We start from the raw sequence: 114,070 nt of genomic DNA on the forward strand, positions 1-114,070 counted from the left end.
AATAGGACTGGGGGTGTAGATCGGAGGTAGAATGCCCCTGAGTTCAATTCCCAGTATTAAAAAAAAAAAGGAAAATAGCTGTTGTGGTGGCACATGTCTACAATCCCTGTATTTGGGAGGCTGAAACAAGAGGATCATGGTTCACAGCTGGCCTGAGCAACTTAGTGAGACCCATTTCAAAATAAAAGAATAAAATAGGACTAAGTGTATAGTTCTAAGGTTTCATCCCCAGTATATATATATATATATATATATATATATATATATATATCACACACACACACACACACACACACACACACACACACACACACGATAAACCAGGCACACCTATAATCCCAAGTACTTAGGATGCTACAACAGGAGGATTGCAGGTTCGAGGCCAGCCTCAGCAACCTAGAAAGATCCTGCTTCAAGGGGGAGTGGTGAGTTGGCCTGGGCCATTCTCCCCCTCATGCCATTTTGGCATGGGGCTGTAACTATTTTCTGTATTACTATCTTTTTAATAAATTTCTTTAAGTTTTCAAAAAAAAAAAAAAAGATCCTGTTTCAAAATAAAAAATAAGCCGGGCGTGGTGGTGCATGCTTATAATCCCAGCATTTGGGAGGCTGAGACCAGTGGATCCCAGTTCGGGGACACCCTCAGCTATTTAGTGAGGCCCTCTGCAACTCAGTGAGACCCGGTTTCAAAATAAAGAATAAAAAAAAAAAATTGGGCAGGGGGTGTAGCTCAGAGGTCAAATGCCTCTGGTTCCATCCCCAGACCTGCAAAAATAAATAAATAAATGAATAAATAAATAAATAAATAAATAAATAACAAAATAGGGCTAGGGTATAGCTCAGAGGTAGAACATCCCTCAGTTTTTTTGTTTTTGTTTTTGTTTTTGTTGGTACTGGGGGTGGAACCCAGAGGCATTCTACCTCCAGGCTATACTCCCAGACCTATTTTTTAAATATTTTATTTGGAAACAGGGTCTCACTAAGTTGCTGAGAGCCTCACTAAGTAGCTGAGTCTGGCTTTGAACCCGTGTGATTCTCCTGTCTCAGCCTCCCAAGCACTGGGATTACAAGCATGCGCCACCACACCCGCCTTCATCCCTCAATTTTAATCCCTAGTACCACAAGAAAGAAAAGAAGAAAAGAAAAAAAAAAGGAAAGATAGGTGTGGTGGGGCAAACCTGTAATTCCAGTACTTGGGAGGCTGAGACAGGAGGATCACAGGTTCAAGAACAGCCTCAGCAAATATTAAGACTCTCAGCAGCCTAGGGAGACCCTGTTTCCATATAAAAAGGGCTGGGGGTGTACCTTGGAGGCAGAATGCCCCTGGATTCAATCCTCAGTATCAGAAAAATAAGAAAAAAGTCACCAATATTCCCACAAGCTAGCAGTAAGAAGTATTTTGGTGTGTGTTTCCATTTGTTTTTCAAAAGATTTATCCACTGAAACTTTCAACTCCTAATGTACTGCTTTCTTTTTTCTATTTATTTATTTTTGTGGTACTGGATGGAACTCAGGGGCATTCTACCTCCAAGCTCCACCCCCAGCCCTGTTTTTTTATTCTTTATTTTGAAACAGGGTCTCACTGAGTTGCAAAGGACCTCACAAGTAGCTGAGGTTGGCCGCATACCCCGATCCTCCTGTCTCAGCCTCCCGAACGCTGGGATTACAAGTGTGCATCACCACGCCTGGCTGCTCTATTTTCTTGTGTGGAGGTGTGTGTATGTGTGTGGCAGAGGTACTGGGTACTGGGGATTGAACCCAGGGGCATTCTATCTCTGAGCTACACTCCCAACCCTATTTTTTTTTTTTTTTTTTTTAGTTTTTTGCTGGTTTGGGGATGGAACCCAGGGGCATTCGACCTCTGAGCTACACCCCCTGCCCTAATTTTTATTCTTTATTCTGAAACCGGGTCTCATGAGTTGCGGAGGGCCTCACTAAGTAGCTGAGGCTGTCCGCGAACCTCAGTCCTCCGGTCTCAGCCTCCCGAATGCTGGAATTACAAGCGTGCGCCAACACGCCCACCTCTCCCAACCCTATTTTATTTATTTACTTTTAAACAGGATTTCGCTAAATTGCCGAGGATAGTGGCAAACCTGCAAGTCCTGGGACTACAGGTGTGCACCACCACACCCGGCTTGTCCAGCTCTTTCTAATCCTTCTACTCGCTGGGAGGCCCTGAAGAGCTTGGAGGAAGATTCAGCACTAGTTAGCACTTGGGGCCTTCTCAGCCAGCTGCAGGGGTTAGTGGGGCTCCAGCTCTCCCACTGAGAGGCCTCATGCCCACCAGCTGGTACCCACCCTGCAGCATCTACCTAGAAACTCAGTTACTGACCACCTCTATATGACACGGGGGAGGCCCTCGGGGCAGAAGGAAGTAAGGGAGGAAGACCTGAGGAAGTGGCGGCGGACTCCTACCTAGCTCCTCCTAGGAGAGGCCCGAGCCCTGGAAGGCTTTCCCAGGAACCGCAGTTCCTGCACCCCAAGGTGGCGCCCTGGGCACCGCATGGCACTGGACCGTCTGTCACCAATTGTACGCTGGGACTGGTGCTCCCAAAGTGCCCGCTGTAACCTACCGGCCTCCATGCGGCCCTGATGTGCTGCAAAGTCCCTTATGCAGTGAGCCCCAGGTCCCAAGGTTGAGGGCCCGCGCGCTCGCTTCTCTGCACCCTGCGCATCGGTCCTGGCAAGCTGTGGCCACCCTAGTGGGCACAGGGCCCCGGCGGGCCCAAGCGCCGAGGCCGCGGCCACCTGAGTTCCCCTCCGGCACCCCGAGAGCGCCGGTTCTCAGCCCCAGGACCCAGCGCTCGACCCTCACGGCCCGGCCTCCGCACACACGCCCCGGGCTGCGCTCCAGGCCCCGGAGCCGGCCTCATTGTCCCGGGGTCGCCCCCGACCTCGCTCGGCCCCACCCGCCTCACCATGGCCGTGGAGCGCCGGCCCCGCGGGGACCACTGACAAACGCGCCCGCCACGCAGGGGCTGCGCGGTCTCCCGGCAACCCGGGCGAGATCGCGCACGAAGTCTCGGAGGTCATCGCGAGACTCCGCCTGCGGCCCGGGGCGGGAGCGCGTCCCTAGCAACGCGGCCGGGGGGAGGGTTAGGGACCGCCCGCAGCCTGCATCCCCAGACGCCCGGTTCTGCCTTTCGTTCAGGGCTGATCTCCCTTGCGAGAACGCCACTCCGTGACGCGTAAAGAAGAGTTCCGTCCACTTAGGTACAGCAGAGCCGACATGGCAGTTATTCAATGAAGATAAGAGCTGCTGAAGGGACGCCTGGCGGAATGAAGGAATGATCAGCGGAAGCTCTGGTTGCCCAAACTCGAATCAAACCTGCGCCGCTCACCTGCCCCGCTTGGAAGACCCTCCCACATGCTGCTCCAGAGAGGCTCCAACATGCCAACGAAGTTTCCAGAAAGCTCCAAAAATTAAAAGAAAGCTAAACCCCAGCTTAGCTCCAAAGTTTTGTTTTGTTCTTGACTGGGGGTGCTGGGGACTGAACCCAGAACCCCCAGAGGAGCTACACTCCCAGCCCTTTTGATTTTTCATTTGGAAATAAAGTCTTGCTAGGTTGCAGAGGTTTGCCTCTACACTTCGCTGTCTCAGCCTCCCAAGTACTGGGATTGTGAGTGTCGGCCACCACTCCCAGGAGAAATAAAAAAAAGTTAAAAATAGCTATCATAGCCGGGCGTGGTGGCACACGCTTGTAATCCTGCTCTTGGGAGGTTGAGACAGAAGGATCGCACAGGTTTGAAGCCAGCCTCAGCTACTTAGTGAGGCTCTCAGCAACTTAGTGAGACCCTGTTTCTAATAAAATATAAAATAGGTCTGGGAGTATAGCCCGGAGGTAGAAAGGCTCTGGGTTCCACCCCCTGTGCCACAAAAAAAAAAAAAAAAAAAAAAGCTATCATAAACCGGGAGTGGTTGCACACGCTAGTAACCCCAGCATTTGGGAGGCTGAGACAGGAGGATCATGGTTCAAGCCTCAGCTACTTAATTAGACCCTTTGCAACTCAGTGAGACCCTGTTTCAAAATAAAGAATAAAAAACAGGGCTGGAGCCGGGCGTGGTGGCGCACGCTTGTAATTCCAGAATTCAGGAGGCTGAGACCGGAGGATCTCTGTTCGCGGATAGTCTCAGCTACTTAGTGTGGCCCTCTGCAACTCAGTGAGACTGGTTTCAAAATAAAGAATAAAAAATAGGGCAGGGGCTATAGCTCGGAGGTCAAATGCCTCTGGGTTCCATCCCCAGACCTGCTGTGTGTATATATATATATATATATATATATATATATATATATACACACACATACAGGGCTGGAGGTGTAATGAAACCTCTCTTTGACCACCACTGAAAAAGAGAGGGCTGTCATTTTCCTTTTCTAACCACTTGCCCTGAAAGCTGCTAATTTTACATTTTCCAACATGAATTTCTAATCCCTGTAACCACCCTATTACCTAAACACAATGATTAGTGTCACCCAGAAGACTGAGTTTATTTAAGCAGGTGCCTGTGATTATATACCATTTGTTGTTTTGTTTTCCCTAAACTCTCATCTTTTTTATTTTTATTTTATTTTTTTATTTTTTGCAGTACTGGGGATGAAACCCAGGGGCATTCTACCTTCCAGCTACACCCCTAGTCCTATTTTTTATTCTTTATTTTGAAACAGTCTCACTGAGTTGCAAAGGGCCTAAGTAGCTGAGGCTGTCCTCGAACTACCCAGCTTAATTTTCTCTTCTTAAAAAGATGTCTTAGGGCAGGCATGGTGGTACATGCTTGTAATCTCAATATTTGGGAGGCTGAAACAGGAGAATCACAGGTTCGTGGCCAGCCTCAACTACTTACTGAGGCCTTCAGAAACTTAGTGAGACCCTATTTCAAAATAAGGAATACAAACAGAGATGGGGTGTAGCTCAGAGGTAGTGGTCTTGCAGCTCTGTGTGGTGGTACAGGTCTAGAGTCCCAATACTTGGGAGGCTGAGGCAGGAAGATAAGTTCAAGGCCAGCCTGAGCAACTTAGCAAGACATTGTCTCAAAAAATAAAAAGCGTTGGGGATGTAGCTTAGAGGTAGAATGCCCCTAGGTTCATCTGTGCATATATACCACACACACAAAGTAGTCTTGTAGCAGATCTTGCTTCCCTATTTGGGGAGATGAAGATTCCAGAATTTAATCCCCTTGGGAAGTTGTGTTGGCACAAAGTAATGCATGAAGGCTCAGACGGGCTCAGGTGCTCTCATCCAGCCAGGAGAGTGGGCCTTACGCAGTTGTACAGATCTGAGAGCCACAGTGAGGAGCTGCTCATGTTTGCCCACCCAAGCTTGAGCATCCTGGAGAGGAGCCGCTGGTTAGAAGAGCCATTGCCATGGTGCACAGAGGGACTAGTTATATGCATTTATAGTAAGCCCCAGGCCTTTGTAAGGTCTGACAGCCAGGAACCAGGACAACTGTACCGGTTAGTTTGCCTGACAGTGCCCCCTCCCCCAAGGCTAGCGCTGGGGGGGGACCTCCCAGAGAAGTCTTGGCAGAGCAGACAGTACAGCTGGGTAGCACAGTGGGGTAATTACTATTATTTAACACTTACTTAACAGACCAAACATGCTAGGTGCTTTGTGCTGATTGGGTTTTTTTGCTTTAAAAGTCTGGCAGGGAGTCCTGCATTAAACAAATGTATTAACAATAACTCCTTTCAGCAAAAAAGGCAAGAATAGGAGGGTTACAGCAGAATATCCTAGACAGGGTATTCATTTGTCACAAATCAACGGCACAGCTTGGCTTGTCAGTGTGGCTTGCAAAGATGAGTAGTTTGAGGAGCTCTGCTGCAGACGGCCTGGCTTCCAGCTAGGTCCACTGTGACCTGTGTTTTTCACATAGAATTTTGAGTCCTGAATTTAGAAAAGAACGTATGTCTTCAAAACTCTCCACTCAGTATCAAGCTGTGCAGTTCAGAAACCCAGACAAATGGCATTTGGATTTCCTGAAAAATCCAAGAGCAAATGTTAGTACCAGCCAGATGCCCATCTTGTCTAATGTTTGGTTCTTCCTGAAACATCCACTCAGTCATCAAGTAAATGACCTTGGGCTACTGAATCAACTCACTGAAGGCCTGGACATTAGAGTACCAAGAATGGTATTCTGGGTGTGGTGGCACAAGCTTGTAATCCCAATACTTGAGAGGCTGAGACAGGAAGAACACAGTTTCACAGCCTGCTTCAGCACCTAGTGAGACCCTCCACAATTTAGTGAGACCCTGTTTCAAAAATAAAAACAATAAGTTGGGCGTGGTGGCGCATGCTTGTAATCCCAGCATTTGGGAGGCTGAGACAGGAGGATCATGGTTCACAGACAGCCTCAGCTACTTAGTGAGGCCCTCTGTAACTTAGTGAGACCCTATTTCAAAATAAAGAATAAAACATAGGGCAGGGGGTGTAGCTTGGAGGTAGAATGCCCCTGGGTTCCAGACCCGCAAAATAAATGAATAAATAAATAAATAACAATAACAATAATAAAATAGGTCTGGGATATAGCTTGGAAGTAGAATGTCCCTGAGATCAATCCCCAGTACAAAAAAGTCTTTTTTATAGAGTTGGATGTGGTGGCACACACCTGTAATCCCAGAACTGTAACCTGTAGCCTCAGCAAATATGAGACTCTCATCAATTTAGCAAAACCCTGTTTCAAAATACAAATAAAACGGGTGGGGGCTGTAGCTCAGAGGCAGAATGTCTCTGGGTTCAATCCCTGGTCGGTCAGTCTCTCTCTCTCTCTCAACACACACACACACACACACACACACACACACACACACACACACACACAGAGGAATTAATATAATGTGTGTAGAATTTGCTTCAAAATAGCTAAGTTGCAGAGGAGGAGACTGAGGACAGAAAAGACCAGTTATGAGTTGACTGTTGCTGGATCAGGGTGACAAGGGGCCAACTGTGCTATCCTCTACAATTATGTGTTTGAGGGTGTCCTAAATGAAAACTGAAGACAAAATAGACACTGGCCTCTGGAGTCAGACTGCCTGTGGATGGGCAGCTGGGAAGCCTCTGACAAGAGCTGCTCTGTGTCATTCACCCACCTCTCACTATCAAGCTACTACACTGTGATGCACTATGGCTGCTCACAGGAACTCTAAAATGCAGCCACTTCATACAGCAACCCAATTTGCTTTGCTCATGAATCTGCAACTTGGTCACGACTTAGTAGGACAACTCACCCTCTCCCCAGATAACTCAAAGGCAGGGTGGGGATTACCTAAGGGAAGCTAAAGCTGGCCTCTCAGTGGGAAGGCCAGAAAACAACAGTGACCTCTCGGTACTCACAAGAGCCTTTTTATAGAGCTGAACCTTCTTTTGACCCAGTCTTTTTTCTTTTTTTTTTTTTTTTTCTTTTTTCATGGTACTGGGGATGGAACCCTGGGGCATTCCACCTCCAAGCTACACCTCCAGCCTATTTTTTAATTTCTTTTTATTTTGAAACAGGGTTTCACTGAGTTGCAAAGGGCCTCACTAAGTAGCTGAGGTTGTCCACAAACCATGATCCTCCTGTCTCAGTCTCCCAAATGCTGGGACTACAAGCATGCACCACCACACCCAGATTGACACAGGCTTGAAAGTCATGTGATAGCACATCTACCATACACTATTTGCCAGAGCAGTCACAGGCAGAAGTATCTTCATGGGGCCAGGCGTGGTGGCACACGCTTGTAATCCCAGCATTCAGGAGGCTGAGAGAGAAGGATCATAGGTTAGTAAAACTCTCATCAACCTAGTGAGACCCTGTTTCAAAATAAAAATAAAATAGCCGGGCGTGGTGGCGCACGCTTGTAATCCCCGCGCTTGGGAGGCAGAGACAGGAGGATCACGCAGGTTCGAAGCCAGCCTCAACTACTTAGTGAGGCTTTCAGCATCTTAGCGAGACCCTGTTTCCAAATAAAATATATATTTAAAAAAAAAGGTCTGGGAGTATAGCCCAGAGGTAGAAAGCCTCTGGGTTCCACCCCTAGTACCACCAAATAAAATGTGATCCTCCTGTCTCAGTCTCCCAAATGCTGAGATTACAAGTGTGCACCACTACTTCCGACACCTTTTTTTTTTTAAACTGCCATAGTCATTGGGAAACAAAGCCTGCTGCCCAGATGACAAATGGCCTCTGCCACCCACTGTCCTCACTTCCCAAGACCAGTGGTTCAACTTGTCCTCTGGGCCTGAAATCACTTTAGAAAGCTTAGATAGCTCTTGGGTTGTTTTGTAAACAAAAGAGAAACACCCCAGTATGGTGGCACACACCTGTACTTCCAATACTTGGTAGACTGAAACAAGAGGATCTAGGGTTCAAGGACAGCTTGGGCAAGGTAGCAATACTTCCAGCAACCTAGTAATATCCTGTTTCAAAATTTAAAAAAAAGGGCTGGGGGTTTGGCTCAGAGGTATAATTACCCTGAGTAACACACACACACACACACACACACACACACACACACGCACACACAGGAACAGGAACTGTTAGCCTACCGGGGCTGGCCTTGGGGCTCAAAGGCCAAGGGCTAGCCAAGCATGGTGGCACACACTTGTAAGGAGGCTGAGACAGGAGGATTACAAGTTTGACACTAGTCTCGTGTACTTAGTGAGGCCTTCCACAACATAAAGAGACCGATTCAAAATAATAAATAAAATAGGGCTAGGGACGTAGCTCGGAGGTAGAATGCCCCGGGTTCGATCCCCAGAAATGTAAAAGAAAAAAAGGCCAGGGGCTGGCTACTGGAGTCCCTGGGGAAAGCCAGCGCTGGGGCTCTGACTGGACCACCCTCTCCAGCTGTCCCTGCAGCTAGACGCACTGAGCCCACATCATGCACCCCTCCTCTGCAGACTTTCTCATCGGAACAAACTCCTCTTTCTTATGAGTTTTCTTTGGCTTGTTGGGTTTTGTACAGCACAGAGCAAGGGCTCGGGCAGGGCCTCTGACTTCAGCCCAGCACTGCGACCTAGGAGGTAGGTAGGGCAGGCTACCCACCTTCTTCTGTAGTCAGCTTCTTTGCCTGGAACCTCAGGGTACACTCTTGAGATCACTGGGACACTGCACTAAGAGGGCTCGGGGGCCGGCCGGCATCCAGGACTGTGCAGGCCCGGCCAGGACTGAGCTCTCCAGGCGCTCAGCGCGCCCAAGTCCTGCCTTCCTCCCACCCTCGCCCTCCCTCCGGCACTGCGACGAAAGCTCTCGCCCCCACGCACCCCAGTGTGGCCTCAGACCTTCAATCGAGATCTGCAATTCTGGTTTACCCGCCCAAGATATCCGTGCTTCCGACCCTCCCCGGTGTCCCCTCCGCCCCAAGCCCCGCCTGGCACCGCACCTAGTTGCCACCCCATAAATACCTGGGCTGAACAAATGGACAGACGCAAGCCGGCTGCTGAGTGAGTGCGCAGGAGCCGCAGGCGCAGGGCAGGGGCGAGGTCGGCCGTGCAAGATCTGCGGGGCTAGGGGCGGGGGCTGCGGAGGGGCGGGGCGGGGGGGGCGGGGGCTACGGGGCTGGGGGCAGGGGCTGCGGAGGTCTGCAGGGCGGGGGACAGGGGCTGCGGGGCGGGGCGGGGGCTGCACGGGCGGCGGCCCGGCCGGCAGGGGGCGCGCGCGGGGAGGGCGGTGCACCTGTCCTGCGGGGCCGGCGCGGGAGCCGGAGCCGCCGCCCCGCAGCTCCTCCCCGCCCGCGGGCTCCTCCCCGGCCGCTGCCCGGTGCGCGGCGCCGGGAGCCGCCGAGTCGCTGCCGCAGGCCCGCCGGCCGCATGGAGCCCCTGCAGGGCCCGGGCCCCGGAGGTGAGTGCGGACCCTCCCGCGCCCGAGCCGCCCGAGCCGCCCGCCCGCAGCCCGCCGCAGCCTCCCCGGCCCACCCACCCGCCGGCCGGCCCGCCCGCCCGAGAGACCGCGGCCCTCCGGGTCCAGGGCGGCGGCCGAAGAGCCTGGCCGGCCCGCGCGGGCTGGGGGCGCCGGCCGCGTCCCGCCCCTCGCGAAGCCCTGCCCGGCGGGCTCCGGGTGGGCGCCCATAGTTGCGTCCTGAGTCCCCGCCTCGCCCCGGGGCCGGGCGGGGCGTGCCGAGGCCGGAGTTCGGGGTCCGGGTGGGCGAGGCGGGGGCGCGCCGCGGCCGGGGAGCGCTTGGGCTTTGTCCCAGCCGCGACTGCTGGGTGGGGGGCGGGCGCAGGCCCAGGTTGGCTGCCTCGGGGCCCCGAGGGTGCAGGCTGTATCGCCCAGAGGATACACATGGGGGGGGGGGGTCCGTCAGCTGTTGGAGACCCTCGAGGGAGAGTCCCTACCGCAGGTCCTGCCCCAGGAGGGTGGTGGCTGAGAGGGGCGCTCTCCAGACCCTGCTTCCCTTTCGGATCTCTTCCCAGAAGGATTTTCAGGGATCCCTCATCCCGGAACTTTGATGCAAACTAAAAAATCCTCCACCTGCCAAGCCAGGCCTAACACGCCCAGGACCTTCCTCCCTCCTTTCCCGGAGACCCCATCCCAGCAGGAGTGTCTGGGGAGCCAGTCTGCTACTCCTGGACGGCTGCCCCTGGGAGCTGCCCACAAGCAGCAGATCCACCTGCCATTGTCTGGGGGCCTTGTGTCTGCCTATAACAGCAAACACACTCAGGGAATGTGGGTTTGGGTTTTCTATTTTGTCATTTGTGGGAGGGGATCAGAGCGCCCTTGCTATTGACAGACCCAGGACCCTGGGTCTCCTCCCTTCATGCACTGAGAGCTGGGGAGGTTTGAAGAGCAGGGATCTTGAGCTGTCTCTGGGCTGTGAGTTATTAGCAAGCTCTGGTGCTCCCGAGCCTCCCTTTCCTTGGCTGTCAGGGGAGGCAGCCCCTTGACCATGGGGCTGTGGGAACCCACAGTGAGAGAAGAGAGGGAAGGCCTTTGGGAAGGGTTAACAGCTTTTCCCTCCTGCTCGGGAAAAGGCTTTTCAGCAGAGAGAGCAAGCAGTTTCTGAATGCATTACTTACTAGCTGGGGCATCAGATGCATCAGATACCTATACTCATTCAGTGCACAAATAATTATTTACCAGGGGTCTACTCTGCGCAGGCATTGTGCCTGCAGGAAGGAACACAGCCAAGGGATAGATGGGCCTGAACTCAGAGGACTCACCCTCGAGTCGGCTAGCCCTCCTAGCCCCTGCTTCTCTGCACCCTGCGCTGGTGATTTCTACTCTATGAGACCTCATGAATCCTTATGTTGGTGAATTTCACTGTCATACCTGCATTCTCACTTTTGAAACTATTCTGGAGAGTGTGGGGCACACACAAAAGAAGAGAGACCAGTAAGACATCCTGGTTCATACAGATACTGCCAGTAGTATTTTGAAGCAAATCTATTATTTCACCGATACCTTATTAAGAAATTATATCTGAAATGCAAGATTTTTATAAAGCATTATTAAAATATTTTTGTACCTAGATAAATTAACAGTAGTTTCTTAGTTATCAAAGAGTACAAGCCAAGCTGGGTGTGGTGGCACACTTGTAATCCCAGTATTTGGGAGGCTGAGACTCAAGGATCACAGTTCATGGACAGCCTCAGCTACTTTAGTGAGGCCCTCCGCAACTCAGTGAGACCCTGTCTCAAAAATAAAGAATAAAGGCCGGGCGTGGTGGCGCACGCTTGTAATCCCCGCGCTTGGGAGGCAGAGACAGGAGGATCGCGCAGGTTCGAAGCCAGCCGCGCACGCTGGCTTAGGAGACCCTGTTTCCAAATAAAAATGTAAAAATAGGTCTGGGAGTGCAGCCCAGAGGTAGAAGGGCTTCCAGTAACCCCAGTACCACCAAAAAAAAAAAAAAAAAAAAGAATAAAAAATAGGGCAAGGGATGTAGCTCGGAGGTCGAATGCCCCTGGGTTCCATCCCCAGACCCGTAGAAGAAAAAAAAAAAAAAAAGAGTACAAGCCAGGCATGGTAGCACATGCCTGTAATTCCAGTACTTAGGAGTCTGAGACAGGAGGATCGTAGGTTTGAGGTCAGCCTCAGCAACTTAGCAAGACTATTTCAAAATAAAAAGTTAGCCAGGCATGGTGGCGCATGCTTGTAATCCCCATGCTTGGGAGGCTGAGACAGGAGAATTTGCGCAGGTTCGAAGCCAGCCTCAGCTGGCTTAAGAGACCCTGTTTCCAAATAAAAATACAAAATAGGTCTGGGTGTGTAGCCCAGAGGTAGAAGGCTCCTGGGTTCTGTAAATAAAATAAAATAAAATAGGTCTGGAGGTATAGCTCAGAGGTAGATAGCCTCGGGATTCAATCCCCAGTACCACAAAGGAAAAAAGGAGGAAGGAAGACTGGCTGTAGCCCTGCCCTTAGGAGACCAAGAGTCTAGCTGGGGTATCCTAGCTTCCTTGAATACTAGAGGGAGCCAGGCATGGTGGTGCACACCTGTAATACCAGTACTTGGGACAGTGAGCTGGGGATTGCAGGTTTGAGGATAGCCTTATCAATATGTAAGATCCTGTAGCTACTTCCGAGTGTAGCTCGGAAGCAGAAAACTCCTGGGTCTAATCCCCAGTACCACAAGAAAAAAAAAATGCTAGAGGGTGGCTAGATTTAAGAACAAAAGTGTTAGGGTGCCAGCGGCCCTTGCCTCCCACCCGCTCCCCCCTGCAGCCACCTGGGTCTTCACATTTATTCACTCATTCACTGGTTCATTTGCTCCGCAGTGTGTACAGAGCGGCAGGGCCCTGGGAGCACAGCAGGGAACCTGAGATTTGGGCCAAGTTTTCCAGTCACGCATGTGCTGGAAAATAGGTCAGTGGTAAAGCACAGGTATGAGCAGCCGCCCTCAGGGAGCCTCCTAGGGCTGGACGGTGGCACCCCAACCCAAGTGTCTATGCTGGTTGGTCAGCAGCAGCCACTGCCAGGGGCTAGAAGCTCCCACACACAATGGCAGGGTATTGCTGAGACACCCACCATGGGGCCTTCCTAAGGCATCCAAAACACCCACTTAGGCAGGCTCAGTAGTGCACAGCAGTCATCACAGCTACTCAGGCAGCGGAGGCAGAAGTACCAAGTCCAAACTGAGCTGCGGAAACCTAGACCCTGTTCCAAAAAATAAAAAGGACTGGGAGCCAGGCGTGGTGGTGCATGCTTATAATCCGAGTACTTGGGAAGCTGAGATAGGAGGATCGCAGGTTCATGGCCAGCCTCAGCTACTTAGTGAGGCCCTCGGCAACTTACTGAGACCCTGTTTCAAAATAAAAAATAAAAAATAGGCCTGGGGGTGTAACTCGGAGGTAGAATGCCCCTGGGTTCAATCCCTAATTACACACACACACACACACACACACACACACACGAATAAAACAGGGCTTGGGATGTAGCTCAGTGGTAGAATGCTACTGTCCCCAGTACCACACAAGAAAAAATAAATAAATAAAGGCTGGCAGCCAAGTGGATGGCACACACCTATAATCCTGGTTCTTGGGAGGCTAAAACAGGAGGATCACAGGTTCAAGACCTGCCTGAGTAACTTAACAAGACCCTGTTTCCAATATTTGTGTGTGTGTGTGTGTGTGTGTGTGTGTGTGTGTGTGTGGTACTTGGGGTGGAACCCAGAGGCTTCCTACCTCTGGGTTATACTCCCAGACCTATTTTATATTTTATTTGGAAACAGGGTCTCACGAAGTTGCTGAAAGCCTCACTAAGTAGCTGAGGCTAGCTTTGAACCTGCACAGTCCTGTCTCTGCCTCCCAAGCATGGGGATTACAAGTGTGCATCACCATGCCCAGCCTGTTTCCAAAGTTTAAAAAATTTATTTTATTTATTTATTTTTATTATTTATTTTTATTTTTATTTATTTGGTGGTACTGGGGGTGGAACCCAGAGGCTTCCTACCTCCGGGCTATACTCCCAGACCTATTTTATGTTTTACTTGGAAACAGGGTCTCACTAAGTTACTGAGAGCCTCACTAAGTAGCTGAGGCTGGCTTTGAACCTACGCAGTACTCCTGTCTCAGCCTCCCAAGTGCGGGGATTACAAGTGTGTGTGCCACCACGCCCAGCTCAAAGTTTAAAAAATTTAAAAGGCAGGGATAAAGCTGAGCACAGTGGCACATGCTTGTAATCTAATCCCAGTACCTGGGAGGCTGAGACAGGATGATGGAAGGTTCTCAGCCTACCTCAGCTACTTAGTGAGGCCCTCCACAACTCAGTGGGATACTGTTTCAAAATAAAGAATAACCAGTTGTGGCTGGCACATGCTTGGAATCCCAGTATTTAGGAGCTGACATAGGAAGATTGCAGGTTCCCAGCCAGCCTCAGGTATTTAGTGACCCTCCACAATTTAGATCTTGTTTCAGAATAAAGAATAAAAAATGAGGTTGGGGGTATAGCTCAGAGGTAGAATACCCCTGGATTCAATCCCAAGTACCACAAGAAAAAGAGAGAGAGAGAAGGAATGAATTAAAAATAAGGCTGGATATGTAGCTCGGAGGTAGAATGCCCCAGAGTTCAATACCCAGCAAAAGTAAGTAGGTAGATAGGCAGGCAGGCAGGCAGGCAGGCAGGCAGAGAGAGGGGAAGAGAAGGGGAGAGGAGGGGAGAGGAGAGGAGACGAGATAAGGCTGGGGTGTAGTTCAGCAGTGGAGTACCTGCTAGCATTCACAAGGTCCTGGGTTCAATCCCCAATACTGAGCACACGTGTGCACACACATAATCACCCACTTGCCTCTGCCCTGGAAGAGCAATTCCAGGGCCTCTGAGCCCATCTAGCTTATATATCCATCAGGTTGCCAGCACCTCACCCCACACCTGTCTGCCATGATAGCTGGGCCTCTAGCCCTGGAAGGGCAGGGCCTTGCCTGAGGGGAATCTGTTCCTTCTCCCTAGAGCAGCTTGCTGAGGTGGTTATAAACAGCACCCTTGCCAACTTCAGGGTCTTGGGATCACTCACCTGTCATGCATTTAGCAAACATGTACTGTGTACCTACTGTCCTAGGTCCAAGCATAGGTCTTTAGAAGATAGAAATGAAGAATTGGGCCGGGCGTGGTGGCGCATACTTGTAGTCCCAGCATTCGGGAGGCTGAGACCCGAGGATCGCGGTTAGCTGACAGCCTCAGTTACTTAGTGAGGCCTTCTGCAACTCAGTGAGACCTGGTTTCAAAATAAAGAATAAAAAATTGGAGGGGGTGTAGCTTGGAGGTCAAATGCCTCTGGGTTCCATCCCCAAACCCGCAAAAAAAAAAAAAAAAAGAAAGAAAGAAATGAAGAACTAGGAGCTGCCCAGAGCTCACACTTCTTGCACTGGCCTCTGCCTCCAGGCTATACCCTCAGACCAGTCTTATTTTCATTTGGAGACAGGGTCTTGCTGAGTTGCTGAGAGCCTCACTAAGTTGCTGAGGCTGGTTTCGAACCTGCAATCCTCCTGTCTCAGCCTCCCAAGGATTACAGGCATGGGCCACTGCACCCCACTTTCCAATCTTTTTTCTTTCTTTTCTTTTTTTTTTGGTGGTACTGGGAATGGAACCCAGGGGCCTTCTACCTCTGGGCTACACTCCCAGACCTATTTTTTTTTTTTTTTGAAACAGGGTCTCTTAAAGCAGTTGAGGCTGGTTTCGAACCTGCGCGATCCTCCTGTCTCAGCCTCCCAAGCGCTGGGATTACAAGCGTGCGCCACCACACCCAGCCCACTTCCCCATCTACACTCCTCTTCCATGTCTCTGGAAAGACATACAAGAAGGGGCCTACCCAGTGAGAGGGCAGTTGAGATGGAGACCCCACTCTGTCCACCTTCTTTCTGAAGCCCGTTTCCCTAGCCAGGTGTGGTGGCACACACCTGTAATCCCAGTACCTGGGAGGCTGAGACAGGAGGATCCCAAGTTTGCAGACAGACTGTGCTTCTTAGAGAGACCTTGTTTCAAAAAAGAGAATAAAACAGGGCTGGGGAAAGCCGGACATGGTAGCACACACTTGTAATCCCAGCATTTGAGAGGCTGAGACAGGAGGATCACAGTTCAAAGACAGCCTCAGCTCCTACTTAGTGAGGCCCTTTGCAACTCAGTGAAACCCTGTTTCAAAAAATAAAGAATAAAAAATAGGGCTGGGGATGTGGCTCAAATGTAGAATGTCCCTGGATTCCATCCCCAGTACCGCAAAAAATTAAAAAATATATAAAATAGGACTGGGGGTGTAGCTCAGAGGTAGAATGCCCCTGGGTTCAATCTCCAGCACCAAAAAGTAAAATAAAATAAATTTTAAAAGGCTATGGGTGTAGCTTAGAGGTAAAAAGTCTGGCTTCCACCAGGAAAGAAGGGAGGGAGGGAGGGAGGGAACTTCCCACCTGAACTGAGGCCCAGGGAACCTCAAGCTAGAGAGTTGGGTGGTTTCTTCTCCCGCTGCTGGCTGGCCCTGAACTTCTCCCCAGCTCCCACCTTGTGCTGTGGCCCAGGGCCAGAGGCTGCCCCTCGTCCGTGTGCCCAGGATGGTGCCACTCTGCACCTGTTTCCCCATTTACCCTTGTGGCTGTTTCTGAGTGTGAAGCAAGTGATACCCTCGAGCTGCCTGCCTGGCTCAGAGACTAGGAACCTCACGCCACTGTCTTACTGACCCAGAGACACCTTGTGCGTGTGGGGCTATCTCCAGAGAGGGTTTTCTACAGAGCTGCTTTTACTTGATCTGGGAAGGCCTTCAGAGAGGGGCCCCTTGGGACAGAGGGTGGCAGAGCTGGAGCTGGGGCCACTGCAGCTGGGGATGAGGGCACCCTTGGCCACAGTGGGGCTCCCTCAGCCCAGTGTTCTCCAGGACAAGTTGTCCATACCCTCCATGCTCAGTCTCCCTACCTGTACTTCCCCCAGCAAGCCCTTTCTAGGGCCAGGAGGGTCACACCTACCACACCATGGGCCCAACTCTGAGCTATTGTGGAATTGTGGCACGATTCACACATTTTACCCACAAAGAGGGGGGGCCTGGGGTCTCTTCCCTCTACTCAGAGCAGGGCTGAAACCACACCTTTGTGTGCCCAGGATTGAAAGGTGTCCTTGCTGGGCAGGCCAGGACACCAGTAGGTGTAACTTTACCCTCCGAGGACACTCAGAAACCAGATTCCAGATGCCAGTGGAGAGGTGGAAACGGGATCCCCTGTGCCCATCCAGCCTGACCAGCCCCCAGGCACAAAACTGGGCCATTCAGTGACAGTGCAGAGCACCTGGTACAGCAGGCAGGATGCCCACCACATGGGGAACCAGGCAGGCAGGCAAAGGGGCTCCATCCCAGCAGAGCCGTGCAGGTCCCCTGCCTCAACTACACCTCTCTCTTTACCCCTGCAGCCAGCCCCAGGAGGGTGGAACACACACACACACACACACACACACACACACACACACACACACACACACACGGGCTGGCACACATGGTCCTTAATCAGGAGGATAAGGGTACCCCAACCCTGCAACCGTGCCTTGACTTCTTTACTCTCCTTGGCTCAGATGTGGAGGTGGGGAGTAAAGAGGACCTCCAGACCCACCAGGCTGTCAACCTGTGTCCATAGGGAGAGGCTGGCCCCTGCAAGCAGCTGTCACCACTGGAAGCCTAAGCAGATGCCCCTCTACACAGCCCTAGGGCAGCAGCTGCTCCTCTTTTTTTTTTTTTTTTTTTCCGTACTGGGGATGGAACCAAGGGGCATTCTACCTGCGAGCTACACCCCCAGCCCTATTTTTTATTATTTTGAAACGGTCTCACTGAGTTGCAAAGGGCGTAAGTAGCTGAGGCTGTCTGCAAAGTGTAATCCTCCTATCTCTGCCTCCCAAATGCTGGGATGACAAGCCTGCACCACCACGTCCAGCCAGCAGCTGCCCCTCTTGATTAGCTCACTGTGGTCACAGCAGGACTGCCAAAAATACCTCACGTGTACTCGTACACCCAGGCCCTCGGGTAGCCACAGTGGGCTGCTGCTGACAGCAGGAGGATTTCACTTCACCCAAGTACACACTCCGGTGTAGCCAGGGAGGGCCTGCCCATGAGGACCTAGGAACTGTGAGGGAAGGTAGTGTCTAGGGAGGGTGCCCTAGGAACAAGGGAGACAGGTGAGAAGAGATGGGAAGCAAGTGCTTCGAGGTCCAGGGCCAGGAGTCACTCCTGACTCTGTTCAGCAGGATCCTCTGCCTACATGTGGGGAGTCACAGGGGAGCAAGAGGAGAGCAGCTGGGGAGGGCTCCAGAATATCCTGAGATGAGGTGGCAGGACTTGTGGGTACAAAGTCGGCAGCTTCCAAAATGACTCCCGGGCTTTGGTTCCAAGTGCCCCCAAAGTACAGCTGGTCCTCATGAGAGACCGAGGTGTATAGTCTCCACCCAGACAGGCCCCAGGGCCTCCTGCTTTCAACCAACAGAAAAATTTGACAAATATAAGAAAATGTGCAATTACTTTTCATTGTTTTTTGGTGCTTGGGATTGAGCCCAGGAGTATTCTACCCTGTACACCTCCAGCCAAATTTTATTTTTTATTTTGAAACAGCATCTCACTAAATTGTCAAGTCTGGTCTCGAAACTGTGACCCTCATGCCGGGCATGGTGGCGCACGCTTGTAATCCCCGCACTTGGGAGGCTGAGACAGGAGGATTGCACAGGTTCGAAGCCAGTCTCAGCTACTTAGTGAGGCACTCAGCAACTTAGTGAGACCCTGTTTCCAAATAAAATATAAAATGGGTTTGGGAGTATAGCCCGGAGGTAGAAAGCCTCTGGGTTCCACCCCCAGTACCACCAAAAAAAAAAAAAAACTGTGACCCTCCTGTCTCAGCCTGCCAAATACTGGGATGACAGGTACGTGCCACCATGCTCAGCTGCAGTTACCTGTTTTATGGTGCTGGGGATTAAACCCAGGGGCTTCTACCTCCAAGCTACAGCCCTTTTTATTTTTATATTGAAACAGGGTCTCACTAAGTTGCTGAAAGCCTCACTAAGTAGCTGAGGCCACAAACCTGCAATCTTCCTGTCTCAGCCTCTCAAGTACTGGGATTACAAGCATGCGCAACCACGCCCAGCTCTTTTCATTTGAATTCAAATATATGACATAAATGTTTACTTTCCCCCCTGTGGTACTAGAGATTGAAACCAGAGGTATTTTACCTCTATGCTACACACCTAGACCCTTTCATTTTTTGTTTTTGAAATGACCTTAGCTGAGCATGATGGTTCATGCTTGTAATCCCAGCATTCAGGAGGCTGAGACAGGAGGATCCTGGTTTGCAGACAGCCTCAGCTACTTAGTGAGGTCCTTTGCAACTCAGTGAGATCCTGTTTCAAAATAAAGAATAAAAAATAGGGCAGGGGGTGTAGCTCGGAGGTAGAATGCCCCTGGGTTTCGTCCCCAGTACCGAAAAAAAAAAAAAAAAGAGAAGAAACAAAGAAAAAATAAAGAAACATCCTTGCTAGGTTGTTGAATCTCATTATGTTCAGGCTGCTTCTGAACCATGTGATCCTCCTGTCTCAGCCTCCCAAGTATTGAGATTGCTGGCTTTCACCATGCCTAGTTAAGATTATGTGTGTATGTGTGTTACTGGGGGTTGAACTCAGGCATGTTTTGCCTCTGAGCTACACTCCCAGCCTTTTTTATTTTTTGTTTTGAAACAGTCTTGCTAGGTTGCCAAGAGCCTCACTACATTGCTGAGGCTGTCCTCCAACCTATGATCCTCCTGTCTCAGCCTCCCAAGCACTGGGGTTACAGGCATGCACCACCATGCTTGGCTCCTGGCTACATAAGTTTTAAATAGAAGTCAGTCCGTGAAGACAGGAGAGCTGGCATGGGGGCCCACATCTGACCCTTCTCTGGCCCTGGGGGTCTGAGCAGATAAGGCTCATGTGGAATTCCCACAACTAGAGCTGCTTAGCACTGTAGTACTCAGAGTGCTATGCTCTGATGTCTCCAGGGAGGGCAGGGCCTGGGGAGGGAGAGCCTCTCCCCCCCACCTCCATCTGAGGAACTGGTGAAGGGTCATCCTGAGTGTCCTGGCCACTTCTCAGAACCTCAAAGTGGGCTAGTCCTCCCACCCTCCTAGACCAGGGCCTGAAGCACATGGAGTTGAATCTCAACATGACCTTTTCTTGGTTGCAGGGGGTGTCAAGGAGGGCCAGGTGCCGCAGGCTGCCCTGGGTGTCCCACCTCCTGGGACAGGGGGCAGCTGTCACACACCTGTGGCTGAGGAGGAGGTGGGCATCCCAACACCAGCACCAGGGCTCCTGCAGGTCACAGAGAGGAGGCGTAAGTATTACTGACCTGTCACACACACACACACACACAGAGAGAGAGAGAGAGAGAGAGAGAGAGAGAGAGAGAGAGAGAGAGAGTGTGTGTGTGTGTGTGTGTGTGTGTGTGTGTGTGTGTCATGAGTCCCCAAGGAATGCCACAGCCTGAGAATAGGTCTGGGAGGGCATGCGCATAGACCCTCAGCTGTACTATTTATTTATTTATTATTCATTCATTCATTCATTAGTACTAGGGATTGAACCCAGGGGCATTTTTCTTTCTTTTTCTTTTTTTTTCCCCAGAACTGGGAATTGAACCTAGGACCTATACCCTCAATCTATTTTTTTTTTTTTAATTCTTTATTTTGAAACAGGCCTAAGTAGATGAGGCTGGCTGGCTGTGAACCTGCGATCCTCCTGTCTCAGCCTTCCAAGTTCTGGGATTTTAAATGTGCGCCACCATGCCTGGCCTATCCTTTTTTTTTTTTTTTTTTTTTTTGGCAGTACTGGGAATGGAACCCAGGGTATTCTATCACTGATATACACCCCCAGCCCTATGTTTTATTCTTTATTTATTTATTTATTTTTTATTTATTTATTTTTTTTTGCGGGTCTGGGGGTGGAACCCAGGGGCATTTGACCTCCGAGCTACACCCCCTGCCCTATTTTTTATTCTTTATTTTGAAACCGGGTCTCACTGAGTTGCAGAGGGCCTAAGTAGCTGAGGCTGTCCGCGAACCGCGATCCTCCAGGTCTCAGCCTCCCGAATGCTGGGATTACAAGCGTGCGCCACCACGCCCGGCTATTCTTTATTTTTTGAAACAAGGTCTCACTGAGTTGCAAAGTAGCTGAGGCGGTAAGTGAACATGATCCTTCTGTCTCAACCTCCCAAATGCTATTTTTTTATTCTTAATTTTAAGTGGTACTAGGGATTGAACCAGAGGCATTCTACCTTCAAACTATACCCCTAACCTGATTTTATTTATTTTTTTTGGAAACAGGGTCTCACTAGGTTGATAAAGAGTCTCACTACTTCCTGAGGCTGTCCTCAAACCTGCGATCCTATCTCAGCCTCCCAAGTACAGGGATTACAGACATACACCACTGCTCCCAGCTCATTCTTTATTTTTTTGTTTTATTTATTTATTTATTTATTTATTATTATTATTATTTTTTTGGTGGTACTGGGGGTGGAACCCAGTGGCTTTCTACCTCCGGGATATACTCCCTGACCTATTTTATATTTTATTTGGAAACAGGGTCTAAGTTGCTGAGAGCCTAAGTAGCTGAGGCTAGCTTCGAACCTGTGCAATCCTCCTGTCTCAGCTTCCCAAGCAAGGGGATTACAAGCGTGCACCACCACGCCTGGCTCATTATTTTGAAACAAGGTCTCAGTAAATTGTGGAGGGCTTCACTAAGTACCCAAGGCTGGCCACTAACCCAACCCTCCTGACCCAGCCTCCCAAGTACTAGGATTACAATCGTGCACCACCACACCCAGCTAGCTCTCCAGTCTTTTGAGTGCAGAATGGAGGATCTGGGGTCCGGGTTCGCCCATCTGGTTCAACTAGGGGCACTGTGAAGAGGCTGTGCTCTCCTCATGGCCCCGCAGGCTGAGGGGCCTCCTTGGAGGACTGGGCATGGCTGTCTTTCTGTTCCCTAGAGCCCCTGAGCAGCGTCTCCTCTCTAGAGGTCCACTTTGACCTCCTGGACCTCACTGAGCTGACTGACATGTCAGACCAGGAGCTGGCCGAGGTGTTTGCTGACTCTGATGACGAGACCCTGACCAGTGAACCCCCAGCAGGTGAGCTGCACCGGGGTGTGGGAGGGCAGAGAACGGGTGGTGGGCTGGGCCCACGGGGAAATCCTGGGCCCACTGCTCCCCTGTCCCTACTTTTGGAAATAACTTCATTTCAAATGTGTCACTGAACAACACCCTGTTTCAAATTTAAAATAAAAAATTAAAAGGGCTGGAAGTATAGTTTGGAGGTAGAATGCCTCTGGGTTCAGTCCCCAGTTCCAAAAAAAGGGTGGGGTGGAGAAGGCTGGGGATGTGCTTCAGTAGTGGAGCACTTGCCTAGCATGTTCAAGGCCTGAGTTTGATTCCTAGTACCAGACACGCAAAAAGTACCTATCATCACCACACCATTTACCCACTACTTGCCATGATTGGCCCAGTATGAAGGAATTTCCCTGACAAACTGCATCTCCCTTTGTTTGTTTTGTTCTTTATTTTTGTGGTGCTGGGGATGGAACCCAGGGGCATTCTACCTCTGAGCTACAACCCCCAGACCTGTTTTTTAATCTTTATATTGAAGCAGTCTCACTGAGTTGCAAAGGGCCTCACTAAATAGCTGAAGCTGAGGCTGTCCACGAACTACTATCCTCCTGTCTCAGCCTCCCAAATGCTGGGACTACAAGTGTGTTCCATTACACCTGGCTCTTATTTTTTATTCTTTATTTTAAAACAGGGTCTCATTTAGTTGCAAAGGGCCTCACTAAGTTGCTGAGGCTGTCCGCGAACTGCGATCCCTGTCTCAGCCTCACAAATACTGGGATTACAAAAATGCACCACCACGCCCAGCTTTTTTTTTTTTTTTCCTGGTACTGGGGACTGAGCCCAGGGACTCTACCTCCAAGCTACCCTCCCAGCCCTGTTTTGTTTTTTTAAATTTTTAATTATTTATATTTTAATTTTTTGGTGGTACTGGGGTGGAACCCAGGGCCTTTTCTACCTCCGAGCTATACTTCCAGACCTATTTTATACTTTATTTGGAAACAGGGTCTCGCTAGGTTGCTGAGAGCCTCACTAAGTAGCTGAGGCTGGCTTTGAACCTCCTGTCTCAGCCTCCACCCAAGCACTGGGATTACAAGTGTGTGCCACCATGCCTGGCATTATTTTTGTTTTGAAACAGGTTCTCACTAGGTTGATAAGAGTCTCATTACTTGCTGAGGCTGTCCTTGAGCCTATAATCCTCCTGTCTCAATCTCCCAAGTACTAGGATCATAAGCATGTGCCATCATGCCCGACTCTTAACTTGTTTTTTTTTGGCGGGTCTGGGGATGGAACCCAGAGGCATTCGACCTCCGAGCTATACCCCCTGCCCAATTTTTTATTCTTTATTTTGAAACAGTGTCTCACTGAGTTGCGGAGGGCTTCACTTAGTAGCTGAGGCTGTCCGTGAACCACGATCCTCCTGTCTCTGCCTCCCAAATGCTGGGATTACAAGTGTGCCCCACCACGCCTGGCTCCAACTCTAACTTTATTTTTCAAATAGGGAACAAGAGGCTAAAGCCACTGTCCTTTTTGTTGTTGTTGTTGTTGTTTTTGTGGGGTTTTTTGCGGGTCTGGGGATAAAACCCAGGGGCATCTGACCTCCGAGCTATACCCCCTGCCCTGATTTTTATTCCTTATTTTGAAACAGGGTCTCACTAAGTCGTGGAGAGCCTCACTAAGTAGCTGAGGCTGTCGGCGAACCACGATCATCTGGTCTCAGCCTCCCAAATGATGGGATTACTAGTGTGCGCCACCACGCCTGGCAACCACTGTCCTTTGAGTATAATTTATTTGTTTACTGGTACTGGGAATTGACCCCAGGAGTGTTATACTATCAAGCTATACTCCTGGTCCTTTTTTTTTTTTTTTTGGTGGTACTGGGGGTAGAACCCAGGGGCTTTCTACCTCCGGGCTATACTCCCAGACCTTTATTATATTTTATTTGGAAACAGGGTCTCACTAAGTTGCTAAGAGCCTCACTAAGTAACTGAGGCTGGCTTCGAACCCGTGCGATCCTCCTGTCTCAGCCTCCCAAGCGCAGGGATTACAAGCGTGTGCCACCACGCCCGGCTGGTCCTTTTGATTTTTATTTAATGTGGTACTGGGGATTGAACCCAGGAGCATTTGACCCCTTACACTACACTCTCATCCCTATTTTTTTTTTTAAAACGGGATCTTGCTAAGTTGCTGAAGGTATCAATAAGTTGCTGAGCCTGCCCTCAAACCTGTGATCCTTCTATCTCAGCTTCCCAAATACTGGAATTACAGGTGTGCACTACCATGCCCAATTTAGAAAAAAAAATTTTTTTTTCTTGCACTACTGAGTGTCTAACTTAGGGGCATTCTACCTGTGAGCTATACCCCCAACCCTATATTCTTTTAGTTTGAAACAGGGTCTCACTAAGTTTTGGAGAGCATAAGTTGCTGAGGCTGACTGCAAACCTGCGATCCTCCCATCTCAGCTTCTCAAGTACTTGGATTACAAGTGCATCAGCGTGCTTGGCTTCAGTTTTGAATTTATCAGTTTTAAATTTTAATTATACATTAAACCAAGCACAAAGGTGGGTGGGGGAATTTGCCAGCCTGGGCCCCTCCTCAGCTCACTTGACTTGGTATCCCCGCTGAATCCCAAGGAGGTATTGCCATTGGCTGGAGATCCCCAAAGGCCCCAGACCACAAGGCAATGGTGGAGGTGCAGAGGGCCAGCCTGGCCTCCTCCCTTCCTGCTCACCAGCCATGTGAACAGGGCCCCTGGTGTGCTGTCACCCTTCTGTCTCTCCTCCAAGATCTGTGGTCAGGGCACAGGTCTCACTGTCTAACAGGGGCACAACAGTATCCTCCAGTCTGTTTCAACAATAAAGAACACTGATGTGTAGCCGGGCATGGTGGTGCACACTTGTAATCCCAGTACTTAGGAGGCTGAGACGGAGATCTCAGGTTCAAGGTTAGCCTTGGCTACTTAGTGAGGCCATCCACAGCTTAGTAAGACCCTGTTTCAGAATAAAGGATAAAAAATAGGGCTGAGGGTATAGCTGAAAGGCAGAATGCCCCTGGGTCCCATCCCCAGTTCTGATGTGACTGGCCTCTGATCGGGATGTTCTGGCTGTAAGGTAGAGGGAGCAAAGGGCTATGCCCACCTCCTTTCCACACAGTCCTTCCTCACCCTGAGGCCTGAAACTATACACATGCATACACGGGCCCAGGACAAAACAAGCAAGAGTATGTACCTGCACAACACAGCCGCACACCACCCCGGGCCTCGTTCAAGGCATGGCCCTACTGACTGCTCCCTGAGGGTGTTGGGGGTGGCAGCTGTGTGCCCCTGGGATTCTGTAGGTGCCCTGGTGTGACAGGGGCATGGGGAGTACAGAAGCGGGGCCCCAGCTTCTCCCTCACAAATGCCCTTCTCCCAGCTTACTTCTAGGACAAGCCCACTGCCTAACGCTGGCAGGGCTCCACCAGACTCGGTGTCCCAGGTAGCAGCTCTTTCTGGTTGTGCCCTGCCCCATGGCTGCTGTGGCTGGCTAGACAGGATTTGGGGACTCAGACCCCAGCCCACCTGAATCCCCAGTCCATGTAGCCTATCCGCTGAAGGACTGACCTCTTGAGTCAGGGCAGAGGCTCACAGAAGCCAACAGGCCTCGGGCTGTACTGGTCCCTGGGGGGACTGGGGAGGCCCTGCCAGGACCACTGCATGACCACGCAGGAGCCACGGTCAGGGTGTCACAGCATGGGCTGAGGTGTGGCCTTGGAAAAAGACCCCACCCATCATGCCCGTAGCTCTAGTGGAGCTAGCTTCTGCATCTGTGTGCACAGGGATCCCCCCAACACAGTGGCAGACCCCATGGCGGGGGTACCTGTGCGCCAGGCACACTGGCCAAGGCAGCAACAAGTGCCCCCCAACCGCTGCCCTATTCCCATCAGGTCTGCACCCACAGCCCCGGGCGGGCTGCCTACGCTCCCCCTCCTGGACACGGACACGGGCTGAGCAGAACCGCGAGAAGCAGCCCCTCGGAGACCCGGAGCGGCAGGCAGCCATCGTGGACACATTTCTCACTGTGGAGGGACCCAAGGAGGACTAGGCCCACTCCACCTGCTCTGGAGCCACCACAGGCTAAGGCCAGACCACCACGGTGATGGCAAAGCCGGGAAGCCCTGGCCTGGGGAACACACTCCACCCTCCCTACGAGGCTCCAGCCACCCTTCCTGGTGGCAGGTCAGGGTAGCGGTGCCAGGCATACCTCTGAGCACTCAGCACAAGCACAGTCCAGTGGCCTTAGGTGTAGCTGATTTCTGGGCCCTGGATCAGGGACAACACTGCCGTGGAGTCACTTTGCAGGGATGAAACAAGGAGTGAACAATGGTGGCCTGGACCTTCTGGAAACTTCCATCTGTAGGACCAGTGCTCTTGTCCTGAAATTCCCAAGTAGGCTTGGGGTGAGGGGGACCTGAGCCTGCAAGAGTCACTCCAAGAACATTCGAGGGTCTTCAGTCTCAGCACTTCCCCATGCCAGGAAGCCTGGAAGCCAGCAGTGGGTCTTACAGAGGCTCATGGGACACTGGTCCAGCCAAGCACAGGAGGGTGGGGTCAGCCCCCAAACTCCCACTTTGATTTCAACCCCCCTCCCTGTTCCCCAGGCCCACCTCTATGACTCACACCTGCTTCTCTTGGCCCCTGTGTGTGACAGCTAGGCCCTTAGCCCTAGGCTGTCTCCTCCCTAGCTCAGAACACCAAATATTGCCAGACTGCCTCAGAACCTCCCAGACTGCTCAGAAGACAGGGTCCACCCGCTCCCCATGCTGTGTCTATTGCAAAGGAACATGCTTGTGTCTGTTCTCCAAATCCCAGCACCTAGCTGCACAGCCTGTTGGAGGCACTCGGTAGGAGGCTCTGTGATCCTATGAGGAGCATTCCAAGGCGGGTTAGGGGTCAGGGCCAACCAGCCCTCCAGCCTGGTGTCAGGGGCACCGAGCTCAGCTGCTCCCAATGCTGCTTTTTATGTGCTAAGGGACAGAGAATAGGTTTCTGGTCTGACCGTGAATCAGACTGGTTTTGAAATAAAAGTTAAAGCTTGCATTTTTGTCCCCAAGCCAACCTGCCCTGCTCCTAATTGTCATCTTTTTCCTGCAGAGATGTCTGGGCTTGTGCAGTGAGATGGGACATCCAGGAGGCCTCTATGCACTGCTGGCCCCTAGAGGCAAGTCTGGTTCCTGCTTGCTTCCCCTGAGAACTGAGCAGCTGTCTTTTGCAAAGCCCTAGAAACCGCTCCCAACCCACCAGTCCCAAGGGCTCCCTTCTATCTACCCACCCCTCTGCTGACACTTCCCTGAAGCAACTTAGAGTGGGACTGAAGCTTCGCCACCATCCACAGGTGGTCTCTTCCCTTCTAGCTGACACTAGGGCACATGCCAGACTTGCTGCAGTGAGGGCACTGTAGCCAAAGAGCTCTGTTGTACTGGGCTCCAGGCTGTGTTTACTTGGGTTTGTATTTTAGGGACAAGTACCTGGGCTTCCATTTCTTAAATAATACAACAAAAGGAATCATTAAAAACAAAACTTAAGCCGGGTGTGGTGGCGCACGCTTGTAATCCCTGCGCTTGGGAGGCTGAGACAGGAGGATCGCACAGGTTCAAAGCCAGCCTCAGCTACTTAGTGAGGCTCTCAGCAACTTAGTGAGACCCTGTTTCCAAATAAAACATAAAATAGGTCTGGGAGTATAGCCCAGAGGTAGAAAAGCTCCTGGGTTCCACCCCAGTACCACACACAAAAAACAAACCTCCTGCCCCACACTAGCCCACAAAACTGGATGAGGCAGAGGCAGGTGCTCCCCACCATGCCTTCTCAGAGTCACAGCCAGTGGCCCAGACTGCCCACTCAAACTACCTGTGAAAGGAGGCAAACAAGCCAGCCAGTCTGACCCTTCTGCTTGGCAGCAACTGGTGTCCTTCCTCAGCACAGTGCTTTCCAGCAGGGCACACGGGAAGGGCCTGGATCCTCCCTAACAGAATACTCAGCCATTTCTTCTAAGGCATGGACCCAGAAACGACTCCAGTCGATCGTGGTATGCATTTTCTGGGAAGGGTGTGTGGCTTCTGGCATGCCCTTAACCCCCATTCCATCTTCCCTCCACTCAGGAGAAGGTTTGGGTCTAGGCAGGCCCTGCACCCTCAGCTACTCCCAGTTCTGACCAAGGAAGCAGGGTACAGGCCCCACCTCCTGCAGACTCACTGGCCTGCTAGCCAGCCTACACAGCATGGTGTCTGCTGGCAGGAGCAGCACTCACCAGGCTCAATGTCTCAGCATGCGTTGCCATGGAGCCACCCTTGGCAGGCTGCTGAGGTGACCCCAGTCACACTAAGGACAGGAAAGCAGTGTCTGTTCTGTTGGTGAGACGCTATGCTAGCACAAGACATGAGGCGGGATAGGGGCACAACTGGACCAAACAAGACGAGAAGGGTGGAGAATGCACTGAGGACCCGGGAGGCACAGGAGGTGACTGGCCAGTGGGCATCTCAGAATGCCAGATCTCCCAGGGGTGCCGGTGGGCACCAACTGCTGGGTCAGCCACTGCCACGGCCAGCCCCTCACACCACCTGGGGACAACCTTGGTCCTAGAGGCCCTGCTACAGATGCTATGTCACAGGGGCCTTCTGGGGCCCAAGGTGCATGCCCACACCCATCAGCCCAGGTAGCTCAGCAAATCTGGAATTAGTGGACATGATACAGGCAGAGCCCTGGAGATGTAAAAAATTCAACAATCTACATTTTAAAAACAACAAAAGTTAGCCAGGCGTGGTGGCGCACACTTGTAATCCCAGCATTCGGTAGGCGGAGACCGGAGGATCGAGGTTTGCGGACAGCCTCAGCTATCTAGTGAGTCCTTCCATAACTTAGTGAGACCCGGTTTCAAAATAAAAAATAAAAAACAGGACAGGGGGTGTTGCTCAGAGGTCGAATGCCCCTGGGTTCCATCCCCAGACCCGCAAAAAACAAACAAAAAAAACCCAACAAAAGTTGAAAGTACTTGTCTCCAATTGGGAATTCTATCTTTGTGGCCCTAAAGCAAATGTAACAAATCATTTGGAAAATGTACTGCAAAGTCCCAGCGTCTGGTCTTTGCCCAGGCCCCAGAGAGAAGCTGTGGGTACACTGGCATGTGAAACAGTGAGTGGGTCCTCACCCTCCTCCTGGGTGGGCACCCAGGATGGCCTGTGGCAGTCAGGCTGAGAAAAGGGGCATCTCCCAGGGTCACAAGCTGTCCCAAAGGGAGTGGATAGCTGACACAGCGGATAACCCCAGCTCCAGGACTTGTAAAGCCAGCATGTCCAGGGGAGGCGTTTGGGGCACTTAGTCCCAGGTCCAGCTCCAGCGGCATGGGGTCCTTACTACACTCCAGGCCCAGCAAGAGAAGGGTGGCTCCTTCAGCCTAAGGCACTGAAAAGGCTTAGAGCTCACAACCCAGAACTGACCTCTTTACAGAAGAGCCCAACAGGAGGGGGGCTAACCCAGAGCCAGAGGAGATGTCTTGGAGATGCCAGGCAGGCAGGGCTCTGCAGACTCTACCTCTGGGATTGAGTGCAGGCCAGAGTGGCTCAGCCCTGACCTTCCCTTGCCATGATTCCAATGAAAGGGGTTTGGAGAAAAGGAGATTTACTGGGAAAAGAAGTGAATTTGCATACTCCTTGGCCAAGTAAAGCCTGCTTAGCCCACGACCAGGGGCTAGCTGTGCTAAGGAGGCCCAGTGTGCCCGAGCTCAGGCAGCACTGCTGCAGAGCCCAGTTTGACCCCACGGTTCTGCCTTGCTCTCTTCAGCCCACACCAGGGGTGGTGCTGCGCTTCCTCCCTAAGGACCAGGGTGACTGTACAAACCCTGCTGTCCCTTGATGACTGGTTTACATTGTCCTCAATGCTGCCTCACCAGACCTTGAAGGCACTGTGCTGGGCCAAGACTCCTCCTCGGAGCAATTTTTTTTTTTTTTTTTTTTTTTTTTGCGGGGCTGCGGATGGGACCCAGGAGCATTCGACCTCCGAGCTACACCCTCTGCCCTATTTTTTTATTCTTTATTTTGAAACAGGGTCTCATTAAGTTGTGGAGGGCTAGCTGAGGTTGTACATGAACCGTGATTCTCCGGTCTCAGCCTCCCAAATGCTGGAATTACAAGCATGTACCACATGCCCAGTGACCTGGGAACAATTTTACGACAACCCATTCTAAAGCTTCTCCATGAAGCAGGCTCATGAGGAAACTGGTGTCTTGTCTTGTCTCCACATCAAGTCCTGAAGGGAGGCCAGAGGATCTAGAGCCTTGAGTGGACACCTCGGCTCCACATGGACCACATGTGGAGCCGAGGTGTCTCCCATGCCCCTTATGACACCAGAAATGGGGTCCAGGCATTCAGAAAACCCCTGTGTCCCTACCCCTGGATGGCTGCTACCAACACCCACTCCCTTCTCTGTGGGTTATGAGCACCCTTATCTAAAACATCAGATTGTGGTTACCACCTATTTTAATTTGTTCTCATCTGGCAGATGCTCTGCAAAGGCCTGGGTTGCAGCAGCTGCCCAAGGCCCCGCCTTGGTGGTCACAGGCAACTGCACACTGTCTATGCGGGACTCTCCTGCAAGCGCAGCTCAGTGCCCCCCTCCTCCCGTCCCCGGTTCCAGTCCTTCAGCCCTTCAGGAAGAGAGGTGTCCTCCTCTAGGCTGCCGGTGCCCTCCACAAACTCCTCGTAGGTGGACTTCTCCGCAAAGGGCCGAGGGCCCAACAGCTCCACCATGTCAGCCTTCTCCAGCACTTCTTTCTCCAGGAGCCGCTTTCCTACCTGGAATGACAGCCCACCTGTCAGGCTGCGATGAGGGGCCTGTCCTGTCACTCCCAGGCCCTGCCACAGGCCAGCCCCAAACCTGATCAGATCCACATGGACAGGCACAGCCTAATACTGAACCACAACCTGGACCCTGTCGACCCCACTCACCCTTTCCACCTGCTCCCGGCACCGTGTCAACAGCTCCAGGGTCCGGTCATAGGCAGCACTGATGAGGCTCCGAACCTCCTCGTCAATAAGCTGGGCAGTTGCCTCGCTGTATGGCTTCTCCACTAGGGCCTCGCCCTGCTGAGGGAAGTCGAAGGACACCTGGCCCAGCTTCTCACTCATCCCAAACTGCACGATCTGCAAAGAGCTGAGGGTAAGCAGTGCCCAGTATGGCCACTGAGAGCCATCACCAGGGTACCTGCTCTTTTTACCTGGGCATAGGCGCTCTGGGTGACCTTCCTTAGATCATCCTGAGCCCCTGTGGTGATCTGCCCAAAGAACAGCTGCTCAGCCACCCTGCCCCCTAGCATCATGCACATTCGGTCGAAGAGCTGCTCCCGTGTGTAGAGGTACTGTTCTCGGGGAAGATACTGGGCATAGCCCAGCCCCTTACCCCGAGGGATGATGGACACCTGCAAGACAGGAACCGGGAGCCTTGTCAGTCCCCGAAGACTGTCGACCCCCAGGTGCTGCCCCAAACCCATCACCCCTGACCCTGATCCCCCTTATAAGAGTAGGAGAACCCTGACTTCTAATCAGGGTTAGAAGGTTACTGAGAAGTACACCCACCCTGGAGCCTCAACTCGAGAGGTTACTGTGGAAGCCATGTGTCCCGACTGCCCACAAAGGCTCTGGAGGAGCCGATCACATGGCTCCTCTGACATAGTCATAGCCAAGCTTTGGGGCAAAGATGGGAGCTTCTGTATGAAGCCAGTGGCTGAGGCCCCACATGGACTCAACACAAGTGTGACAATAGTGTATTATATTCCTTAGAAAGTAAAAGTCCACACCCTTGAGTGTGCTGTGCCTATGTGGGCCAGCAGCTAAACAGCCACATGGGCAGGTAACACCCAGGCTGGAGGCTGCTCAGGCCCCACAGGTAAACGCATTCAGCACAAGAAACCGACCTTCAGCAAGGGGTCCGCATGCTCCAAGAACCAGCCCACCACCGCATGCCCGGCCTCATGGTAGGCCACAGTTGTCTTTTCACTGGGCTGCAGAACCTGAGTCTTCTTCTCAAGGCCTACAAATCACATTCCCAGGCAAGTGAGAGGCAAAGGAAGAATACTGATGCCCACTCCTCCTCCAGAGGCCAACTGCCTGGGATTCCCCCACCAACAGCAGAAAGGCCTGAGCCCCAGCTCCACACTGCTCCAACTATGCAGTGAAGCCTGTCTCCCAGCTCCAGGGGCATCCCACCCACCCTCTGCACATGCTCCACTCACACACCCCAGCCACACGCTGGTTTAGAAGGCAGCTATGAGAAGTGGGCACCCTTGTAATCCTAGGACTTGGGAGGCTGAGACAGTAGGATCGGGTTCATAGCCAGCCTCAGCTACTTAGTGAGGCCCTATGCAACTTAGACTGTTTCAAAATAAAGAATAAATAATAGGGTTGGGGGTGTAGCTTGGAGGTAGAATGCCCGAGTTCAATCCCCAGTTACACACACACACACACACACACACACACACACACACACACACACACACAGGCAACTATGAGCCAGTAGCAGGACAGCTGTGAGGAATAAGATACCCAAGCATGGCAGGACATAGAGGACAATTCCCATGTCCTAACAGCACAGCTTAAAGCAGTTACAGAACAGAGGCAACAGCATGTGCTGAGCTGCTCCAACCAACTGCTGCATGGGTAATCAGCTCACAAGAGCCCCCAGGATGGTTCTCAAGAAGTTCTGGTTTTTGCTTTGAGCTATTTAGTATTGTATATACATAATATACATATTATGAGATATATATATATATATATCTCAAAGATGAAGCTCAAGGACAACCTCCTGCCTAGGCAGCTCTGGCTCTGTATGGGACTGGATCGTAAGGAAGGCTGCCACCACCTCCATCAACAGCAGCAGCACCAGGGAGAGCCAGACCTGCCAGTGTGGCACCCAGCATCTCCCGGAAGCTGCATGGTCCTGAGCTACCTTGAGCTTCAGGAGGTTGGGAGACCAAGGTAACTCCCCCAAGCTAAAGAAAACACATTAACATTCATCCCTTAACATTGCTGTCCCAGGGAGGCTGGGGAAGAGCACCCCTGGGCAGTCCCTGACACTCACAGGCTTTTCCCAAGGTGTGCTGTTCATTCACCCCTGCCCCCTACTCCAGGGACACTTGCAAGCCTGGCTCTCATCTGTTTCCTCAAGCCCTCAGATGGCCTATACATAACTCCCACGAAAACACAAAAGCTGCTGGGAGATTCACAGTCCCAAATTTTGGTTTGAAAACCTGTTCACATTTCCATATGCAAATGTGCAGCTGGAGGGCAAAGGGAGATCCTTCCAGGAATGGAGCACGATGCCTATCCCTCTCTGTGGGCTGCAGGGCTCACCTCCGATGACCCTCTCAATGGCTTGCTCAAAGTGTTTCTCCTGAACAAAAGGACTCAGGTGGCGGGCTGCAATCAGTGCAGCTTCGTTGCACACATTAGAAATATCAGCACCTAACAGGAAGGAAAAACAGGCAACCATCAACACTCCCAATGGCTGGAGTGTAACCTGGGTTGGTTCTATTAAAGGAAAATCTCTAGCAGAGAGGCCCAGGTTGAACTTCAGCAGAGAACTGAAGGTAATGGGAATTACCTCCATCACTCACCATTATTTCTGGCCTAATATTTTGGTCACACACTTTATTGAGAAATAATTCACATCCATAAATGTACATTTTATTTTATTGTGGTACCAGGGATAGAACCAAGGATATCCTACCTCTAAGCGCCACTCCCAGCCCTATTAATTCTTTATTTTGAAACAGGGTCTTACTAGGTTAAAGAGGGCCTTACAAGTTGCTGGGCATGAACCTGTGATCCTCCTGTCTCAGCCTCCCAAGTATTACAAGTGTGCAACACCATGCCTGGCTCTTAAGTGTAAATATCACTGAATTTACTTACCAAGTTGTACACTGATCCCACAATCTAGTTTAGTTACTGGACACATTCCACTGAATCTGAGACAGCCTGTGCAGGTCTACTCTTCGCCCATTACCACAGAGGCACCCCTGACCTGCCTCATCTCGGGGTCTGGGTGACCTGGGAGTTTCATATGCATGGAATCACAGCAGATATGGCCTTCTTGTACCTGGCTTCTTCCATCACACATATTTTATGGGCTCATCATGTTGCAGTGTGCATTAGTATTTCATTCCTTGTTCTTCGGTATGCCACAAGTTTTTTATTCATTTATCCACTAGTGGACATCTGGGGTGGTTCCACTTTTGGGGCATTACAAATAATGATACTATAAACATGCATGTACAAATCTGTGTGCATTTGTGTGTGTGTGTGTGTGGTGCAGTACTGGGGACTGAACCCAAGACTGGGCACATGCTAGGCAAATGTTCTATCACCGAGATACATCCCCAACCCTTTTTATTTTTAAACAGGATCTCGCTAAGTTGCTCAGATTGTACCCAGACTTTGAATCTTCCTGCCTCAGCCTCTTGAGTACTGAGATTACAGGAATGTGCTACCAGGCCAGGCTGAACAAACATTTTTAATTCTCTTGGGTACACATCTAGGAGTAGAACTGTTGGGTAATACAATAACCCTATGTTTTATTTCTGGAAGTACTACCAAACTGATTTCTACAATGGCTACATCATCCTACATTCCCACTAACAACATATGAGGGTTGTTTCCTCACATCCTTGACAACTATGGCTTTTTTGGTGGTGCTAGGGGTGGAACCCAGAGGCCTTCTACCTCTGGGCTATATTCCCAGACCTATTTTATATTTTTATTTGGAAACAGGGTCTCACTAAGTTACTGAGAGCCTCACTAAGTAGTTGAGGCTGGTTTCGAACCTGTGCGATCCTCCTGTCTCAGCCTCCCAAGTACAGGGATTACAAGTGTGAGCCACCACGCCCGGCGACAACTATGGCTTTTGTCTGCTTTGTGACTGCAACCATCCTGGCGGCTGGATCTCACTGTGGTTTTGATTTGCATTTCCCTAGTGACCAATGTGTCCAATATGTTGGGCATTTTTTTCATGTGCTTCTTGGTCATTCTTTACAGGAACGTATATTCAAGTTCTCTGACCATTTTAAAACTGTTTCTGTTGCTGAGCTATAAAAGTTCTCTATACATTCTGTATACTGGACCCTTATAAATATATGATTTTCATGCTGTGGGTTACTGTTTTACTTTTTTTGTGGTGCTAGGGATTGAACCCAGAAAGATTTATTATTTATCAGAGTTTTTTATTGTTCCATCTGTTGCTTGTGCTTTGGCCATATACTTAAGAAATCACTGCCAATCCCATGCCACAAATACTGACTCCATGGTTTAACTCCTAAATGTAGGTCTTTATTCATTTTGAGATAATTTTTATATATGATGTGAGGTAAGGGTCCAACTTATTCTTGTGCATGTGGAGGTCCATTTGCACCACCACCACTGTTGAAGAGACAGTTCTTTCTCTATTCAATGGTCCTGGCACCCTTGTCACGTATAGGTAGGTTTCCATCTAAATTTTCAACTCCATCCCATTGGTCTATGTCTATCCTTGTACTAGGACCAAACTTCTTTTTATCATACCTTGGTAACTCTGATACAAGGAAGTGAGTCTTTCAATCTTGCTCTCTCGTCGGGCCTATTTGGGCCCCTTGCAGTTTCATTTCAACTTATACTTTTGGCTTCAATAAGAATACACTCAGCCAGGCGTGATGCCACACACTTGCAATCCCAGCATTTGGGAGGCTGAGCCTGGAGGATCACGGTTTGCAGACAGCCTCAGCTACTTAGTGAGGCCCTCTGCAACTCAGTGAGACCCTGTTTCAAAATAAATAATTAAAAAAAAAATAGGGCAGGGGGTGTAGCTCGGAGGTCGAGTGCCCCTGGGTTCTATCTCCAGACCCAAAATAAATAAATAAATAAATAAATAAATAAATAAATAAATAGGACTAAGAAACAGAGCTGGGGGTGTAGCTCGAAGGTACAAAGCCTCCTGGGTTCCATCCCCAGTACCGAAAAAAAAAAAAAAAGAAAAGAATATAAACACTCAACTCCTATATATCTCTTTCCCTCTCTCTGCATGTTACTCTCATCGATTACCTGATTATTACTATATGATACTGGAGATAGAACCTTGCGGCATTCAACCTGAGCCCCAACCCCAGTCCTATTTTATTTTTATTTTGAAACACGGGGTCTCTCTGAGGTGTTGCTAAGTTAATGAGGCTGGCCTTGATGAAATCTTTGGTCCTCCTGTCTCAGCCTCCCAAGTCCTGGGAGTACAGGCGTGTACCAGACCCGGCTTCTCTTTCACTCCTGACGGTTTTTCCACACATAGACAGTTTCCTCCTTCAGCATTCTGTACATGCTGTCAGTGCCTTTTGTCTATCATAGTTTCTGAAGAGAAACTGGTTGCTTATCTCACTGAGATTGTTTATACATTATGTGTCCCTTCTCTCTTGCTCGTATGTTTGTCTTTTAACAGGTGGATTACGACGTGGATCACTTTGGGGTTTATTTCTACTTTTGAGTTCACTGAGTTTCTCGGCTGTCTATGTTCATGTGCTTTATCCAGTTTCAGGTATGTGTGTGTGCACGTGTGTGTATGTGTGTGATACTAGGAATGGAACCCAGGGGAATTTTACCTCTAAGCTATGCCCCCAGCCCTATTTTATTCTTTATTTTTGAAACAGGTTCTAAGTTGCAGAGAGCCTCATTAAGTTGCTGAAGCCAGCTGCAAACCTGTGATCCTCTTGTCTCAGTCTCCCAAGTACTGGGATTACAAGCATGTGCCGCCACGCCTGACTTCAGTTTGGGAATTTTTTGTCTTGCTTTTTTCTGTGTGGTACTGGAGATTGAACCCAGGGGCATTCTACCTCCAAGCTATGCCCTTAAGCCCTATTTTTAATTCTTTATTTTGAAAAAATCATGGAGTGCCTAAATAGCTAAGACTGGCTATGAACCTTGGATCCTCCTATCTCAGCCTCTCAAGTACTGGTATTATAAGCGTGTGCTATCAACCCCAGCTTCTGGTTCTCTTCCTCTTCTGTCTGCTCAAATCTGCTGTGGAACCCCTATAGTGGATTTTCCATTTCATTTAGAGTGCTTTTCAGCTTCAGATTTTTTCTGTGTGCATGTGAAGTACTGGGATTGAACCCAGGGGCATTATACCTCTGAGGTAGTTATAGCCCCAACCCTATTTTTTTCTTTTTCTTTTTCTTTTTTTTAATTTTTGGTACTGGGTAATGGGGATTGAGCCCAAGGATATTCTACCTCCAAGCTATAAATCTAGTCTTATTTTATTTTTTATTTTGAAACAGGGTCTCATTAAGTTGCTGAGGCTAGCCCAGAACCTGCAATCCTGTCTCAGTCCTCCCAGTACTAGGATTACAGGAAAGCTCCACTGCACCAGCTTCCTTAATTTTAACTGACATACTATAGCCTGGTGTGGTGGCGCATGCTTGTAATCCCAGTACTTGGGAGCCTGAGACAGGAGGATCACAGGTTCGTGGCCAGCCTCAGCTACTTAGCAAGGACCTTCACAACTCTCTGATATCCTGTTTCAAATGTAAAGAATAAAGCCAGGCTTGGTGGCACATGCTTGTAATCCCAGCATTTGGGAGGCTGAGACAGGAGGATCGCAGGTTCACAGCCAGCCTCAGCTACTCAGTGAGGCCCTTACAACTCAGCGAGACCCTGTTTCAAACTAAAGAATAAAAACTAGGGCTAGGAGTATCACTCAGAAGTAGAATGCCCCTGTGTTCCATCCCCAGTACCGCAAAAAAGAAAAAAAGAAAACAGAAAAGAAAAGAAAAAGAAAAGAAAAGAAAAGAAAGAATAAAAAATAGGGTTAGGGTGCAGCTCAGAGGTAGAATGCCCTGGATTCAATACACAGTACCAAAAAAAATTTTTATTCAAGAGGCTGAGACCAGAGCATAGTGGTTCACGGACAGCCTCAGCTACTTAGTGAGGCCCTTCACAACTCAGTGAGACCCTATTTCAAAAAAATAAAAAGAGCCGGGCATGGTGGCGCATGCTTGTAATCCCCGTACTTGGGAGACCAAGACAGGAGGATTGCACAGGTTCGAAGCCAGCCATGCTGGCTTAAGAGACCCAGTTTCCAAATAAAAATGTAAAATAGGTCTGGGAGTGTAGCCCAGAGGTAGAAGGGCTTCCAGGAACCCAAGTACCACCAAAATAAATAAATAATTAAAAAAATAAAAAGACTAAAAAATAGGGTTGGGGGTATAGCTCAGAGGTAGAATGCCCCTGGGTTCCACCACAAAAAAAAAAAAAAAAAAATTATATACTGTAAAAATGAGTAGAGGCAGGGATGGTGGCTTACATCTGTAATTACCAGTACTTGAGAGGCTGCAATAGATTGCACGTTTGAGATCAGCCTCAGCAACTTAGGGAGACTCTCCATAATCGCTGGCTTCCCTCCATCCCCGGAGATGGGGGCAATAGTGCACATGGAGAGAAGAGGGTCTCAAGGGCAGGAGGATATCTGGACCTCCAGGATTGGTGATGCTTTCTATGGCTTTGGAAATCTGCCTACAGTTCTTTTACTGTGGGAATTCTTTATGTCCAATGTATCATAGGAGAGGGACACAGCTTTCTGTCCTCAATCTTGATGTTTGCAGAGGCTGTATGCCACTCCCCCTAGGTACAGCAGAACTCACAAGATGAGCTAAGGACAAAGGTTTGTTTTTGTTTTGCCATACTAGGGATGGAACCCAGGGGGCATTTTACCTATGATCTATACCCCCAGCCCTATTTTTAATTCTTTATTTTGAAATAATATCTCACTGAGTTGCAAAGGGCCTCACTAAGTAGCTCAGGCTGTCCACGAACCATGATCCTCATGTCTAAGCCTCCCAAATGCTGGGATTACAAGCATGTGCCACAACACCCAGCTGACAAAAGTTTGGCTTTTTTTTTTTTTCTTTTTTTTCTTTTTGCAGTACTGGAGATGGAACCAAGGGGCATTCTACATCCAAGCTGCACCCTCAACCTTATTTTTTATTCTTTATTTGGAAACAGGGTCTCACTGAGTTGCAAAGGGCCTCACTAAGTAGCTGAGGCTGGCTGCAAACCGCGATCCTCCTGTCTCAGCCTCCCAAATGCTGGGATTACAAGCGTGCGCCACCATGCCCGGCCAACAAAAGGTATTTTGATGAAGCAGCTTTCTCAGGTCCACAAAGGACAGAGCCAAAAAGAGTTCTGGAGCAGTGCTGAGTCCTCCCAGTGAAAATCTCAGCTGGAGGGAAAGGAAAACCAAAGTCTGGGTGATTCATTCTAGTTTCTTAACTAGGCATGAAAGTGGATACCTGAAGTCATTAAGTAGAGAAAACAGGGAGCAGAAAGCAATTCTGGGCATAAGACCAACAAGACCCTACATGGGCTAGGTTGACAAGAACTCATTATTCACCACCATGCTACAGACAAATGTGCACGCCTGTGTATTAATGTGCCTGACCCCAGTGCTGGGAAGAAACTAAGGGGATGAGCTCCATGGCCAAACGTGTGAGAGGTGGGAGAAGCAGATGGCTGTGGGTCAGAGGTCCTGAGAGAATCTTGCTCCAATAATCACCAGGCACTGAGCCTGCAAAGCGCTGTGTGAGAGGGGTAAGTAGGACAGGAGGCCCCTGAGAGAGGTCCCCACCCACTTGGAATTGAGACCAATCTGGTAAGGAAGCAAGGACCTTAGCACAAGAGCTTGGGTTTTAATTAGAAAGAAGAGAGAAAAGCAAAGGCCTCATCCTAACTGTAAGCTCAAGCACAAGACCAAAGTGTCACTTCTGCGGATCTTCCTCAGATGCTATTTTGGTCTCTGCAGTAAAGACTTAGATCAGAATTAAAACAGAAACTCAAATGGGTACAAAAAGGCTTTGTGGCTGAGATCTCTGATGCCTCTTAAATGTCTAAACAGGTTCAAAGTTCTACAGACCTAGGTGAGCACTTGCCAGGACAAAATGGCCAGGCACAGAGGCCAAGTGCCAATTACAAAGAAAGGAGCATGCCTGGCTCCTGCAGGATGCGCGGCCCAGCCAGCCGCACTCACCTGTGAAGCCTGGAGTGAGAGCTGCCAGCTTTCTCGCCAGGGCGTCCTCACTGAGGCTTACATCCAACTTGAGTGGGCGCAGGTGGACCTTGAAGATGGAAGATCGGCCTTTGATGTCAGGAGGGCCTAGGAAACAAAGAGATACAAAAGCTCTGTACTCTGGGCCTTCACAGCAGGGCTCCCATGGCCACTTCGCACAATTGCAAGGACAGCCAGCAGAAGTCCTTGCCATAGTTGTTTCCTTTTCTTTGGTGCTGGAGATTGAACCCAGGAGTATTCTACCTCTAAGCTATACACCCAGTCCTATTTTATTTTTTAGTTTCAAATAGGATTTTATTAATTGCTGAATCTGGCTTTGAACCTGTAATCCTCCTGTCTGGCTTCCCAAGTACTGGAATTAACAAGCATGCACCACTATGCCCGGCTAGTTCTGTAATGCAGTACAAAAACAAAGTGAAGAATACAAATCTGCTCTATCACAACTGCCGGTGTGCAATGCAGCGACGTTCTTTTTTTTTTTTTTTTTTTTTTTGCGGTTCTGGGGATGGAACTCAGAGGCATCTGACCTCCAAGCTACACCCCCTGCCCTATTTTTTTTTTTTTATTCTTTTATTTTGAAACCAGGTCTCACTGAGTTGCAGAGGGCCTCACTAAGTAGCTGAGGCTGTCTGCAAACCGCAATCCTCCAGGTCTCAAGCGTGCGCCACCACGCCCAGCTATGCAGCAACATTCTGATAGGCTCAATCCTATCTGTTATTACCAAAAAGTGAACTGCCAGAAGATAGTCATGTGCCTCTACATTAAAAAAAAATTTTTTTTTTTCGATACTGAGAATGGAACCCAGGGATATTGTACCTCTGAGCTATACCCCCAGACCTATATTTTAGCCTTTTTTCTTTTTATTTATTTATTTATTTATTTATTTATTTATTTATTTATTTTGTGGTAATGGGGATGGAACCCAGGGATTCTACCTATGAGTTGCATCCCCAGCCCTATTTTTTGTTCTTTATTTTGAAACAGGGTCTTACTGAGTTGCAAAGAATCTCACTAAGTAGCTGAGGCTGTCCTTGCCAGTCTCATCTGGGATTATAAGCATGAATGACCACGCCCGGCTTAGCCTTTTTTTTTTTTTGCAAGTCTGGGGATGGAACCCAGGCACATTTGACCTTCAAGCTACACCTCCTGCCCTATTTCTTATTCTTTATTTTGAAACAGGGTCTCACTAAATTGCAGAGGGCCTCATTAAGTAGATGAGGCTGTCCACCTCCCAAATGCTGGGATTACAAGAATGCACCACCACACACGGCCCAGCTTAGCCTTTTTCTTTCTTTTTTTTTTTAAATAAATTGTCCATCAATATTCCTTTTAAAATTTATTTATTTATCACATACTAATTCTCCATTTTAACAGAGTTCAGCATGACATCTTTATACACGCGTGAAACCTGCAGTGATCAAATCCAATCATTATCTTTCCACCTCATCCTATACAAACACCCTTCCCGAGAACTACTAACTCTTCTACTAGTAATCACTAGTCTACTTCCAGGTGAACTCATTCAAGTTTCCACATATGAGAGAGAACATGCAATGCTTGATTTTCTGTGTATGGATGATTTCAATGAACACGGTCTCCCGTTCTATACATTTGCTATAAATGACAGGACTTTATTATGGTTACATGATCCTCTTATGTGCATCTGCTATGTTTCATTTATCCATTCACCTGTTGATGAGCCCGAGGCTGAATCTGTATCTGAGCAATTGCTAATACTGCCACGATAATTTACATAGGAGTGAGCCAGGCATGGTGGCGCACCCTTGTAATCCCCGCGCTTGGGAGGCAGAGACAGGAGGATCGCGCAGGTTCAAAGCCAGCTGTGCACGCTGGCTTAGGAGACCCTGTTTCCAAATAAAAATGTAAAAATAGGTCTGGGAGTGTAGCCCAGAGGTAGAAGGGCTTCCAGGAACCCCAGTACCACAAAATAAGTAAACAAATAAAAAAAAAACAGGAGTGTAGGTATTTCTTTGGTAGTCTGCTGTCACCCGCTTTGTATCTCCAGAAGTGGGATAGCTAGATCATATGGTAAATCTTCTCTTTTTTTTTTTCTTTTTTGTTTTTTAAGGTTCTTTTTTCTTTTTGTACTCTAAGGGACCTCCGTAATGGTTGTGCCAATGTATATCTTCACCAAAAGTGAATATGTTCCTTTTCTCCATATCTTTACAAGCAGTTGTTATTTTTATTTGTTGGTTTCGTTTTGTTCTGATAATAGCTCTCCTCATTGGGGTGAGATGGTATCTCGATTGGTTTTTTATTTGTTTTGTTTTTCTCATGGTTAATGATACAGATAATTTTTTCATATACTTGACCATTTGTATCTCTTCTTCTGAGACATATCTACTCAAGCTTATTTGCCCACTTTTAACTGTATTACTCGATTTTCTTAGAGTTAGCCTTTTTATTTTCCAAATAGGGTCTCACTGAGTTGCGAAGGGCATCACTAAGTAGCTAAAGCTGTTTGAAAACTGTGATCCTCTGGTCTCTGCTTCCCGAGAATTCTGGAATTATAAGCGTGTGCCACCATGCCCAGCTTCAAAATTTGCGTTAGTTATTTCAGAATCTCATCAAAATCTCACCAAACACACAGAAAATTATCTAACCAAACTTTTAACCCCAGGTGCTGAGGCTCAAACCCCAGTATCTAAGGAACTCACCAAGGTAAATCTGGCGATCAAACCGTCCAGGCCGCATCAGGGCTGGGTCAAGGATGTCAGGGCGGTTAGTGCCGGCCAGCACTACCACATTGGTGGCAGAGTTGAAACCTGGACACAAGAGAAGTGAACTCAATAAAGACCCCATTTAGCACCAACATCTCCCCGCCATGCCAAGGAAGGCCCCATGCGAGCCTGCCTCCCTTCTGCTGCCTCTATGCCCAAAGCAAGGCCACATGGCAGACACAAGGCCACACCCAGCTGCCCCGGCCCACGCTGGCTCAGAGCCCTGTCCTGCTGACCCTTCACCTCTGGCTCTCTGCTCTCACTGTTCCCTCCTGCATCAGCTGGGTGTCTCCACTGACAGGAACCAGGAGATTAGCTGAGAACCCCATAGCCTGGTAGCAGGGTTGTAGATAAGTCCCAGTACATGGACTCTTCTTCCGATTCGATCCTGGTTCCTGCCACCCTGATACTATCTGTAGTGCTCAAGGTCGCCTTCCACGTATGGTCCTTGTGGGCTTGGAAGCAGATGAAGCTAGGCCAGGGGCTACACAAAGAATGGGGATGCCAATCAAGGGTGAGGGCATGAGGAGGGCGGCGAGGCATCCATGCCCTCGCTGGCCCCTCCAGTATTCTCTCCAGTCAGACGCCCTCCAGAAGAGAAGACAGTAAAAATCTAATTATAGTTATTGTTGAATACCATTGAATAAAAAAATAAAAAAATAAAAACTTTGGAAGTGATTTTGGCCTGAAAAAAAGTGTGAACACAGCGGGCCTGACTGCTATTCACAGAAGGCCCGCCTATAAGGTCAACAATGGCTAGCATCTGGGGACTGTAAGTACTTCTACCATTCCCTGACAAGAAAAGTTGCTTCTTGTGCCCAAACTGTGCAAACGACATGGTTTATGCAGTACATCTCCCCTCCTCCCAGACATTTGGAATTTTGGTTACTATCAGGCAGGAGTTACCTCCATGACTAGCACCCAGTGAAAATCCTGGAGAACTAAGTGTCTCAGGAACTCTCCTGGTAAACACGACTCCAACATGCTGTACAGCCTGTTATTGGAAAGTATCCTGAAAATGCAGCCAGTTTCCCCTGGACTGCCCCTGACACATCTTCCTTCTTTCTTGGGCTGGATTCACTTCATGTCCTTTCACTGTGATGAACCACCACTGTTAGTACAACTGCAGGCTGACCCTGGGACCCCTAGAAACTCGCCAAGCCTGGGGTGGTCTTAGAGACTCCAACATGACCCTGATCCAAGTGAAGATAAAATCTGCCAAAGGTCCAGTGAAAGCTTTTCCAAAGTCAAAAAGTGGCATAAGCCAGGCATGGTGGTACACACCTATAATTCCAGCTACTGTGGAAGATGAGGCAGGAGGGTAACAGGTTTAAGGCCAGACTGAAGAACTTAGTAAGAACCTGTCTTGAAATAAAAGAAAAAAAGGGCTGGGGTGCTGGGCATGGTGGCGCACGCTTGTAATCCCCGCGCTTGGGAGGCAGAGACAGGAGGATCGTGCAGGTTCGAAGCCAGCCGCGCGTGCTGGCTTAGGAGACCCTGTTTCCAAATAAAAAATGTAAAAATAGGTCTGGGAGTGTAGCCCGGAGGTAGAAGGGCTTCCAGGAACCCCAGTACCACCAAAAAAAAAAAAAAAAAAAAAAAAAAGGGCTGGGGGTGCAGCTCAGTGGTAGAAGCCCTGGGTACAATCCTCAGCACCACAGAATAACAACAAACAACTAGCATAAATGTCTAGATGTGGCCCAGGAAAGAACATCCTAGTTGGAATGACTCTGTGAGGGAAACAGGACAAAGGCTCAGAGCAGGAGCATGGCTATAGCTGTTCCATCCAGTGTGCTCCATCAGGAGAAATGACACTCATCTACCTGGTCTACCACCCCAGAGAGGCTGGTAACTCTAACCCTAACCCTAACCCCCGCTAACTTCCTTCCTGCTGGAGGTCAAGGGAGTGCATCTGCCTTGTCCTGACACTGCACTTCTCCATAATGTTTGCTTGAGAACAGCCTTCCTTAAAACCAAAATAAGCTGGGCGTGGTGGCGCACACTTTTAATCCCAGCATCCCAGAGGCTGAGATCGGAGGATCACGGTTCACAGACAGCCTCAGCTACTTAGTGAGGCCCTTTGCAACACAGTGAGATCCTGTATCAAAAAAAAAAAAGCCAGGTGTGATGGTGGTGCTTGCTTGTAATCCCCGCACTTGGGAGGCGGAGACAGGAGGATCGCACAGGTTTGAAGCCAGCCATGCTGGCTCACGAGACCCTGTTTCCAAATAAAAAAGTATAAAATAGGTCTGGGAGTGTATCCCAGAGGTACAAGGGTTTCCAGGAGCCCCAGTAGCACACACACACAAAAAAAGGTGGTGCACGCTTATAATGCCAGCATTTGGGAGGCTGAGACAGGAGGATCTAGGTTCGCAGCCAGCCTCAGTTACTTAGTGAGGCCCTTTGCAACTCAGTGAGACCCTATTTCAAAATAAAGAATAAAAAATAGAGATAGGCAGCTGGGTGTGGTGGCACACGCTTATAATCCCAGCATTTGGGAGGCTGAGCCTGGAGGATCACGGTTCACGGACAGCCTTAGCTACTTAGTGAGGCCCTCCGCAAGTCAGTGAGACCCTGATTCAAAATAAACAATAAAAAATTGGGCAGGGGGGTATAGCTCGGAGGTCAGATTCCTCTGGGTTCCATCCCCAGACCCGCAAAAAAAAAGAAAATAGGGCTATAGGGCTGGGAGTGTAGCTTGGAGGTAGAATGCCTCTGGGTTCCATCCCCAGTACTACAAACAAAATAAATAAATAAATAAATAATAAATAAATAAAAATAATGAATTAAAAATAGGGCTAGCCGGGCGTGGTGGCACATGCTTGTAATCCCCACACTTGGGAGGCAGAGACAGGAGGATCGCGCAGGTTCGAAGCCAGCCACGTGCGCTGGCTTAGGAGACCCTGTTTCCAAATAAAAATGTAAAAATAGGTCTGGGAGTGTAGCCCGGAGGTAGAAGGGCTTCCAGGAACCCCAGTACCCCCCCCCAAAAAAAAAAATAGGGCTGGAGGTGTAGTTTGGAGGTAGAATGCCCCTAGGTTCCATTCCTAGTACTGAGGGGAAAAACAAAAAAACAAACAAAAAAAAAAAAAAAAACAGAATAGAGCCGGGCATGGCAGTGCAAGCTTGTAATCTCAGTACTCAGAAAGCTGAGACAGGAGGATCATAGGTTCAAAGCCAGCCTCAGCAACTTAGTAAGACCCTGTTTCCAAATAAAAAATAAAATAAAATAGGTCTAGGGGTATAGCCCAGAGGAAAAAGCCCCTGAGTTCCATCCCCAGTTTAAAAAATAAAATAAAATAGTAGTCAAGGATTCTCTTCCAGGGAACATCTCTGTGGAAACGAGAGTACCTCAGGCAGTGTTAACAGCAAAGGTCTGCTGTGGTGTCCACTCACCATCCATCTCCACAAGCATTTGGTTCAGAGTATTTTCCTGCTCGCTCTGACCTCCGAGGTGCCCACGGCCACGCTTCCTGCCAATGGCATCAATCTCATCAATGAATAAGATACAAGGAGCATTTTTTCGGGCCATTGCAAACATGTCACGAACCTGCAATGGGATTGACGGAGTGTTTGGTTACTTACCTGCAGACAAGACAGCTCACTCATCCGTAAGGTGCATCAGCACCTCACACATGAGGCACACCAGCTTGTAGCTACAAAGCCACAAAGCTTTGTATACCCACACAAAGCTTGTAGCTACACAGGTTGACCACTCCTAGTCAAGAAATGTCCTGTTAGCCAGCCGTGGTGGCGCACGCTTGTAATCCCCGCCCTTGGAAGGTTGAGACAGGAGGATCTCGCAGGTTCGAAGCCAGCCTCAGCTGGCTTAAGAGACCTTGTTTCCAAATAAAATATAAAATAGGTCTGAGAGTGTAGCCCAGAGGCAGAAGGCCCCTAGGTTCCATCCCCAGTACCAAACAAAAGAAAAAAACAAAACAAAACAAAATGTCCTGTTGCATTATGCAGCTGGCCATCCATCTACCTACCCTGGCTGGACCAACACCAACAAACATTTCCAGGAACTCTGACCCGTTCACAGTGATGAAGGGGACACTGGCCTCCCCTGCAGTGGCTTTGGCAAGAAGTGTTTTACCAGTACCAGGCGGACCAGTGAGCATGGCTCCCTGTAACAGAAAGGAGACACCTGGTTTTCAAGAGAAACAGCACACAAATCCTCTTTTCTAGCCGGGCGAGGAGGCACATGCTTGTAATACTATTACTTGGGAGGCTGAGACAGGAGGGTCGCACAGCAAAACCAGCCTCAGCTACTTAGTGAGGCTCTCAGCAACTTAGTGAGACTCTTGTTTTCAAATAAAAAATATAAAATAGGTCTGGGAGTGTAGTAGTCCAGAGGTAGAAAGCCCCTGGGTTCCATTCCTAGTACCAAAAAAAAAAAAATCCTATTTTCTACTTAACTGTGATTAGGAATTTGGTTTTTTGGGTTTTGTTTTGTTTTGTTTGTACAGGTCTGGGGATGGAACCCAGGAGCATTCAACCTCCGAGCTACACCCCCTGCCCTATTTTTTATTCTTTATTTTGAAATTGAATCTCACTAAGTTGTGGAGGACCTCACTAAGTAGCTGATGCTGTCCGCGAACCACGATCCTCAGGTCTCAGCCTTCCGAATGCTGGGATTACAAGTGTGTGCCACCACACCCGGCTGGAATTTATTTCCTTACACTAGCAACTTCTAGTATTTACTAACAAGAATCTCATTACTCTTACAGACTGGGTTATTTTATTTTATTTATTTATTTATTTATTTATTTTTGTAGTGATGGGGATTGAACCCAGGCGCATTCTAGCTCTGATCTACACCCACAGCCCTATTTTTTTATTTTTTAATTTGAAACAAGATCTCACTAAACTGTGGAGGGCTTCACTAAGTAGCTGAGGCTGACCATGAACCTGTGATCCTCTTGTCTTAGCCTCCCAAGTATTGGGATTAGAAGCATATGCCACCATGCCTGGCTTTTTTCTTTTTAAATCTTTTCTAGGCACGAATGGTAGTACATACCTATAATCCCAGTACTTGGGAAGCTGCCATCGGAGGATAGGTTGAGGACAGCCTCAGAAACACAGCAAGACTGTCAGGAACCTGGTAAGACCCTGTTTCAAAATAAATAATGCCGGGCACGGTGGTGCACGCTTGTAATCCAGCATTCGGGAGGCTGAGACAGGAGGACTGAGGTTCACGGACGGCCTCAGCTACTTGGACTCTTTCCAACTCAGGGAGACCCTGTTTCAAAATAAAGAATAAAAATATGGCTGGGGAGTAGCTCGGAGGTAGAGTGCCCTGGGTTTCATCACCAGTACCAAAGAAATTTTTTTAAATAATAAAAGAAAAGAAGCCAGGTGTGGTGGCACATGCTTGTGATCACAGCATTCAGGAGGCTGAGACTGGAGGATCATGGTTCGCAGACAGCCTCAGCTACTTAGTGAGGCTCTCTGCAACTTAGTGAGACCCTGTTTCAAAATAAAGAATAAAAAATAGGGCAGGGAATGTAGCTTGGAGGTCAAATGCCCCTGGGTTCCATCCCTAGACCTGCAAAAAAAAAAAAAAAAAAAAGAAAGAAAGAAAGAAAGGAAGAAAGGAAAGAAGAAAGGAAGGAAGGAAGGAAGGCTGGGCTTCATGGTGCACGCCTGTAATCCCAGAACTTGCAAGGCTGAGACAGGAGGATTGCAGGTTCAATGACAGCCTCAGCAACAAGTGAGACTCTCATCAACCTAGATTCAAAATAAAAATATAAAATAGGGATGGGGGTGCAGCAGGCTCAGCCACTTAGTGAGGCCCCTCTGTAACTTAGTGAGACCCTGTTTCAAAATAAAGAATAAAATAGCTGGGCGTGGTAGCGCACACTTGTAATCCCTGTGCTTGGGAGGCGGAGACAGGAGGATCGCGTAGGTTCGAAGCCAGCCTCTCTGGTTTAAGACCCTGTTTCCAAATAAAAATATTTTTAAAAAAATAGGTGTACCCCGGAGGTAGAAAGTTTTTCAGGAACCCCAGGACCACAAATAAATAAATAAATAAATAAGGAGAAAGAAAGAAAAAAGAATAAAATAGAGGTGGTGCTCAGAGGTATGAATGACCCTAGGTTCAATCCCCACTATCAGCCCCCCCCCCAAAAAAAATTTTCTGGTCATAAAATAAATGCACATTAACTACAAACCGTTTACATATTATAGACATAACACGGATAATGAAAATCTGCACCCCACTCAGAAGAACAGCTCCTTCTGCACAGAGTCCCAGGAGCAGACCTGCTGGCCAATGGCCTAAATGCTTATTTTCATGATTATCATCAAACTACTCTGCAAAGCAGAGGACCACCAAGAGTGAACCACAGCTTGCCTTTCAAGCTTTCAGGTCTTGAGGTATGAAGGGTAAACACTACTTCTTTTAAGATGTTCCTTCAGCTGTTCAGACTGGCTTTCTTTGTGTTCAATGTGTCTGCTATCTCTATAACTTATCTTTTTTTACAGTGTGTGTGTGTGTGTGTGTGTGTGTGTGTGTGTGTGTGTGTACCAGGAGTTGAACTCAAGGGAACTCTACCTTGAAGCTATTACCACCAGTCCCCCCCACCTTTTTTTTTTTGCGGGTCCGGGAATGGAACCCAGAGGCATTTGACCTCCGAGCAACACCCCCTGCCCAATTTTTTATTTTTTATTTTGAAACTGAGTCTCACTGAGTTGCAAAGAGCCTAAGTAGCTGAGGTTGTCAGCGAACCGCGATCCTCCAGTCTCAGCCTCCCGAATGCTGGGATTACAAACCTGTGCCACCACACCCGGCTTTTTTTTTTTTTTATTCTTTATTTTGAAACGGGATCTCACTGAGTTGCAGAGGGCCTCACTAAGTAGCTGAGGCTGTCCTCGAACCAAGATCCTCCAGTCTCAGCCTCACAAATGCTGGGATTACAAGCGTGAGCCACCACACCCAGCTTTATTCTTTATTTTGAAACAGGATCTCACTAAATACCAGAGGCTGCCCATGAACCTACAATCCTCAGGTCTCAGCCTCCCAAGTACTGGGATTACAAGTGTGCCTCACCACAACCACTTCAATTTTTTAGTCTGAAACAGGGCCTAGCCGGGCGTGGTGGCACAGACTGGCAGAGTACAGCCAGCCAGGGCCTCCAGGCGGTTCTGCTTTTTCAGAATTGCTAATTTCTAGGCTGAAGAAGTTATCTTAAAAATGTATTTTGGGCCGGACTGGTGCATGCTTGTAATCCCCGCACTTGGGAGGTGAAGACAGGAGGATAATGCAGGTTCGAAGCCAGCCGCACTGGCTTAAGAGACCCTGTTTCCAAATAAAAAGTATAATATAGGCCTGGGAGTGTAGCACAAACGTAGAAGGGCTTCCAGTACCACCAAAAAATAAAAAATAAAAAATAAAATAAAATAAAATAGGGCTGGGGGTGTAGCTTTGAAGTAGAATACCCCTGGGTTCCATCCCAGGTACTGTAGGGCTGGAGCCGGGCGTGGTGGCGCATGATTGTAATCCCAGCATTCTGGAGGCTGAGACCACAGACAGCCTCAGCTACTTAGTGAGGCCCTCTGCAACTCAGTGAGACCCGGTTTCAAAATAAAGAATAAAAAATAGGGCAGGGGGTGTAGCTTGGAGGTCAAGGTCAAATGCCCCTGGGTTCCATCCCCAGACCTGCAAAAAAAAAAAAAAAAAAAGAAAGAAAAGAAAAGAAAAGTAGGGCTGGGGGTACAGCTTGGAGGTAGAATGCCCTGGTTCCATCCCAGAAAAAAAGAAAAAGAAAAAAGAAAACAGGGCCTCATTAAGTTCCTGAGACTGTACTCGAACCATGATCCTCCTGTCTCAGCCTCCCAACAAGTGGGATTACAGACAGGTACATGCCACTTTTCATGGCTCACATTTGTGGTTTTTATTTTTATTTATTTATTTTTAATTAATTATTTTTTGTGTGTGTCTTTGGTTCTCGGTGTACCATAGACAGTACTGGGAATGGCCTAGGAAGATTCGAGAAAGCTGTGATTATTAATATATTCCAAAAATTGGGTGAGGGCCGGGTGTGGTGGCGCTCGCTTGTAATCCCAGCATTTGGGAGGCTGAGACCTGGAGGATCGTGGTTCACGGACAGCCTCAGCAACTTGTGAGGCCCTCTGCAACTCAGTGAGACCCTGTTTCAAAATAAAGAATAAAAAGTAGGGCAGGGGGTATAGCTTGGAGGTCAAATGCCTCTGGGTTCCATCCTCAGACCCGCAAAATAAATAAGTAAATAAATAAAAATTTTAAAAAATTGGGTGAGGGCCAAAACTGTGAAAGGACTTGGTTTCTGCCCAGAAGCAGGCAATTATCCAGTGTAAATTAACCTAGCTAAAGGTAATTAGCAAGTCTAAAGAAGGGGGAGGGGACTAGGACTTCCCCATCCTCATTCTAAAGACAGGTTAACATAATAATTGGATAATCTAGCTGGGATGGTTGACCTTCTGTGAAAGGAGACACCTTGCTGAGGGGAAGAACCTTACAGAAAAGTTTACTATGTCAGAAAGCAAGATGGAAGTCTTGGGTATAAAACGCTTGTAATCCCCGCGCTTGGGAGGCTGAGACAGTAACTATCTTCTGTATTTCTATCTTTTTTTTTTTTTTTTTGGTGGTACTGGGGGTGGAACCCAGAGGCTTCCTACCTCCGGGCTATACTCCCAGCCCTTTTTAATATTTTATTTGGAAACAGGGTCTCACAAAGTTGCTGAGAACCTAAGTAGCTGAGGCTGGCTTCGAACCTGTGCGATCCTCCTGTCTCAGCCTCCCAAGCGCGGGGATTACAGGCGTGCGCCACCACGCCCGGCTTATTCTTTTTTTTTTTTTTTTTTCTTTTTTTGCGGGTCTGGGGATGGAACCCAGGGGCATTCGACCTCCAGGGGCATTCCACCCCCTGCCCTACTTTTTATTTTTTATTTTGAAACCAGGTCTCACTGAGTTGCAGAGAGCCTCACTAAGTAGCTGAGGCTGTCCGTGAACCGCGATCCTCCAGGTCTCAGCCTCCCAAATGCTGGGATTACAAGCGTGCGCCACCACGCCCGGCTTATTTCTATCTTTTTAATAAACTTCTTTAAATCTTCAGCAAGAGTCCAGGCTAATGTGTATTTATACTTAGCTCAGGACAAGAACCAGCACTTTTTCTTTTTTTCTGTTTTTTTTTTTTTTTCCTGTTTTTTTTGGGTTTGTTGTGGTTTAACGGAAATTGTGTCCAGGACCCTGACAGGGGTCCCCAGGGACAGTTTCCCCAAAACCATAACATTCCCAAACTGTAACACTCGGGATGAAACCCAGGGGCATTCTACCTCTGAACTATACCCTTAGCCCTATCTTATTTTTTTGAAACAGGGTCTAGCTAAGTTGCTTGCTGAAGCTGGCCTTGAACCTGTCTCAAACATCCTAGGTACTGGGATTATAGGCATGTGCCACCACACCTAGCTCACATTTGTGTTTTAAGTTGATTCACTTCAGATGAATATGTATTGTTCGTATGTCCAATATAAATGTTATAATTTTAGGAACTATGGCCTCCAATCTGTCAGATAAGAGGATATGTGTGTGCACGTGTGCACGCGTGTGCACGCGTGTGCGCACACGGCCCCAATACCGAGGATGAATATCCAGAGGCTTTTTACCTCCAGGCTATACTCCCAGCCCTATTATCTCAGGGGATCACCACCATGCCAGGCTAGATAAGAGGACTTTTATTGTTCTACTCTGCAAATGCTATTTCCATTCTCTATTGTGATCAATAAAATAGAAAGTCAAAGCAAAAAACAGATGGTCAAATATTTGTCCCCTCTAAACCATAGCAATGTGTGTGTGCGCACATTCTACCTCCAAGCTACATCCCAGTCCTATTTATTTATTTATTTATTTATTTATTTATTTATTTATTTATTGTGGTACTGGGGATGGAACCCAGGGGTATTCTACATCTAAGCAATACCTCCAGCCCTATTTTTTTGTTATTTTGAACAGGGTCTCATTGAGTTGCAAAGGGCGTAAGTAACTGAGGCTGTCCTAGAACCACAATCCTCAGGTCTCAGCCTCCCAAATGATGGGATTACAAGCATAGTCCAACATGCCTGGCTTATTTTTTGTATGTATGTATGTATGTATGTATGTATGTATGTATGTATTTATTTTGCAGTACTGGGGATGAAACCCAGGGGCATTCTGCCTCTGAGCTACACCCCCAGCCCTATTTTTTATTCTTTATCTTGAAACAGGGTCTCACTGAATTGCATAGGGCCTCACCAAGTAACTGAGGCTGTCCACAAACCAGGATCCTCCTGTCCCAGCCTCCTAAATGCTAGGATTACAAATATGTGCCACCGTATCCTGACCTGTTTTTATTTTGAAACAGGGTCTCACTAGGGCACTGAGAGTCTCGCTATTTGTTGAGGCGTGTCCTCAGAACCTGAGATTCTCTTGTCTTAGCCTCCCAAGTACTGGGATTTCAGGCACATACCAGCAGAAGGATCTCAGTTCATGGACAGCCTCGGCTATTTAGGCCCTTTGCAACTCAGTGAGACCTTGTCTCCAAATAAAGAATAAAAAATAGGGCCGAGAGTGTAGTTCAAAGGTACAATGCCCCTGGTATTCTATCCCGTACCAAGAAAGAAAGGAAAGAAAGAAAGAAAGAAAGAAAGAAAGAAAGAAAGAAAGAAAGAAAGAAAGAAAGAAAGAAAGGATGGATGGATGGATGGATCTTTAGCTTTGACTTGGAGCTCACAGCATAACTACATTTTCTGAAATCAATACCTTTGGAATTTTGGCTCCCAAATCCTGATACTGCTTGGGATTTTTCAGGAAATTCACAAACTCCATAATTTCCAATTTGGCTTCTTCACAGCCAGCTACGTCTGCAAATCGCACATCAATGTTGTTCTTTAAGATCTTGGCTGTCGTCTCACCAACACTGAAGAGGCCCCCTCCTCGCCCAGTGCGACCAGTCCCCATTGGGCCTCTCCTCACAGCATAGAGGAGGATGCCAACCAGAAGAAGGGTAGGGACAAGGCTTCGCAGAAGAGAGCTGGAAAAATCAAGAAAACCACTCATCACATTTACTCAGGAGGAAGGGTTGAAACATCACCCTTCCAAAGGGGGCAGTTTCTTTCTACAATGTGTTAAAGTTTGTCTGTAGATTTGGCTTCCTCCAGTTCATAGTGTACTGGTATTGGGAAGAGAGTTTAAAATGTATTAATGTGTCAATACTGGGAAAGATGTCCAATCCTGAAATATGTCTTCTTTACTAAGAAGGGTTAAGCTAACATGTCCTTGCATTCCTAAGAACAATTTAACACATTTTGGGGGAGAAGACGAAAGGTAAAAGCCTGTGTCTGGAGACAGAGATGCCTCCCTCTCAAGCCATAAATCTGGGCCTGTGTTTGGAGACAGAGATGTCTCCCCCTTTAGGCCATAAATTCGGCTGGAGAGATAACAGAAGCAGAGCCGGGGTTGGAGATAAGGGGTAACATGATCTCCAAAATCAGAGGGACCTGCTGGACTTAGACAGGATAAAAATTCAGTAAACTGGAGTTCGTTGGCATTTTCATTCGAATTGCCCCCCTGTGCCCCGCTCTGGCACAGGGCTGTAACTATCTCTATATTTCTATCTTTTTAATAAACTTCTTTAAATCTGCAGCAGCTGTCCAAGCGATGAATACTTATTCTTAACTTAGGACAAGAATCCACGGTTTTTCTGTTTGTCTCTGTGTGTCTGGTGGTGGGGGGGATTATTTCACACCACACACCTTTCCCCCCCCAACCTATCCCCTCCAACACATAGCACTGTTTGGCTCTGACCCACTACTGAGGTCTGGTGGGTGGAGGGAGGCTGGCACCTCAGCCTGTGGCCAGCAGCCCTGTGGAGCAGTTACCTGCCCTCCTGAGGAGCCCTAGACCCAACACACTCCTCACAGGTGAGACAACAGCAGTACCCACCTCAGCACAGCAACTTTTACTCTGCTCTATTTTATAGTGAATCTCTTCCTAGTTTCTCTGTGTTCTATCTTTTCTGAATAGTGGTGTAAACTTTAAGAAAGTTTCCACGCCCTCCATAGCCTGAGGCTGCCCCACTCTCCCAGAGAACTCTTGATACTTTCCAGAATAAACCTTTAATTCCTAGAAGACAGGCCCACATACAACCAATATTCTTGACAACTCAGCAAGTAAAAACAAAACCCAGGTTAGCAACACATTGCACCCCAGAGGATGTTCAGGAGCTCCAGCTAGACACTGAGGCACTACAGGTACTACCACTAGAATTCTTAGAACTCACCTTCAGAACCCTACCTACTTCACTGCTATGATCTGAATGTTCCCCCCCCAAACGCATGTTGGAATGTCTTTGTGTGAGCCAGGCACGATGGTGCACACTTATAATCCCAGTACTTAAGAAGCTGAGACTAGGATCAAGACTCAAGGACAGCCTCAGCTACTAAGTGAGGCCCTTCACGACTTAGTGAGACCCTGTTTCAAAATAAAGAATAAAAAGTAGGGCTGGGGGTATAGCTCAGAAGTAGAATGCCCCTGGGTTGCAATCCTAGTACCACAAAAAAGAAATGTTTTTGTGTGTGTGGTACTGAGGATGGAACCCTGGGGCATTTTACCTTTGTGTGTGTGTGTGTGGTACTGGGGGTAGAACCCAGGGGTTCTACCTCTGGGCTACACCCCCAGACCTATCTTATACTTTATTTGGAAACAGGGTGAGCCACTATGCCCGGCTCCTATTCTTTATTTTGAAACAGGATCTCACTAAGTTGCAGAGGGCCTCATGAAGTGGCTGAGGCTGGACTCAAACCTGTGATCCTTCTGTCTCAGCCTACCAAGTACTTGGTTTACAGTCCTGCATTACCACGACTGGCTTTATCCCACAGTTTTTTAGCCTGCCTAGCTAAACACTTCCCTACTCCAACTCTCTTCTCAATAAAATCAGACAGATCTAAGATGGTACTGTGGTCCACACCTGTTGTCCCAGTTACTCCAGAGGCCAAGTCAGGAAGATCACTTGAGTCAAGGAGTTTGAGACAAGCCTAAGATCTCATCTCAAAAAAAATAAATGAAGCCAGGCTTGGTAGCATATGCTTGTAATCTCAGTACTTGGGAGGCTGAGACACAAGGATCACAGGCTTGAGGACAGCATCAGCTACTTAATGATGCCTTCCTCAACTTAGTGAGATCCTGTTTGGGGATAAAGAATAAAAAATAGGGCTGGGAGTGTTGCTCAGAGGTAAAATTCACCTGGGTTCAATCTCTAGTATGAGAGAGGGGGGAGGGAGAGTGAGGAGGGAGAGCGAGCGAGCATGCACGCAAACCAGACATAGTGGCACATGATTGTAATCCCAGTGCTTGGGAGGCTGAGGGAGGAGGATTGCAGGTTTGTGGCCAGCCTCAACTACTTAGTGAGGCCCTCCACAAATTAGCGAGACCCTGTTTCAAAATAAAGAATAAAAAATAGGGCTGGGAGCTGGGCGTGGTGGTGCATGCTTGTAATTCCAGCATTTGGGAGGCTTGAGACTGGAGGAACACGGTTATCAGACAGTCTCAGCTACTTTGTGAGATCCTCCACAACTCAGTGAGACCCTGTTTCAAAATAATAAATAAAAAATTGGGCAGGGGGTGTAGCTCAGGAGGTCAAATGTCTCTGGGTTCCATCCCCAGACCCGCAAAAATAAATAAATAAATAAATAAAAAATAGGACTGGGGATGTAGCTCGAAGGCATAAAGCCTCTGGTTTAATCCCTAGTACCAAAATGAATGAATGAATGAATGAACGAATGAAGAATGAATATTATAAAATAAAACAGATCTTGCCCAGTGTGCTGGCACACACTTGTAATCCCAGTACTTGGGAGGCTGAGACAGGAGGATCATAGGTTTGAGAAGTAAGTGAGACACTGTTTCTTTTCTTTTCTTTCTTTCTTTTCTTTTCTTTTTTTTTTTTTTTTTTTTTTTTTTTTTTTTTTTTTTTTTTTTTTTGCAGTACTGGAGACAGAACCCAGGGGCATTCTACCTCCGAGATACATCCCCAGCCCTATTTTTTATTTTTATTTTATGTGTGTGTGTGTGTGTGTGTGTGTGTGTGTGTGTGTGTGTGTGTGGTACTGGAGGTGGAACCCAGGGGTGTTCTACCTTCAGGCTATATTCCCAGGCCTTTTTTATACTTTATTTGGAAACAAGGTCTCATTAAGTTGCTGAGAGCCTCTCTAAGTAGCTGAGGCTAGCTTTGAACCTTTGCGATCCTCCTGTCTCAGCCTCCCAAGTGCGGGGATTACAAGCATGTAACACCATGCCCGGCTTATTCTTTATTTTGAAATAGGGTCTCATTGAATTGCAAAGGGCCTCACTAAGTAACTGAGGCTGTCCTCAAACCTGGATTCTCCTGTCTCAGCCTCCCAAATGCTGGGATTACAAGCGTGCGCCACCATGCCCCGCAAGATGCTGTTTCAAAATAAAAAATAAGCCAGGTGCGGAGGCACACACCTTTAATCCCAGTACTTGGGAGGTTGAGACAGGAGGATCACAGGTTCAAGGACAGCCTCAGCAACATAGTGAGATGCAGCAACCTAGCAGGACCCTGTTTCAAAACAAAAAAATAAAAAGGGCTGGAGGTGTACCTCAGAGGTAGAATGTACCACCAAAACAAAAAACAAAAATGGATCTAACAAATATATGTTCTTCATTGTAAAATCCAGCAGATGCCGGTAACATACTTGAAAAGTACACTCCAAAACAGGTTAGACAAAAGTATGCACTTTGTGTGCAGAAACAGAGGCCCTCGACTGGAGACTCATATCCCCCACCACTTCCCTGCCACTCACCCATCACTCTCAGTGGTATAGACCACCGCAGCTTGGTTGCTGGGCTCAATCCCCAGCTCCCACTGAGCAGACTCCAGGTTCCGCTCAAAGGTATCCACACTGCCGATGTTAAACCACACAAACTTCTGCAGAGAGAGAGGGGGAGTTACGGTCGTACCACTGTCTCTTGTCCAACGCTGACACACAAACCTGTTCACTGCTGCATTCTCGCTGCCTGGCTCCTCTTTCAGTAAAGCCCCTTTCTCCCAGTCCTAATCTCCACACATGGATGAATGCCACCTGAGGATAGTCCCATGGTAACTATGCAAAGAGCAGTGATTCCTTTGGTTCTGGGCCCACAAAATTGCGGACTTTTAAGTCCTAAACAAAAGTATAAAACACTACAACTGCCAAGGTTTGCTCCGTCCTTATGTTCTTCTCTCAAACTGAAAGCTGAGGTTGGCCAAGAACCTGTGATCTTCCTGTCTCAGTCTCCCAAGTATTGAGATTACAGGCGTGTGCCAACACACCCAGCACCTATTTTATTTTTGATTTTGAAACAAGTACATACTAAGTTGCTGAGGGTATTGATAAATTGCTGAGGCTGGTCTCGAACCTATGATTCTCCTGTCTCAGAATCCCAAATACTGGGATTTCAGCCATAAGCCACCATGCTCAGCTAAAACATGATTATTAATAGAGGTCAATGAGATAAGCCATCATATTAACAGGGACTGTTGAACACTGTGAGATGTATTTTATGGAAAGTATTAAAAACTACATTTTAAGCCGGGCGTGAGGGCATATACTTGTAATCCCAGTACTTGGGAGGCTGAAACAGGAGAATGGTGGGGTTTTGGCCAGTCTCAGCAACTTAATGAGGCCCTCCACAACTTATTGAGACCCTGTTTCAAAGTAAAATAGGGCTAGGGGTGTAGCTCAGAGGTAGAATGCCCTGGGTTCCATTCCCAGTACCACAAAAAAAAAAAAAAAAAAAAAAAAAAAAAAAACCTATGCAGTACTCGGCCTTAAACCCACTCCTCACCTCAGAGGACGTCCCAGGGGCGGGAATAACACGCACAAACTGTTTGTTCACGACTTCCAGCCGGTCCACCTAGGAAAAAAACAACCAGACAGAGAGGTAGTAAATAGGTTATCCAAACAAAGCACAGGCAGCACAGCCACAGACTCATCCACACCCAGAAACCACATGCACACCAAAGACCAGCTTTGTCTTCCAACAAACCAGTACACTTTAGCCTGTGAGTATGAATCATCTCCATTCTAATAGAAACTAATTCAAGACAAAAATCCTAAAATTGGATACATCTAAGCATTAACATTCCAACCTGGCTTAAAACCTAAAAGGAATATGCCAGGCATGGTGGTGCATGCTTGTAAACCCCACGCTTGGGAGGTTGAGAGAGGAGGATCGCACAGGTTCGAAGCCAGCCTCAGCTACTTAGTGAGACCCTGTTTCCAAACAAGAGTAAAAAACAGGTCTGGGAGTATAGCCCTGAGGTAGAAAATCTCCTGGGTTCCACCCCCAGTACCACCAAAAAAAAAAAAAAAAAACCTAAACGGAAGAGAAATAAATCTTGTACTGACAGGACAGCAAAGTCTTAAATACAGAGCTGACTCAGAAACATTTTGTCCACCCAGCTGTAAGTACAAGACAATGGTGCCAATGATGACGAAAACACATCACGGTCCTTAGGGTCCAAACTAACACCCTGTCACATACAAGTGCATAGCGGGCCGCCGTACCACTCTGAGAAGCAATACCAAAAAAACACTGAGAGCAGAACCTACTCCAGTATGTGTAATGACAATGTCACTGCTCCTTTTGTTCATCACAGAACCCTAAACCACACCACACAACTCCTCTTGGAAATGAAGACCTGACTCGACTATGTGACTAACGCAAATGTGTTCATCCCTGAAGACTCCTCCAACCACGGCAACACAACCATGCCATGCCAGTCATACCAGACACTGGAGAGGACCATGAGGAAACTGTAAAATCTCCTGGGATGCCCAGGAGAGCATCCCGGGCTCCTCACACCTCTCTCATCCCCTCAGATGCACCTGCGTGTAGTAGATCCACAGGCAGGGAAGGGCTGCAACAGCTCTGTCCCCACTACTGTAGGGAGAGTTTCCACGGGCATGTGCCCTCATGTCAGACAGAAAGGCCTTGGCCACATACCCTAGAGGAAAATAAGAATTTCCTAGAGATATCATCACAGAAAAGCTTAGAAGTTTAGTTTATTTGTTTTGTTTGTTTGGTGCTGAGGATTGAACTTAGGAGAGTTCTACCTCTGAGCTATATCCCTAACCATCCCCCCCCGCCCCAGTACTAGGGATGGAACCCAGAGGCATTCTACCTCCAAGCTACATCCCCAGTCCTATTTTTTTTTATTATTTTGAAACAGGGTCTCACTAAGTAGCCAAAGCTGGCCACAAACCTGCTATCCTCCTGTCTCAGCCTCCCAAGTACTGGGATTACAAGGATACACCACCACTCCCAATTCCTAGCCTTTTTTTTTTTTTTTGGTAGTACTGCGGGTGGAACCCAGAGGCTTTCTACCTCCAGGCTATACTCCCAGACCTTTTTTATATTTTATTTGGAAACAGGGTCTTACTAAGTTGCTGAAAGCCTCACGAAGTAGCTGAGGCTGGCTTCGAACCCGTGTGATCCTCCTGTCTCAGCCTCCCAAGCGCGGGGATTACAAGCATGCGCCACCATGCCTGGCTGCCACTTTTTTTTTTTAATTTGGAAGCAGGGTCTCACCAGGTTTCTAAGAGCCTTGCTTCTTACTGAGGCTGTCCTCACATCTCCAATCTTCCTGTCTCAAAGTTCCAAGTACTGAGATTATAGGTGTGTGTCAGTAAGCCTGGCAAGAAGTTTAGATCTTAATGTATCATTTACCAAACCTTATTCTGAAAGCAATTGAGGGGTAAGGCATTTGCTCTTATAGGAGTTTACACTGAAACCTAAGCAGTACTTTATTCAGTATTCTTTTTTTTTTTTTTAAGATTTAAAGAAGTTTATTAGAAAGATAGAAATACAGCCCCATGCCAAAATGGCATGAGGAGGTGACTCAAAATGAATACACCCCTTTATTCAGTATTCTTTTTTTTTTTCTTTTCTTTTTTTTTTTTTTTTTTTTTTTGCGGGTCTGGGGATGGAACCCAGGAGCATTTGACCTCCTCCAAGCTACACCCCCTGCCCTATTTTTTATTCTTTCTTTTGAAACCGGGTCTCACTGAGTTGCAGAGGGCCTCACTAAGTAGCTGAGGCTGCCCACGAACCGTGATCCTCCAGGTCTCAGCCTCCTGAATGCTGGGATTACAAGCGTGTGCCACCACGCCTGGCCTTTATTCAGTATTCTGATGGATAAACCCACATCCTGTAAAGGACAAGTGAGGACTCTGCTAGTGCTATATACTCTTCTACACAGACATAGGGCTCCAACCAGGTGTCTAGAGCTGATCAGCAGTAGCCAGGGGTGCAGTAAAGGGAGAAAAAAAATATAAAACTGATATGGGAATAAATTAAAAAATCAATAGACAACAGAACTAAGTCTTAGAAGACAAGGCTAGAAAAGATAGTCAGGTCATAATGTTAAGAGCCTCCAGCCAGCCAGGAAGTGGGTCTAACACTGGTCTGCTGGAGTAGTTCCCAGAAAAACAGTGTCTGACTATGTACAGGACATCATTCCACAGTGGAATGACTCTCAACTCAGCCTCTTTAGGGCAGGGGAAATCTCCTACAAGGGCACATCACCCTCCTTTCTACATAGAAAGACTGTAATTCCCCTCACCAGACCTCTGGCCAGATAATACTGCACAAAATGCTTCCAGGTGATCTCTTTTCCAGTATCTCGAAAATAGAAGTAGAAAAATCCCACAGCAACGCCTGCCCCCAAAACAGCCAGATTTCGGAATTCCTTGTCATCCCAGGGGAACTCCCCCTGTAAAAGAAAAGATAACATGTTTTCTTGTTAAATGAGGGGATTTCTTATTTGCTTATTCCAAAGTGCTAGAGATCAAAGCCAGAACCTTGCTCCTGCTAAGCAGCTTTACCACTGAGCCACACACTAGCCCCAGGGTAGTTTATGAAAATGAAAGCCTCTATTTTTTTATCTTTTTTTTTTTTTTTTTTGCAGTACCAGTAATGTAACCCAGGGGCATTTACCTCTGAGCTACACCCCCAGCCCTATTTTTTATTCTTTATTTTGAAACAGGGTCTCTGTGAGTTGCAAAGGGCCTCACTAAGTAGCTGAGGCTGTCTGCGAACTGCGATCCTCAGGTCTCAGCCTCCCGAATGCTGGGATTACAAGCGTGCGGCACCAAGCCCGGCTCTATTTTTTTTTATTCTTTATTTTGAAACAGGGTCTCACTGGAATTGCAAAGGGCCTCACTGAGTAGCTGAGGCAGGCTATGAACCTGTGATCTTCCTGTCTCAGCTTCCCAAGTACTGAGATTATAAGTGTGTGCCACCACACATGGCTCTTTTTAGATAATCTTAAAGAAGTTGTCTAAATCCTCTCCTCCTAAACTATGCAATGGAATCAGATGGGTAATAAAGCCAAACTGTTGCTCTCAGAAAGAAAGGACTCTACATGGTATACCAGCACATATCAAACCTACAGCTTACCAGATGCCCCAGAAGCAGAAAACTCATGATAGCTCTGCCTCTGGGACCTTCATGCAGGAGTTCTCTTTTATGTGGGTCTCTCTCTGAAAATTCAAATAGAATTTTTTTTTTTTTTTTTTTTTTTTTTTTTTTGCGGCACTGGGATGAAACCCAGGGGCATTCTACCTCCAAACTATACCCCCAGCCCTATTTTTTATTTTATTTTTTTATTTTTTTGTGGTACTGGGGGTGGAACCCAGAGGCTTTCTACCTCTGGGCTATACTACCAGACCTATTTTCTATTTTATTTGGAAACAGGGTCTCACTAAGTTGCTGAGAGCCTCACCAAGTAGCTGAGGCTGGCTTCGAACCTATGCGATCCTCCTGTCTCAGCCTCCCAAGCGCGGGGATTACAAGCGTGCGCCACCACGCCCTGCTTTTATTCTTTATTTTAAATAAAGAATATTCAGGGTCTCACTGAGTTGCAAAGGGCCTCACTAAGTAGCTGAGGTTGCCTGCAAACTGCGATCCTCTTGTCTCAGCCTCCCAAATGCTGGGATTACAAGTGTGCACCACCAAGCCTGGCTCAAATAGAAATCTTAATACAGCCGGGCGTGGTGGCACACACAAAATAAAGAATAAAAAATAGGGTTGGGGGTGTAGTTTGGAGGTAGAATGCCCCTGGGTTCCACCCCCAGTACTGCAAAAAAAAAAAAAAAAAGAAAAAAAGAAAAAAAGAAAGAAAAAAAATCTTAATACATCCCAATAAGTTGGTTTCTTTGAATCTTTGAACAAATTCATCAATTAGACCCTAAACAAGCAGATTCTACAATGGCTTCAGTGTATATACACCTCCAAAACACAAGCTGGAACTCAACCCCCAAGGTAATGATATCAAGAGGCAAGGATAAGCCAGGTATGATGGCTCACACCTGTAATCCCAGCACCTGGGAGGCTGAGACAGGAGGCTCAGAGGTTGAGGACAGCCTCAACCATGTAGGGAGATTCTCAATAATCTAGTGAGGCTATTTCAAAACAAAAAATAAAAAAGGGTGAGGGTGTAGCTCAGAGGTAGAATGTTTCTGGGTTCAATCCCTAGTAACACACACACACACACACACGTGCACGTGCAGGGATTTGGGAAGTGATTAAATTCCAAGGCCCTACTCTTGTGAATGAGATTAATTACCTTTTTTTTTTTGAGTGGTACTGGGGATGGAACCCAGGGGCATTCTATTTCTGGGCTATTCCCCCAGACCTATTTATTCTTTTATTTGGAAACAGTGTCTCACTAAGTTGCAGGTGGCCTCACTAAATTGCTGAGGCTGGCTGAAAACCTGCAATCCTCCAGTCTTATCCTCCCAAGTACTGGAATTACAAGTGCGCATTATTAAGGTCAGCTTAAATTACCTTTTTGTTATAGGGGGTACTGGGGATTGAATCCAGGGGTATTTTACCTCTGTCACCGTCAGCCCTTTTGTCTTTTTTTTCTTCTCTGGTACTGGAAAATGAACCCGTAGGCATTCTACCTCTGACCTACACCCCCAGAGGGCCTAAGTTTCTGAAGCTGGCCTTGAACCTGCAATCTTCTTTTTTTTTTTTTTTGGTGGTACTGGAGATGGAACCCAAGGGCCCTCTATCTACCTCTGGGCTACACTCCCAGACCTATTTTATATTTTATTTGGAAACAGGATCTCTTAAGCCAGCTGAGGCTGGCTTCGAACCTGCGACATCCTCCTGTCTCAGCCTCCCAAGCGCGGGAATTACAAGCGTGTGCCACCACGCCCGGCTTGAACCTGTAATCTTCTTGTCTCATCCTCCCAAGTAACAGAATTATAAGCATATGCCACCACATCCAGTTTATTTTTTATTTTGAACCAGCATATCACTAAGTTGCTGAGGCTGTCTTCAAACCTGCATTGTCCAAGGCTCAGCATCCTAAATCCTGGGATTATGGGGTGTACCACACCCAGCAGTTATCTTATTAAAGGGCTTCAGGGAGCAGGTCTATACCTTTTGCCAAGCTCTCACTAGACACTGAACCTACCAGCACCTTGATTTTGAACTTTTCTATCTCCATAATTGTGAACCATAAATTTATGCTCTTTATAAGTTAACCAGCACACTGTTTTGTTATAACAGTAGTAGACTAAGGCAAAGATCACACAGAGCCTCAGCTCTGCAGCAGATGCCTCCTTTGGAGACATGACAGTGTCAGGGTCTGGTCATCTTGAGGCACACAAACCTTTTGCATGCGTTTCCACCAGGCAAAGTCATCCTGCTTCCCTCCTCTTTTGCTCCCATCTCCTCCAGGCCCAGCATTCGTTGGTTCACCACTTTCTAAGAAAAAACAAAGTCTGACTTCAGAAAACAATTTTATATACTTTTCCACATAAAGAGTATTCAGAACACAGCTGCCAGGCGTGGTGGCGCACACTTGTAATTCCCGCGCTTGGGAGGCTGAGACAGGAGGATGGCGCAGGTTCGAAGCCAACCTCAGCTACTTAGTGAGGCTCTCAGCAACTTAGTGAGACCCTGTTTCCAAATAAAATATAAAATGGGTCTGGGAGTATAGCCTGGAGGTAGAAAGCTTCTGGGTTCCACCCCCAGTACCACCAAAAAAAAAAAAAGAACAGCCCAGCAGGGGCACACTTGTAATCCCAGAATTTGGGAGGCTGAGACAAGAGGATCATGGGTTTGGAAAGCCTCAGCTACTTAGTGAGGCCCTCTGCAACTTAGTGACACCTTGTTTCAAAATAAAGAATAAAAAAATAGGGATGGGCCAAGCTTGGTGGCACTTGTTTGTAATCCCACTGCTTGGGAGGCTAAGACAGAAGGATCCTGTGGGGTTCAAAGCCAGCCTCAGGGATCATGCAGGTTCGAAGCCAACCTCAGCTACTCAGTGAGGCTCTCAGCAACTCAGTAAGACCCTGTTTCCAAATAAAATATGTCTGGGAGTATAGCCTGGAGATAGAAAAGCCCCTGGGTCCCACCCCCAGTACCACACACACACACACACACAAAAAAAAAAAAAAAATTGGGCTGGGAGTATAGCTCAGAGGTAGAAGATCCCTGAGTTTTTTGGGGTTTTTTGGGGTTTTTTTTTTGGGTGGTACCGGGGGTGGAACCCAGAGGTTTTCTACCTCTGGGCTATACTCCCAGACCATTTTTATATATTTTTTGGAAACAGGGTCTCATTAAGTTGCCGAGAGCCTCACTAATTAGCTGAGGCTGGCTTCGAACCTGTGCGATCCTCCTGTCTCAGCCTCCCAAGCGCGGGGATTACAAGCGTGCCCACCACGCCCGGCAAGGTCCCCGAGTTTTATCCCCAGTACCACAAAAAAGAGTAATCAGAGAACAGAAAAACATTTTAAAACTTATTTTCTTTCTTTCTTTTTTTCATTCCTCCTTTGTTTCTGTACTAGGCATTGAACCCAGGAACATTCTACTTCTAAGACCTTTGTATTTTTTTATTTTGAAACAGGGTCTCTGAGGCTATCCTCAAACCTGTGATCCTCCTATTTAAGCTTCCCAAATTCTGGGTTTTTAAGTGTGTGCCACCAGTTTCTAGCATAAAATTTTTACCCAGACACAGTAGCACACACCTGTAATCCAAGGTTGGGGCAGGAGGATCACAAGTTCAAGGCCAGCCTGAGAACTTAGTGAAATCCTGCCTCAAAATTTAAAAAAAAAAAAAAGGGCTGGGGAACTGGGCATGGTGGTACACACCTGTAATCCCAGTACTTGGAAGGTTGAGACAGAAAGATTGTAGGTTTGAAGCCAGCTTCAGCAACTTAGTGAGGCTATCAGTAACTTAGCAAGACCCTGTTTCAAAATAAAAGATGAAATAGGGCTGAAGATGTGGCTTGGAGGTAGAATGCCCCTGGATTCAATCCCTAGCATCACAGGGGGAAAAAAAAAGAAAAAAAAAAAAAAAAGGTGGCTGGGGGTGTAGTTCAGAGGTTCAATCTCAAGTATAAAAAATAATAATGATAATTATTACATGGTGATGCATGCTTGTAATTCCAGTACTTGGGAGGCTGAGAAGGAGGATCACAGGTTTGAAATAAAAATAAAATTAGGGCTGGGGGTGCCACTCGGAAGTAGAATGCCCGAGTTCAATCTCCATACCATGAAAAGGAAGAAAGGAAGAAGGGAGAGTGGGAAGAAGAAAGGGCTGGGACATGAAGACCAGGTCAAGGGACAGGGTGACTTGGAAGCTAACAGGCAGCACCGTGACCTCAAGCATACAGGCCCACTTGCTCATCACTCCAAAATTAGTGAATGCTTCTAACATATTCATACATAAACTTGACTACGTAACTTATCAAACTGGCCCTTTTAGCCAGGCATGGTGGCACACACTTGTAATCCCAGTATTTGGGTGGCTAAGACAGGAGGATCCCACATTTGAAGCCAATCTCAGCAACTTAGTGAGGACCTCCACAACTTAATGAGACACCGTTTAAAAATAAAAAATAAAACAGGGCTTGGGGTATAGTTCACATGTAGAACACGCTTGGGTTTAATTCCCAGTATTCCAAAAAAATAAAAAAAATTTTAAACTGGCCCTTTTGGCTATCATGGGTTGTGCTGTATAAACATGGGCATGCATATGTTACTGCAGTTCCCTGATTTCAACCCCTTTAGACAAATACCCAGGAGTGGTATAGCCGGCTCATATGGTGGATTTATTCCCAGTTTTCTAAGGAATCTCCACACTGATCTCCACAGTGGCTGAACTAGTTTGCACTCCCACCAAGAGTGCAAAAGAGTTACTCTTACCCCACATCCTCTCCAGCATGTGTTATTTAATTTCTTTATGCTTGCCACTCTGATTGGGGTTAGATGGAATCTCTGCGTAATTTTGATTTGCATCTCCCTGATGGCTAATGATGTTGAGCATCTTTTCATGTATCTATTGGCCATTCTTTTTTTTTTTTTTTTTTTGGTGGTACTGGGGGTGGAACCTAGAGGCTTTCTACCTCCGGGCTATACTCCCAGACCCATTTTATATATTTTTTGGAAACAGGGTCTCATTAAGTTGCTGAGAGCCTCACTAAGTAGCTGAGGCTGGCTTCGAACCTGTGCGATCCTCCTGTCTCAGCCTCCCAAGTGCGGGGATTACAAGCGTGCGCCACCATGCCCGGCTTGTATCTCTTCTTTTGTGAAGTGTCTATTCAATCCAGTTGCCCATTTCTTGATTGGGTTCTTCATAATAGCCAAAATATGAAACCAACTTAGATCTCCATCAACAGATGAATGGATTGCAAAATAATGGAAAATATACACAAGAGAATTCTACTCAGCTATAAAGAAGAACAAAATCATGTCATTCACAAGAAGATGGAAAGACCTGGATGTTAAGTGAGATTAGCCAAGCACAGAAAGAGAAGGGACATATGTTTTCTCTAATATGACCAAACTAGGGACTACAAGAATACCAAATAATGGAGGGGAAATCTCAGCAAAGCTAGAATGGAAGGATAGGAGAGTAAGAAGACTGAGTTGATTAATTGAGGAGCTACATCCAAATATGTGTAAAAGTATGAATACAGCATGGTTAACCTGGACACTCATTGTTGGAGAGGGGGGCACAAAGCACAGTCTGAATATATGCCGTTTTCAATATGTTCCACATAAAAATAAAAAAATATAATAAATAAAATAAAAAACTGGTCCTTTTACCTTTTCTTGGAACTGTTGGTTTTTCTGAATCTGTGTTTCTTCCACTTCTTTTAAAGAATTTCTCAAACCCTTAGAGACAAAATGAAAAGGTTCTAGTACTTTGAGAGAGAAAAAAAAGTAACACTCAGAAAAGCAACAATACAGTCAAATCAGTATAGAAAGTAAAAGACAGCCTTTCCTCTCTTTCTTCTCACTTGACCCAACCAATACACAGCCCCAGGATCCAGCACTTGGTTAAGGGCTAAAATGCCTGGTGCTCAGCCGGGCGTGGTGGCGCACGCTTGTAATCCCCGCGCTTGGGAGGCTGAGACAGGAGGATCGCACAGGTTCAAAGCCAGCCTCAGCTACTTAGTGAGGCTCTCAGCAACTTAGTGAGAACCTGTTTCCAAATAAAATATAAAATAGGTCTGGGAGTATAGCCTGGAGGTAGAAAGCCTCTGGGTTCCACCCCCAGTACCACCAAAAAAATGAAAAATAAAAAAACAAAATGCCTGGTGCTCTGTGGAGACACAGGTCCTCAGGTACTTCTGTGAGCAGTTATCTGCACACAGGCACAGGCCAGGGCCTGCTCTGAAGGGATCCAACTGGAAAGAGATGCTCCAAGCTAACTATAGTCTGCACATTAACTTTTTTTCTTTCTTTCTGTACTGGGGATTGAACCTGGGGCATTCTTCCTCCAAGATACACCCCTAACCCTATTTTATATTCTTATTTTTGAAACTGGGTCTCTGGAGGGCCTAAGTTGCTGAGGCTGGCTGCAAACCTGTGACCCTAGACATGCAAGCCAGGCGTGGTAGAACATGCTTGTAATCCCAGCATTTGGGAGGCTGAGACTGACAGCTTCAGGTACTTAGTGAGGCCCTTTGCAACTCAGTGATACCCTGTTTCAAAACAAAGGGAAAAAAAAATAGGAGCATTTCAGAGGCTGAGACTGCAGAATCACAGTTCACAGACAGCCTCAGCTACTTAGTGAGGTCGTCTGCAACTTAGTGAATCTGTGTTTCAAAAACAAAGGATAAAATATAGGACTAGGGGTGTAGCTCAAAGGTAGAATGCCCCTGGGTTCTATCCCCAGTACCACACACACAAAAAATAATCAGATATGCAGAAACAAAGGTTCAGTTCCATGACTTCCTAGAAAAGGGGGCAATGGAGAAATCCTCAAAATACTCATGTCATGACCCTCAGCTCTGTTTAGTCACTGTGGGAATATGCTATGAGGAAGCAACACTGTTTCCTATAACTCTCATGCTGCTGATGATGGTAGAGAAAAGACAGCTACCTTTGGGTGGTTTTGAACACAGCCACTGGGAAAAAGATGATGTCAATCTCCTCTGCAGAACTAGCTGATGAAAGCGGGTCCCCTGGAAAAACTGAAACAGAAGAGGATTAGCCGATGAGAGGCCTCTGCAATACAATGCAGTATTTGCTCAGTGGCCACAATAGGCCAGATGGGGCAGGATATGGGCTAAGGTGTAACCTTGCTGCCTTCATGTATCTTTTTTTTTTTTTTTTTTGGTGGTACTGGGGTTCCTGATAACCTTTCTACCTCCGGGTTACACTCTCAAACACCTATTTTTTATATTTTTATTTGGAAACAGGGCCTCTTAAGCCAGCACGGCTGGCTTCGAACCTGTGCGATCCTCCTGTCTCCGCCTCCCAAGCGCGGGGATTACAAGCGTGCATCACCATGCCCAGCTTCATGTTTTTTTTTTTTTTGTGTGTGTGTGTGGTACTGAGGGTGGAACCCAGGGGCTTTCTACCTCCGGGCTATACTCCCAGACCTATTTTATACTTTATTTGGAAACAGGGTCTCACTAAGTTGCTGAGAGCCTCACGAAGTAGCTGAGGCTGGCTTCGAACCTGTGCGATCCTCCTGTCTCAGCCTCCCAAGCGCGGGGATTACAAGCGTGCGTCACCATGCCCAGCAATACACATTAAAAATATGGTTCAAGCTGGGTAAGATGGAACACTATAATAATCTCAGTACTTGGGAGACTGTGACAGATGATCACAGGTTCAAAGACAGCCTCCGCAACATAGTGAGACTCTCAGCAATCTATAGAGACCCTGTTTCAAAATAAAAATAAAATGGGACGGGGGATGTGTTGCTCAGAGATAGAATGCCTCTGAGTTCAATTCCCAGTACCACAAACACAAACAAACAAAAAATGGTTCAAGCCAGAAAAGATGCAGTCTTGTAATGCTGGTGTTGGGAGGTTGAGACAAAAAGACTGAAAGTTTGAAGACAGCCTCAGCAACTTAGCAAGACCCTGTTTCAAAATTAAAATACAGCCAGGGGTGGTAGCGCACGCTTGTAATCCCAGTATTTGGGAGGCTGAGACAGGAGGATTGCAGGTTCATGGCCAGCCTCAGCAACTTAGTGAGGCTCTCAACAACTTAGTGAGACCATGTTTCTAAGACAAAATTAAATAGGGCTGAAGATGTAGCTCAGAGGGAGAATGCCCCTGGGTTCAATTTCCAGTAACACACACACAATACTTAACAATACTATGGTTTACTATGGTTTACTTTCGTGTGTGTGTGTGTGTGTGTGTGTGTGTGTGTGTGTCTGTTTGGAGATGAATCCCTGAGACATTCTGCCTCCAAGCTACTCATCAGCACTTTGTGATCCTCCAGTTTCAGCCTCCCAAGTACTGGTATTTCAGGCATGTGTAATCACCGTAGCACTGTAATTTACTTTGGTCAGCCAAGAGGTCAATGTCTTTGTCAGGCAAAGAAGGCAAATAGCTTTCCTGATACCCCTGCATTTCTTCAGTCCTCAAGGAGCAAAATACCAGTTTTTATCAGAAGTTGCCAACTTAAAACATGAGTTGAGGACAGGACTAGAGGCAACTTAGACTTTTCACTAATTCAAGTCAAAAGCCATTTCAACAAAAATTACAATAAAGGCAACATATTAAAAAAAAACATAAACTGGGAGTGATGGTGCAAGCTTGTAATCCCAGCATTTGGGAGGCTGAGACAGGAGGAGCACAGTTTGTGGACAGCCCCTGCTACTTAGTGAGGCCCTTTGCAACTCAGTGAGACCCTGTTTCAAAATAAAGAATTAAAAGCCGGGCATGGTGGTGCACACTTGTAATCCCAGCATTCGAGAGGCTGAGACCAGAGGATCATGGTTCGAGGACAACCTCAGCTACTTAATGAGGCCCTCCTCAACTTAGTGAGACCCTGTTTCAAAATAAAGAATAAAAAAAGCCGGGCGTGGTGGTGCACGCTTGTAATCCCCGCGCTTGGAAGGCCGAGACAGGAGGATCGCACGGGTTCGAAGCCAGCCTCAGCTACTTAGTGAGGCTTTCAGCAACTTAGTGAGTCCCTGTTTCCAAATAAAATATAAAAAGTCTGGGAGTATAGGCCGGAGGTAGAAAGCCTCTGGATTCCACCCCCAGTACCACCCAAAATAAATAAATAAATAAATAAATAGGGCAAGGGGTGTAGCTTGGAGGTCAAATGCCCCTGGGTTCCATCCCCAGACCCGGAAAAAAAAAAAAAAAAGGAATAAAGAATTTAAAATATAGAACCAGGCATGGTGGCGCACGCTTGTAATCCCTGCTCTTGGGAGGCTGAGACAGGAGGATCACGCAGGTTCAAAGCCAGCCTCAGCTACTTAGTGAGGCTCTTAGCAACTTAGTAAGATCCTGTTTCCTAATTCTAGGAGTATAGACCAGAGGTAGGAAGCCTCTGGGTTCTACCCCCAGTACCACCCAAAAAATAAATAAATAAATAAATAAATAAATAAATAAAATAAAAAAGAGCCGGGCGTGGTGGCATATGCTTGTAATCCCTGCGCTTGGGAGGCTGAGACAGGAGGATCACACAGGTTCAAAGCCAGCCTCAGCTACTTAGTGAGGCTCTCAGCAACTTGGACCCTGTTTCCAAATAAAATATTTAAAAAAAAAAATAGGTCTGGGAGTATAGCCCAGAGATAGAAACCCTCTGGGTTCCACCTCTAGTACCACCACAAAAAAATAAAATAAAATATAGGGCTGGGGTAGCTGGGAGGTAGAATGCCCCTGGGTTCAATCTCCAGTACCACAAAAAAAAAAAAAAAAAAACCAGAAATCTAAGCACATGCAATAATCCAGTATTAAATGTATTCAACAAAATCTAAACATAATAAAAAAATCTGGGTTGTCTCCAATATTTTATTATAATAAAATTAGACCTGTAGGTGATGACACCTATTTTATTTCAGCTTGTCAACATTCACAATGTGTCAGGTTTTGTAGGCTATTGCTCCAAAGGAAATCCATTCCTCAATCACTAAATTGCTAATTAATTAATTAGCCACCACAGACTAAAAAACAAAGTAAGCCATAAGAGAAATGTTAATATTCCATCTAGAGGCCGGGCATGGTGGCGCACACTTGTAATCCCAGCATTTGAGAGGTTGAGACAGGAGGATCGGGGTTGGCAAACAGCCTCAGCTACTTACTGAGGCCCTCTGCAACTTTGTGAGACCCTGTTTCAAAATAAAAATACAAAATAGGGCAGGTGGTATAGTGCAGAGGTCAAATGCCCCTGGTTCCATCCCCAGATCCACAACAACAATAAAAAAATCCATCTGGAGTATTATCCAGATAAGCAAGGTCAGAAATGTGATGCTGGAGCCAGGTGTGGTGACACAGGCCTGTAATCCCAGTACTTGAGAGGCTGAGACAGGAGGATCACAGGCTCAAGGATAGCCTCAGCAAGTAGTAATACTCTCATCAACCAATCAAGCTCCTCTTTTTTTTTTTTTTTTTTTTGGTGGTATTGGGGTTCCTGGAAGCCCTTCTACCTCCAGGCTACACTCCCAGACTTATTTTATATTTTTGAAACAGGGTCTCTTACGCCAGCGTGGCTGGCTTTGAACCTGCGTGATCCTCCTGTCTCTGCCTCCCAAGCACGGGGATTACAAGAGTGTGCCACCACGCCCAGCTCTGGAGCCCCTATTTCAAAAAAATAAGGCTGAAGGTGTTGCCAAGAAGTAGAATTCCCTTGGGTTCAATCTTCAGAAGCACAGAAAGGCAATGCTAGCAACAATAGCAGCAGCCCCACACTATGAGGAAAGGCTGTACGGAGACCAAGGACTTCTGCACCATGAAATAATTAGCTTCAAGTCCTCTGTGCACCAACAGAAAAGCACCTGATACAAACTAAAAAACAATTACCCTGGCCGGGCATGGAGCGCTTGTAATCGCAGCATTTGGGAGGCTGAGACTGGAGGATCGTGGTTCGCGGACCTCCACAACTTAGTGAGACCCTGTTTCAAAATAAAGAACAAACGCCGGGCGTGGTGGCGCACACTTGTAATCCCCACGTTTGGGAGATAGAGCCAGGAGGATCGCACAGGTTCGAAGCCAGCCGCGCACGCTGGCTTGGGAGACCCTGTTTCCAAATAAAAATATAAAAATAGGTCTGAGAGTGTAGCCTGGAGGTAGAAGGGCTTCCAGGAACCCCAGTACCACCAATAAATAAATAAATAAATAAATAAATAAATAAATAAATAAATAAATAAATAAATAAATAAAAAATTAGGGCAGGAGGTGTAGCTTGGAGGTATAATGCCCAAAATAAATAAATAAATAAAAACAAAAATTAGGGCAGGAGGTGTAGCTTGGAGGTCTCATGCCCCTGGGTTCCATCCCCAGACCTACAAACAAACAAACAAACAAATAAAAACAATCACCCTGTCAAGGGTTTGGAACCCAAGGTATGGGTCCACAGGGAATCTAGACAAAGGGCAAAAGGTGGAAAATACTGGGCAGTGGCAGGGTGAGAGATGATGCTTCTTAGTAACCTCATTTTAATCCTTACCACCTGTCCTGAGAAAGTAGATGCTATCATCCCCATTACAGAAGCAGAAAAGTAGAATTTAAGACACTGGTAACAGCAGGTGTGTGATAAGAATTCTGATGCCCAAATCTTCCATGCTATCCCCAGAAAGTAGGAGGTCTGGCACTGGATGCTCCACAGATACTGGTTAGCCTACAGTTCTAGAGGTCTAAAGTATGACTCTCCAGGGCCCAAAACTTGATAAAAACAGCCAATCCCTTACTTTTAATTCATGATTAAGTCCTCCTGTAATTTGGTTAGGGGACATCAGGTCAGATGTAGCCTTCATTATAAATGTAAAAACTGAGACATTCAGTGATCTCCTCGTGTGGTGTGTGTGTGTATGTGTGTGTGTTTGTGTGCATGTGTGTGTGTTACTGGGGACTGAACCCAGGGCCCTTCTACCTTCAAGCTACCCCAAGGCAACACACTTGCTATTCGACCTGCCTGACATGCTTAATTCCTTCAGGGAATTCCCTTGATTCCTGCAGGGGCCTGACCATCCTACCTAAAATAGCATGTCACTTAGCATTTATCCCTCCTCCATCCCCATCTCTTCATTTTTTTATTTCTCTTATTTTGTTTCCATTTTCCTACATACTTAATGTAACCCCAAACACACTGTCTAGTTCCTCTTTGCATAGCAATGTAAATTCTAAGAGCCCAAAGATAGTGTAGGCAATCATGGAATAAAAGAGTACAAGGAAGCTTGAACAACACAGGCTTCCCTTGAGCAGTGCTACTGTCTGCCTCATTCATCCTGATATGCCCTGGCCAGTAAATTTAACAGATAAATTTGTCTAACAAAAATGATGATTTATTCAGGGAAGGAACTTAAAAACCAGCAAACTTCCTTCTTTCATAAAGACACTGGAGTCCTCTGCAGTTCAGTGACTCAGGACTCAACTGTGTTATACCAATCTGCACACACTCACTATATACTGCTTTTCAACATATGAACAACTAGAACAGCCCTCTGCAATGCTGAGATGCAACATGGGCACAGGTAAAAGACTTTGCTTAGCCGGGCATGGTGGCACACGCTTGTAATCCCAGCATTCGGGAGGCTGAGACCTGGAGGATCGAGGTTCGCAGACAGCCTCAGCTACTTAGTGAGGCCCTCTGCAACTCAGTGAGACCTGGTTTCAAAAGAAAGAATAAAAAATAGGGCAGGGGGTGTAGCTCGGAGGTCAAATGCCCCTGGGTTCCATCCCCAGACCTGCAAAAAAAAAAAAAAAAAAAAAGACTTTGCTTTCACTGTTGAGTGTGAAAAACAAAACTAAGATGTGTTTTCTCAAATGAATAGAAATGTAAAGGGGAGAGTTCAATCCTAAAGACAGGACAGGAAACAAACCCATTAAATCTTTCCTATTTATGGCCTGAAAACCACCTCTCTGGGATCAAAAATCAAAAACTCAGCCAGGTTGGTGGCACACACCTGTAATACTAGTACTTGGGAGGATGAGGATGGAATGATAACAGGTTCCAGCCTCAGCAATTTAGTGAGGCTCTCAAGAACTTAGCGAGACCCTGCCTCCAAACAAAAAATAAAATAGGGCTTGGGGTGTATCTCAGAGGTAATCCCAGTACCTGGGAAGCTGAGACAAGACTGTAGATTCAAGACAACAATAACTTAGCAATAACTTAGCAAGACTCTTCAAAATTAAAAAAAAAAAAAAAAAAGCCAGGCGTGGTGGTGCACACTTGTAATCCCCATGCTTGGGAGGCTGAGACAGGAGGATCTGGAAGATTCGAGCAGGCTTAAGAGACCCTGTTTCCAAATATAATATAAAATATAAAATAGGTTTGGGAGTGTAGCCCAGAGGTAGAACGCCCCTGGGTTCCATCCCCAGTACCATCAATAAAATAAATAAAATTAAATTAAATAAGCCGGGCATGGTGGCTCACACCTGTAATTCCAGTACTTGAGAGACTAAGACAGAGGATCAAAGGTTCAAGGACAGCCTCAGCAAGTGATGAGACTCTCATCAACCTGATGAGTCTGTGCTTTAAAAAATAAAAAATAGGGCTGGAGGTGTATCTACAAGGTAGAACGACCCTATATTCAATCTCCAGTAACACACACACACACACACACAAAAGAGGACTATTTCATACGTGTAAAATACAGATGCAGCCAGGCATGGTGACACACGCTTGTAATCCCCGGGCTTGGGAGGCGGAGACAGGAGGATCATGCTGGTTCGGAACCAGCCTCACTGGCTTAAGAGACCCTGTTTCCAAATAAAAATACAAAATAGGTCTGGAAGTGTAGCCCAGAGGTAGAAGGGCTTCCAGGAACCCCAGTACCACCAAAAATAAATAAATAAATTAATTAATTAAAGTAAATACAGATGCAAGCCGGGCGTGGTGGCGCACGCTTGTAATCCCCGCGCTTGGGAGGCTGAGACAGGAGGATCCTGCAGATTCGAAGCCAGCCTCAGCTAGTTTAAGAGACCCTGTTTCCAAATAAAATATAAAAAAATAGGTCAGAGGTAAAAGGCCCCTGGGTTCCATCTCCAGTACCAATAAATAAATAAATAAATAAATAAATAAATAAATAAATAAACAGATGCAAAAGCCAGGTGTGGTGGTGCACGCCTGTAATCCCAGCATTCGGGAGGCTGAGACCAGAGGATCACGGTTCGTGGACAGCCTCAGCTACTTAGTGAGGCCCTCTGCAACTTAGTGAGACCCTGTTTCAAAATATAGAATAAAAAATAGGGCAGGGGGTGTAGCTCGGAGGTCGAATGCCCCTGGGTTCCATCCCCAGACCCGCAAAAATAAAATAAAATACAGATGCAAGCCACAGGTGGAGGTGCACGCTTGTAATCCCAGTACTTGGGAGGCTAAGACAGGAGGATCGCACAGGTTCGAAGCCAGCCTCGCTACTTAGTGAGGCTCTCAACAACTAAATAAAACCGGTTTAAAATAAAAAATAGGTCGGGGGTGTAGCCAGAGGTAGAGGCCCCTGGGTTACATCTCCAGGACCACAAAAATAAATAAATAAATAAATAAATAAATAAATAAATAAAATACAGATGCAAGCCGGGGGTGGTGGTGTATGCTTCTAATCTCAGCATTAGAGGGTCTGGTTTCAAGGCTGGCCTCAGCTACTTAGTGAAGCCCTTCCCAACTTAGACCTTGTTTCAAAATAAAGAACAAAAAGTAGGGTTGGGGGTGTAGCTGGGGGGTAGAATGCCTCTGAGTTCCATCCCCAGTACCACCAACATTAAAATAAAGATACAAGCAGGGCATGGTGGCACACGCTTGTAATCCCGTACCTGAGAGACTGAGACAGGAGAACTGCAGGTTCAAGACCAGCCTCAGCAACCTGGCGAGACTTAGCAACTTAGCAAAATCCTGGAAACAAAACAGAAAGGGCTGGGGGTGTAGCTCGAAGATAAAATATCTCTGGATTCAATCCTCTGTACACACACACGCATGCACACACTGAGTTACAGCAATACCCACATCACATACTGGACATGTGTATAAAGTCCTGAGCACTGAGCCCTCCAGGCAGCATCAGCTGTTACAAGGTTCGCCGTAGTCCAATTCAACAAGTGTTCATTGACTACAACGCATCGTAAGAGTTTACAAAACTCCCTGACGTCCATTAAACACGTCTCCACGAGCAGCCCTGCCCGGCAAACTGGAGGCTTGCTGCTCTGGGCCTGGAGGTAAGCCAGGGATCGCGGTCAGAGCGACTCTAATGAACAAACCCCTCAGCGTCCGGCTCCAGAAAGCCGAATGGAGCTGGCTGAGGCCCGAGCACCTGGCTGACGGCAGGGTCTTGGAGTTAGTGGCTAGGGGGCCGCGGGGAAGGGGCAGGAGGATAGGACACTGAGGTCACGCGCAGGGGACACCCGCCAGCTGGAACGGCCTTCTCCGGGGACTGGGCGGGGCCCCGGACCAGGAAGTGGCCGCTCCCACGCCTCCGACCGACGCAGACGGATGGCGTCACGGAAGCGTCGAGCGCGGCCGCCCGAACCGGCAGCCGAAGCTTCCTACCGACCTGTCGAGCCGTACCGAACGCCCTCACGCCAATATGGGCCGTGACGCCTCCTCCCGGGGCGCCGCCCCATCGCCACCACACGGCGAGCGGCCAGGCCACCGCCCGGCTGCCGGCCGCCGCCACCAGTCGGTGAGACATCCCCCACCCGCGACCTCGCGCCACCTGGGCGCGCGCGTGCGCAGTCCAGCGTCAGCCAGGTCACGGAGCGCCGAGCCCCGAACGCGGGCAGGGTCGCGCGTGCGCAGCAGGGTCCCGAGCGCTGGCCGGCTCGCGCGTGCGCCGCAGGGCCGGCCGGCCTTTTGTCTGCTTTGTCCTAGAACTCCAAGGCGCAGCGCCAAACTTCAGCTTCCTGCTCGGTCTAGGGGCCAAAGGGATACCCAACTCCGCCTTGAGGCGGGGTGGGGGTGGGGGGCGGTGTGTGTGTAGTCTTTCCACATCTGAGATACACCCCTAGGCTTATTTTATTTCTTATTTTGAAATACGGTCTCGCTAAATTATACGGTGGACTCAAACCTGCGGTCCTCCTTGTCTCGGCTGCCAAGTGCCAGGATGACAGACGCGCGCCGCGGGCCTGCTTGGTTTGACATCTCCCACGTGTTTCCGGCTCCTTTTTGGGAAGCGGCGCTAAAGTGAAGCTTGGCAGCAGGTGTAGAGTGCTGTTGCCTTGTACCTCCCGAAGGAAGGAACTGTTTCGTTATTCCCCTGCCGCATTGTCCCCCTTTATGGATTTTTTGTTTGGTTGGCAGGTTAGTCTTGTTCACTGAAGCTGCAGAATCACAGTCCACTTTTTTTTTTTTCCCGAGTCTGGGTATGAAACCCAGGGGCATTTGACCTCCGACCTACACCCCCTGCCCTATTTTTTATTCTTTATTTTGAAACCGGGTCTCACTGAGTTGCAGAGGGCCTAAGTAGCTGAGGCTGTCCGTGGTCTCAGCCTCCAGAATGCTGGGATTACAAGCATGCGCCACCACGCCCGGCTCCACTTTTTTATATGCTTACATCTGTACTGACCAGGAATTTGGCCCGTGCAGCCACCGAAGAGTGGAGAATAAACCAGCCTGTTTCTAGGCAGTGGGGCCAGGCAGGCCTGTGGTTCCCTCTCTGTGTCTCCAGAATGTCTGCCTGCACCTCCTCACCCCCTCGTTTTATCTTCTCCAAGTTCTGCAAAGGAGTGTAGGGAGCCACAACCTTTTTAAAACACCTGAGACTGCTATGGCTTTATTTTATTTCGGAAGGCAAAAATGCCTGGAAAAGCCGGGCGTGGTGGCGCATGCTTGTAATCCTATTTGGGAGGCTGAGACAGGAGGATCGCGGTTCACAGACAACCTCCGCTACTCAGTGAGACCCTGTTTCAAAATAAAGAATAAAAAAAATAGGGCTGGGATGTAGCTTGGAGGTAAAATGCCCCTGGGTTCCATCCCCAGTACCGAAAAAAAAAAAAAAAAAACTTGACAGGACATAAATTTCCCTGGAAGATAAATCAGATCCTGAGTTTAAGTCACTTGATGCCGCTTCTTGGTGGAAGTGCAGCTGGAGACTTTAAGCTGAAGCCCTTACCTGTGTGACACTCAGAAAATCCTAAGGTTATGAAAGGGTATTTGAAACCCAGTTTGCCTGCAGTCAAGTGCCCCAATACAAAGGCTCGGGCCACCAGTAGCATCTTTCATGAATGGTCCACACACTTTTTTTGCCCTGCTGTTGAAAAATACTGTGCCACAAAGCATTGCTCATCCTACATATTGCACCATGCCAGCCAGTGAATTTGAGTTATCTTTCTGGTAATATAAGAGTAAAATACCTTCATGACAGTACAGCTAATTCAATCCAGCTCATGGTTTAGTGTAGCCTCAACCTTCAAAGCTCATGATCTGAGAAGGACTTTTGAGCACATCCTGAAAGCAACAAATGATGAAAATACAGCTGTAGTCAGAGTTTTGGAGAAACTACAATATCATGCATGCTGCAGACAACATTGCAGTAGCTTGGGAGCTCAAACCAGCAATAACTATGTGGAAGAAGTATTGGCCAGAGTGTTCAATTCCAAAGTTTCTTCCAAACAGATAAAATTGTACAGCTTAAACAAAATGCTGTGACACTTGCCAAGAATGTGACCTTGGGAGAGGCTGTAGAGGCTGATATGGACCAGTTGCTGAGGTCCCATGAAGATTTCTCAAATTAGAAACTGATGCAGCTGGAACAGGAGCAGGCAGCAGGAGAGGAAGGGAGACTCCACCTTCCCTACATCACTTGACCACAAAAAGAATTGTTGGCAGGCTTTTCACATTTTGAGGCCACTGTTCTTACCAGCAGCAGCTGTAATGCTGAGTGGAAACTGGAGTGTCAAGAACAATGATGCAGCAAATTGCTGTGGGGAATTGTATGACAAGAAGCAGTGCACAGCCGGGCGCGGTGGCGCACACTTGTGATCCCAGCACTCGGGAGGCTGAGACAGGAGGACCACAGGTTCACGTCCAGGCTCAGCTACTTAGTGAGGCCCTCTGCAACTTAGTGAGACCCTGTTTCAAAATAAAGAATAAAAAATAGGGCCGGGGGTGGGCAGTTCAGAGGTAGAATACTCCCAGGTTCCATCCCTAATACTACAAAAAAAAAAAAAAAAACGTCAGGCGCAGTGGTGCAGGCCTATAATCCCAGTGCTTAGGAGACTGAGCCAAGAGGGTAGCAAATTACAGGTCAGCCTCAGCAATTTAGCAAGACCCTCTTTCAAAATTTAAAAAACAACCAGATGTGGCACACACCTGGAATCCCAGTACTTGGGAGACTGAGAAGGATTGCAGGTTCGAGGACAACCTCAGCAAGTAGTGAGACTCATCAACCTAGCAAGCCAGGCATGGTGGTGCATGCTTGTAATCCCAATATTTGAGAGAGGCTGAAGCAGGAGGGTTGCAGTTTGCAGACAGCCTCAGCTACATAGTGAGGCCCTCTGCAAGTCAGTGAGACCCTGTTTCAAAATAAAAGAATAAAATTAGGGCTAGGGGTGTAGCTTGGAGATAGAATACTGCTGTGTTCCATCCCTAGTACTGCAAAAAGAAAAATAAAAAAATATGCCAGGCGTGGTGGTGCAAGCTTGTAATCCCCACGCTTGGGAGGCGGAGACAGGAGGATGGCGCTGGTTCAAAGCCAGCCTTGCTGGCTTAAGAGACCCTGTTTTCCAAATAAAAAATATAAAAATTGGTCTGGGAGTGGAACCTGAAGGTAGAAGTGTTTACAGGAATCCCAGTACCACCAAAAAAATTTTTTTTAATTTAAAAAATTAAAAAATTAAAAAAATTTACAAATATAAAATAAGGCTGTGGGTATGGCTCAGAGCTAGACTGCCCCTGGGTTCAATCCCCAATACAACACACACACACACACACACAAAAACTTCCATAGGAAAGAAAACAAACAAATAAGGTCAAAGGCAATGAGAAACTAAAAGTATAATATATCTCACAGAGAGTGGGCTAATATCCCTTATATGCAGAGATTAAGCTTACAGAATGAGGAGGGAGCCAGGTGTGGTGGCGCACACTTGTGAGCCCAGGACTTGGGAGGATTGCAGGTCTGAGACCATCCTTAGTGATATAATGAGACCTAGTTCCCAAATTAAAAAAATAAAATCAGGCTGGGGGTGTAGCTCAGATGTAGAATATCCCTGAGTTCAATCTCCAGTACCACACACACAAAACAGAGTGGGCCTGGTGTGGTGGCGCACACTTGTGATCCCAGCACGTGGGAGGCAGAGACAAGAGGGTCTCAGGTTTGTGGCCAGCCTTAGCTACTTGGGCTCTTTGCAGTACCTTCGTGACCCTGTTTTGCAATTAGGAATAAAGCCGGGTGTGGTGGCACATGCTTATAATCCCTGCACTTGGGAGACAGAAGGATCACGCTGGTTTAAAGCCAGCCGCACTGGCTTAAGAGAACCTGCTTCCAAATAAAAAATATATATAATAGGTCTGGGAGTGTAGCCCGGAGGTAGAAGGGCTTCCAGGAACCCCAGTACCACCAAAATAATAATAATAAGGAATTAAAAATAGGGTTGGGCATGTAGCTCAGAGGTTGAATGCTACCGCATTCGATCCTTACTGCCACAACACAAAAATAAATAAAGTATGACAGGTTGGTATCAGGAATGCAAAATGGATTTGACTCGCAATCCCATTTCAGGATTGTAGCCTGAAGATGCATCTCCCACAAAAGGAAATATATGTAGAGGCTATTCATTGCAGCCTTCCTTGTACCTGCAAACCTAGGAAACAGCCAGAGTATTTATACTTAGAATAATGGTCAAATAAGAAATGGAGCCAGGCATGGCGGCACACATTTGTAACCCCACTAAATTGTAATTTAGTGAGGCCCTCTGCAATTTAGTGGGACCTTGTTTCAAAATAAAAAAAAAAAAAAAAAAAAAAAAAAAGGCGTGGTGGCGCACGCTTGTAATCCCTGCACTTGGGAGGCTGAGGCAGGAGGATCACACGGGTTCGAAGCCAGCCTCAGTTACTTAGTGAGGCTTTCAGCAACTTAGTGATACCCTGTTTCCAAATAAAATATAAAAGAGGTCTGGGAGTATAGCCCAGAGGTAGAAAGCCTCTGGGTTCCACCCCCAGTACCACCAAAAAAAAAAAAAAAAAAATAGGGCTGAGAGTGTAGCTCAGAGGTAGAAAAACCCTGGGTTTGATCTCCAGTACCATGCACACACACACAAAGAGCACCTAGTGGTTCGTTTTTGTGTGTGTAATGTAGGCGTTAGAACCCAGAGGTATTCTAGCTCTGAGCTACATCCCCAGCCCAATTTTTTGTTTTTTTTTAAACAGGGTCTTACTAAGTTGCAGAGGGCCTCACAAGGTTGCTGAGGCTGGCTGTGAACCCGAAATCCTCCTGTCTCTTCTCCCAGGTACTGGGATTACAGGTGTGGGGCCCCATGCCCGTCTTTTTTTTTTTTTTTTTTTAAACAGTCTCACTAAGTTACTGACTCCCTCACTAAATTGCTGAGGCTGACTTCAAACCTGCAATCCTCCCATCTCAGCCTCCCTAGTACTAGGTTTACAGGTGTCCGCCACCATGCCTGGCTTGTGTGTGTGTGTGTGGTGATGGTGGTAGTGGTTGAACCCTCCAGGGGCATTATGCCTTCAAGCTATATCCCAGCCCTCTTTATTTTTTATTTTGAATTAGGGTCTTGATAGGTTGATGAGAATCTCACTGTTTCCTAAGGTTGTCCTTGAACCGGCAGTCCTCCTGTCTTAGCCTCCCAAGTACTAGGGTTACAGGCAGGCACCACCAAACCCACCTGTACTTAGTTTTTATTTTTAGTACTGGAGATTGAACCCAAAGGCATTCTATCTCCAAGCTACATCCCCAGCCCTATTTTATTTTTGCATTACTGGGGATAGAACCCAGGAGCATTCTATTTCTGAACTACACCCCCAGTCCTATTTTTTATTCTTTATTTCAAAACAGGGTCTCATTGAGTTGCAAAGGGCCTCACTAAGTAGCTGAGGCTGCCATTTTATTTTTTATTTGGAAACAGTCTTGCTAAATTGCTAAGGCTGGCCTCAAACCTGTAATCCTTCTGTCTTAGCCTCCCAAGTACTGGGATTATAGGCATGTGCCACCACGCCTGGCTGCACCTAGAGTTTTGAATCTAATTTGGGAGATGAGTTTATGGATCCCATGAAGTCTATCCATTAATAAACCCTATTCAAGGGCAAGGGAGATGGCCTTGAGTTACAGTGAAGGCCCTGTTAGTGGGTCTGATTTCTGACAATGGTCATTCATCTTGGGAGCTAGAATGGCCTCTGCTGAACCTGCTGTCATCACATGACTGGGCAACCTTGCAACCCTCAAGTTCATGAGACTCATTCCAACATGACTACAGAAGTCAGGTGCCATGGTGCACTCCTAAAATCCTGGTACTTGAGAAGCTGAGGCAAGAGGATCCAGGTTCAAGACCAGCCTCAGCAACTTAGTGAGACCCTAGTTCAAAACGAAAAATAAAATGTCTGGAAGTATAGTTCAGAAGTAGAGTGCCCCTGGTTAAAAAAAATATAAAACAGCAATAGAAGTGCTTTCCCAGTTGACTGATGTGTTACTTAACCAAACCACATCATGCTGACGCCCACTGGCTGGGGAAAGTCGCAAGGTCTTTTTGAGCCTGCCATTTACTTTTCTGCCAATTCTGCTTTGTCCCACTCACCACACACACCAGTCTTGAGAACACATGTTTAATGAGATGGAGATAGTGATGTTGCTGTGACTGGCTCTTGCAGGCCAGTTTGCCCCATGCCGGCAGGTACATCTGGCATGCTCTTCCATAAGGTGCCGGCCATGCAGATCAGCTCCTGCTGGGTTCTCCCTGCCATGCTGTGGACGCTCAGAACGACCTGTATGTGATTGTTTAAGACGCACCCAGAAGAGGCAGGTAGAAAAGAGGTACTGGAGCCGGGCGTGGTGGCGCACGCTTGTAATCCCCGCACTTGGGAGGCTGAGACAGGAGGATCGCACAGGTTCGAAGCCAGCCTCAGCTACTCAATGAGGCTTCCAGCAATTTAGTGAGACCCTGTTTCCAAATAAAATATAAAAAAGGTCTGGGAGTATAGCCCAGAGGTAGAAAGCCTCTGGGTTCCAAAAGAGGTACTGGAGAACATATTGGGGTGGGTTAAAAGGACCCTAGTGGCAGGAGGGGTGGGAACATCGGGTGTGGGGGGGATACTGGAGATAGTACCCAGGAGCCTTCTACCTCCAGGCTATATCCTCAGCCCTATTTTTTTTTTTTTTTTACTCTTTTTTTTTGTGTGTGTGGTAGTGGGGGGTGGAACCCAGGGGCATTGTACCTCTGAACTATACCCCCAGCCCTATTTTTTAGTCTTCTTCTTTTTTTTTTTTTTTTTTTTTTTTTTTTTTTTTTTTTGCGGGTCTGGGGATGGAACCCAGGGGCATTTGACCTCGGAGCTACACCTCCTGCCCTACTTTTTTCTTTATTTTGAAACCAGGTCTCACTGAGTTGCAGAAGGCCTCATTAAGTAGCTGAGGCTGTCTGCGAACCGCGATCCTCCAGGTCTCAGCCTCCCAAATGCTGGGATTACAAGCGTGCGCCACCACGCCCGGCCTAGTCTTTATTTATTTATTTATTTATTTATTTATTTATTTATTTATTTATTTATTTATTTTTGTGTGTGTGGTACTCAGGATAGAACCCAAGGGCATTCTACATCTGAGCTACACCCACAGTCCTATTTTTTATTCTTTTTTTGATACCGGAGGTGGAACCCAGAGGCTTTCTACCTCCAGGCTATACTCCCAGACCCATTTTATATTTTATTTGGAAACAGGGTCCTACTAAGTTGCCGAGAGCCTCACTAAGTAGCTGAGGCTGGCTTCGAACCTGTGCGATCCTCCTGTCTCAGCCTCCCAAGCGCGGGGATTGCAAGCATGTGCCACCACGCCCGGCTCTATCTATCTATCTATTTATTTATTTATTTATTTATTTTTGTGGGTCTGGGGATGGAACCCAGGGGCATTAGGCCTCCAAGCTACACCCCCTGCCCTATTTTTTATTCTTTATTTTGAAACCGGGTCTCACGGAGTTGCAAAGGACCTCACTAAGTAGCTGAGGTGAACCACGATCCTCTGGTCTCCACCTCCCAAATGCTGGGATTACAAGCATGCACCACCACGCCGGGCTTATTTTTTATTTGAAAACAGGATCTCACTAAGTTCCTAAGAGCCTCACTAAGTTGCTGAGGCTGACTTCAAACCTGCAATCCTCCTGTCTCAGCCTCCAAAGTATGTGCCACCACACCCAGCTGGGGTGGGAATATCTTTAAAGAAAGATCCAACCCTTTGTCCAACAAAGGCCAGCCTGCTAACGTTTTCTGTGAACAGTGATTTGTAACTGGGATAACGTGTGGATTACACAGGACAATCAGGAAGAGCCAGTCAGGATCGGATGACAGAAAGCAAGCTGACAGTGGTGAGAAGGGTGCAGACTTAGGACTGTCGGGAAAGGACATGGCCTATAGCCCTTCTTCAACCCAGAGAGAAAGGGAAGCTGGGCAGGGGCCGCCTATTTGCTCGGCCTCCAGGCACACTCCCTTAAGGACTGCAGTGGTGTTCCCGTCTCATTGTTCCACCAGAGGTAGGTCAGTACCACTCTCCCCATTTCCCAGTTGGGGAAACTGAGACAGAAAAGACAGCGAGAGCCTTGCCTAAAACCACCTGGTGGTAAGGAGGCATGAGGAAGGGATCATGCTGCATTCTTCTGCCCCTTGAATGGGCCAGCAAGCTACGCGTTTTCTTCTGGCTGAGGTGTCTCTTTGGGGCTTGGTCAAAGATACGGGACATCCAAACGTGTGACAGCGAAGCAAGAGCGGGGTGGAGAGGAAAGGGGCAGATGGACGACACGGGGACCACGGCCCGAGACATCCCCGCCCACGAGCCCCTCCACCACAGGAGCTGTAGAGTACAAACGCCCAGCCAAGAGCTGTAGGCCTTGTTGGCCCCCCAGGGTGGATGCTCCTGCCCAAGACTACCTCCAACAAATACTCCCAGCTCTTGACCTCATGCCTCCAAACCAAAAGCTGCTGACGGTTTCCTCTGAGCTATCTGGAGCCCTCCACAGGCACTACTACAGCAGAACTCTAGGAGCAAAAGTGTTCCCAAGAAATGCCACCCAGGCCTACCATAACCAACCTTGTGCCCAACCAGGGACCCTTCCCAGAGACACAGCTGCTGCCATGCACTTGGAGGCCAGGACACCCTCCTTGGGCTGCCCTCTCCCCTCCCCCAAGCACACACAGCCAGCTCAGAGCACCAGATGAGGTGAGATGGGCAGAACAGGAGCAGCAAGAGGGACATCCAGCAGGGGAAAGCTCCATAGCCCTTCCCAACCTGTTGCACAAAAACAGCAGGGAACCCCACTAGACTGACTGTGTAAGAAGCACTCAGCCTCAGGAGGCCAGGGCAGGTCCATGGACACAATTATGAATAGCCCAGCTAGGGAGCCCCCAAAGATACCCAGCTGGGAGGGGTGGGATCTCCTGGGTAAGACCTACACCATCTACCACAGCAGATGAAACTGAGACCTAAGTTTGGGTATATGCAGCCATATTCCCACTGGCCAGGCCTCACTGGCCGCTCCTATGAAGCTCTCTCAGCCTGACCAGTTATGATGGTTACTTGCTTGTACAGGAGTAGGACATCTCCAAGGCCCAGAAGCCTTGCCCCTGGGGAGAGGTGGGAAGCCCTCCCCTCTCCCCTGGCGCTTCACACCCAGGCTCCTCTGTCCAAGGAGTCTTGTAGTTGGGAGAGGAGCAGAAGCTACATCGCAGCCCCTCATAGCAGCACACCATGTAATGGCCAGGTGCAGCAGTCCCAAGTCCCAGCAAGCACTGTGGGAAGATGTTCCTGGTGGGCACTGCTCACCCTCTTCTGGCCCGGTAGAGGTGAAGACATCTGGGGGATGCACCCCAGAGGTCTTCAGAGCAGAGTGAACACCCTGACTTTGTCAGTGCCAGTGGGGTAGGTGTCAGGTGGGCAGGAAGGGTGCCCAGCTTTCTTCCCCCAACACTCTAGGCATCCACATCTGGACCAGACTCCTGGAAGAGCGACTGCTTCCTCAAGCTGAGCCGGGCACACTTGGGGCATGTGGTTGAGTTGTCGTAGTAGCAGTCCCTGTGGGCAGAAAGACAGCTGGGGCTCGTGTGTCAGACCCTACCACTGACCCTTACAAGCTTCTTGGGGTTCGCTCCTATTACTCTCTGCAAACAGGGAAGTGGGCTCAGAGACTTTAAGTACCAGGGGGCAGATACCATTGTGACTGCATCCAGATGTGACTGGCTCTGAGGCCTCTCTGGTGAACACTTGCCCAGGATGCCACTGGGCTTCTGTGAAGGGGTCCCCATGTTATCCATTATCCCAACACTGCAGGTTCCCAGGTCCTGCAGGTGTAGGGGCAGAGCCAGGCAGTCACACCAGGCTCCACGCTCAGTTATGCAATTATCACTACCTGTCCTTTTTTTCTTTTTCTCCCTGAGCTATACCACTCAGCCCTTTTTATGTTTTTTTTCTTCCCTAGGACTGGGGATGGAACCCAGAGGCATTCACTTCTGAGCTCCATCCCCAGCCCAATTTGTGTGTGTGTGTGTGTGTGTGTGTGTGTGTGTGTGTGTTTTATTGGGTGTGGAACCCAGAGGCTTTCTACCTCCGGGCTATACTCCAAGGCCTATTTTATATTTTATTTGGAAACAGGGTCTCACTGAGTTGCAGAGGGCCTCAGTAAGTAGGTGAGGCTGGCCACAAACCTGAGATTCTCCTGTCTCAGTACTGGTATTACAAACATGCACCACCATGTGTGGCTAGAACTTTGTTGTTGCGGTACTGGGAATGGAACGTAGGGGCATTCTACCTCTAAGCTACACCCTCAGCTCAATTTTTTATTCTTTATTTGGAAACAGGGTCTCACTAAATTGCAGAGGGCCTCACTTAAGTAGCTGAGGCTGCCCCTGAACTGGCAATCTTCCTGTCTCAGCCTCCAAAGTAGTGGGATTACAAGCGTACACCACACCTGGCATGGCTGGAACTTCTAACTTAGTCATGGTCTAACTGCATATGTTGGAATCAGCAAAGGGCTGTGAAACCCAGGCAAAAAAGGCCCAACACCCATCTCTCTCCTCTCTCAGAGGCAGCAGCGCAGCTCCCACAAGACCAAAGCTGGGTATAAGGAAGCACCCACTTGAGGTCAGGGTGAAGCCCACCATCCAGGCTGAGGGCAGGACCCAGGCCACACCCACCTGTGGAAGACGGCTGAGCAGTCGGCGCACACAGACGTGTGGCTGTCAAATGGAAACAGCACATCACCCTCTCTGCAGAGCTCACACACAAAGCCCTTGGCCTGGCACCGCTGGAAGGGAGGGGAAAACAGTGTGGGTGAGGTGGGCAGGTGAGTACCCGGTTATGTCAGACACACCAGACCACGCTGACTATCCTGCCAACCCCAGCCCTTGGGGCCAGGGGCTGGAGAGCGGCCCATGATGCCTCTGGAACAGACCCTGGGCATGGAGGGCTGGGGAAGCCCACCTCACAGTCCAGCTTGATGTGCTTGGCGAAGAGCGTGTGTATCTCAGTGAGCGAGCAGCCGAGGCGGCCCATGTGCACGTCCAGTAGGTCCTGAATGGAGTACATCTCGTCGTTCTCCACAAAGTGCTGCCGGTCCTGGAGCTGCCAAGTCCCCACCACTGTGACCCCAAGCACGGCCAAGGGCCTCTCCTGCTACCCCCATGCCCACTCCTGAGCCGGGGCCAGTGCCCTGGAGGGCAAGGCATCGGGGTTGGGGGCCACGAACAGAACCTCGGGGCCCAGGAAGCCGAAGGGGCAGGGTGGGCCGGGCCTCGTCCCTGCTCTTCTCACGTCCTCCATCCACAGGGATGCCAGGCCACCCCACTCCCCAGGCGTTTCCCCTGTTGGCCACACCTGGTCCTGTCCGACACCAGCCCTCCTCACACCCCCTGCTTTCTCTAGTCCACAGTGCTCACTACCCTACATACTACTTGTTTTTCTTGCACTCCCAACCCGATGGGTAGTCTCCAAGGACAATGATTCCTGCCTGTTTTGTTCAGTTTCTCAGTCTAGAACAGTGTGTTTACTGAACAAATAAATAGATGAGCCTTATCCAGGCATGGTGGCACACACTTGTAACCCCAGCATTTGGGAGGCTGAGACAAGAAGATAGTGGCTTGAGGACAGCCTCAGCTACTTAGGCCCTTTGCAACTCGTGAGACCCTATTTCAAAATAAAGGGTAAAAACTAGGAATGGAGCCGGGCATAATGGCGCACGCTTGTAATCCCAGCATTCAGGAGGCTGAGACTGGAGGATGGCAGTTCGTGGACAGCCTCAGCTACTTAGGCCCTCTGCAACTCAGTGAGACCCTGTTTCAAAATAAAGAATAAAAAATAGGGCAGGGGATGTAGCTCGGAGGGCAAATGCCCCTTGGTTCCATACCCAGACCCACAAAAACAAAACACAAAACAAAAAAAACCTAGGAATGGGGGTGTAGCTCGGAGGTAGAATGCCCCTGCGTTCCATTCCCATTACCGCAAAAACAAAAACAAACAAACAAACAAGCAAAAAAATAGATGAGCCTTTAAAAGTGTATTTTGTTCATCCTACCCAAGGAGTTTGGGCCAGGTCCACCTCCATGGAGACTTGCATCAAGGCTGAGGGCAATACTTGCTCATCTTGGAATTTCCCAAACTGAGGTAACTGAAGAACACGTTTGTGGATAAATGCCCAATGCCTTATATAGACCTCGTGTTCCTGAGATTTGGGGAGACCCTCTGCTAAAAACACAATACAGCTACCACAACTACACTGAGAAGTTCTGAGCATGAGCCGCCCCCCCACCCCCGGGCTTTAAGGCCAGTCCCTCTGGCAGTCTGACCTGCAGTAGCAGACGTGCCTCCATGGCTTCCTTGCAGGTGATGAAATACGGTTTCATGAGCAGGATATCCTGGCGCAGCTTCTGTGGATAAGGCAGCAGGTGGGCTCCCCAGCCAGAACCCAGGCTGGCACCACAGTAGGTCTGTGAGCCCAGGCTGGCCCTGTGCTGGCTCTGTGGGGTAGGGCTCACAGAGTGGCCTTGCCTACACTCTGGGGGACAGCAAGGTCAGCAGGGGATGGCGAAGGCACCCTACGGTCCCCAGGATGGTCGCAGAGCTGAATATGCCACCAAAGTCAAGTTGGAGTCACAGCTGGGCTGCACAGGATGCTGAGGTCCATTCACCACTGCTCACAGCATCTCCATTCACTCTGCCCAGCCCAGCCCACAGGCACGGGCCCTCAGGGCAGCACTGGGCCACACCCCATACTGACCCAAGTTCCCAGCCAGATCCCAGTCTTGGCAACTCAGCCTGCTCTCCCTTGGTCCACTCTGCCACAACCTGGAAGCTAGCGCTTCTCTACCTTGCTAGAGGCACCCGGATGATGGCACCGCCTGCCCTCAGCCCCCGCTGTCCCTGCTGGCTAAAAGGGGCCACCAGCACGCAAAACTGCTGAGCGCTGGAAGCTGCTGGTCTGAACTGAGATTGTTGTGAATACACGAAGATTCTAAGAGATGGCACAAAAGATAGAATGCAAAATATCTCAGTAATTTTAGCCAGGCGAGGTGGTACACGCTTGTAATCTGCTTGGGAGGCGGAGACAGGAGGATCACGCTAGTTCGGAGCCGGCCTTGCTGGCTTAAGAGACCCTGCTTCCAAATAAAAAAAATATATAAAATAGGTCTGGGAGGGAGTGTAGCCCAGAGGTAGAAGGGCTTCCAGGAACCCCAGTACCACAAAAAAAAAAAAAAAAATATATATATATATATGTATATATATATATAATTTTGTATTGGTCTTTTTATTTTAGGTATTGAAATCAGGGATGCTCTTGCACTGATTTGTTCACAGCTCTTTATGCCCAGGCTGGCCTTAGACTAGTAACCCTCCTGCTTCAGCCCCTTGACTACTGGGACTTCAGGCTTGCACCACTGCAGCAGAACATTCACTGCAGTAGAACATTTCAAACTACCTCCATGTCTGCTATCAGATTGCTACGGGATACAATTCTAGCACCTTTCATGCAAATGGTCAAGGACCCTGCTGACTGTAAGCAGTGGACATCCCTCCCACCACCCTGGTCCCAGCCTCACCCGGATCTCCACCAGCTCCTCCACGTAGTTGAACAGCAGGGGGTTGATCTCCCTGAGCCGGAGCACCGGCCGAGACACCATCAGTGCCAGGTAGCGCATGCTGCAGCGAGACACCTGTGGGGTGGCTGAGTGACCTGGAGGGCAGAGCCATGCTCGGCCCTCGGGCCTGGGCATGCCCACCTTCACCTGCTCTTGGTTTGCGGCCCCAGCGCCACGCCTACCCTCCAACCCTACCTTGCGTGGCTCGAAGTCCCAGTTGTGCACCACGCGTGCAGGGATGACAGCCAGGTCATTCCAGTGGCAGTGGCTGCAGTAGTACTGGCCAGTGTAGTCGCACTGCCGGGCTTCATTAGGCACGCCCCCTGCAGGGCAAGGGAATGGAGGGGTCAGGGTGACCACCAGGCCCAGCTTGCCTGCCCACATCCTCCCTCCTCCAAGGAGCTGGGGTGCAGGCTGGGCCAGGGTTCCGCCAAAGCCTGATTGCCCTCGTCTCAGCCAGGGGTTGGGCAGCAGGAGTCCCAGTGGCCATGCCATAAACTTGCTGTCATTAAACAGGACAGAAGGACCCTGCCATCAGTCCTAGCCCACACTTGTGTGGGCTTCCTGTGACAACCAGCTACACACAGGGGCTCAGGTCCCAGCCCTGTGCAAATCATGAAACAGCTGGAGCCTCCGCCTGTGTCAGTCCAAACTAAAACACTGCCCCCTGTCACTTCCCAGAGACAAGGAGTTACCCAGCCTCCTTTCATTTTGTTTTGAACAGCTTGCTAGGTTGCAGCCTAAGTTGTTGAGGCTGGTCTCAAACCTTGACACTCTGCCTCGGCCTCCCAAGTACTGTCCTTACAGGTGTGCACCACCATGCTCAGCTGTCCCAGGTCCTGTCTCAGCTCTCTGATTTAATGCACCTCTGTCCTTCACCCTTCCTGGATTCCTTGCACCACTCACGCAACGAGATGGGCACCCGGCACTCCGCACAGCGGTAATCCTGGCTGTCCAGCCCCGCCTCAGGGCAGATGTTCAGCTCGTACTCGGCCTGGTGGCTTACTTTGGAGCTCACGCAGGGCTTGGAGATGAGGTTCAGGCACTTGCTGTGGCAGCGGTAATAACACCCTGGGGTGGGGAACAACCAGGACTCTTAGAAATGGGGGCTGGCAGCCTGGCGTGGTGGCGCACGCTTGTAATCTCAGCATTCAGGAGGCTGAGACTGGAGGATTGCGGTTCGCGGACAGCCTCAGCTACTTAGGCCCTCTGCAACTCAGTGAGACCTGGTTTCAAAATAAAGAATAAAAATAGGGCAGGGTGTGTATCTTGGAGGTCAAATGCCTCTGGGTTCTATCCCCAAACCCGCAAAAAAAAAAAAAAAAAAAAAAAAAAAGAAATGGGGGCTGACTCCAGCAGCCCAGGCTGACCTTTTTTTTTTTTTTTTTTTTTTTTTTTTTTTTTGCGGTACTGGGGATGGAACCCAGGGGTATTCTACCTCTGAGATACCCCCCCCAGCCCTATTTTTTTGTCTTTTTATTGTTTGAAATGGTCTCACCGAGTTGTGAAGGGCCCCGCTAAGTAGCTGAGGCTGTCCACGAGATCCTCTGGTTTCCACCTCCCAAGTGCTGGGATTACAAGCATGCGCCACCATGCCAGGCTTATTTTTTATTTGAAACAGGGTCTCACTAAGTCATGGAGGGCCTGACTAAGTTGTTGAGGCTGTCTGCGAACCATGGTCTTCCAGTCTCCACCTCCCGAATGCTGGGGTTACAAGCGTGTACCACCACGCCCGGCCAGGCTGACCTTTAGCTGCCCACCCTCTAGGGCTCCATGCCAATGTGCAGACCAACCCTCGCACTGCCAGGTCTCAGCACCTCAACGATCCTCGTGTCTCCACTTGGGGCCAGCCTAGCATTCCTGCCCATCAAACCCACACTGTCAGCCGGGCATGGTGGCGCACACTTGTAATCCCTGTGCTTGGGAGGCTGAGACAGGAGGATCACACAGGTTCAAAGCCAGCTTCAGCTAATTAGTGAGGCTCTCAGCAACCTGGTGAGACCCTGTTTCCAAATAAAATATAAAAAATAGGTCTGGAAGTATAGCCAGTAGGTAGAAAGCCTCTGGGTTCCACCCCCAGTACCACCAAAAACAAACAAAATAAAGAATAAAAAATAGGGCAGGGAGTGTAGCTCAGAGGTCGAACGCCCCTGGGTTTCATCCCCAGACCCGCAAAAAAAAAAAAAAACACACTGTCCAAATGGAACTGTCACTCTTGCGTCTCAACCCCTTCCCAGATTTTAGCCACTCCGTCCTTCTGTGGACGGCTCACCTAGACTCTCTGACCTCGAGCATTTCCAAATCTTCAGCTAGCACTGAGCTCAGCCACTTCTCACCCCAGCAGCCACCTGACAGGTTGCCGCCACCGTCCCTCCTGCTCTTCTCCCCTCCCGGCTTTGCCTTCTTCAGCCCATGCTCAACTCAGCAGCCAGGGGCTAAGTATGTCCAGCACCCACCCAGTCCCACTGGCCCATTTTTTTTTGCAGAAAAGCCCTCGACCACCTCGGAGCCCATGTCTACCATCCCTCACCTCAGACATGGTGCTCCAGACACATGCTCTATGTGGCTCCTTGAAGATGCTGGATACACATCAACCACAGGGCCTTTGCACACATGGCTCCCCCACAGGAACATTTCTCCCTAGATATACCCCTGGCTTGCTCCTTTACTTCCAAGCTTTTGCTGAAACGTCACATGAGGACTTTCCATACTCTCAAATGCTATTCCCTATTCCCTTTTCCTTTTTTTCTGTACTACAGCTATCTGACATATCACATCACTTACTAGCCTGATTTCTCATCCAGAACAGCACCATCCAGAGGATTTTCTGCAGTGACAAATATGTTCTTTCTAAACCATGCAGGTGTGGCTACTGAACATGTGCAGTTTATACAGTACAGCTGAGGAACTACAGGTTTGACTAATTTGGACTTACATTTGATACCCATATATGGCTAGTGGCCACCATACTAGACTGTGCATCTGGGCAATGTGTGTATGTGCATGTGTGCGCGGGTGCACGCATGAACACACATGGTAATAGGGATTGAACCCAGGGACACTCTACCTCTGAGCTACACCCTCAGCCCTATTTCTTTTCTTAGTTTGAAACAGGGTCTCACTAAGTTGCTGAGACTGGGCTTGAACCTGTGATCCTCCTGTCTCAGCCTCACAAGTACTGGGATTATAGGCCTGTGCTACCACGCCTGGCCATTCCTTGTGTCTTCAGCACATGCAGACTCAGCCAACTGTGTACACGGTTTGGAATTTCCCTGACCTGACCCACACCTGGGAGAGCTTTGGGCTTCTGCACCCTGGCCTGGGGACTGAGGTTGCTTGTCCAGCAGGACGGGGTCACAGTCTCGGCCCACCTGTGCAGGTGTACCAGGTCTGAATGAGGCCCCAGATGATGGTGTTGCACTTGTCGCAGGTTTGCTTGACGCTCTTGCTCTTCTCCTTGTAGAAGCGGTGTTCAAGGAGGACCCGGATGTTGGGCTCATCCTCACTGGGGTCCTGTGGATGAAGGGCCACAGGTGAGTTCCTGCAGCTCCCCTCCCTGCACTCAAGCCCCTCAGCTTATTTCTTCCCAGGCACCACTTGTGGCAGAGATTGTGAGGTTCATTCCTATTTCCTTTTAACAAGAGAATGATGGCCAGCCAGGTGTGGACTACCACAATCACACGCTGGCTCTCCCAGCATCCTCTGTAGCCAAGGGCTACCTGGGACTACACTGGGCCCAAGGACCTGCGGGCAGGAAGGACGTGGCCTCGGTCCTTCCCTCATGATTGTTGGAGGCAGACCAAGAAAATGTGGTGTGGAGCCATGTTAGACTCCCCAGGAACTGACAGAGCAACAAAGAAGGGTGACTCAAGGTGTCTAGTACACCAGCTGTCACACAGGTCATGGCCCAGCTACGGATTTTGTTTGTTTTGTTTTTGTGGTACTGGGGATTAAACCCAGAAGCATTCTACATCTGGGCTACAATACCAGCCCTATTTTATTTTTTGGTGCTAAATGGGCCAGTCACTGTGATTATTTCAGAGGTAGGCACATGGCCCGGAGCTGGCCAATCAGTCACCATGAGTGGTTTGGGTGGGCCCAGAACAAACTCTTGCCTTGACCAAGGAAAGAAAGGGATGCTGAGTTGGGCATGGCACTGCTCACCTATAATCCTAGTACTTGGGAGGCTGAGACAGGAGGATCACAGGTTTAAGGCCAGCATATGAGACCTACTTTCAAAACAAAATAAAGCTGGGCATTGTGGCTCATGCCTATGACCCCAGTACTTGGGAGGCAGAGACAGGAGGACTACAGATTCAAGGTCAGCCTCACCAATTTAGTGAGACCCTCAGCATCTTAGTAAGGCCCCGTTTCAAAATAGAAAATAAAAGCTGGGCGTGGTGGCGCATGCTTGTAATCCTAGCATTCGGGAGGCTGAGCCTGGAGGATCACGGTCTGAGGACAGCCTCAGCTACTTAGTGAGACCCTGTCTCAAAATAAAGAATAAAAAATAGGGCAGGGAGTGTAGCTTGGAGGTTGAATGCCCCTGGGTTCCATCCCCAGACACACAAAATAAATAAATAAATAAATAAATAAATAAATAAATAAATAAATAAAATACAATGGAACTGGGCATGAAGAAGGAGGAGGAGGAGGAGGAGGAAGAGGAGGAGGAGGAGGAGACTGGGCTTGGTGGTACACGCTTGTAATCCCAGCATTTGGGAGACTGAGACAGGAGGATTGCGGTTTGTGGCCAGCCTCAGCTACTTAGTGAGGCCCTCTGCAACTCAGTGAGACCCTGTTTCAGAATAAATAATTAAAAAAAATAGGTCCAGGGATGTAGCTCAGAGGTAGAATGCCCCTGGGTTCTGTTCCCAGACAAGAAGAGGAAGGAGAAAGAAAAGGAGAAGGAGAAGAAGAAATCATCATCATCATAGTCATCAGAGCTGGGCATGATGGCACACGCCTGTAATTCTAGTACTTGGGAATCTGAGACAGGAGGATCACAGGGTTTGAGGACAGCCTCAGCAAACAGTAAGACTCTCATCAACCTAGCATGACCCTATTTCAAAATAAAAACAAAACTGACCTGGGATGTAGCTCAGAGGTAGAATGCCCCTGGGTTCAATCCCCAGTACCAAAATAATCATAATCATAATCATAGGACTGGAGGTATAGCTCAGATTTAGAATGCTACTGGAATCAGTTCCCAGTACCACCAAAAAAAAAAAAAGGGGGGGAGGGGCTTCTATCCACATAGGATTGCTGAGCTGGTAGAAGTGGGCTACAGTTGCTGGGTCATCTCTGCTACCACAGGAAGAGACTGCCTGAGGAGGGACTGAACAAGAAAAGCAGAGTAAGAGGACAGGATTCCTGACATTGTCGGAAGGCCCTTGAGTTAACAAGCAAATACTTCTTTTTGTCTAAGCTACTTAGAGTCAGGTTTCTGTCCCTATAATCAAGAGGGTCCAGGCTAACAGAGACGCAGCCTGTCCACGGACCAGGCCCATCTTCACCTGCCTTTCTGCATGTCTTTCCACCTGAGCCTCTCAGAGCTCAGAGACCCAGGACCCAGGAGAGGCTGGAGGCTGCCCTGCAGTGCTGCTTCCACCATTTCGGCGCATCTCTGGGCTCCCTCCATGCCGGGGTCGGCCAGCACCCACCTTCAGCTCCTGGAGCTTCAGCCGGAGGTGAATGAGCCTCACCACGGCATCCTTCTGCTTCTCCGACTGCTCGGGCAGCTCCAGAATCACCTGCTTGCACTCCTCAATCGCCTGCCGCAGCTGCTGGACATCAGAAGCCAGGAACAGACCCTGCCCAGGTTGGGAGCAGTCAGACGGCCACCCTGCAGGCTCTGCCTCTCGAGGCTAGGCATGTCTTCATGGACAGTTAGCGTAGAGCAGATTCAAACCCCTCACCCAAAAGAGGACTTGCTCAAGGCCCAGGAGTTAGCAGCATGGTCAGGGTCCACCCCACAATGCCTGCCTCGAGCAGGACCAGTCTACCAACAGGCCTCTGAAGACCTAATTCAAGGTACTTTTCAAGAGTCAATTTTTAAGAGCTGGGAGAATAGTGCAGCGGTACAGTGCCTAACATGCTAGAAAACTTGGGCTTAATGCCCATCAAAAGCACAGACAATAGACTGGGCATGGTGATACACACTTCTAATCCCAGCATTTGGAAGGCTGAGACAGGAGGATCACAGTTCGCAGACAGCCTCATCTGCGATTCAGTGAGACCCTGTCTCAAAATAAAGAATACAAAATAGGGCTGGGAGCATAGTTCAGAGATAGAATGCCCCTGGGTTCCATCCCCAGTACCGCAAAAAAAGAAAAAAAGGAAAATCCACAGACAATAACTTCCTGTCAAGGTAGTAGTGCAGAACTATAATCCCAGGTACTCAGAAGGCTAAGGCAAAAGACTTACAAGTTCAGGACCAGGTTGGGCAGTGTAGTGAAATCCTATCTCCAAAGTAAATTATACATACATACATATATATATATATATATAAATTTTTTTTTTTTGGCAGAACTGGGGATGGAACCCAGGGGCATTCTACCTTTGAGCTACACCCGCAGCCCTATTTTTTTATTTTTTATTTTTATACGGTCTCACTAAGTTGCAGTGTTTCACTTAGTAGCTGAAGCTGGCTATGAACCTGTGATCCTCCTGTCTCAGCCTCCCAAGTACTGGGATTTCAAGCATGCACCACCACATCTGGCTCCTATTTTTTATGCTTTATTTTGAAACAGGTCTTACTAAGTTGCAGAGGGCCTCATAAGTCTCTGAGGCTGGCCATGAACCTGCAATCCTCCTGTCTCAGCTTCCCAAGTACTGGCATTACAAGAGTGCGCCATTACATCCAGCTTCAAATTTTTTTTAATCATCCAGCTCCCTACCACCACTACACATACACACATTTTTTTTTCTCTTTCAAAACCTTCTGTGAGCCAGAATAGTGGTACATGCTTATAATCCCAGTATTTGGAAGGCTGAGACAGGAGGATCGCAAGTTCAAGGACAGTTCCAGCAAGTAGAAAAACTCTGCACAATGTGGCAAGATCCTGTTTCAAAAATAAAAAAATAGCCGGGCGTGGTGGTGCACGCTTGTAATGCCAGTACTTGGGAGGCTGAGACAGGAGGATCGCAGGTTTGTAGCCAGCCTCAGCAACTTGAGACTGTGTCTCAAAATTAATAATAAAATAGGTCTGGAGGTGTAGCTTAGAGATAGACTGCCCAGGAGTTCAATCCCCTGTCCCACAAAAATAAATAAATAAATAAGGCTGGGCTATAACTCAAAGGTAAAATGCCTCTGGGTTTAATCCCCAGTTCCATACAAATAAGTAAATAAATAAACAAACAAACCTTCTGTGGAACAGAATGCAAAGTAAGCAGGAGAAGCACCATGGTGCTGACTGGCTGGTAGGGCACAGGCAGAGACTGCCCTCTTGCCCTCAACTGCCCTCAACCGGAACCACATCTGCAGGGCCCAAGGACCCCAGGGGGCATCAGTTCTCACATTCCTTCACTTGAATCTGGAGGTTCAGGCAGAGAAGTCCGTTTCCCAAACCCCAAGCCCAGGGCATGTCCTCCCGCCTTCAAACAGGCTGAGTGTGGGGCTGCCCTCAGAGCTGTGCAGATCTCAGATTCAAGGCCCAGGAGACTGGCTGAGGTGGGGGCAGCTGGCCTGGAGATGGAGGTTAACCAGAGAGAAGGCTGCACTCCAGCTCACCTGGAAGTGGAGGCCAAGGAAACCACTGGCCCTGATCCCCTAGGGCCCAGCCCCTTCCCCTCCCAGACCCAAACCTCACCACAGGGCGGGAGAAGTGGTCCTCAGACAGGCCAAGATCCATCACGCGCTCCGAGCAGTGAAACTCAGGCTCCCCGGGGGGCAGCTCGGGCAGAGTCTCTGCAGGAAGGGACAGGTGTGATAGAAAGGTCAGTCTGCTCTCTCCTGCGCTCTTTCCTGGGAGGCAGCGAGGGGAATTCCAAGGAGGCACTGGGTAAGCGGGGCACTGCTCACTTTTGTGATCTGATTGGCATTTGCAAAGGAACCTTGTGCAGACGGCAAGAGCCACTCAGAGGATGAGGTGGAATGACACTTGGTGGTGCTGGGAAATGCCCAGTTTCTAAGGCAGATGCCTCATGTATAAACATGTGGATTGAAGGTCACTGGAGAGCTGCACAAACAATCCTGAGCCCTGTGTGGACTCCAGGCCGTCACTGCCACTCCCCCGGCCCCAAGCACTCCCTGCCAGACTCTGCAGCTCCCGGGTTCACATCCTCATGACCTCAGAGGAGCAGCTTTCTCCAGGACACGCCACCTGCTAGCCCCCCATGAGATCGTGCTCTGGGTTTGCTCTGCAAGGGTTCCCTGAGCATCCACTGGGTTCTGGGCCCTGGGATTCAGCGGTGGCATGCCAGGCATAGATCCCTGTCTTTGAGAGCATTTACTCTGGTGGAGGAGACAGAAGTGAACCACAGGGCAGGTGGGAAGTGGTCGTGCTCGCAGGAAAGACGGCCGCAGGAGGCAGGGCACTCAACAGGAAGCTGGCCTGCTCCAGAGAGGGGCGGGAGGAGGGCGGAAGCTGGTGCGAGGGCAGAGGGCCGCACCCTTCCTGCCCCGGCAGCACCTACCTTCAGAAGCAATGTCCGGGGCCTCCACACTGGGTCCCTGTGCATGCTGCCCCGGCTGTTTGTTGAAGGGGTTGAGGTGGGCCTGCCGGAACCGGGCCAGCTTCTCATCATGTTCCATAGCATCTCACCTGCAGTGGCCAGGCATGGCTGGGGTGAGCCCAGGTCCTGGGCTCACAGGGACTGGCCCTTCCCCACCCCCAGCCTGCCTCTTCACTTCCCCAAAAATGAAAGGGGACCCACAAGACAGCCTTCACCCAGCCCACTGGTAGCATCTCCTCAGGAAACGCCGGCAGTGATGAGGTCTGCCGCTCAACCACCATGTGGGTACAGGGCCTAAGGTGCCCAGCTAGGAGGTCTGGACCCCAAGGTCCTGACACCCGGCGCGGGGAGGCCCCAGACTCCATAGGGCTCTAGCACTCGGGCCACCCAGGCCTCACTCCCCCAGGCCAGCAATGCCCTTGCTGTCAGCCTGCTTCCAGAGACACACCTAGAACTGGGCTCCTCCTTCCCACCCCAAGGTGCTCCTTCTTTACCCAGCACCCTAACACTACAGCCCCTGTAGTGCTCAGTGCTGGGTGCTCTGCTACCTGTGTGTGACTTGGGCCCTGCCTCAGAAATGGCGGTTTGTTGACAGACATGGTGGTATAACCTGTAATCCTAGTATTTGGGGGCTGAGACAGGAGGATCACAGATTGGAGGCTAGCCTCAGCAATTCAGCAAAGCCTTCAGGACTCTGAAACAGAACCTGTTTCAAAATAAAAAATAAAGCCAGGCATGGTGGCGCACGCTTGTAATCCCAGCACTTGGGAGGCTGAAATAGGATCGTACAGGTTCGAGCTAGCCTCAGCTACTTAGTGAGGCTCTCAGCAATTTAGTGAGACCCTGTTTTCAAATAAAGTATAAAAATAGGTCTGGGAGTATAGCCTAGAGGTAGAAAAGCCCCAGGGTTCCAACCCCCAAGTACTGCAAAAGAAAATAAAATAATAATAATAATAATAATGGCTGGAGGTTTACCTCAGAGTTAGAATGTTCTTGGGTTCAATCCTCAGTACAAAAAAAATTCCTGGCATGGTGGTACACACTTGTAATCCCAGTACTTGGGAGGTTGATACTAGGATCTGGGTTCATGGCCAGACTCAGCTACTTAGTGAGGCCCCCTGTTTAAAAAAAAAAATAGAACTTGGGGTGAAGCTTAGAGGTAGAATGCCCCTGGGTTCAATCTCCAGTACTGCAAAAAATATATATATATAGGTGTGTGTGTGTGTGTGTGTGTGTGTGTAGGAAGGCTGCATCTCCACAGATGCATAGGTTCTAGGCCAGGCTTCAGGCTTGGGTTCCAGTTCCACTGATGAGCCGTGTGGCTTGTCATTCCCATAGCTTGGTGCCTCAGTCTTCAGGTAACAGGCAGGAAGTGCTGGCTCACCACTTGGCAGAAGGCAGGGATCAGTAACTGCTCCCCATCACCACCACCCAGGCTCAGCAAACTCAGGCACACAGGGCTGAGGGGTGCTGGCGGGAGGAAGGGGCTCTGGCTGGGCAGCAGCAGAGGTGGGTGGGTACAGGTCCCCACTCACTAGCTGGGCCCATCCATAGGCTCTCTGCCTGTTTCCTTATCCATAAGTGGGTCCTGTGAGGTGACTTTAGTTCATAGATACTAAGCATAAAATAAGCTCCAGTACGGTTTTACTTTTATTTTAGGAGGTGAGAAGGATGCTTCTCACCACGTGCAGGTGCATGAGAGCTGGCTATGCTTTCTCCAAGCCTGTCACAGTCTGAAGTAATTCATGATTATGAAAGACAATCGCCACTCCTCCCCACTCCTTCACCCAGAAGGAAAGAAACCAAGTCTGGAGGGGACAGCCCTGTCTAGGTCAGTACACGTGGGGAGCTGGGATTTGGGCCTCTTCCCTCACTGGAAGCTGGACAAGGCGGGGCCATCCCCACCCCACTGGGCCCCTCACTGGGTGGGAAGCAAGCTCCACCAGTGGGACCAGTCCTGCCTGCTGTGGGGAGCTCCAGTCTGGCAGGAACAGCACCTGACAGGCTGCCCCAGGTCAAAACAGGAAGCACCAGGCCACAGGAAGGCTCCGCCCTGACTTAGCTACCTGACCACATCACAGGGTCCTGGGGTCACTGCAGCCCAGTGAAGCCAGGACCCCTGGTGTCCTGGGGCAGCCAGGCACAGATTACACGCGGCCACTATCACGCTCATTCTAAGTGGGGATCCGCGTTGTTGTTAGTGGTTTGTCACATGAGTTTTGGTCTCCCCTGCAGTGGGGCATGGTGTAGACTGTGTACGACCAACAAGACCTAAGCAGAAAGATCACCTAAACCAGGAATGGTGGCGCACGCTTGTCATCCCAGCATTCGGGAGGCTGAGACAGGAGGATCGGGGTTCACAGACAGCCTCAGGTACTTAGTGAGGCCCTCCACTACTTAGTGAGACCTTGTTTCAAAATAAAGAATAAAAAATAGGGCAGGGAGTGTAGCTCGGAGGTCGAATGCCCCTGGGTTCCATCCCCAGACCCCCCAAAAAAGAAAGAAGGAAAGAAGGAAAGAAAGAAAGCAAAAGAAAAATTACCTAAGACTTCTGGGAACTGTTCTTAAAGGGAAGGCTGAGGCCAAGTGTGGTGGCGCACACTCGTAATCCCAGTACTTGGGAGGCTGAGACAGGAGGATCACGGTTCAAGGACAGTCTCAGCTACTTAGTGAGGCCCTTTGCAACTCAGTGAGACCCTGTCTCAAAATAAAGAATAAAAAAATAGGGCAGAGAGTGTAGTTCAGAGGTCACATGCCCCTGGGTTCCACCCCCAGACCCACAAAAAGAAAGAGAGAAAGAGAGAAAGAGAGAGAGAGAGAGAGAGAGAGAAAGAAAGAAAGAAAGAAAGAAAGAAAGAAAGAAAGAAAGAAAGAAAGAAAGAAGAAAGAGAAAAAATAGGCCTGGGAGTGTAGCTCAGAGGTAGGCTGACCCTGGGTTCAATTCCCAGTACTGCAAAAGGGACGGCTGCCCCTCTTCAGCCCCTCCTCCAGTTATCTGTGATGCCAATGGGATGGGTGGAGCTGGAGCAGCTGCCTTGGGCTGGACACAGGGCCCACAACTGAGAGCCAAAGTGACAAGGCCCCAGGAGACTCCACCCGAGCCCTGGGCTGCTCACTTCTAGGTTCATTCCAGTGAGATGGAAACACTTCTATTCACACCGCTGCTAATGGGAGGGGAGGTTCTGTCTCTTAAGGAAGAAAGAGATCTTGACTGCTCCCCAGTTACTCTGTAATAAGTCAGGCAAGCCCAACTTGAACCCTAGCTCCAGCTCTGGGCCACTTGACCTTGAGCAAAAACCTAGACCTTCTCAGCTCCCAATTCCTCCTGTCTCAAATGCGGGTTATAAGTCTGGCATGGTGGTGCACACTTGCATACTTGGGAGGCTGAGACAGGAGCACTCACTGGCACACACATAGTACACACCCAGTAAATGTCAGCTACAACTTATAATGGTTGCTGTTATTCTATTTGTTTTGTGGTCCTGGGGATTAAATCCAGGGGCATTCTGTGTCTGAGCTACACCCCAGGCTATCTATCTATCTATATATTTATTTATTTATTTTTGCGGTATTGGGGATGGAACCCAGGGGCATTCTTCCTCCAAGCTACACCCCCAGCCTTATTATTTATTTATTTATTTATTTAGTGGTACTGGGAATGGAACCCTTCTACCTCCGGGGTACACTCCCAGACCTATTTTATACTTTTATTTGGAAACAGGGTCTCTCTTTTTTTGTGTGTGTGGTACTAGGGGTGGAACCCAGCGGCTTTCTACTTCCGGGCTATACTCCCAGACCCATTTCATATTTTATTTGGAAACAGGGTCTCACTAAGTTGCTGAGAGCCTCACTAAGTAGCTGAGGCTGGCTTCAAACCTGAGTGATCCTCCTGTCTCAGCCTCCCAAGCGCGGGGATTACAAGCGTGCGCCACCACACCCGGCTCTATTTTTTATTCTTTATTTTTGAAACAGGGTCTCATTGAGTTGCAAAGGGGCTCACTAAGAAATTGATGCTGTCCTCAAACCATGATCCTCCTGTCTCAGCCTCCCAAACACTGGGATTATAAGTGTGTGCCACCATGCCCGGCTTTTTTTTTTTTTTTTTTTTTTTTTGGTGGTACTGGGGATGGAACCCTACCTCCGGGCTACACTCCCAGACCTATTTTATATTTTTTATTTGGAAACAGGGTCTTTTAATCCAGCAGAGGCTGGCTTCAAACCTACGTGATCCTCCTGTCTCAGCCTCCCAAGCGTGGGGATTACAAGCGTGCGCCACCACGCCTGGCTTTTTGTTTTGTTTTGAAACAGATTCTTGCTAGGTTGCTGAGAGTTCTGCTAAGTTGTTAAGGCTGGTCTTAAACTGTGATCCTCCTGTTTTATCATCCCAAGAACTGGGATTACAGTCTCATGCCACTACACCTGGCTCTGTTATTCTTGAGAATCAGAGAGCTCTGATTTAAATTCTGACTCTCCCATTGATGAGCTACAGGACTCCATCTCTTGCCGACAGTCAGAACACCTGCCTCTAGAGGTGGACGAGAGGGTTAGGTATGAGTACAGTCAGTAAAGCTTGTGGCCCAGAGCTGTGCTGCGAAACTCATCCCTGGAGCAGGGCATGGTGGTGCGTCCCTGTAACCCAGGACTTGGGATTCTGAGACAGGGACCACAGGTTTGAGACCAGCCTCAGCAATTTATTGAGAGACCTTGTTTCCAAATAAAATAAAACAGGGCTGGGAGTGTAGCCCAAAAGTAGAGGGCCCCTGGATTCCATTCCAGTAACATACGGGGGGGGGGGGGGGGTGTAAGTGGGTAGGAGCCTCCAGGAGCTCTCTGGAAACCGTCTGATGTTTAAACATGGCTCGAGGGGCCCAAAGGCAGTCACCGTGGCAGAAACACCTCTGCTCTCCCCAGTAGTTCTCTGGGCTGCAATCTGTGCAGGAAGCAGATCTTGTACTGGCGGAGCAGCAGCAGCTCCCAGCCCTGACTGGCTGGGTGAACCAGTGGGGCCATTTGACCTTTCCGCCCTACCTGTCTCCTGCCAGGTTGGGGAATCATATTTCCCTGTCTGCGGAGGGCTGGCAGATGATGTCCCAGAGCCCGGCTTTGAGAGAGAGACAACACCTGCCCCCCCCCCCCGGGCTAATGACACAGAGCTTTGCTCCCATAATTGAGGCTTGGCCTCAGGGAGGAACAGACAAGAAGGGGAGGCTGAGAGAACCCACCAGCCCACCCTCTGCCTGGCTGGAGACCTTCGCTCTCAGGAGAAGGAGGACTTGTCAAGTTAGCAATAAAAGCAAACTTTGGCGTAAAACCCAAGGCGCCCGGCGGCCGGGCCCTGAGCAGCTCAGCGTGTGTTCGCGACCCGGAGCGGCCGAGCCCTCTGGCCTCACCGTGGCTGCCCGCCCAGCTGCGGTCGGAGGCCGGAGGATTCTCCGGGGCGCGAGGGCGGGCAGGGTGCCCGACTAGCCACACGGGCCTGCGAGGGCCGGGGAAGGGCTGCCCTCCTTTAAGGGCACCAGCGACCCGGCGCCTACCTCCTCCGCCTTCGCTCGCGGCAGGAATCGGCTCAGAGAGGGCTCGCGCCCCGCGGGGGCCTCTGCCACCACGCCCACCACGTCTCGGGCGAGAAACAGGCTCGCCCCGCCCGGGCAGGGCCAGGGGCGGCGGGAGACCCCGCTCCAGGGCCGCAGGGGAGCGGGCGCGGCCGAGCCCGTCCCGGAGAGGCGAGCGGCAGCCCGGCACCCACCTGGGTCGGCGCCCGGCCTGCGAGCCCCCCGCCCCGAGCCCCCGCCCGGCTCACCCGCCGCCGCCGCCGCCGCGCATCCCGCAGCCCTCGCCGCCGCTACATTGTATCGCCCGGCGCCAGTGCGCCCGGCAGCCCGCTGCTGCCGCCTGCGGCCCGGAGGCCCATGGCAGCCTCCCCGCCGCGCAGGCGCTGGGCCTCGCCCGCCTCGACCCCACTGTGCCGATGCAGGCTGCGCTGCATACGTCCTGGTTACATCAGGCCATGTTCCGTGCGTGTGAGCGCGTGTGTGCGGTGCTGGAGACTGGATCCAGGGACATTCTACCTTCGAGCTATATCCCCAGCCCTTTCTTAATTTTTTTTTTTTTAAACGGGTCTGGGGGTGGAACCCAGAGGCCTTTGACCTTCGAGCTACACCCCCTGTCCAATTTTTTATTCTTTATTTTGAAACAGGGTCTCACTAAGTTGCTGAGAGCCTCACTAAATAGCTGGGGCTGGCTTCGAACCTGCGCGATCCTCCTGTCTCAGCCTCCCAAGCGTGGGGATTACAAGCATCTGCCACCACACCCAGTTTATTCTTTATTTTGAGTCTCATTAAGTTGCAGAGGGCTTCACTAAGCAGCTGAGACTGGCCATGATTCCAGATCCTCCTGTCTCAGCCTCCCAAGCACGGGGATTACAAGCGTGCACCACCACGCCTGGCCCTTAATTTTTTATTTTGAAACAGGGTCTCACTAGATTGCTGATAGTCTCACTATATTTTTTTGCTGAGGATGTCCTCGAACCTTCATTCTCCTATCCCAGGCTACCAAGTACTGAGATTACAGACTGTGCCATCACACTGGGCTGTCACACCACTTTAACAAGACTGCAACACAGGCATGGTGGCTCGTGCTTGTAATCCCCGTGCTTGGGAGGCTGAGACAGGAGGATCACACAGGTTAGAAGCCAGCCTCAGCTACTTAGTGAGGCTCTCAGCAACTTAGTGAGACCCAGTTTCCAAATAAAATACGTCTGGGAGTATAGCCTGGAGGTAGAAAGCCTCTGGGTTCCACCTCCAGTACCTCCAAAAAAAGTTGGGCGTGGTGGCACACGCTGGTAATCCCAGCATTCTGGAGGCTGAGACAGGAGGATCATAGTTTGCAGACAGCCTCAGCTACTTAGTGAAGCCCTTTGCAACTAGTGAGACCCTGTTTCAAAAATAAAGAATAAATAATAGGTCTGAGGGTGTGGCTCAAAGGTAAATGCCCCTGGGTTCCATCCCCAGCACCAAAAAAAAAAAAAAAAGAGACTGGAGCAAAAAAAAAAAAAAAAAAAAAAATACTGTAGCAAAGCCGGACTTTAGTGGTACACACTTGTAATCCCAGTATTTGGGAAGCTGAGACCAGAGACTCACAGGTTGTATACCAGCCTAAGCAATTCAGTGAGATGCTGTTTCAAAACAAAAAAGGCAAGCCGGGCGTGGTGGCGCACGCTTGTAATCCCCGCGCTTGGGAGGCTGAGACAGGAGGATCACATGGGTTCAAAGCCAGCCTCAGCTACTTAGTGAGGCTCTCAGCAACTTAGTGAGACCCTGTTTCCAAATAAAATATAAAAATGTTCTGGGAGTATAGCCCAGAGGTAGAAAGCCTCTGGGTTCCACCCCCAGTACCACCAGTAAACAAATAAATAAATAAAATAAAAACAAAAAAGGCTGGAAGTGTAGCTCAGAGGTAGAATGGCCCTGGGTCCAATTCTCATTACATTAAAAAAAAAAAAAAAAAAAAAAAAGCTAGGTGTGGTGACCCACACTTGTAATCCCAGCATTTGGGAGGCTAAAACTGGAGGATTGCAGTTCAGACAGCCTCAGCTACTTAGTGAGGCCCTCTGCAACTCAGTGAACACTGTTTCAAAAAAAAAAAAAAATAGGGCTGGGGGTGTAGCTCAGAGGTAGAATGCCCCTGGGTTCAATCCCCAGTTCCGGAAAAAAAAAAAAAAAAGACAGCAGCACTCGTGGACACAGTGGGAAGGAGACCTGGGCAGAGATACCAGGATGGCAGGAAGTGTTGGACATTTCTCCATTTTCTCTTTTAGTTAATCTTTACTTTTTTTTTTTTTTGGTACTGGGAATTAAACAAAGGAGCCTTTTCATTTTAAACAAGGTCTTGCTAAATGCTGAGGGTTCTGGGGCTGGTCTTAAACCTTCAATCCTCCTGTCTCAGCCTCCCAAATATTGGGATTTCAAGCCTGCACCACCACCCCTGGCTTTATTATTTTATATTAGGTCTTTTTTTGTTTTGTTTTGGTGGTACTGGGGTTCCTGGAAACCCTTTTACCTCCAGGCTACACCCCTAGACCTATTCTTATACTTTTTAAAATTTGTAAACAGGGTCTCTTAGACTAGGACAGCTGGCTTTGAACCTGTGTGATTCTCCTGTCTCTGCCTCCCAAGCACGGAGATTACAAGCATGCGCCACCACGCCCGGCTTATATTAGGTCTTTTTAAATTGCCCAGACTGGTCTTAAACTTGCACTCTTCCTGCCTCGAGCTTCCAAGTCTCTGGGATTAGACATGCTCAATGACACCTGACTTTTTCTGCCATTTATCTGTGTATGTGTTCCCTTTATGCTGTCTGCCAAGCAGGAGCCAGGCTATATAGGTCCTTAGGAGGGGTCAGAGCCAAATGCTGCAGGCTGGGACACACACATACCGTACCCAGCCACACCCAGGGGCCCACACCTCCAAAAGTGGTGGCCTCCGGGGCATGATGTCCAGGGAACATTTAAAATCCAAACTGTGAGAGAGTGTGGTGGTGCACGCTCTTAATCCCAGCATTTGGGAGGCTGAGACAGGAGGATCGCGGCTCACAGATAGCCTCGGCTACTTGGTGAGGCTCTCCACAATGTAGTGAGATCCTGTTTCAAATTAAAGAATAAAAAATAGGGCAGGGGGTGTAGCTCGGAGGCTGAATGCCCCTGGGTTCCATCCTCAGATTCGGAAAAAAAACAAAAAATAGGAGTTGGGGTGTAGCTCAGAGGTAGAATGCCCCTGGGTTCAGTCCCCAGTACCACAAAAAGATAAAATAAAAATTTGCTGTAGCAGAGCATCGTGGTGCATGTTACGGATTGGGGGAATATGGTTTGAGGAAACTGTTCTCAGGAAACCCCTGTGAGAGTCCCGGACACACTTTCCCCCAGCCCACAACAAAACCCAAAAACGACCATAAACAGAAATAAACTGCAGGTTCTTGTCCTAAGCTAAGAATAAATATGCATAGCTTGGACAGTTGCTGAAGATTTAAAGAAGTTTATTAAAAAGATAGAAATACAGAAAATAGAAATACAGCTCCATACCAGACTGGCACGGAGAGGTGACTCGAAATGAATACACCAAAGGGCTTGCACGTGGACTCGGCCTTTTATACCCATGACCTCCATCTTGTTTGCGTGACTCTGAGTAGTGAATATCCCAGTAAGGTTCCTCCCCTTAACCCTGAAAGGTACCTCCCCCAGCAAGGTGTGGCAAGGTGTCTTTCAGAAGGGCAAGGTCAAACCCTGCTCCATCCTCCCTAGATCATCAAGTAGATCTGTCTTTAGATAAAGGCCTAGTTCTCCTCTCCTAAAATCTGTCTTTAGATAGAGACAGGCCTAGTTCTCCTTTCCTATTGACTGGTTAATTGCTTTTGGCTAGGTTAATTTACATTGGAATAGTTGCCTGCTTTTAGGCAGAAACCAAGTCCTTGCACAGATTTGCCCCTTACCCAATTTTTGAAATATAGTAATAATCATAGCTTTCTCAAATCTTCCTAGGCCATTCCCAATACTGGTACAGTGCATGCCTATAATCCCAGTATTTGAGAGAATAAGACAGAAGGATCACAGGTTCAAAGCCAGCCTCAGTGGCTTAGCAAGGCCTCCAGCAACTAGCGAGCCCCTGTTTCAAAATAAAAAAATAAAATACGGCTGAAAAACTAGCTCAGAGGTAGAAAGCCCCTGGGGTCAACCCCCAGTACTCTCCCCACAAAAAAATAGTATATCTCAGAGTTAGATTGCCTCTGGGTTCAATTCCTAGTGAGGAGATAGAAAGGAAATAGGCAGATAGGGAAAAGGCCTTGGTAGAAAAAAGCTAATTTCCTGAGTTTCCTGAGGGGCTACAAATGCCTGAAACTCCAAAGGCTCAGAGATAAGAAGGCCAGAGCTTCACAAAGCCATCCTGAGTTTCCTAATCAACAAACCCACCCGAGCAAGTCTGGCATTCCTGAAAGGAGACCCTTCAAAGGACTTGCAAATGTCCTATGCAAATTCTCCTTGGAATCTCAAAGTCACCCTAACCACAAACGGACTTGCAAGCGGTCAGGCATCGGCCAGTCAGATGGCAAAAGTGGGGACTTCCTGCTCGGGACCCCCTCCCCTTTTGGGGAGCTGTTCTCTCTCTCGCAAGTCGTGTTGGCACTGAGAGAAGGCAGGGTGCTTCTGAAGGCACGTGGCTCGGGCAACTCTCGAGTAGTGACCTGAAGGCCTCTGCTGGACATCATGGCTGACCAGGCTCCTAGGGGTGACCTGCACCTCTTTTCTGGCAGATTGCGTGGACTCTGGGAGAAAGTAGTTTGCAACTGATGGGCACTTGGCTCGGGCGACACTCGGGTAGTGACCCTGAAGGCAGCTACTGGACCCCGGAGTTCTGACCGCCCCTATGGGGTGTTCGGCCACTTTTCTCTATTCCCTTCTGGCAGATCATGCGGACTCCGGAAGAAAGCAGCCTGCACCTGAAGGCAATTCGGCTTGGGCTACTCTCAAGTATTGTCCTGAAGGCAGCTGCTGGACCCAGAGTTCCAGACCCTTTGGGGGTGTTCAGCCACCCTTGCCCCATTCCCTGCTGCTTCCAATAAACCTTTTATTCCCCTTCCTGAGGTCTGCGGGTGTCATTCTTCGCTCTCCGTAGACAAGAACTCGCCGGGGTTTTCTCACAAGAACCCCCCCCCCCCCGTTTCACTAGTAACACACACACACACACACACACACACACTCTCTCTCTCTCTCTCTCTCTCTCTCTCTCTCTCTCTCTCTCTCCAGACTGGCTAGAGGACGGTCCAGGTTCTAGAAGGGGAGCTGGCCCCTGGCCCTGTGGGAGAGTGGCAGGCCACCATGCAGCCGCGCCAGTAGCATCGAGCATGTCCTGTGGCCTGCTATGGAGGATGCACCCAACCAAGAGCAGAGCCTCTTGAGAATAACCTCAGCCGGAGCTCCAACACTCAGGCTGTGAAAGACAGGAGAAGCAGCAAGAGGCCAAGAAGGGCCCGAGGGGGAGGAGAGCCAGAGGCCTGGCTCCAGAAGCTAGGCCAGGGAGCACAGCCAAGTTGGAGCTCCCGGTTGCTGCAGCACTGGGGTCCAGGCTCACCCTCCCCAACCTCTGCTGGCGCGTGTTCCAGGCACAGGTGGACTCGCCCACCTCTGCAGTGACCCAGGCCTCAGTGTTCAAGGAACGCCAAGGAACGTGGTGAGAAGAGAACAACTATAGCAAGGGGGGTGGGTGGGAGGGGAGGCCGCCGAGGAGCTGCACGGTCCTTGAAGAGAGGGCTGCAGGGAGTACACAGGGGACTGAGCACCCTTGGAAGCAGCTGCCATGAGAAGCTGGCCCACAGGAGGCCCCTGTGCTGTGGGGGGAACCTGTGGGAGGGAATGTTCACACCTGTGATCTGAGAGCAGTCATCCCAAGAGTGAGGGCAAAGCTGGGCATGGTGGCACATTCCTATAATTCCAGTACTTGAGAGGCTGAGACTGGAGGACTCAGCAAATAAGACCTAGCAAGGTCCTGTTTCAAAATAAAAATTAAAAAAAAAAAAAATAGGAACCAGGCGTGGTGGCACATGCTTCTAATCCCAGCATTTGGGAGGCAGAGACAGGAGGATCGCGCAGGTTCGCAGGTTCGAAGCCAGACTGCAAAGGGCCTCAGCTACTTAGTGAGGCCCTTTGCAACTCAATGAGACCCTGTTTCAAAATGAATAAAGGGCCGGGCGTGGTGGCGCACACTTGTAATCCCTGCTCTTGGGAGGCAGAGAAAGGAGGATCGCAGCACGCGCTGGCTTAGGGGACCCTGTTTCCAAATAAAAATGCAAAAATAGGTCTGGGAGTGTAGCCCGGAGGTAGAAGGGCTTCCAGGAACCCCAGTACCACCAAAAAATAAAAATAAAAAAATAAAAAATAGGGCTGGGGGGTGTAGCTTGGAGGTAGAATGCCCCTGGGTTCCATCCCCAGTGCTGAAAAAAATATATATATAGTGTAACAGTACTGGGAATGGCCTAGGAAGATTTGAGAAAGCTGTGATTACTAATATAGTACTAATATATATTACTAATATATTTCAAAAATTGGATGAGGGGCAAATCTGTGCAAGGACTTGGTTTCTGCCAAGTCACAGATGTGCCAAGGGTAGACCTTCATGAAAGGAGACACCTGGCCACACCTTGCTGGGGGAGGCACCTTACGGGGACGTTCACCACCTCAGAATTATGCAAACAAGATGGAGGTCATGGGTATAAAAATTCTGGTCCACGTGCTGTATCTTGGGAGTGATGAGTTGGCCCGGGCCACCCTCCCCCTCATGCCATTTTGGCATGGGGCTGTAACTATTTTCTGTATTTCTGTGTTCTGTATTTCTATCTTTTTAATAAACTTCTTTAAATCTTCAGCAACTGTTCAAGCTATGCATATTTATTCTAAGCTTAAGACAAGAACCCATGGTAATTTTCTGGTTTTGGTCGTTTTGGGTTTTGTTATGGGAGGGGGGAAAGTGTGTCTGGGACCCTCGCAGAAGTTCCTGGAGAACCGTTTCCCCACAACCATATTCTCTCAATCCGTAACATATAGGACTGGGGAATATAGCTCGGCGGTAGAATGCCCTCTGGGTTCAATACCCAGTACCAAAAAAAAAAAAAAAAAGAGTGAGAGGGCCGGGTGTGGAGGTGCACGCTTGTAATCCCCGCGCTTGGGAGGCTGAGACAGGAGGATCGCATGGGTTCGAAGCCAGCCTCAGCTACTCAGTGAGGCTTCCAGCAACTTAGTGAGACCCTGTTTCCAAATAAAATATAAAATAGGTCTGAGAGCATAGCCTGGAGGTAGAAAGCCCCTGGGTTCCACTTCCAGTACCACCAAAAAAAAAAAAAAAAAAAAGAAGAAGAAGAAGAGGGAGATCATGCAGTTAGCTCAGATAAATTACTCTCCAGGTGGTTAAACCTGGGGTGGTTTGTAACAGCAACAGCCAAGACACACAGCATCGCTCGCCTGTGTCCCCCTCATGCCGGCTGGATGCCAGTGCCCAGCCATTCCAGGGCCATTACTGGAGGTATGCGGCCCTTTGGGGCTTCAGTTCCCTAGTCTGATGCCAGAGCCAGAAGACCCCTCGACCTCTCTTTTTCTGCACATGTGGCCACATCAACGGGTGGTGTGAGGAGCTGCCTACGTCACAGCCCTTTCAGGGTACCCAGTCAGAGTGCGGGGGACTTGGTTTGACAACCTGTCTTGGCACAGGGGGAAGGAAGGTCAGGGAGGTGAGGTGGAGGGCTCTGGCTCCAGCCCAGTGGTGCACACCTGCTGTGGGCCCCTAGGCAGTCTCCTCTTTGGCTTAACTTTTGTAGCCTGTAGGAGGTGGAGTGTAGACTGAGCATCTCTTCTGGCAAAGATCCTTTTAGTGCAGCCCACACTGGACATTCTGCAGCTGCAGGAAATGACCACCAGAGGATGCATGGAGCCAGCAAGGTCCGGAGCTTGTGGCCACACCTCACACCTGCTGACCAGAGCTGCTGAGAGGCCAGGAAAAGTGCAGGGCTCCCTTCCTTGCCTCCCTAGCTCAGGCCCCCTTCCTCAGCACTGAGGCCAGTCCCTGCACCTGGTCTTCAGTGCACAGATGAGCAGTGCCTCACAAGAGACACAGGGTCTTGAGATGGGGCTCTATCCTCCTCCAGCTCCCCCACTTCCAGGACTCCCCAGGGCTGTGGCTGAGGTGCCTCAGACCTGCCTCACCTACCAACCTGAGAGGATGTGGCCTTTCCCACAGCCAGCCTGCCTGCCTCTCCTCTTTGGACCCAACTTCTAGAATAAAAAGAGATTTCCAGCACCAGACAGGGGTATCTGA

The 114,070-nt window shown here is 48.7% G+C and overlaps 3 protein-coding genes across 5 annotated transcripts; 1 reads left to right on the forward strand and 2 right to left on the reverse strand.

The window, feature by feature from the left end:
* Positions 1-21,933: 21,933 nt before the first annotated feature.
* Positions 21,934-26,061, forward strand: DBNDD1 (dysbindin domain containing 1; the record flags this gene model as incomplete). The annotated part of the gene is made up of 2 exons (XM_080704226.1): positions 21,934-22,006; positions 25,904-26,061. 2 exons carry the CDS (start codon positions 21,934-21,936, stop codon positions 26,059-26,061), a joined length of 231 nt encoding a protein of 76 aa, XP_080560352.1.
* Positions 26,062-30,583: 4,522 nt separating this feature from the next.
* LOC308267903 (mitochondrial inner membrane m-AAA protease component AFG3L1) lies at positions 30,584-77,955 on the reverse strand (the record flags this gene model as incomplete). Its single annotated transcript, XM_080702851.1, has 16 exons — positions 30,584-30,802; positions 30,956-31,150; positions 31,225-31,425; positions 31,921-32,036; positions 33,356-33,466; positions 40,038-40,163; positions 42,755-42,862; positions 46,214-46,367; positions 46,807-46,944; positions 53,595-53,865; positions 57,656-57,780; positions 58,680-58,748; positions 61,459-61,608; positions 64,519-64,613; positions 69,244-69,334; positions 77,818-77,955. 16 exons carry the CDS (start codon positions 77,953-77,955, stop codon positions 30,584-30,586), a joined length of 2,307 nt encoding a protein of 768 aa, XP_080558977.1.
* Positions 77,956-87,383: 9,428 nt separating this feature from the next.
* Positions 87,384-100,296, reverse strand: DEF8 (differentially expressed in FDCP 8 homolog; the record flags this gene model as incomplete). Of its 3 annotated transcripts, none has more annotated exons than XM_080704359.1 (11): positions 87,384-87,486; positions 88,605-88,714; positions 88,891-89,031; positions 90,252-90,332; positions 91,503-91,616; positions 91,737-91,864; positions 92,448-92,612; positions 94,913-95,054; positions 97,205-97,324; positions 99,353-99,450; positions 100,179-100,296. In XM_080704359.1, 11 exons carry the CDS (start codon positions 100,294-100,296, stop codon positions 87,384-87,386), a joined length of 1,320 nt encoding a protein of 439 aa, XP_080560485.1. The 3 variants fall into 3 exon arrangements, with proteins under 3 accessions (XP_080560485.1, XP_080560486.1, XP_080560484.1); XM_080704360.1 differs by having other exon boundaries at positions 88,891-88,980; positions 97,205-97,354; XM_080704358.1 differs by having other exon boundaries at positions 97,205-97,354.
* Between the last annotated feature and the right edge of the window lie 13,774 nt (positions 100,297-114,070).

This window comes from Muscardinus avellanarius (genome assembly GCF_963383645.1).
Source record: "Muscardinus avellanarius genome assembly, chromosome: 10".
Taxonomy (NCBI): Eukaryota; Metazoa; Chordata; class Mammalia; order Rodentia; family Gliridae; genus Muscardinus; species Muscardinus avellanarius.